The sequence below is a fragment of the Pteronotus mesoamericanus genome, unplaced genomic scaffold (genome assembly GCF_021234165.1).
Source record: "Pteronotus mesoamericanus isolate MK-2021 breed Mesoamerican mustached bat unplaced genomic scaffold, CSHL_Meso_final contig_32, whole genome shotgun sequence".
Taxonomy (NCBI): Eukaryota; Metazoa; Chordata; class Mammalia; order Chiroptera; family Mormoopidae; genus Pteronotus; species Pteronotus mesoamericanus.
In genome coordinates, this window is record NW_026555134.1 from 9,717,668 (window position 1) to 9,861,846 (window position 144,179).

Below are 144,179 nucleotides of genomic sequence, written 5' to 3' on the forward strand. Positions count from 1 at the left end.
GCAGATGATTGGATACCATATTTTTTAAAAAGCAGCTTCCAACAGCGTGGTGTCTGAATTGGGTCACAGACTTTAGGCATGGCTATGAAGAATTACACAAATGTGGTTTATATTTCATGGTTACAATTCTTAGTCTAAAATTACTCATCTTTGTCCTACTGAACTTAGTGATGGTCATAAAGAATTTGTAATAAGGCATTTGTGTCTATTGAAATTTTAGCTCCTTCAGGGCAAGAGCAGTATTGTATGTATGTCTCTTTGACCTTCTATTATCACCAGCCTAGATCAGGGCTTTATATTGCATAGATATTTAAAAAATCCGGACAATGCAAACCCGAATTACATTTCCAGCTAATGCTTATTTATAGACTGGAATTTTTATCCAATGGAGTTATTTTCCCAGGGTCTCTGAGAGAAAAAAGAAAAAAAACAGACATATTGTTTAGATATTAAACACACAGTTACACAATTTTCAAGAGCTCTTCCAGTACCTACGCAGTGGAGCACATACTGAATTCAAACTCAACTGATATGAACTTTGAACCCTTAAGCAATATTTCTATCTTATTTTGGCTACAGTTTCCTCATCTGTAGAAAAAAGAAAGGAGAGCCAAAGGATTGTTTTAGGTTTGTTCTGGGTCAGGGACTTTTTATTTAACCTGCTTTGTTTTTTTTAATAAAAGATTTGCTGAGGTGTACGGCTTATACCATCAAATTAGCTCATTTAAAGTGCACAGCTTAGTAATTTTTAAAATATATTCACGTAGTTGTACAACCACCTAATTCTGTCTAATTTTATAACATTTTCATCACTTCATTACCAGTCATACCCATTCCTCCCTCCCCTCAGCCCTTGGCAACCACTAGCCTGCTTTCTGTTTCTATGGACTTGCCTTCTTTGGATATTTCTTATAAATGGGATCATGCCATATGTGGTATTTTGTGACTAGCTTCTTTCATTTAGCAAAATCTTTTCAAGGCTCATCTATCTTGCAGAATGCTCTAGTACTTCATTCTTTGTATTGCCAAATACATTTGTTTACCCATTCACCAGTTGATAGATATTTGTGGTTTCCACTTTTTGGTTGTTAAGAATAAAGCTGTTATGAGCATTTGTGTACAAGTTTCACATGAACATATGTTTTTATTTCTCTTAAATATATACATAGGATTGAGATTGTGGAGTTACATGAGAATCTTATTTTTAACATTTTGTGAAACTACCAAACATTTTCTTGTAGAGCAGCTCAGCTAGTAAAGAATTCTAGGTTTTTACTTACCTGAGGTGGTACCATTTTATCCTTCATTTTTGAAGGCTAGTTTTGCTGAACATAGGATTCTTGTATGACATTCCTCTTATTTCATCTTGAATATGTTATCCTATCATCTTACCTACTTATTTCTGTTGAGAAATTAGCTATTAATCTAACTGAAGCTCACTTGAAATTTAACTGATTTTTCACCATTAAATTGTTAATTTTACTGAGTTTTGGATCTACAAAATTTCACTGTTAATAAACAATTTAACCATGGTATCTGACAGGTTCCTAATACTAATTGTAATTAAGATATAAAACTATGTACTCATTATTGCAGTGATTTTTGCATAACTAAATTGATTCTTTAAAACATATTCACATAGATGACAGATTCATGTTATTAGATTCCTTATTAGGTGACTTTCAAACATAAGCTCAAAAAATTAAGATGTCATACATTTTATTATTTTATTTTATTTTTTCTTTAATTTATTGGGGTGACATTAGTTCACGAAACCATACAATTCGACAAAACATTACCTGCATACTGCATTGTGTGCCCATCACTCAAAGCAAAGTCTCTTTCCATTCCTATTTATCCCCCCTTTGCCTACCTCTACCTCCACCCACACCCTTTCCCTCCAGCTATCACCACACTGTTGTCAGTGTCTATGTGTTTTCTGTACACACACACACACACATAAACTTTTGTGTATGATTATTTAGTATAATATACAAATAAATAGTAAATAAGTTTAGTTGAGCATCATTTTATAACTAATAAAGGTTTTTTGCCTACTCTGCCCATTAGTAGGTACTAGGACTGAGTGCTATTGCCTTTTGGGGTCTTTGGGTTCATAAATCTCATCCCCACATTATTTCAAGGAGTTGTTAAAAAAAAACAGGATTTTGTAATGATATTAAGAAGCACTAAGAATAAATGGAATGAATTAATGCATGATTATATATGTGGTCAAATTACAAATAATGGACTGTGATGTTAAATTCCAACCACATCTTACTGGCAAGTCTTACCTGTGGCTGAGTAAATTGCCTTAGACATGGTCCTTTTGGAGCTTTCTCTATACCTCTGCCATTTAGTGGTCCTCAACTATGCTCCATTCGGATCTATATTTAAAAATGTTTTGTACCAGAAACAGTATTCTTTCCTAATCTTAATATTGTATTACTCACTGAGTCTTTTTACCACCATCTATCATTACTCATTGTTCATGACCCAGTTATTAGTGTAATCCTGAACATTTCTTTTAACCTTTCTGAACTTAGAATTCTCATTTATGACATATGAATCATGTGGTTTTTGCAAGAATTAAATGAGATTTTGCATGTTAAACATTTAACACATTACTTATTATATAATTGTTTATATATTTTCAAATAATTTATAATATATACAATAAGCATTTTGAATGCTTATTTGCCAGTCCTGTGTTAAATCTTTTATACATGAACACATGCTCTTATACTGCTCCCTTTACTGTTACTACATTGCTGTATTTCTATTTATACTTGGCTATTTCAGAGGGTTATATAATGCTACTACTGGGAATATGTTCTCCAATATACTTTCCAATGTAAGTTGCAGTGATCTCTTATTCAGAAATTGTTATTTTTCTTATATTGGTCTGATCTTTTAATTTCTAGGATAGAAACAAGACAATGTTTACAAAAGTCTTGCTTTTTATAGAAAGAAGCAGATTCCAGAAACAGTTGTTGGGAAATGACTGTTACATTCTATGCTCTTTACATATTTTAGCATACATTATCAACTGAATAAACTTATGTGAACACAGAGTCCATTCTTCAAACAGAGAAGTGGAAAGTAAGAGAGGTAAATTAACTTGCTCCAAAAAATCATGCAATTAAGAGGTAAAAGAAGCATTCATAGGTTTTGCTTCCAAAACCTCTATTTTTCCCACGACTCTGAGAACTTGTAGGAAGAGTAGAAGGCTGAAATCCACTCTCATGTCACAGTTGGCATGTAAATCTCATGACTACAGAATTTGGTTTTGTGTGATGCCCTATCCCCAGTGTCTGACACATGGTAGGCAGTCTTTGAATGTGGGTGAAACATTAGTGGCAACAATGAATTTGACATCTCACTCTTCAATTTACCTTTAATTTCCACTTCATAAAGTAGTAGCTGTAATACCCATTAACTTTTCTTTACAAGCTGCTGACACAAGTAGTTGATTTTTCCCCAACATTTGCTCTAGGGTCATTTCTTAAAATGACACAACATTCAAAGGATCACAAAGCAAAATAGATAAATAGATAGATAGATAGATAGATAGATTGCATATATTCTATAGCAGAAAAAAGATAAAGTTTCATTTAGGTGCTTTGTACTGCCTGATAGTGAAGCTCATTTCTAAGCAATTGCCTTTTCTTAATTAGGCTCATAGTAGATGCAAATTAAAATAATGCATCAGTGAAATACAAAATAATAGAAAATTGAGGACCTGCAAAGTTACTTGCAAATATCGATCTGTCCATTTTTGGTAACACAAAGTGTGTAACTGTCATTTGAAAAGACACATGGGTGCTGCATTGATTGTAATGGAGGAATTACTATGTATAACAGGTTTTGTAAGAAAGCAGTTACTATGGTAACTGTGGCCTCATATACTGTATTAAATGATAGAATTTATTTCAGTGTAATGCACAGTCTTTTCATGTGTCTCCTTTTCTAGGAGAAAATGAAGGCATGAAACATGGCTACACAAAGAAAATTATCCTACTTAGAAAGGAGTCCTCCCTTTGATATGTGGGATTGAAGTTTGAGAACCAGTATTTGCTGTAAATTGCCTTTGTTGGTAGCCTTTTGGAGACATTTGGTTAAAACATTCAATGTAAAAATCCAAATATATTCATTTCTGTGATCTGAATACAAATAAGAGACTGTGACATTAATGAGTGGTGTGCTTTTTCTAAAGGATCATGAAATTATAACCTATGGATTTTCAAATAAATTAAACTTTGCTACAACTGCTAATTAAATTGGTATTATTCAATTATCTTCTTTTTCCTATTTTTGAGCTTCCCTTAGAGATATTCAAATTCATAACTTTCACTGCAGAATGGTCACACAGCTTTTCTTCTAATTAGGTTATTAATAGCCAACTTGACTATTTTAAAACAAACGTTAAAGGGTACCTTTATCTCTATTTTCACTTTGAAGAAGAAAGTTTCTGTTTTCACAGAGTGAATGAACTTTTAAAATCCCAGATTCCAGTCAGCAGGTGCACATTATTCATAAATGATTGTCCATGGACCAAAACCTTATAATTATTCTGCTGAAAGACATTTTTGTCACTTGGTAAGAACAGAACAGATCAAGAGCATATCTCTTTCTGGTGTTTATGCCATCTGACATCTCGCAATATGTTTTGCCGACAGAAGGAGCTTTTCACAGAAAGGTGAAGCTTTCCTTTCTTAGTGGAATTTAAGTAAGAATAAAACACATCTCCGCTCTGATTTAGGCATCTGGAGTTTTAACCTGAGCCCTGCCACAGACAAGGACACGTTAAGCCATTTGCTTTATCATGTATTAGATTCACCACCTAAAACTGATATCCAAATATCTATTTCCTCTCCTCTAACTGAGATGATATGTACTGTAGTATGAGATTTACCCTCATAAAAATAGGCTTTCTGTTAAGTTTAAACTTTCTATTGGATTTAAATAGTACTGCATTATGCTGTTAATATGGATCATCATGAACCCCAAGAGAAAAACCTATAATTCTGAATTATTTAAAGTAATAAAAACTAAGCTCAGCACCATTTTTGCTGAGTCACCTCAGAAAAAGGTGGTGGGTGAGTTTTAAACCAGTAGGGAAAAATGCCAGTAGCACCATCTTGATCACACCTTATTGCCTTAGATTCTGCTAAATGGCTGCTTCATCTCTGCCTCTGAACAGTCTCCTGGATTGAAAGTTCAGGATAGAACCAGAGGGAAGACAGAGCTGCCTGAAACAGATGAAGCAGAACACATGGTCCTGTGTCCTCAGTCAAGCTCATATCCGTCACACTCTGTTCTTTTTCTGCATATGGACAGAGCACATAAAAGGGACATGCAGAGTCCCCATTCACGTCCATTTTTGCCTCTACCTTGTGAGACTGCAGTACCAAACTTTAAATTGCACCGTGCTAATCGACTCACCTCCATTCTAGCACCATCTTCGTTGGCCTGGCCCTTAGGGAAGTAGCCCAGGGACTGGCAGGTGGCTCAGGAAGGGCTGCAGATGTGCTCCAGGATTTTTTAAAAGTGCAGCTCTTTCTGCTGTCTGGTTTCTTTTTTTATTCTACAATGTCTGTAATTTTCAACCTATTCTCAGGATTTCATTTGACACTTGATTCAGCTACAGTAAGACTATCTGTTTGTAACTCTCCATATGTGACAAACTAGGGGTAAAGTAAGGCACTGAGAAGGCTCCCGCCAGCTCCACATCTCTCCCTTTTCCCTGAAGGACAAGTCTCAGGGTTGTGCACCCTCTCCCAATCTTGTTCTTCTGTGCAGGCTGCTGAGAGCCCTGCCCCTTCTCTGTGTTCTTCGTTGTCCCCAGGCTTTCTAACGACGCCAGTTGTCTCAGTGTCCTCTGGGTGAGGTGAGACAGAAGTAGATCGCTTGAGCGGTGCCCTTAATAACTGGGGATTTGAGGTGGACACTTCCTCCAGTCTTTCTCCCAAGAGAGAAGTTGGGGGCTGAATGGATCTCTCTCATCCTACAGCTGAGGCAGCTTGGGGCAGGGTCTAATTCTAAGAGATTCCATGGGTTTGTGCTTCTTTGAGGTATAAATTTTTAACTGCAATTAGGCGTTCTGGTAAAGGAGTTTTTAGCCCAATACTGTTCTTTCATGAGTGTTCCTGTTGCGGGAGATGATGGCTGAGACTTTCTCTTTTGCCATCTTGCTGATGTCACTCTTAAAACTTTCTAATTTATTTATTTGTTTACTGATTTCCTCATTTTCACCCCATCCCAGTACAAACTCCAAGAAATTAGGACACTGTTGTTCACTTCTGTATTCTCTTTGCCAGAAGAGAATCTGGCTTGTCATATGTTCTTAATAAATGTTGTTGAAAGATGGGATGCGCTGTCTTTGGAAATCATGTTATTTTTGTTGTCATGGAGTGCTTGCCCTTCACTTGTTGGAGAGGGCATAGAGCAGCGAGCTCTGAAAGGAAGATGAAGACCGAAACAAATCCTGGCCCCAAAGCATAGACTGACATTCTGTGATGTTTATAAAACAGATAAGTGAACAAAGGTAAGTAAACGAGAGAGAAGGTGAGTAGGGATATGCAGTAAACTTTCTGTTGCTTGGACATAGCTGCCAAGTATGCAGTTAGGGGTAACAGGTTATAAAATACTTTTAAAATGTGGTAGCAACAGCAGGTGCAATTCCATAATTATTAGATTACTTGGTTTATGGGACGACCTGATTTTTGGAGATAATATTCCTGTAAATGGGAAGATACAGCCACATTTATCACTGCTATTGCTTTGATTTTTTTTTTTTTTGGTAACTTAGATTTTTACTTGCTATATGGCTCCCAAGAGGCTATGAGTTCACAGGAGGCAGGCGAGACTATCAGAAACACAGATTCACATGATACTCAGTTATCAAAGTATGTACTCAGGCAACCTCTGTTTCAACTGCGTTGATTTAACATGTCTGACATTGCCTAGGTATTAACCCTGACAAGATGTTCGACCTGAATGTCTCATTAAGTTAATGATCAGAGCCATCCAAATTGCAAGAAATTCTTCAAAACTGCAGCTCTATAGTTTTCAAAATGTCAATATCATGAAAAACAAAAAGGGGGACACTGTTCTAGACAAAAGGAAATTAAGAGATGTGATGTCTAAAGGGAATCAATGAATAATATTTGATTGGATTCTTGACTGAAAGAAAAAGCAGCCTTAAAGATCCTTACTTGGATGATTACAGAAATCTGAATGAGGAAATTAGTATATAGGTAACATTGTCCTATTTATGTTAAATTTCTTGAGTATGATAATTATAATCTTTTTGTTAAGGAAACTGTCCTGCCAAATATTTAGGGGTAGAGTTTCAAGTGTCTGTACGTCTTCAAGTGAATCAAAATCTTCTATCTATAGCCAAATGGGCAGAGTAAGAGAAAGAATAGCCAATGTTAAAATGTGATTAATTGTGGTGAATAATATGGATATTTATTCCATATTCTTCCAATATTTTCATGATTGGGAATCATTTAAATAAAAAGTTTGGATAAGAAAGTAAATAAATGTAAAAAAATAAAAAATATTGTATTTTAAAGGTTTTATTTGTGTGTATACTTCGTTTTTTGTTTTTTAGAAAAGAGCAAAGAGGATTCACTCTACTTTGTAGACTAATGGTTCCAATACCTTGAAAATCTCCCAAATACAGTAAATTTCAAACCAGTATTTGATATCTTGATTATTTTAAGACATTATGAAATGTGAGAGAATGTGTCATATTTAGCAATAGAACAAGAGGGTTCTGTTTCTTTGGAATTTGTAGGACATACTTTGGGAATTATAATTCTTATTATGAATGTAACACATAAGGGATCAATTACATTTGGAACAAATACATTATGCAGGCTTTCTATCTGTAAAGGAGATTTTCCTGATGATTAAAAGCCATTGAAATTGTTATATGAATATACAGATTTAGATTTATATTAAATGTTTCCATTTAACATGTATAAACATGAGTCATATTTCCTGGAGTTTCACTTAACATTTTTAGGTCACTAGAAAGATATATTTTAATAGAGATTCCTTAAATAGAGTACATATATCCCTTTCTTAATATAAATTCCTCAAATGGAGGTATGCAGATTAAAGAGGTGTTTCATTTTTGAAAAGGCCAACTCTGAAAAAGTACATATTGAAGGACATGGTCTCATAGCCAGGCTATGAGCTCGTTGAGGTCTGGAACTCACTACTTTTTTTTTTCCCAGAGGCTTGGGAAGGGCCTACCACAGAAAAAGTACTTAATAAATATTGGGTGATTCACCTTGAAGTCAGTATTATTGTAATTACTGCCTTTTATAATTTAGTACAGATTTAATACAAGCAATAAATAAAAGAAATACTAAGAGATAAATGTAGACAACTTCTTGTAAAATATGAATTTATTTTCAAAACCTTTAAAAGACATCACTGAGAATATAGCAGCCAGAAAATAGAACGTTCATAGAGATGTTCTGGTAGGAACATTAGTTTGTCTATTGTTTAATTTACCTATTCAGCAAATAGTCATTAAATGCCCACAACATGAAAGGCACTATTAAAAGTTGTGGGAATAAAGCAGGACTTGGAAAAAATAAAATCCATGTATTTATAGGGGATTAAACAAACACATGAATTAAATTTTAAAAATATCAATAGGTGATGTGTTCTTGGGAGAGATGTAGGGAAGTTAATAGGAAACACTTGGGTGCGTGTGGAGTATGGGGAGTGTGGTCACAATTTTTAAAAGAGTTATCAGTAAATTTTCATTAAAAAAATGACATTTCAACCAAAACCTGAGGGTAATAATATAGAAGCCACGAAACACAAAGGCCCTGTGGTAGAGCAGCATCTGCCATGCTAGAGGGAAGATGAAGACGCCAGCTAACCTAGAGCAGAGACTACAGAAGTCTCCCCTGTCTGCAGTTTTGCTCTCCATGGTCTTGGTTCTTCATGGTCAACCATGGTCTGCAAATATTATATTAAAATTCCAGAAATATGCAATTCGTAATTTTTAAATTGTGTACCAGTCTGAGTCGTATGATGAAATCTTGCGCCATCCTGTGCCGTCCAGTCTGGGACATGAATCGTTACTTTGTCCAATGTATCCACTCACTCTACGCTCCCTGTTTGTTTGTTCCTTGGTAGCTATCTTGTTTATCAATCTGTGTTGTTATCACATTGCTTATGTTCAAGTAACCCTTATTTTATTTAATAGTGGCTGCAGTGATCCTGGAAATTTGGCTATGCTAAAAAGCGGCCAACTATTTCCTCTAAGTGAAAATGTATGTATTTATAGGAAATAACATAGCATATACAGTGTTTGGGTACTATCTGTGGTTTCAGGCATCTATTGGGGTCCTGGGACATATTCCCACAGGTAAGGAGGGACCACTGTAATAGGACACGGTGTTGGGGAGCTAGCTGGGTGAGGTGGAGGAAGGAAGTTGGGCAATCATATCGGCCCTCTGATGTGACTACTGCAGGGATTTTGGCTTTAAATACTTATCTGAGTTCTCAGTTTATATACAAAATTGATTAGAATAACTTCTCATTTTAATTCTTTCATTTAAAGGCAGTGATAGTAATGCAAAACTATGGACATTTAACAGTGCATGAAGAATAAAGTTCACAATAAATTTAAATAGGTTCAATTTTTCTATTGACAAATATTTTTATGACTAACTTAATTTCAAAGCAATGTCTGTTGCTATATAAATTGTAATAAAATTACCTTAAAAGTGTATCCATTTATTTCTTCTAATTTTTTTTGTATAATTGACAATAATTTTGTGCCAAAAAAGTAAATGAGATTCTTTTATAGTAATGTGTTTAGGAATGTCAGTGTGTAAAGAATCACACCTGACAAATCTGTGTTTATAAAACTATACCAATGACAAATATTTTTAGGACTTTGAAGAACTAATTATACTCAAATTATTATTACAATAATTAAAATATCCCTTACCTCAGTAATTTACACATGCTGCATTTAAAGTTGTGATTGATTTCTATTTACCTTATTTGTGTGGAGCGATAGTAATCTTGTATTATTCTTTTAATTTTGTTAGGTTTTATGTATACATTTATCTCTTCATTCCTTATGTCTTTCATTTGTACAGATTCCATTTTTTATCATTAAATGATCTACCAGTTTCCTATGTTATTGATTTTTTATTATTGTTTATAAGACAGTTTTTTCTAACATATCTTCTCTAATTTTATGATTTATAGTTATAATTTTATTAATCCCTTCTCTTCTGTTTTTCTTTATTTTGTTTGCCATTACTAACTTTGTTAGTCAGTTTAAACAGTTTGTGTTCATTCTTTTTTACTGGTACAAATGTAGAATACTGAATTTTTCAACTAAAATACCGTTTTAGTTTTTTTCATTTGTTTTGATATTTGTATTCTTACATTCTGAAACTTTGCTCTATAGTTCTTCTTTGAGTCAAAATTTATGTAAGAAATAGTTGTTAAGTTCCTTTTGAAGAGGGAGTTTATTTTATGATTTTGTCAATAAACTTTTGTTTTCTTGGTTCCTTCTTAGGAAGTAATTTCTGTGCTACTTTTGACTTCTTTTTAAATTTATTTAGATTTTCTTTGTGGCTCAGTATCAGGCCAATTTTCATGAGATTTTTGTGTACAGCATAGATAAAGTTTTTGTTTTGTTATCAACTTTAAAAATCTTTTTATCTTAATAAGAGAGTTAAATCATTGACATTTATTAACATGGATCATATTTAGTCATTTGTATTATTTTATATTTTATATGTTTATAATTATCAAAATAATTTGTCTTTGTGTCCATTTCTTTGCTCTGTGTTTGTAGGTGTGCATTTTGTTCTATTTTGAAGAGTTTATAATTCTGTTTTGAAAGCTTTCGTTATTTTTATTATTGTTCTTAATAATTATACCTTTATCTTAGGTGTCAAGTTTTTAAAGATAATCTTTATTAGCTCCCTACTATTAACAATGGTAAAATAGCATATTTCTCTTTCATTTTTTCCCTGTATCTCTCCCATAATAGTCTTTGACTATTTTTTCTATTGCTATGTCTACTTTGGGGCTTAGATTATATTTATGCTTCATTTTCTTTGTCAATATTGTACATAAATTATTTACTATAAAAAAGTAATTAGCTTACTTTCTCCCACTTCATTTTATTATTTTATAGACTCACTGTCCTTTACTGTTTTTCACAAAATGTGTTCTCTCCTTTGTGTTTTGCAATATTAACTTTGTTTTCATTATTTTTTTTCCTCTTACTGCTTTTTTCTGAGACTACCAGCTCTCATTTCATCTCCTCTTGTTATCATGACACCATTTTCTGAAGTTCTTGTGTTTCTGATCAGTGCTCTTCTTCAATAAACAATTTATTCATTAAAACATTTGAATTCTTGACAAAATAGTTGGCCATCAATTTTTAACTACTCCATGGCAATATATATATTTTGTTCAGTAGCTTTTCATCAATTGCTAATTTACTGCTGTCTTCCTGTTTTTGATATGTATTATGGATGTTGTGTCAGATACTGTGTTTAAGTTCATCATTGAATAAGCTGCATTTCCAAAAACCAGCCATCACTAAGGGATCCAATGGAGAGTGAGGTGACAGTGTTGTCATCTAGGCTCCATCGTCTAAAAGTCTCCATACACTCTGTCAGAGCCAGAGGGCTTCCTATGGAAGTGGCTCTCCTGGTCATTCATGCAGCCCTGCCTCTTTCGCCTCTGAGTAAAAGCTGTGTCTAGAAAACGTCTTCCAATCTGGGTGCTGACCCAGTACCTCCTTCCTTCATTGTTGCAAAGAATAAGTATAACTGCTCCAGAGGATAAACTCTTCTCTTTCAAGAAATATGTTTTCTGCTGGCATGTGCCAAGATCTGCTGCCTTGAGATATTGTCCATGATATTTTTCCTTTACTTCCTCCTGAATCACTTCTGTTCCATGTTACCTGCTTTTGCAAACCTTCCCACATATTTTTGAGTATAAAAAATGTTTCCTTCTCTTAGCTCTGCTGAATATTTACTTTGAGGCTTAAATTCCTCCCCACCTTTTTAAATACAAATTGCCAGGGACGGTATTGTATCACTCTCGAACTTTTTATTGTCTACATAATTTTGTTTTTTTCACCATGTCCTACAATTGGAATCATGCAGTATATAGCCTTTTAGATTGGCTTTTTTCATTCAGTAATATGCATTTAAAGTTCCTTCATGTCTTTCCATGGCTTGATAGATCATTTCCTTGCATTGCTAAATAATATTTTGTTCTCTGAATGTGACAGCATTTATTTATCTATTCACCTACTGAAGAACATCTTGGTGGCTTCTAAGTTTTGGCAATTATGAATAAAGCTCCTGTAAGTACCCATATGTAATTTTTTATATGGACATAAGTTTTTAACTCCAATGGATACTAAAGAGTGCAATTGCTGGAGCATATGATGTGTATGTTTAATTTTGTAGGAAACTACCTCACTGTCTTCCCAAGTGGCTGTTCTATTTTGCACTCCTACTAGGAATAAATGAAAGTTCCTGTTGCTCCACATTCTCAACAGCATTTCGTATTGCCAACGTTTTGGATTTAGGCCATTCTACTAGATGAATAGTAGGGTTAATTTCTTTTTAACACTTTTGGGATATTCTTGTGAAATGACAGTCTGTTACTTTCCAAGATATTTGTGCATTATGGACATCATTTTATTACTTGTGAAAATCTCTTTCTTTTTTTTATGAGAATGAAGCCAAATTTGAGCTTAAGAGCCCAGTGACTGCAGACCTGGTAAAAACCATGAGCCCACTGTCTCCAAAAGTGTTGCATTTTTGTTAAGTGTATTTTAAATTAAGTGAGAGAGCTATTTCTTTTATAAGGAGGACTTGGTGATGGTCCAAAGTCAAAAAGCCCACCCAGTTTGTCAAAAGTGATATAATCAGCAATGCTGCTATGGAATTAAAAACAAGAGTTAGGATATTAAGGAATCCAAAAGTATTTATATAAACAAAGCCTCAAAAAGGTGTGTTTAATCTGAAATCTAAATTTTATCCAGAAGCCAAAGATCATAGCTTTTGATTCAAAGGGACCTAATAATATTTTTACAAAATTAGTATATAAAAATCTAGAACAATCTGTGTAGGAGCATAAAGGACACACAAAAAAATCAAAGATAGAGGAATCCAGAGTTATGAGTCTTGAAAATGAGCCCTGCCTCCAATTCAGCACAGAATCCTCTTGGTACTCTGGATCCTTCCCCTCTTCCAGCCTGAGCGATTCATGAACATGTCTGACTCAGTCTTCTCCCTGGAAGCCAATGTGGAAACACAAAAACACAAAAAACGATGTGGGCTGTTGGTGCGCAGTGTGCAAAGGATGATGCCGTGCTCTTCATGATCACAATAGTGTTTAAAGCCACATACACTGATGGAATATAGTGAGAGGCTATCAGGAGAGAGAAGAAGAAAATAGATCATAAAGATAAAAAGATCAGAAGGCCAAAGAGTGAGAGAGACAGAATCAGAGAAAGATAGAGACAAAGACAGAGACAGAGAAAGAACTCTTTTGGTTTCTGATAATGTTTAACACCTTTGTCTTAGTTCATCTGTAGCTCTTCCCCTTGGGTTCTATGAGATACTAGTAAATCCTCTAAGATCCTCTTTTCTTGGACAGGTTTTAGGGCCTTTATAATCCCCGGAGACAAAGTATTTCAAAACAAGGCAATATATTTATTTGTGTTTATCCCAATTCACACACTCTTCTGTTACAGACATTCTATTATGCTGTGTACTTTAAAACAGGCTTAGTTAAGATACGGACAGCTCAGCAGACACAAAGAGCCAAGAGTTAGGTGCCTTATGAGAGAGGTATGATGTACTAGGCTCCTAAACTTATAGTCAAGGATTTTATACTTCAAAGCATATGAACGGGTTTACTTGTATATTCTTGTATTCTCAAAAGAATTTGAAGAATGTTGGCTTACTGGTTATATCTAATTTAAGCTAATAATCACTAATCAGCTATCATCATGTGCAGGCATTGGGTTCAATTCTAAACATACAAAAAAGCACCAGAGGTGGTATTTTAGCTTCAGCAATTTACAACCCAGTTTGGGAGCTAGAATACAGGGTGGGGCAAAAGTAGGTTTACAGTTGTTAGTACGCAAAACACAGAGTTTATTCTTGTATTGTTTTTCATGCAAACAACTGTAAACCTACTTTTGCCCTGGCCTGGGTACATATCAGATATTGTCCAGGGTACTGAACAACTGGCAGAGGAAAGGTACAGATGAGTTTGGAAAAAGTTTGGTGGGGAAGGAATGTGGGCAAGAGCCTTAACTGTGTGTGGTTCTTGAGGAGAGAAGTGCATGAGACAGCAGGCAGGCTAAACAGGTTTCAGACTGGCTAGTTTGACTAATAAAACAAAAATAATAATTTATACATAAAGTTAGTGATACAATCTGAAACAAGGACCAGAAGGCAAGGGCCTTCTCTGTCTCTCAAAGAGACCCCCATGATGGAACAGCCATGAGTAGCTTCAGATTGAGGAGAACATTGGTAGCAACATGCTGAGTTTGGCCACAGAGCCAGGAAGAGTTGCTAAGCTCCCCCAGCCTCTCCCTCAGTCTTCTTATTGTCCTCGATGATGTCTGTTTCCTGGACCCCTTTGATCTGTCTGCTCTTCCTCCAGTTGATCCTTCAAGCTCTATTGACTAAGGCAGAGAATGAGTGGGCCAAGCTTGCTCCCACTGTGATTTACTCTGATACATCCCCACCCCGTCCCCTCATCCCTTAAAGACACAGATACCCATTTACTGAAGACCAAAATGTAGTTCAAATTTTTTACATGGCTCTAGTTCCATATAGAAAGTGCAAAACTTGCACTTCTTTTCTTTTATATAAAAAAATACCACCCAAGTAGTTATTGAATTATCAGGGAAGGGCTGTTTATTTTAGAGCTAATAAATAGTAAAAAAGCCCATTCAGGAATTTTTGCTTGAGGGTGAATTTCAGGTTTTATAAAACATTAATTTGGTGTCAAATAAGAAGGTGAAGCATCTACATTTCCATCAAGAATACGCACAGTCTCTTTGGGTTTTGAGGCTTGACACATGCTTTCTTTTTCAGCATCTTTCAACCCTGAGCCTTTAATCACTGTGTGGTTATTGTCACCTGGCAAGTATACTTATTATCTCTCTTTTGCATCTAGAAAACTTGAGACACATGGGTTTCTTCCCTGGAGCTGCATTAATTTTTAATCTATAAAAATAGCTAGTATTTACTGACTACTTTACATTCTTTGCGTCAACACAAACCAAGAATTGTAGGTTTGTCCATCACTTCTAACACTTAAAATTATGGTTCTTATTCCTAATTTCCAAGTAGTGTTATTACAAGGTGATCTCTAAAAGTCTTCATAGAAAAGTTTCCTAAATTTATTTTTAAAGTATACATTTAGTCATGCTCAATGCACGTGTTTAAAATATTGCCACAGAATGTGTTTTAATATACCTTAAGAATGTGGATTTCAATCTCAAAGAAATATGTTCTATTTATCATTATTACACATTTTGCATATTTATTTAAATAGTTCCTCTTCCTTCTATTTTGAGAATATGCATCAATTAATTTTTTGTCTTTACATAATCCATTCCTCACTGACCTGCACTCTGAAATAGCACCTGCAGCTGTCAGGAGAAGGTGTCAGGGTGGACAGTGAGAATAATGGCATTTTAATAGAATTTAACAGCTGGGGAGTGGACACATGGATTAAAGGGTGTTTTACTAATGAGCTGGCCTCCTAAGCACCTGGCTGCTTTCCTCAGATGACAATAGGAGAATAAGAAAGTGAGCACCCCTGCTCAAACCTTACTCAGATCTATCTCTCTGTCTTCCTTCTTTTCTTCCCTTTCGAGTCTCTTGGACTGTGGCCAGATGTCACACTTAGTGAGCAGCAAAACTGATAAGTAGTCTTCAGCCAGTTCACATAGGAACGGGGGCAGACCCAGCTCTACCAGTGGACGTTAGTCCCACAAAATGGACCAGTGGCACTTGTGTAACTAACCAGAGACTCAAAAATAAAGTAAATCCTCAATATTAGTACCTAAGGAGATATAAAGAGTCAGACTTTATGAGATTAACCTACAATAAATTCGTGAATTTCTAGGAAAAAGCAATTACCAAAATCGATTCAAGGGAGATGGCATTATTTGTAGATGTTAAGGATATTGACCTCAAAAATCTGGGAGAATCTACTGAAAAACTATTCCAATTAATAAGAGGGTTCAATAATATAAGATTAATGTAAGCAATATATAACTTCCCCATATATCTGTAATAATAACCTAGAAATAGACAGTGTGGGGACACTTGGCTATTAATCTAGAAAATTAGCTCACAATATTATTCATGCAGACACAAACAATCCAAGTAGACTAATGTTAAATAAATAAATTCTATGAAATTATAAAAGAATCAGAAGAGAAGGTAGAAAAATAGATTATTAAAATTTTAATGGGGAGCCTTCTTAGCATATTTGTAAGCAGGAGAAGAACATGCTTGAGATATTGATAATTATTCTCATTTTTGCTTGGGGCAAATTTCAATTTCCCCACACATTTTTTTTCCCCCTGCAGCTTCAAGCCTGACCCTAAATAGGCGAGACAAAAAAAAGACCCTAAAAACAGATCAGCCTTAGGGCTAAGTTGCAGCAAGTGAGTGAAATATGAACTTTTATTTTATTGGTTGGCTATTACCATTTCTCTCACTCAAGCAGCCATTTGTCAACATTAAGTCATAAATGGTAACTTCTTAAGAGAGTTCCATTTGGGTATTTTCTTGGCTAGCTAGTATCAGACATTTATTTATCAGTGGAGAACAGAAGAGTAAAAATATTTTTAAAGTTCTGGTTTACCTTCTGAATAACGTCAAATAAAATTTTATCATATATTTAGCCAAGTAAAATTCTACCCTGGAAATGGCCATTAAGATTACAATAATTTCTCTTCCTTCCACAACTAATGCCCATTGTATTTTACCAAAAGTGTTAATACATTGTGAGTTTCTAAATTTGTTGTATAACTTTGCAATTCTTTTATTTATTCCTTTTTCCCATGAGGAATAAGTGGCTGTTAATCATCACTGATAGAGCCTTCTATTTCAAATTTAACCTCTCAAAGTATAATAAAATAATTTTGCCTCAAGGTGGAGCTCTTATATTTTCAGAAGTAAAAATGACTTGAGGCAATTTTGCTTTATTCTAGAATTTAATTATAGTCCCGAGGAAAGGTTTCTCTTATTTTTAATAAAAAATGACAGAAGATTACCATTTCTCCTCCTTGGCTTCTTTTTTCTCTCTCTCTCTTATTCTAGAAGACAGTGATTAACATTCAAGTTACAGGACACAGTGACCCAACAGTCTGTCCTTCCATTGTCTCTTCAAGCTGGCACAGGCTCTTCCCAGGATATTTGGCAAGGAGCACCTCTTGGTAAGGAATGCTACTTAAAAATTATACAAAATAGGTCCATAAAGTTGTCTAAACTTAAACATGCCTTTATCAGATCTAATACATGATAGGTTGTAAATGGAGTTTTATATGTGTGTTCTCTGTTGATCTAATTAGGGCTATTTAAGACAATTAGGGCAGATTGCCTAATCAATATGATCCTGAATATATTAAACTCTGATATCATAGTTTTGTTTGTTTGTGTGTTTGTTTTTGAACTAAACAGAGCCAGTCTTATCAGAAAATACTAGATGTTGAGGTTAAAAAACATTAGCAGAGTAAAAGCATTATAAATCAGATTAGGAGGAAAAAAAAAGAAAAACTGCAGTAATTTTGGGAACAAAAAAGATCTTCATAGGTTTTATATTCGTATTACACTTATTTTTTGAACTATTAAATATAATATGTGATTTCTACTTAGAAGTTACAAATAACACACAACATATGCCTTTGCCACAATTTTTTGTGGCTATGCTTAGCTGATGTCTCACTGAGCACTTTTCAGATGCGTTTATTCAGAGAATATTATCCTTTTTAAATGAGGATGTATAGGTGTCTCACCTAATGTCCTCCTTTTTTGACAGAAAAAAATGTCTTTTATAAGGATTTTTGTAAACTATAAAGTCCTACATATGGAATCATCATTATAATACAGTAGAAATTATGCTTTCTGCAGCATGGCTGGGGAAACCACGAAGATGGTATGTCTATGTCTAGTATATTGTCAGGGCATGCTGAGTATGGAAGAATGTGAATATTCTGCTCATAATAAATCGACACTTATTGGAGACAGCGTATCATTAAAAATAAGAATTCTTAGGTACTATGTAACATCATAAAAACCCAATACGCCTATATTAATGTTTTTGAAAAACTGCCAGATAGCAAAACATAATTTACCAATACCCTGATCCGAAAGCTTCTCACTGTGTCCTGGGAACACCATGGATTAGAGGGAGTAAGAGAGGGATGGAGCAGAGTTAGATGGAAGAGGATCAGAGCTTCCATTTGTCTCTCACCTGTCTGGTGCTGATCGTTTCCCAGAAGATACAAATAAAACATGTTTGCTCCAAAATTGAGTTTATTGTAACCTGACTTCTGCCTTGCCTTTATATTTATTATACTTTTATTTAATTTTGGCTAATAAATGAATATCATTTTTTTCATTTTTGTAATTAATTTTTTTCAAATACATTTGTCTCTGCCTACCCTCCCCACCACTTTCCCTTGCCCCCTCCCTCCTTCCTCCCTCCCTCAACTCTTCCCCTTTGGTTTTGTCCATGAGTCCTTGCTATATATTCCTTGACTTTCCCCTTCCCTTCCTTTTCCCCCGCCCCCCTCCTCCTTCCCTCTTGTCTCTCTTGGTTTCTTTTCCTTTCAGTGTTGCTGGTCTTATTTTCCTTGCATCTTTGTATTGTTGGTTAAGTTCCACTTATAGGTGATATCATATGGTATTTGTCTTTCGCCCCCTGGCTTATTTCGCTTAGCATAATGCTCTCGAGTTCCATCCATGCTGTTGCAAAATTTAAGAGTTCTTTTTTTCTTTCTGCTGCGTAGTATTCCATTGTGTAAATGTACCATAGTTTTTTGATCCAATTATCTACTGATGGGCATTTAGGTTGCTTCCACTACATGGCTATTGTAAATTGTGCTGCTATGAACATTGGGGTGCATAGGTTCTTTTTAATTTGCGTTTTGGGATTCTTAGGGTATAGTCCCAGCAGGGGAATCACTGGATCAAAAGGCAGTTCCATTTTCAGCTTTTTGAGGAAATTCCACACTGCTTTCCACAGTGGCTGCACCAGTCTGCATTCCCACCAACAGTGGACTAGGGTTCCCTTTTCTCCACAGCCTCGCCAGCACCTGTTGTTTGTGGATCTGTTTATGATGGCCATTCTGACCGGTGTGAGGTGGTACCTCATGGTGGTTTTGATCTGCATTTCTCTGATGGCTAGTGATGCTGAGCATCCTTTCAAATGTCTCTGGGCCCTCTGTACCTCCTCCTTGGAAAAGCGTCTGCCCAGGTCCTTTGCCCATTTTTTGATTGGATCGTTTGTCTTCTTGGAGTGGAGTCGAGTGAGTTCTTTATAAATCTTGGAGATCAAACCTCTATCTGATGTATCATTAGCAAATATATTTTTCCATACAGTTGGCTCCCTTTTCATTTTGCTGATGTTTTCTTTAGCCGTGCAGAAGCTTCTTATTTTATTGAGGTCCCACTTATTTATTCTTTCCTTTATGTCCCTTGCTTTAGGAGACATATCAGTGAAAAAATTGCTGCATGGGATATCTGAGAGTTTCCTGCCAATGTTCTCCTCTAGGAAAAAGTGAATATCTTTAAAAGTAAAACTGAACTTCAGTATCTGTTTCCCTGATGAGATTATTCTAGTTTTAACTGGGTTGAATTACTTTCAAACAGACAAGATCTCTAAATCAAACTATGGAAATTAAAGTCCAAAATGGTATACGGCTACTTACCTCAAGGTTGATGAATCATTCATAATGATGTCTGTGGTATTTCTATTACAAGGTCCACGGTCAAAACAGAAATCCCCCCAAATACCCTGTCAAGGACTGAAGAAGACTTTAGTTTCAAGGATAAGAAGTCTATTATTAGAGTCTACAGAACTTGAAATCTCACACTAATTCAATAAACTAATAGTTTAAAGATCATCCTGGTATTTAGTTTTCTATAAAATAAAGTAGATGTTCTTTCTAATAGAATTAATATAATCTTTCTATTTCAGATCAAATTATTCTAACTTTATACTTTTACATTCATTGCCTCCATTCCAATAATTTTCAACTGATGTACCACGAGAATTTTTTTAATTATTGAATGATTTGAGAGAGAGAGAGAGAAGGATGAGGGGAGAGAGAAATATCTCTTTGTTGTTCCACTTGCCCAGACACTCAAAGGTTACTTCTTGTATGTGCCCTGCCTAGGGATCAAACCTAAAAACTTGTATCAGAACTATACTCTAACCAACCGAGCTAGCCAGCCAGGGCCCACAAGAAATTTTAAAACATGAAATACCTGACTATTTAGTCAGGGGCACTGACCTCTTTATTTTTTAGATTGTCAAATAAAAAAATAAATGACAACTCACACAACAATAGCCATCCAAATGACTAAATCAAAATTATACCTATTTTTTGTCAAATCAGCAAAAAAATATATTTTCGGTGTGCCAAAGAATTTTAATAATTAGTTTATGTATGCCATGATGAAAAATGTTGAAAATCACTTCTATATTCTATAGCAGCACTGTCCAACAAAACTCCCTAAAATAATGGAAATGTTTCCATGTCTTCCCAAAATTAAGCCACTAACTGCATGTGGCCCTTGATTTCATGAATGTGGCTAGTGTACTCGAGAAACAAATTTTTAATATAAAATTTTAACTTAAATTTAAATAGCCACATGTGACTAGTTCCTATCGTATTGGACATGTAATTTTAGAAACTATTTTAGAGTCTTCCAATGGCCATTCTCCTGTACTTCACACTCTTCCTCTTGTACAACACTAACACAGTCAAAAATCATTTTCCTTTCAAGAGTACACATTAGATCTTGTTTTAAATAAAGCCCACATTTTCAGGAACATAAGCTAAATATTATGGACATAACATTTGAGAATGATAGTTCTAAGAAACTAGTGTTAGCTAGAAAGTCTTCCTATAGCAAATCTCTTGCTGATTCCAGATTTAAAAGCTGATTTAAAACTTTTCACATGCTAAACAATGAGTAATATTTTCCCCCTCCTTCCAAATGTAAAGATTCATCCAAATCCCCAATCAATGCACTTCTATTTTAAGTGGCTTCTGATTGAATTACTTATCTATTTAGCTATTTACAGGTGCCCATAAAATAACTTTTTAACATATGATAAACTAAGAGCACATTCTGGAAATTTCCAAAAACAGTAACTTTTAAGGGGGCATTGCTCCTCAGGAGACCCAATTCAGGTAGAGATCATTTCATTGTCAGCTTAGGCGATAGTAGATATGAATATGTTCCAGAAATCAGTGATTATGGCTGAGAGGAACAAACACTGAAAAAATTCTCCACTGTCAAATTTAAGTAAGAAAAGTTTTGTATCTTATTGGTCAGCATTTAACTCAGACTTAAATGTTTGGAAAAGCTAATATCAAAAATTTCTATAAGAAATATGAGAAAATCATGCTGGTTTGTTATTGCTGAAAAAATAAAGGCTTTCATTTAGAGTTGTATCTACTAATTTCTTCTGAGACACTATGACTGATCAGCCAATAATTTGCTAATTGATCTGAGTAACTCTGTCTTCCCATTGATATTTTAAAGTTAAATACTTATTCCATTACTTCCAATATTAAATGATGGAAATGATTTATTGAGCACTTAATATATGCCAGAGAATGGATTAAAGGCATTGTTGTAAGTGTTTTACATATAATAACATTTAATATTGCAATGATATCAAGAGATATATATAACATTGGTCCACTTTACAGATAAGGAAGCTGAGGCATAGAGAATTTAATTTGCTCATTTTTAACCACATGGTAAGTAACAACAGCGAAAGTCAAAGTCAGGCAGGTGGCTTAAGTCTGAGTTTGAGATCTGGTTCAACAACTGACACTTTTAAACCACAGTTTTTCAAACTGTCATGTGCATATATATTGCATTTTAAGATATAGATTCTAATTCAGTAGGTCTGGCATAGGGCTTCAGATGTAGCGTTTTGATTGAGTTCATGGGTTATGTCAATGCTTCTGTTCGATGGACCACAGTTTGCCTTGCAAGGTCTTAAAGCATTCAGGCACACATAAATGAGAAAATTAATAAAAACTTGGGATTTGTACTGTTGTATTTCTTTAGATCCTAAAGGGCTCTCAATCTATATTCCATTAATACTTTTAAAACAGGGGCCCTTGAGACTTTTCTACAAAGGGCCAGACAGTAAATATTTTCAGGTTTGCAAGTCATGCTGTCTCTGTAGCCCAGTTGCTCACTTCTTCAATTGTTGAGTAAAATAATGTCAGTGAATGAAACTTGTTATATCCCAATTAAACTTTATTTACACAAATAGATGGTAACTGGATTTGGTCCACTAGCTATAGTTTTTTGATATCTGTTTTATAGCATCAAGGATATAAGCAAAAACATTTAAATCTGTACTTTTATTACAGGGTATTCATGACACCTAGTCTAATTAATTTGCCACAGGACATTCAGTCAGTTTATGACCTATTCTTCAGAGCCAGTTTAAACCCAACTTTTTTCATACAGTTTTCTTTCATTAATTAGCCCTTAAAAATATACTTAGTTGCATGCATGTTTCCTATGGAGTCTGATTTGATTTATATACCTAAGTTGTATTAGATAGGTAAATAAATGTCAAAAACAACAATTTTTTTAAAAAGGGGTAAGCAAGATAAGATTAATAAAATTTAACTTTTTATATGAATCCTAAACACACAAATATACACAAAATAATGCATATTCATGGACATATATATACATATACATACATACATATACGCTCACATGCGTGTGTGCACACACATATATATATTTAATAAAGGAAATGAAAAAGTTGGATTGAAGAAACATCCTGTACAGAAAAAAAATACCCCCCACCCCCCAAAAAAGAGAAAGAACTTGCAGAGATTGATGATAATTCTATACCTGAACTTCAATTCTGGGCACGTGAGATCCTTAAAAACAAAATGAAACAAATGAACATCTGGTTTTGTAGGAAAGAGTGGCAGGCTCAGTGTTATCAGAGTTAAGTCAAGAGAGATCCCTAAGGAGGGATCTGAGATTGTTGCTAATTGTTCAGAATGAAAGAATAAAGAGAAAAAAAGGGTTGTTGATGAACAAAGAAAACATGTTTATTTTGGAACAAGATTTTGAAGAGGGCAGAAAATGAGATTTGGGGTGCAGCTGAAATGAATATCCTTGTCAAGGAGAAAGATTCCATTTGTCTCCATCAGGAGCAAAGGAAGAAAGAGTGAAGATAGAAGTTAAGGCAGATGAAGGGTAAGTGGGAACAGCTTTCTTTCTCTTACTTCTCATTGATTTTTCTGAGTGTCGATTTAGCACAGAAATGAATAGTCTTGTCTTACTTTTAAATCATCACGTGTACAACTATTTGATCCTTAAGTATTTTGAAAGCAACGTATACTTTCTCAGAAATTATGGAAGAGTAAACTTTAGATCAAGAAGGAGACTTGCAAAGCATTTCATTATAATAATTAGCACTTATTACACTTGTATTATGCGCTGAGCACTGTTTTAAAGGTTTTACATCCTTTTTTTCCTAGACAAATCCCCCCTCTTGTTTTTAACAGGTGATTAAAAGAATAGCCAAAGAGGCTAGCTGGGGAGAGATCACACAGTAGCTAATGACAGTGTTGGGGATAATATTCCAGCTGTCTGAACTCCCAGGTTTTGGTTTGCTTTTGGTCTAACTAAACCCTGCCCTAGAGCAGCACCTTCTCACACTGAGTGGTAAGTAAGCTGACTGCTTGTTTTTTGAGTGACTGAGGATTAACAATAGACATGTGGCCTCATTTTTTAAAATTTTCATCCCCCAGGCCTTGTGACAAATTTCCACCTCAGATTCATATTTTTTCCCCATTTTTAAAGCTTCAGTCATATAGAGAAGGATAATAAAGCTAATACTCCTCTTGCTGAGTTTTTATGAGCTTCTGTGCTGAGGACAGCATGCCAGGAGCTATTTGGGGATATATGGTTTAAAATAATGAGAAAACCAACACAAGCAGTTGGATGAGCTAAGCACAAAGCAGACTAGTGGCACTGAGCACACAGGCACCGCACTTACTGCATTGGCTCTTCACTAGCTTGTGACACCCAGCAATAGCTTTCCAGAAAGGTCTTACTGCCAGCAGCTCAGTAGAGAAGAGAACTCCCACTCCTGGGCAATAATCTGTACTGAATGAGTATGAAGCAATTAATTACGAGAGCCTGCTTCTATATGGTTGCTATGGGAATCAGTGGTAAGGAAACTGTAAATACTGTAGAAAATAATTCAATAGTAATGAGCTGGGAGGAAAGGACAGTCACTACCTCAGTTATTTCCATTGACACATTGTCAGGAAAAAAAGGAAAGAAGCCCATGGACATGCTATGCACATTGATTTTCCCTTGTTGCAATTTTTAATTCTTCTAAAAAATGTAATTCACTCATTTGAGACTTTCATGTTAAAAAAAAAAAGTCTTGGATAAAATACCAACAATGAGATGAAAAAAATTCTATATTCACTAATTCCATTGCCCAGAAACAATGACTATAAAAGTTGGTTCATATCATTCACAAACCAAGAACACACACTCACAACTACACATGTGTGTGTCTTAAATTTTTTAAATCCTCTTTACAATTCTTATAAATTCTAAAAAAAACCCTGTAGATCTAAGAAGTTGTAATCCTCCAAAATGAAGAGAAGGATTAAGAGAAGTAAGTCATTTTGTGACAAATATAAGCTCTTAAACTCACACATCAGCTTTAACAAAGTTTCATGGCTTATTGCATTAGCTTCTGTCTTTTGTTATATCATGTCAAGTCAGGGCATGCCATTTGACCCATCTCTTGAAAAGAAATACTTATAAATTTTTTGGACATCAAAGCTGACAGAGGTGGAATTTAGAATGATGATATTTCTATTCTTTTTGAACTCAGTTGAGAACAACATGGGTTTTGAGCAATGGAGAACAATGGGTCTACAGTACAAAACCCAATTTAATCAAAAGTTCTCTACAAGGTGGTCATGATGCATGGGTACTAGAGTATTTACTGCCAAAATAAAATTTTCAAATATTAAAAACAAGAGTTCATACCAATATAGAATGCATATGGGTCAAATATTTTATGGAGCTTATTGACAAATAAAGGAAACAGTAAGATGTTAAAGCTGGTTCAAAGACATTTCTCAATAGACACTTAGAGAAAAATAATGTTAGAGTTTGATCTCTAGCTTAGACTTAGTAAGTTAACATCTGAGAGGGCAATAAAACGATGAACTGAGGTTGTCTTTTCTATGGGACCGAAAGATACTAATTAACATACAACTTCACAGTGTCTAGGTTTTAGTAATAAAACAGCAATGACTAACACAAGTAAATCATTCTAAATAATCTTTGGGTGGACTTGTTAAAAAACGCTTCAATTATGACTTGGGAAGGACACACTGTACTCTTTTCATTGTAGATTTTTGGATAAGTTTTTCTAATGGTTCCTCCATTCTGATAATAAATAATCTCCAATGATTTTTCTTAATTTCAAAATAGGCTGGTTACGTTGCATTTCATGCAATAATTTTACCTACACACTGGAGAGAGCAAATTAACCATGTAAGACTCTTGAGCTGAGAGAATTGAACAAATATTGAAGCTAGGAAATGAACATTTGTGTGGAAATTTCATTTTCAAAATTAAGATTAGGCCTATTATAAACCTCTTTCATTTGTTGTTCTATCCCAAACCTGATAAGGTAAGTAAAAAATGTTCTCTACAGGTTTTCACCTGCAGTACTTTTCATTTTAATTCGTTTGTTTTCTTCTTCAGTATCCCCAAATTTGTTAAACTCTGTGATTCCTAGTAAATGACTTGAGATATCTGTCTGTAAACTTACAAAATCAATTGTCCTGGGAGGGATTCTTGCACATTGACTACGTATGTACCACCTTTATTCTTTAATAGTGGGCTTTTCATACCTGACTAAATGATAATCATTCTGAAATGTTGATATTCCAGTATGACCTTGGTTGTATATTAAAAGGACAGATTTTTATTGAACCTCTGCAGGTTACTATATTACATATAAATCTGGCTACAATTAAAAAAATGGTATTCTTTATGTGTCAGTACTTACACTGGAGCCTTAAAATGGAACTAAGTGCAGTTCTTTCTATTAGGGTCTGAAACCATCCTTTTTATTAAAGACACAAATGCTAGCCTATAGCTAGCCTATAGAGCCTCTTGACCAGCATCTGAGAGAAGACTAAACCACCTGTTTGTTAAGATTAAGTGGATGTGGTTGGTTTAGTTTAGTGCCCTACATCACACAGGAAGAAAGTAAAATTCTCTACTGAAGTACAATATATAACCATTACATAAATTAATGTTTTCCTTGAGAGTACGAACATATTACGGAAAGTGAGCACACTGAAAAAACTCAGGGGCCTTCTTATAAAAAGTATTGTCTCTAAAATATTTATATTAGTAAATGTCCAAAAATAACATCAGAAGGGCTAAGTTTCTCTTTCGATTTGATTATTCTTTCCACAAAGCTTTTACAATAGTGCTAATGAATAAATATGGAGTTACCAAACAAATCTATTTCTAGTATCGCTCTTTTTGTGAAGTGAAAAAAAAAAATCTGTAATTTTTCCAGAGGCTTCTGAAAATCTAAAAATCATTTGCAAGTATGAGAAGCATCTGAAATATTTTTTTTCTAAAATTACACACATGTCATAGGAAGGTAAAAATAAGGAATTAAGTCCTGGCTGGTGTGGCTTGGTGGTTTGAGTGCCAGCCTGAGAACAAAGGGATCACTGGTTTGATTCCCAGTTAGGGCACATGCCTGTGTTATGGTCCAGATCCCCACTAGGGGGCACACGAGACGCAACCAGACATTGATGTTTCCCTCTCTCTATAAATAAATAAATAAACCCTTTTTTTAAAAAAAAAAAAAGGAGTTAAGAGAGGATATTTGATCACTTCACAAATAGTATGTGGCTACCTATTGAATCAAGATGACAACACAATATTTAAACAAACATGGAAATCTATGCAATTGTAAGGAAACCCAGATCTCTCATAAATAAGAAAACTTTATTACTTTGTTTTGGGTCTTTGTTTGTTTTTTAATAATAAGGACATGACAAAATCAATTCAAAGGAATTATTCTGATGTCATAAAAAATTTCTGCTTCCTGTACTGATTTCAAGGAAGATGCAGAATGACATTGTTAAGAGAAAATTAAATAGTTCAAAATAATTTTTATTTTAGCAATGAGAAAGCCAAATATGCTGGTTTTGTACTAATGTCATACCTGGCAAGAAGGAACCCGCAAAATCCCTTTTAAAGAGTCTCAATAAACCCATCAGCTGAGAGAACTTTGCCAAAATTAACATATTTCATTGTTCCTTTTTTAGACATATTAATTATAGTTATTATAATTTAAGACAAATAAAATAAACTTTCCAAAAACCTTATGCAATTCATTTATTCAAGTTTTATCTTTTGCCATCTTTTTTCCATTCTGGAATAAGCAAGCACTTTACTTTCAAACAAAATTCTCTCATTTTCCCTTTATAAACAGAAACATGTCTATAATTCTTATAAAGTTACACTTTTTTTAACCACTATTATCTCTTCAAATATTCTTCATCATTATCAACCAATTAACTAGCTTCTAGTTCCCAGAGAACCTTGGGATATGTGTGGCTGTGTAACGTTCACAAGCATTTTAGCAGACCAACGAAGCTCACAAGCACACATAGTGCAACTCCTGCAGCACCTCCATCACCCCTGTACCTCCTTCCCGGAGTCAAAATAAACATGTCCATTAATATTATCAGAACCTTACCCACCTCTTTACCAAGGTTTAGTATTCTTATTTATAAATTACCCATGTATCTAAAGATTATCCATTAACTAATTCAATTAAACTTGATTGATGAAATATTTTAGCTTTTATATCAAGCTGGCATACCATAGAACATAATTTTTGTTGCTATAAAGAGGTTGGCAGAATTATGATTTAAACACATTTTCCATTTTCACAATCCTAAACAGTCTGCAGCAGTAATGATATATTGTGTACAGTAAACCAGCGTAAAAAATGTAGGCAGTCTAGATTATCTAGATTCCTCATGAAATAACAAATCTGAACCCTATTAAAAAATAAAATGTATGCCTGTTTAATACTACATGCTGATAAAGTCAGGAAATTACATATAGACTTTTATTTACCTTTTAAACCAAAATTTTTAAGTCAGATTCATTTGTTCAAAGATTCACCTCAAGTTAGTGAACTTGCTTTTTTTAATATATAAACATGTTTTTAGCTAAGGGTTTCTGTGAGGAGTTTTTTTTTCTTAAAAGGCTAGCATATTTAAAGTATAAAAGTTGGTTTTGTTATTGTTCTGAAAATATTATATACATATACACATGCTTAATTTTCTCTAAAGACCACTTAAAGTAGAACTTCCTTAATTTGAGTTTTTATAATCTAGTATAATAATATCCCCTTGAGGTAGGAAAATATTTCAAATTCACACAATGAGAGGTACAGGCTTTTCTCAATTTCAGCTTCAATTCCACAACCTCTGCTTCAGGTCAAAAATAAAAAAAGAAATACAAGTCTCAAAGGTCTGTTCTGTTTCCCAGTGTTCAAAAGTTATTTCCTTAATTGATTTGAGTTCACATATGGTAAAGTGAACAAACAAAGGAATATTAACAAACCAGATAGTCTCTCATCTCTCACCTGACAGAATAGATTCTCATCACCCTGGGGAGATTCTGAATCACTGATGCCATCGACCGACTCAGACTCACTCACATCCACCCTGGCTGTCCCTTAGACTGTGCGGCAGAGGCTAGCCTAAGTCCATGATCTTTTCTTCTGGTTGTGGAGAAGGATCTCAAGCCATGAGTTAGATATGCACAGACAGACTAATGTACTTGGCCAAGAATTGGAAACAAAAGCCAAAAAGTTAGGGAGAAAAAAAATAAAAACCCTAGAAAGCAGAGTCACCAAAGGTAAAGTCCTAGTGTTTCTTGGGTTTCCAAGAGCCAAAAATATATGTGCTTTGTCCTGAAGAGCAATGACTTTCCCTTCTCTGGCAATGCAATTGAAGTTATCTCTGGCAAAAGAGTTCACTCAGGCATTTTGTGAATAGCCTCTAAAACTGTTTAAGTTAAAAACATGGCTCACATACAAATATTGAATAAACACATGTCAAAGATTTTATTCAACTCATTAATTAATGAGGATGCCAATGAAATGATTAAAAAAAGATTTAAAAATTATTTTGAAAAGCTGGCTATTTCTAGGCATTTAAACAAAAAAATGTTAGAATAAAATCTCTAGTTTAATACAAAACCAAAATATATTCTATAAGACATTAAAAGTGTTAAGTTGACTTTATTTATTGATCAGAAATCAATGTTAACATACACTATCACAGTATGTGTTATCTACCCAAATAATAAATACCAAAATGAAATAAAATCTCCTAAAAAAACTTTGGGTGATTTTTTTTTCAAAAATACCCCAGTGTCATACTTCTGATATTCAAATTTTATGTATTTCTTTGTGATATTCAAACACACTGTTTATGTATTGTCATGAAACATTGGGAGATATATTATGGTTTAAAATAAAAATAAGATATTCTTGCAAATTGTATAACATGTATTTTAGAGATGTATTTAAGAAAAAACTGGCTATAAATAGCCCTCAAGTAATTTAATAATGGAAAAAAAATACAAAAATCTCATCAGAGGTGACTCAAAATGTAGGATACTTAAGACAGTAAGAGGGGCTGTTTGAGGAGTCTAGCTCTCAGCAAGCAATTTATACCATTCGTATCTTGTCTGCCTATTGAGATGGGCTATAGCTCTTAGCTGTAACTAAAATTAGGATATAACTTTCTATTAAACAAAAAAGATAATTTATAAGTTTTTATTGTGTCTTTTTGTTTATAAGACCTGTGTGTTCTGTATAATTGAAAGATTATAGTTCATTTAAAGACTCAATTCACATGAGGTAAGTTATTTTGATGAAATAAAATATTTTTATACTTTATGTACCACTATTTTAAATTATGTAAATAATGTTGTGATTGACATTAATATAAATTCATTTAAATATTATAGTAATATTGATAATTTTTTGCCATTATGTATACATTATATGATCAACAGAGCCTGCATTTTAACAAGATCCCCAGACCATATATATGCACATTAAATTCTGAAAAACACTGCAGCAGGAGGAATAATTAGTAGAACCCAGATTCTGATATTGTCTTGCCACTTAGTAGGTCTGTAACCTTACAGAATTTACCTAACCTACCATGTTTCTTCATGAGAAAATGAGATAGTAATGTCTACCTTCTTAAAATTTTTGTGAACAATAAGGAATTATATATCTACAAATTTTCTGGCAAATCCAAATCTCTATAAATGTTAGCCACTGCAATAATAATATGAAGAAAAAAGACTAGGATCCAAGTTTTCAGAGAAAGATCTTAGAACTAGGGCAAGTAAACCAACAGCTTTCAGGCTCTCCATCCCTATTAAATAAAACTCAGTAAGCTGAATGGGCAGATAGAGTACAATTAGGACAAAATTGCAATTTCTCCAGTAATTGTCTCTAGATTAGCAATTCTCAAATTTCTGATCCCACAGCAGCAACATCTGGGCATTTGGTAGACATGCAAATTACCCAGATCTAGCTCTTACCTACTGATCAGACACTCCAGGGATAAGGCCCAGCTCTCTGTGTTTAACAAGTCCTCAGAGTGATTTTGACATGTGTTAAAGGTCCAGACCTGTTGACCTCTGGGACATTGAACCCAAGTCCTTTTGCAAGGTTATCTGGGGAGCACTTCCATGGCAGCCAGCCAACCCACAGCCACCATGCATCTCAATTTTGCTTCATGGATTTCATTGGCTTTGACTTTTGTTCCTGGGCCTGAACAACAATCATTTAGCAGTAATGGCTAGACTCCTTGTTTTTCAGCACTTGGTATTTTCAGTGGGAAGAATCTCAGTTATGATTTTTCTATGAGAGAAGAATTTTTCTGATTACTGGCAACCTCAGCAAAACTGCAGCCAGACTTTTGCCTGCAGGGCTTTTGGATGCTGTGACCCTGTAACAAGCTATGGGCACCCAGTGGTAACATCACGTCCGAGGAAAGCCTTGAGGTGTTTTTGCAGCTGCAAAATATTCTCTTTCACAACTTTTCTGCCCTTGTTTTGTTTATGGCAATTTTTACCCAGAGCTTCACAGCCCAGGGTGTTGCCAGGAGGACTTAGCAACAAAGGCAGCAGAGGAAATGAAGAGATACATTTGAAAAAAAAGAGTAAATCTAAATCTAATTTTTGTTTTCTTTTTTGCTAAAATGAATTCACAGGTGTTCGTTTCTAACACGGCATGTTTTAATAATCCAAAGTCTGTCTAAATTTCCTTGACTTTTAAATCAGGAATTACAGGTACTGAGTCACAGGCCCTGTGCTAAATGCTGTGATGCTGACTATTGAAAGAAAATGTAGCTTTACTAAAAACCTTCACTCGACAAACAAGATTCCATATTGGGACTCTGTAAAGAGGCCTTTAGAAGTAGAATATCCGGGTTAGAAAGAATTTAATGATCATCCAGCTGAGTCACCCGGCCAGTTAATGAATTCACGCCCTCTGCAACACTGACGCAGGAACGGTTTTCATGAACTGCCTTTCTTCATTGGCAGAGGTAGGTCAGATCTGGGAAGGAAAATCTACAATCTCATTATGGACTTACAGTAACTTCCATAGTCTAGACTCAATTTACCTCACTGACTCATTTTCCTACCAACCCTAGCTCATTTTGCTGTATTTTTTTTTAACATGTTAAGCACGCTCCTTAAGACCTTTAGACTAGAATACTTTTTCCCTGTGAGTACATGACTTATGTCCTTGTAACATTTATGTGTCTCTTCACATCTCATCAGAGAAGCTTTCTTTGATCTCACCTCTACCTAATGGCACTCTTGGAATTCTCTCTCACTTACTCTTCTTTATTCATCCTTATTGCACTTACCACTGTATAACACATACGGTTTTATTGGGATGTCTCTCCTCTACTGAAACATAAGCTCTTAGAGGACCAGGATTTTGTCTGTTTCCTTTTCAAATTTTTTCTCCACAGTGGTAATAGCACAATATAGAAGAGAATCTGGCATAGATTAGGCCATTATGTAACATTTATTAAATAAATGAATAAAAGAATTAATATTTAGAGTTTGTCTAGTTTTGCCTGTGGTGAGCAGGTTACTGTCTTGTCAGGCAACTAAATTCAATCTTCAACAATTTACTTTGTGCATGTATTCTTCCACAAATTGAGTTAAAAATCCGTTTACTAGTAACATTCCTCATTTGTCTTCTTTGATAAAATAGTAGTTAACATTAATTGAGCTCATACTATGAAATAGACTCTGAAAACTATGTATTGCTTTATTTCAGCCTTGTTCAAACTCTATGAAAGCGCAAACTTCTCACAGTGACCTGTGTAAGAATAATTTAGATGTGACTTAATGAAAGTATATGTATAAGAGTTAGACAAATAGAAGAGTAGTATAGTCAATGTAATCTTGACTTTGTAAAAAATATAGCACTCAGATGTATATATACATACATTCACATGCATATCATATGTATGAATAGAGAAGAGCCCTGAAAAAATTTTCTCACAATAGCAACAGACATATTAGACAATTTCATTTTTCTTGTTTCGTTATCTGATTTTCTGCAGTCAACATGAATCTTTTTTTTCTTTGGAAAATTAAATAAATATTTGTTACTTGAAGAAAGGAAGAAGCAGCTGGGTTTATAAGGGCACATTTTGAAGGCAGAATTCTTTAATTCCTTTATACCATTAATTTCTACTTTGTCAAAGTCATATCATGGTGTGACATTTGTAACTTGCCTGTGCCTACTGACTGAAGCACACTGATCAACAGCAATAACATGGATTTCAAAACAGGCTAGAGCTAAATTATTCATTCTGCAAGCCACACCGAAAGTCAATGACCCAACCAATTAGGGCTCCAGTCTATGCATTTCATGCACGTTTCCTTCCCTCAGAGTAGCAGCTCCCACAGCTTGCTGAATACAGCCAAAGAAATGCTGATAACATTTCTCTCCTGAAAGGTCAGGTCTTTACCTTGGAGATAAAGAACAGCGAGATGTTGATGGCTTGCAATTTTATGTGCTAACAGGATGCCTCAACACAATATCCTGAGTGTTGCTAACTCATGCCATAAGAAAGGCGGGTATTTCTTTACAAATGAAAATGGTCAACCTCACTGTTAACATAGAGTATAATTAAAATACAAATATAGACCCATGTTCAAATCAGCATGAATTATTTTTTATTATTTTTTAAAAATATAATCTACAATGGGCTAAGGGATTACTAAAAGTTTGCAACATCTGTGAAGAGAGGACTTTATTTTTTCCCCAAATTTAAGAGCAAGATAAACATAAATTTAGAACTCTTCTTTTATCATAAAATCACTAGTTCTGACATTTTGCCTATTAATTTGAATGCTTCATGAATGACAGCTAAATGTGAGTCTAAAGCCTTATCTATCTCAACTAATTAATAATCAAAAATGTATCATATATATCTATAGAGAGAGATATAAGTATATATACAGATATATAGATACATATACACATCATATATCTTTATTAAATACATCAGTCTTTGACATCTTTTCAATGAGATGGTTTGCTCAGAGAATTATATTGTTATTCTACAAAGTTCTATTTGGCCAATAATATTGCGGCTGATAGAATGCTTTCATTACATTTCCTGTCTTTGGTGACGTTACATAATCCTGAAACTTCTCACAGAAAATGAGTAGCTCGAGATAATGTACTACTTTCCAAATTAACAGCACTTCTCTAAACTAAGGGGAAAATCAAGGAAGAATGTTTATCTGAGCCTGGGAAATCCATCTGTAATATTTCTGTCAGTAGTATAGAGTTTAACACCAAATCTTGCTCCACCAACCTTTTTAATGAGTTTGGATTCAGTTGAAACCTGAAGAAAACATATTCTTTGGGGACGGATGCTTTGCCTGGTGATAGTCAGTCTCAAGTTCTGGAGGCACAGCATTACCAGAGAGCTACTGTTTTACTGCCAGAATCCTTGGGAGCTGGATTTTTGTCTTCTGTGAACAATAAAGGATTATCAGCACTCAATTTTTTTGTTTATAGTTTATGTGAATGCATTAAAAATATGCTCAGGGCAGCCTCATGCCACAGCCTGGGCATGAATGACTGAAAGAGGGCAGCAAACTTTCAAATAGCCTCTGGATAGTAGGTTATGAAACTACTGGGACTGGGTAGAAAAAGTTCAGATGGGGCTTGCCCTAAGAAAAACTCTGAAATAAGGAGAATTTGTCTTTAGCTCATTCTTGGCCTTTTTTCCCCCATAACTTTTTCTTTTTTCTTCGGAACATGACCATCTTGCCTAGAGCCAGTCCAAGGGGTTCTTCACACCAGCTCAGTCCTCCCAGACAGCACACCATGTTCCGACCCTCAATTTAATTTTATTAAAATCGATGTATTTTGTGCTCCATTTGCTTCCTGTTTAAAGGCACTTTAGAATAGAATCGGCTGAAATATTCCTTAATTTAAGAAGCTTAAATTCTTATGAATTGATTATAGTTAACTGCCATCCCCTGCCCCGCCACCAGCTAACAGTGCAGGCTTAGCAGCCTGACTTGGAAGACTAAGTCCATTAATTCCACAGCTATTCACAGAATATTCATTACTTGCCCTGCACTGGATGGGTTTCAGCAAGACTATAGTAAATGATGAGCCTCTGTCTTTTATGAAACATCTCACAGTCTTGATCAAAAAAGCAACATGAATGCACTTGAAACAAGTGATGGTATTTTGGATGCTAATGGGATTCAGAGAAAAGGTTAATCTAGGTGACAAAAGATGTCTAGAAAGGCAGGGTCTGAGCCAGGTTTTAGAGAATACATGCCATGCGTGAATAAGAGAAGGAAAAAGGCACAGGCAGGGCATGCAGAGCTAGAGTTTATCTCACATTTCGTTTTTATGGGGTAAACCTGAATATGACTGTTTGTTATAGTATGTAGTAGCCTTCCTTCTCACTCTGAAAGTGTCCCATTGTCACCACAGATTATATATCTTTCTATGAGGAAGCCTTATCAGTGGAAAAGTAATGATACCAGGATAACTTAAGATGCACTTGGGGATTAGTGGAACAAAAGGTTGGACTGGTGAGGTTTAGCCAGCTTCCTCCATTTGTATATGATGTGGCAGAAAAGAGGAAAACAGTTATTTCCTGGTGTTTGGAAATGACACAATAAAGGTGTTACTGAAAGATTAACCTAGCATAAAATAACAATGATGACTTATATGTACATATCCTTCTTCATTACTTAAATCTTGCCTAGTTAATTAAAAAAAGACAGCACAGTCTATTGAGGTTTGAGAAAAGAACAATAGCTTTAGAGTTAGAACTGAGTGTGCATCTTTGTTGAAGCCACTGTCTGTTGATATGTCTTTAACCACATACAACTGTGAAGACTTTTAAATTAGATATCATTATGAGATAGACACTAAGTATAATGGAAGTGTAGTGTATTGCCCACAAATGACACAATTATTGTTTTTACTAACAATTTTGCAGTTTACAAAATGCTTTTTATATTTTTGAAGGCTTAGAGTCACGGAGGTTAAGAAGGCTTCTATTGTGAAATCCATCTGTAAGGTATCATTGGCCTAAATCAGAAGAAAAAGGATCAATCGCTATAATTTTTCTTTAAAAAATGTAAGTTAAAACAGAAAAGAAATACACATGGCTAATAATGAATAACATCAATCAAAGTAAAATAACCATCAATATATGAAGTAATGAGGAACTGATATTAGCTATCAAATTTGTAGAACCTACACAGTATAGCAATATTGGGAGAAATAACAACAATCATATAAATTTCAGGGGGATGCAATTCAACAGTAATTATCAATATTTAAAATATTCAAATCACTTGATATATCAATTCATTTTCAGTAATATTTTTATGATTGTGTTTACATTATTGAGTAACTATTCTAACACTATCAGTTAGAGAGAAAACATCATCTAAATCTTGATCTCTAGGGGACTGTTTAAATAAATATGTTATATTCAAACAAGATATCACTGAACAGTTCTTACTAAGAATAAGGTAAAATATTAAAAATGTAATGTGGAAAAATATCTATAATATATTACCAAGGGAAAATGTGCTGGCGTCAAGATATCATACACTGTATGAACTCACATGTATTCATGTATTAAAGCATCATCCTATTGGAATATATTGAGTTAATGAAAAATACAGCTGAAATTATATCCATGAAACAATTAACAGGCTAATTTGAGGAACCGATTGGGGAAGAAGGAATAAGATGTTATATATTTGATTCTCTGTCTAGGTACTTTTTTTCTTTAAATATTATACAGAAAGCATTAATATTTGGCTCTGCATTTAGGTACTATTTTTCTTTTAAACAATATGTCATTAGCAATTTTATTATCACAATAACCTTAAAATAATTTTCTTTTAAACAATAAACAGATATTTCTATATTTTTTGTAACTAAATAAGACAAATATAATATTGTTTTTTATTACATTTTTATTGTTTAATTTTATGCTCACTCTTCAGTAACATTTTCCTTACTATCTACATTTTCTCTCCAGATCTCCTGGTCATATTAATATTTTATTTAAAAAATACATATTTGGGGAGAAAAAAGATTCTACATTATCATATAAAAATTTTTAAAGATTGACATCTTGCTAAACTTTTAATGACTTCTATATGGATATTATATATTGAGATACTAATAGATGTGACAGCATTATTAGTAGCCTCAGAAGATGTTTCATTTTGTTTTATTTATACTGAAATTCCTACTTGGTTACAACAAGGTTCATTTAAGTTCTTGGCCCCTGGGTCTGTGTTTATTTTCATACTTCAGCTTATACAACTTCGAAAGTTATGGTTGTTATGCAATAAAGTAACAGTGCCCTAATGATACCCCAATGCATTGAAATAGTTAATTAACTTTCATAGGGGAACAATACACTCAGGAAGTACTTTTACGTAGTTTAATTACAAGTAAGGCAGCAAAATGTTTACGAAGAGCTTTGAACTCTCCTAGTGAACTAGTGAAGTCATGTAGACTAACCAGGTGTTTTTATTTAGTGTTCTTTTACTGTTTTGCTAGGGAATTGAAGAGAGAGAGATCCATGACTTCTAGCCAACATGCAAAGCAGCTTTCACTTTCTCAAATGATTTGGTACTTGAAACTGAGGCAATGGTTTTTTTGCTAGCGCATGTGAGACCACAGATATAGCCACATATGTGCACAGGTATATGTATATATATGGAAAGCTTCAAAAAAGTCTGACTCTAATGATCATACCTGAGAATACTGTCTTCTCATTAAATAATATGTTGTAGATTAAGTCAATTTATAGTTTTAGTATTAATTTATATATTTTCTAAAACCACTAGGTATACAAATCATGAGAAAAAATACTACCCGCATTGATGTGTTTTATTAAAATTCAAAACAATTTTAAAAGGCGGATTTTTTAGAAAATGGTTTTCTATAAATAATCAATCAATCCATACTTAGGCAGAATGAATTTCCTACTTTAAATTTCAGTGTTTTTCATGATATATAATATCTTAAGCAATTTTAACTAGTAATTATTTGCATGCAAAAAACCTGTTCATATGGGAGAATATGCACTGTTATACGACTTTCTTATTATGAGGATAAAATAGAACCATTTACAGGTATTGGAAGTATAAGTTGTTTCACAGATTTAAAGTTATTTAATATAAGATAGGAAGTCTGTGGCAGAATTTGTAATAAATTCAAATTCATTAGCAAAATACAGAATTCTTTTGTGGTAGGAAGGTTTGCCAGAGGCACGTTAAACAAACAAATAGAACATAAATAAAGAAATCAACATAATGGACCGAGTCACTAAGAACACTAATTATTATGGCAGAATCATTTCAATACTTCGTAATTTATTGAACTAATTTTGGGTGCCTGTAATGGGAGAATTTGGAAAGCTTGCTTTTCTGCTCCCCTTTACAAAATTTTACATTAAAAAATGTAATTCCTAACTCTGTTTTTTTTCTGGGAAAGCAAGGTGCAGCTCAAAAGCAGGTTGCCTCATTTATAGACACTTCAACATCAGACAATAGGTTTGTAATTACTTCAGAAACCTAAATGATGATCATTTGCTAGTTAACAGCGCAAATATGTTACTTTCTGTTGGACCTCTAACTTTTATTTATGTTTAAAGAAGTTTTACTTATGTATTAAATACAGAAAATATATTTATTGAATGTGCTACCCTTATTTGGATTATGTTTACCTTTAAACACTTAACAGAAATAAGTATGCAATTGGAGTAACCCTGTATTTTTCTCAATTTCCCTTATAGAAATGACAAGGTGGTGTGTGCCAATGTTGACATGTATGCTAGATAAGGTTCTCTTGCAAAAGAAAAATTAATATTTCTAGTGAATAATGTACAAGATCAATTGAAATGCAATTCTACAAATTACATGTAGCTTTCCCTTTACATCTGTGTGTGGCAGAGTAATTTATTGAGACATTAATACTGATAATTCTTTGTATAATCATTTGTCCCTACTCCAATAGATGGACTACATACTCCCTTGCTTTAGGGGAAATTAAAGACAAAAACCCTTCTGACTGTTTAAAAATTGAATTTCCCTGCTCTTGGCAAGGATTATCCGGGGTTAAGAGAGAAAGAATTTACTCAGACTGGTAGGGCTACAGAGGTAAAGAGGTAGCTTTCAAGGTCAAAGTTTCTGCTTGAAGCTTAGTGAAACTTACCCTCTGGGCCCTTCGAGTGCGGAAAAAGTCTTCCAAAGTCCTGAGCCTGATTTCTAAATCATTTTCCTGCCTAGGCTTTCTATTGCCATATAACATTCACATAGCAAAATTTTGAGTGATTTAGTATTGAAACTTGTATCTTGGTAACCACCACCCAGATTAAGAAACTATATGTATTTTTTTCCCTTTTTCAAAGTGAAGTTTTCAAACTGTATTAAGTTCATGTACCCTTCACACTTGGATTCTTATCTGTCCTGGGCATTAAACATGAAAAGTGACAGGATCTGAAGTGAAGGCAAGAGTGCGAGGAAGCAGAAGCGTCCCCACCACTCAGCAAGATTATTAACAGAAACAGGGTTCATGAAAGCAGCCAAGTCTTGACTGCTCAAATGTCAGACAGGCCTGGAATGTCTTTTCCAGGAATAATCATTAGGAAGAGAAGACCAGAGTGAATTCCCTTAATCAATAGATGTAATTATGCTGTTATATAAGATATCAGAAGATTAGTAAAATTTACGCAGTGGGAGGCAAAATTTAATACAGAATAACATTAACTGGACTGTCAACCCAGTAAGATGAAGGCTACAAGTTAATTTCTAGATTTTGGTTCCATTAAAGAAAATTAAGGAATGATCTTTTCTCCCTCTTCCAGCCTGATTTTATAGAGGCACATTTGTATTTGTTAGAATGGTTAGACATGATAAAGTAACATCATTAGGAGCAAAATTCTAAATCCTAGAAGATTAACACAACAAAAGTGTGTTTCTCAGCCATGAGGCTCTGGTTGGCTGCAGAGCTCTACTGCCCTTTCCCGGAGGGCCTCAGCCTGGCAGAAATAGGCTCTTGAGGTAGGCGCTTGTCTGTAGTCATTGTAGGAGAGGAAGGAAATGTGGCCAAAAGCCCAGGGTCCCCTACTTGTCCCCAGAAGTGACATATGTCACATACTTTCCCCCAATTCGAAAACAAGCAGTGCGACCCTACCATGCTTTTGGGTGAACAGCACTAATTACTACCACAAAATTTATTCCAGATACACAAACTACAGCTATTCAATTTTCCTCAAAGAACTATTTGAATGTTAATGCAGAAAAAGTGTGTTACCTTTCTATTCAATTTAGAATAGTCTCAACGAACATACTAATCTCTTTTGTGCACCATTTAACAGGACTTCCATTTTTCCTGCTTGCCAACGAATAAGGTAATAATTGTTTTTCAATTTTCCAAAGATTATTTGTCACCATAGACATATTATCAGGTTTTAGAATTGTATGCCAAGGCGATCTGAGTATATATTTTATTTCTTTTATTGTCTCTTGCAAATATAAAAGCTATATTCCTTTAGATGCTGATTTTAATGAAGTGCTTTATAAGAGTTTTTGGTGATTTATGCTTTATTTTGAATTCTGTTTTTATTAGAAACAGGCCAGTGGCTTCTAGTGTTGGAATTGGAATTTGGTTCACTGACAGTAAAATAACAACCATTTATCATAAACTTTCAATCCATTCTTGTTCTCTTCATTATTTGAATGTGGATAGGGTCCATAAAAATGAAAAGTAGCTTTCACACTCCGGAATAGACATTCCACTTAAAGCTTGAGAGCCAGTAGAGTGCAGTATTTAAATATATACATCAGAAACCAGGCTGCCTGTGTTTGAATCCCAGCCTTGCCACTGTGTGACTTTGGGAGGGTTGCGTAAATACTCTATAATTCAATTTTATCACCTGGAGATGATAATAGTGATTACCACCATAGATTTCACTGTCAATGAATAATTTTTAAATGAATGAATGCTTATAAAATGTTGAAAGTATTTGCTACATACCAAGCTCTATCTGAACTTTTGCTCTTATTGTTATTGTTATTGTTGTTATTGCTGTCATTATTTCAAATGGAGAAGAACCCTAAATGAATTCTTGCCAATAAAATGGTTTCATTGTGTTATATAAAGTAATGGCATTGGCATAAGTGATCCTAAAATTTAATGTGACTTGAAATATTGTCATACTCTTCAACTGCTAATTTCTAAAAAAAGACACAGGAAAGGTTAAATACTTTGTATATATTTATATGGCTCATAAATGTGTTGTGTAAGTACTAAGACAGTCCAGTGCAAAACCAGAGCTCTCAACACAATATAACATCAACATTGTTATTGACAGATAAGGTTCAAAAGAGGTGTCTAATAAAAAGTAAGCTTTATAAAGTAAAAGCCAGCTGAGTTAAGGCTGCAGTGGTAACTGAGAACATAGATATTTCATTCTTAACAGTACAACCAGACTACCACATGTATTTCAGGGCTCTCTGACAATAGTACTTCTAAAACATTCTCTCCATTGAAAAACAAAGCAATTTCACTGTCCCATTACATACAAACACATTTCTTAATCTAAATAATTTGTTAAAGTGTTTCTTGATCAAAATATTTTATACTAGCTTGCTCTCCATTTTGCATCTGTTTTTCTAATATACATGATTCTCTCTAATGTCAATGGACTGAAGACTTGTTTTCCTCATTGTGTTGTCAGATGCTGGATATTCTGAAAATTAATCTTTCTGTTGTAGAGCTGATTTTTATTTTTTTACCTGCAAATCCAGGTATCTTGAGAAACAGAATCTCAATCTTTGAATATTCTCCAAAATGTGGGAAATATAATTTAGTTTCTATAGCTGAAACCACATTCTCATATTTTTCTGGGAAATTTATCTCACTGAAACATATTTTGCATTACACATCCAGAATATGTTTCAACTCATTCATTAAGGATCTCAGGATGGATGGAATAGAAGAAGAGCAATAGTAATGAATTCTACTGAAACACATTGATTTTCAGATGATTATAAAAAAAAATAAGTGGTCAAATAAAGAAGGCCGTTTCAAATGTAGGTGTGGAACTAGAGAGGAAGGACTAGACTAGAAATAAAGATTTAAATAGTATTATGAATTTGGTGTTTGACATCAGTAGATGAAATCATTGAGGAAGTGTTTTCGTAGAACAGTTTAAGAAAGATGGTCGAAGATTAAAATGAAACAGTAGACTAAGTTTCAGACATACTGGAAACAGCAGGCGAGCGTGCCATTTTGGAATTTAAGAAAGGAGCTCATGAACAAAGAAGATGAATAAACAGAAAATGGTCAACAGTGCCATATGCTGGAGACAAGCTCAGTTAGACAAAGTGTGAGAAGCTGTTATGAGACAATCAACCAACAAGTTAATGGTAGCATGAGCCAGAGAAGCTTCAGCAGAACATTGGTGGTAGAAACCAACTAAGCCGAGCTAAGAAGCAAAATGAGGGAAGGAAAGAAAGGCATTAAGTAAAATGATTATGTTAACAAAGTTGCTAGGAAGAGAAAGAGGGTAAAAAAGACAGAATAATAGAAATCAGCAAAAAAAATTTCACCAAGGAATGCATGATACAGACAATAATTTCTCTCTTGCAGGCTTATATTTTGAGTCAAATGAAATAATGTTGATAAAGTACCAGCAAAATGCCCGTCCTTGATGGAGGTTCAATAAATTATATTCTTTGTTATTTTTATTAATAACAATAATTATTTTTATACACTCACTAGTTAATACTAATGTAGTTTATGTCATGCTAAACCAATCACTCTCAGATGACTTCAAGTACTGAGAGGCCAGTGACTCACACATAGCATGGAAACATGAGGTCAGAAAGGAGATGTTTACTTACTGTAACCTCGGGCAGTTGAACTACACTGAGATTGTCCTGGAGAAAGAAAATTGACGTGTGCATTTCTGAATAAAGTTTTCTGAAGAAGGTGTGGCATCATCTAAGGTTAGCTTACTTAGTCTTTGTAATGAATTTAGTTAACAAAAATGTTGTTTGGATAAAATAAAAAAAAAACATGTTTTGGATCATCATAATGGCAATGCTGTCTATCTTTGTTCTAGAATATAGGAGTTAATTTCTTATGAGAAGTTGTGTGCTTAGAAAAGCCCTTCTCAAAATATGCCAAATTTGTGAAGAAGCCTCTCAGTAAGACATCATCAGCTTCTTTGTCCTTACAAAAAAAAGAACAGAAAGAAACTCATTATACTCATTCCTAGACTTATTTACAAATCAGTTTTGGGCCACAAAAATAGCAGAGCAGTGAATTCATCATTTTAAGGAAATTCCCTACACTGTTTCCTTTGCTTGAATGTAACACGTGTTTGTTCCACATTACTGAGCTTATAAATTCTTACGATTCCTTATTTGGAATTATCCTTGTGAGTCAAAACCAGACCATAAAATCTCCAATGGTACAGACTAAACATGAGGAACAGGCTCCCACTACCCTGACCAGAGGAAGAAAAACGTTCTCTCTTGCTGTAGTGACTTAGAAGATAAATATTCTAACAAAAAATGAGGCAGAAACCTTAAACTTTTCTCACTCTTTATTCTTAACTTTGGATTGAATTCAATGTCAAGTTGATAAATATGAGTATTTTATCTTTTATTGTAGTAATTTTATATCTATTGTAAAATGATTTTCATTTATAAGACTGTTATCATAAATAGGACTTTTTCTTCTGTCTTCCCATTTGCTCTATAAAGGAAACAAATATTCAAAGGAGCGATGTCATAAAAAATGTCTGTGTGTGGTCCAGGGCCTGCTTAATGTAGAATCAAAAGACTCCGTGGGACTTTAAGAGATTTTTTTTTGTTCATTCCACAACCTCCAGACAAGATTTCACCTAAACCCTCTTGGACAGAAACATTTTATAAAGTGTCTAGATCAGGCATTTGAATAGTTCTCCTAACCGCCAGTGATTTTATTCTCAGGTTTAAGTTTCTCTTAAAAATGTCTCTGAAAATGAAATCCACATTCTTATGGTGGGCCTCAAATGGGAACCTCTGGATATTCAATGCTTGTGATGCCTAATTTTTAACACTCTTCCATCTTTGGATTATTAGCTATACCAAATCAGTGATCCAGTTGGATAATCAGATCCTTTAAATACTAGCAGAATCTTCAAGATTGACAGGGCAAATAAAAACAGAGAAGCAAAACCCCATTTTTGTTCGTGTGTGTGTGGTGAGGAGGTGAGCATACAAGAAAAGAGTAAGAGCACAGTATCTAAGTGTAGAAATAATAGTCTATGCTTTTTTAAATCAGGATTTATGGAATTTTAAGTAGAACAAAATGTATTTTCAGAATGTATTTCAGAAGCAGGAGAGATAATATTTGCAAGTTAATCAGATGGATACAGATAAATGGATTGGAAGGAAATACATTCATTTTTAAGAACATAAATTTGTGGCTTACTCGAGTGATTCGCAGGTAGCAAACTTATTTTGAAGTTTTCCTGTTAAAACATGGATGTGCACTCCTTAGCAGAAGAACACAAAGTTCCCTCCAGCCTACCCGTTTAAGAAGTTGTGCTAAGAACCTGGCCAGGTAGACAAAGGTGATCAAGGGGTCCCACTTACCGTTTTGAAGTCTTACTGGCTCAGATGCATTAACAGCCAAACTTCAAAGTCCAAAGCTTCATCATTTTTGTGATCCAATCACTGAATTCAGCTGCAATTTATAGGCTGGTGATGTTAAATCAGGGATGGTTTCTATACTCCCAATTAAGCTTTGCAAATGAAATTAAAAGTTCAAAGTACCCGGCTGCCTGTAAAGTGAGTTGGCAAAGTTGAGAGAAAGCTGTGGTAGTTTGCTTTGAAGTTTTTGTTTGCCAGTGCATCTTAGAGAGTGGAATTTAATGGGAAACTTACTTAGTATTTTAATTTTTTTTTTAGAGCAATAGAGTCTGGGTCAAAAACACAGTTTACATTGTGCTACATTTTTTCCAAATAGCAGGATGGAATTATATTAACTTAATCCCCCCCTCAAACCATAGTACTTACATACCTGTAACTTGACATATTTGAATCCTAGAAGTGAATTGAATTTCCATATTTACCTTGACCACCCTGGGTGTAAGCTTCTGAGATTCGCTGCCATCAAAACCATCCATCACACATGGTTGGCTCCCCATTTTTATAAAAAGAGTTAGGAAAGGAAGGTCAAAAGTTGCACTTTCATGAGGTCCAGAAGGGACAAGAATTATAAAATCAGATTCCAGGAAATATGTAAACTATCACAGTAAATAAAATCTAATGAGCCCCATTTGATCAAAAATGACATAGAAGGAGAAGTTTCTGCTTTGTAATAGAATTAGAGTCTTGAATATGAAAGTGGTCTCTGAGTGGGAGCATATAGTATTTTTTGAAGAAAATGATCAAATAAATATTGGAAGTGTGATTGAATATGGGTCTATAAATGAATGCTGATATTTTATTTTGGGAGGGATAGGGGAGAAAGGAAAAAAAACCCAACAATAACTTGGCACTGCTTTTAACATAAATGCTTTATAGTTTATTATGCAAGTGAAATATGAGACAGGCCCTAGAGGCATTGTATTAAAGCACTTCAAGCAATTCTTTGTTTCCATGGGGAATGTGTGCTTTTTTTCTTCATTCCATCTGTCAGCGGTAGAGGTCTCGTGCTTTTCTATCGCTGTCTCTGCCTTTTAATATGTTTTCCAAGTTCAAATCTACTGCTTTCTTCTGATTCTCTCCAAATGGAATATGTTTTATCTTTTTAGTACAAACCTGAACTCTCTGAAGAGTACATCAAAGATCTCTCATGAATTCTGAGAACTTTTCTGAAAGGGAGGGGGGGTCATTTTCATCTGCTAGAGAGAAAAGTTGTGTGGTGAAATATGAGCAAGTTGCTCAGAGCCCAGGGCAGAGCAAGGGCAGGAACTACAGTTTCCTGACTGCAAGCCCAGGTCCTGATGCCTGGTCCGGGGCCACCCCAATAAAAACAGTAGCAAAAACAAACAGTGAAGGAGCTGGGCTGTGAAATGGTGACTTTTCCTAAGAAGTAGATGAGGCAAAAAAAGCCTGCCTGTTTTATACCAATCTTTTCAACTGCACTTTATATCCCAATGAATCATCAGAAAAAAATGCTTTCAATAAAACATCAAGTTCAAAGCTGACTTCTATTCGAAGCTAAGGTGACCTCCCAGTTAGAGCACAGACACAGTCTTTCCGCTGTTGTTTCTCTGACATCATCTAAGCGTCTGCAGCAGATGACGAGCTGCTGGGGAGTTCCCAGTGTATTTTCATACTTCCTGTGAGTAATAAGAGCCCCGTCAGTGTGCCATGCCAACCAATGAAAGAGCAGCTATTACAGTCTTAAGTCATTGATTTCATTGTGGGTATATAAGAATATTATGGACAATAAGAGAAACAATGGTCCAAGGAACACAGTAGTCTCCATGTTTTCAAACCTGATGAGGGCAGCACTTGAGTGATAACTCGCAGTGGGTTCTCTCTTATAAGAAACAGCGAAAGGTAAGGAAGTGTATATATGTGGGGAGCCCACACCTGCACAGTCTGCTCTGGCAACACAGCTCCAAGAAGCTGGGCTTCATGATGTTCTCAAAAATGGAAAGCAGGGAGAAGCGGGTGGTGTATTTCTGGAAGCCAAATCCAGTTTGCATATCCTTGGTACTTTTTCTCCGTTGCTGTGTAGCCCAGAGAATCAGAAGTGAAATTATCTTGGAAGTAGAAAGTATAAGATACTTCTTGTCATGAAAACATTTTATGTGCTCTCTCAGGGTTTCCCTTGATTTACTTAGCCTTCCTCCAATACCAAGTTATCGCATAATATCCAATAGAATAGATAGATCTTTTAAAATAAAATCTCATTTATAGATATCTGAAAATAAAAATTTCTGATTTTTATAAGGATCTGGAAATAATAAGTCAATTATATAAATATTGAATTTTGTCTTCCTAGGGTCCACGTCACTACTTAGAGTGTGAAGAGAAATGTCCACTCTTGGGTTCTCTTCATTTTTCTGGTCTTTTTAAAACTACATCTCACTTATTAAAGATAACATTAAGTTACTGAATAATATCTTAGCCATTTAAACTTTTCTAAATTTCACTAACATTATAGCTCAGCATTCCCCAAATGATCTTAAAAAAGAAAAAACAGGACAGTTTGCAAGTCATTTATTTTATTTCAACAGATGCAGGAATTCTGGCCTGGATTGTGCTCTAGAATATTCTCTAATTGTGCTAGACTATATTAGTATCAACAAAAACAATAATGCTTACCTCTTAATTATATTACTCTTGGCTAGTAATGACTAATATAGGCCTTGCTTCATGCTACAAAGGATTGGAGGTGATAATCACTTTATTCATTATAGTTCTATATATATTGAAATCTCCAAAGCCTGCTCTTCCCTGTTATACTGAACAACAATGAAATTTGAAGAGATGTTTTGACATGGGTCAGGATAGGCATGATGTACATGGTGGGGATAGATCTTCAGGGAGAATGAGGGCAGTAACAAGGCCTACATTGCCAGTTTGTGATAAGGATTGTCATAGAGTAGGTACTTAATAAATGAAAATGTATTATCTCCACATAATCTACTTCATGTCTGGGAACATGTCAGACACTTCATGGGGCTAAGTTAATGAGCAGCTTTCTTAAAAATGCAGGGTCCGGCACAAATAATGCCTCTGTTTTTTATTTCAAAATATTTTATTAGTTAATCATAAGCATGTAATTATATAACATAACCACACTCAAGCACACCATATGACATTTTAGATGAAATGTTCAAATTAAGACTATAAATTATTATACCCATACTGTTACCCCAGCAACCACACTTGAGCAGGCCTTACTTCTGCTGGACCCATAATAACATAGCAAAAAGATGTGTTAGCTCCTACTTAAGATTTCCTACGGGAAAGGCATCCCTGGACTTGTATTAATAGGGTATGAAAATACACCGAGCTCAGGAGTACACCACTCAAAATGACTCTCAGGGTTCAGGTCTCCTTCATCCTGCTTAGGACTCCTTGGGAAAAAAAAAGTAGTTAAATTCTGCCATTAGCTTATTTTTACAGCTGTCTTGGGAAAACTTTTATGCACTGTGCTGTCATATCAGTTAAAATTTCAGAGAACTGGGCTTCATTGAGCTACATAATAGATTGAATGACTGCTTTATTGTCTGCTTCGTGATAAATACTTTATGTCTCATAGAATTTGGTCTGAGACTTTTTTCATTCTCACATGCCACCTGGTAGTAACGTTGGAATGGGGGGGGGGGAATCCCACCTACCACTAACTGAAAGTTAATATTTTTATAAAACAACTGAATGATTCTGAAAAACCATATGGACATAGGTCATAACAATACCTCATCTAGCCTGTGACAGGGTCCCAGGATCCAAGCCCATGGCTGACGCACTGGCTTCCATGTGATCGTGATACCTCTTTGTTGAGTCTCCTCTGTATTTATCATCGTTGACAATCCTGAGAAATCATTTGTAAGTACCTAGCCTGGATTTAGGAATGGTGACGCTGACAAGGTGGTATAAATCTGTCATTTTGACTTTTCCAACTCCCTGGTCTTCAGAAGCCGCCTGCGGCTCATTATGCTCTGATAGAAACTTCAGGCTTGTGGTTTAGGGCTTCTGTGAGAGTGGCGGGTGAGACAATCTTGTGCTAAGGCGGGCCTTGACATTCATGAAGCTTCTCCTTAAAACTTTCTAACTTGGCTTAGTATGATGGTGTCAAATTAATCTCGTGGGAAATGTTTTTCCCCTCAGGTATATCATATTGCCAGCAGGGACTTAGGTTCCAGCAGAAGCAAACCTAACTTCTGTCAGCAGGAGAACTAGTAGAGCAGAGAAGTTCTATCAATCATTAGAGTTCTTTCTCCACTTCTCTTTTTCCTATTTTTCTCTTTCTCTCTCAGAAATGTAGAACTGATTATTGGAATTTGTACAATACCCCAGCTCCATAACGATTATAGGCCACCACATGACTACTGAGGAGGGGATTTAGAACTGATCAACTGACATTTGAATTTCTCTGAACTTCATTTCCATTCCCAGTATTAGGGGCAGGGCCAACTCACTCAGAAATTTTTGCCATAGACCATAAACATGGCCCTGGGTGGTGACCTGTGTAGCTCAATTCCCTGAGAAGTTCAGAGTCAGAACGTTTCAAGTCTTTCAATGGGTGACAGGAGAAAAGCATCATGAATGAATTTCATTATGACTCTCACGGTTTGCTAACAAAAATCTAAACACTATTGTTACTAAATATTTATTTTCTTATGTATTCAAATACCCAGAATACCCAAATCACGTCAATTGACTGATTACCTAGAATATAGACCTTCATATTGTTAGGACATTACTTTTTAAAAAAATATGGTTTTATAGTTTTCTTTTGGATACTATTTTTAAGTCTTATATGAGTCAAAGAATTATTGTATAATTACGTAGTCATGCAAGTAAATAAATATTTGAGCAATGTATAACACGGCATTTAAGAAAATAAAGCCAAACAAATTTAAAAAAAAACAAAAACAAAAACAGCAAAACGATGTTCAAATCTCATGGCTTTAATTGGTCTTTTTGTTCTAGTAGGATATTTATTTTTAAGTTCATTTTTAAGAGCTCATAGTATGCTAATAACACCATTTTTTAAAATTAAATGTTATGCTTTATTATTTATCATTTTAAGATCCTCTTTTAGTTATTGTTATATTACAATCAGCCTAGAGAAATTTTATTTTTATTTTTTAAAATTGATTTAGTTCTTTTCTGTAAGTTTATGCTTTGATATTGACAGAGAGTAAGCCTCCCCATGGTTCAGTCTTACTATGTTTTGGTTACACCTCAATTTTTTTTAACATTGTTTATTTTCCTTTGATATATTAGTGTTTTTCCAGAGTATATCTAGATTTTGACCATTCATCCAGGAATTGTATTGGAAACTGTAGATTCAAATCTTAGTGTAGTTCATAAAAGCTTACTTCTATTATGCATTTCAATAGAGCTGCACTTTCATTTGCTGTTCAGAAACACTGGTCTGCATATTAGCTATTCAGTATCCATCCTTTACTTTTGGTGCAGTGAAAGGTATTATCACCTTTTTTAAATTCTACTATTTATTGCTTCAATTGCATTTTAAAATTCATGTAACACATTTCTTCTCAAAATGTTCCATAAATATCTTATGTACATTTAAAGGTCTGATTGCTTGTAATCCAATTCAGGATTAATCTCTTACCTCTGTTTTCTTATCTCTTCTTTTTTCCTTATTTCACAATAATTATATTTTTATCAAGATTATAAAGGAGATGCTATCTGAAATTTACTTTTCCTTTCTGTAGTGACTCTTTTACATTATATCTATTTTTGGCTATTGCTATGGAATATTTTCATAGATGTATACAGATTTTGCTTGTGTGTGTATGCTGTTGCTTCTCTTAACTTATCTTAAAATTGTACAAGTTTCATCTAGACAAATACATCACTTTCATAAAGAAGGTTGCTGGATTTTTCTGAAACCTTTCAATTTACATTTGAATAATACTGAAAATAATGCTTAAATTTTAATTAGAAGTCTTACTAAGGCGACTTCTGCAAAATTCCTCTTAAATTTTTGTGTAATTCCCAAGTAAAATTCCAGACATACTGTACCTCATCAAGCCTCCTTTTAAACTCGTGAATTACTCTGCTTCATCTCTTTCCCACTGAGAATTATATCAAATGCAGTATAGCTTTGTAAGACTAGTTTCCTAGAGACTGATGATACTATCTCCCAAAGAGAATATCTCAATTTCTATGCCCATTCACACCTCAAAATCAATACATTTAAATTTGAAACATCTTCCTTAAAATTGCCTGCTCACTTTGCTTTCTCCATCGGAGTGAAGGCTGCAAGCCAGAATCAGAACATCATTTTACTCATCCTTCTTTATCACTCCTTAAAAATACAGATTTCTAAATTCTGTCAATTTAACTTTTACCGCCAACTCAACTGGATTACCGTTATGGTCTCTTAATTATTCTCACTCTCTATTCTTGACCACCTTCAATCTCTTTTCTCCCAGTGGACACAGTAACTTTCTAAAGCAAAATTCCATAGTGGTATCTCTTGTGTAAAAAAGAACACTTACTTATCAACCTCCAAATAAAGTTTACAGTTCTATAAACCTTATGTATTTTTTCCTGAGTTTGTGCCCTGCTTGTTTATTCAGGTCTACTTTATATTCCTCACCACAACCTAGTTCTAATTCAGATAAAATAAACTACTTCACATCTAAGCCATCACATGTCATCTGCATTATCCATGGGATACCCTTCTTGTTAATGCCTGCCATTTGCTTCCCTCGTTCCTCAGTAGATGGCTGCCCCCACCCCCATTATAATGATTCTGTGTCATTCTGTGTTTCCCATAACCTAGCACCTTTTCTGATGTATTGCAATTGAGTATATAATTACTTATTTCTCCTAGAAAACACAAACTCTGCAAGGAGAAAAACTGTATGGCCATCAATGTAGCACAGTGCCAACTGCTCTATACAGCGCTGGGGGGATTAGCTTCTGCTGCCACTGTACATTTTCTATTTATTGCAGGCACTTGAAGCTGCCCTGGAGATTTGTCTCATTTCGATGTCTTTAGTGATTTTCACTGGGTAGTCCCTCTGTGCCAGTGAGGTGACAGAAATTACACTTAAACCAACTTATTGTCAAAATGTGTTGGAAGACTTTGAAAGACTTTTGTTGCAACTGTTGGAAGACTTTGGTGCAACTAAACTTGGGAAGAACAATGATACAGCTGGATCTCAAGAAGAGCTGAAAGGAGGGAATTAAATGCAGTCTTGTGTGTCTCCTTCTCTCTTATTGTGGCTCTCTACACAGCCTGCTCCTTCTTTCTTGCTAGAGAAAGGCTTTCTGCACCTGGAGAACACCTGGTTACCTACAGTTCCCAAATTTATGTTCATAAATCCTTGGGAAGAAACAATTGACCTAGATTAGATCGGGAGACAGACTAACTATCATAATGCGGTCTGTTCTGTGTAACTACACAGATGGAGGTAAGCACAGAGCCATGACAAAGATGGCTACATCTGAAACATAAAATTTCTGAAGCCTGCTCTACTTTCATCTTCTGACTCCTCCAAGACAAGAGATGATCTGGAATCAACAAAGTCCCTTAATTTTCTTTTTCTTCCAAGGCCATATTAATTTTAGGGGAATTTTCTTTCCAAATGAGCAAGTGAGGGCCTCTTTAATTGGAACTCACCTGCATTGTAGTTATTAAATTACTCGAAGTTTCTGCATGATGATAGCTTGCTCTTCTAGTTCCCAGGGCTGCTGTTCTACCTTATTTTTCCTTCCAGAATTTGTGGAATCTGGAGTAAAGCATCTCTTATTCTAATTGTTCCCTCACACTATTTACATAAAGAAGAATTCATGTTTTAAAATTTAGAAAACACTTAGCTTTTTCCTCACTGGAATGGCATGAGATTAGAATTTGGAAACAACCACATATGCAAGCTAAAAATTATTTAAATAGTAGGAAAAACACTTCAGACTTTACAATAGATAAACTCTTTGAAGAACATTATGAACAGGAATTAAACAACTGCTCTTTCACTAAAATATCTTTTTTTAAAAATCTTAATATCTATTCCACAAATCATCACAGCTGTTGGAAAGCCAGTCTCAGAGCTTACTGACAATACAATTATTTTGAAACAAAAACAATAACAAAATATACCCTTTCTTTACTAAGCTTTGACATACAAATGCTTTTTGCTTTTTACAATGATTTATTCAGCTTTATGCATATTTGTATTTAATAAATATGTGCATAAATCTTATATAAAATTAGGCTGGTCTTTGTGTTTTCAAAATTAAGAAGAGAAAAATCTGTATTAATATTTCCTATTATGGACATCTGAAAAATATATGACAAAAGTTGCAGAAAATACAGTATATATTCACTATCAAAAAATGTCAATTACTTATTATACAGTTGTGCATATATTTGTGTGATTGTAGGCAGACCTAGACAAATTCCCATTTTAAAAGTTCACAAAATAAGTAATATTTAATATAAATTTCAAGAAATGTATGCAAAAATTTTATTTATTTACACTAATATAAATGTTCATGTGTTAGGGATAAAACTTCAACTTACCTAGCTTTGTATATAACAAAAAAAATCTCTTAAGATCTTTAAGAATAATTTTTTATTAAAAATAAACAAACACCAGAATACCACAGTATTTGTGTGGTATCAATCTTCCTTGTTTGGAGCTAGCCAGAGAGTAGTGAAAGAAAGGAATTCACAAGTGATTAAAACACTTGGGAAGTAATTCTCCACAGACTAGATAGCAGGAATTCAAAACAGCTTTCCATTCTCTGTTTCCCACCTTCCCTTCCTCTTTGTATTTCCCTCTCATTCATCTACTAGAAGCATGATGATGTGAAAAAGGATGTAAACAGAGAAATTTCAAAATGGAGGGGGCTCCATCTCAGAGAAACCGCCTTGCATGTCTTATTTCTCAAACGTTTAGAATGCTTAAACTAGACAAAATGACCATTAGGCTGCACCAAACCAACATTGTACTCCAAACAACTGTTTGTAAAGCTAAGAGGAAAGTGGACATCTTGACTGGGAGGACTGAAAATTAATGGTATGCTTTAGAATTAGCACCACAATGAATAGTTAAAAAATAATTTAGCTTAGGGGGGAAAAATTGCTCTATTGCAATTGAGACAACTGCAATAGAATAAGCATGATTAAAAAATTAATGTAAAATGTTAAAAAATATAACACCTACAGAAATTTCTTCCTTAGCTTATTAGAACCAAAAGAAATTATTTCTTGTCATGTAATTATCCCCCTTCCTTTTCTCATTAAAACCTTTTGCCTTCACCTCAAAATCTGAACACTGTTTGGGTTTCTTCCTGAATCAGTGCTTCCCAGAATTGTAATCCTTTCTGATCTCAAATAAGCCTTTATTGCCTCTCACGTTGGCTTTCTTTTTAGATTAACAGCTACAACTCACTTGTTCCAACTGAAATATTTATTGAGCATCTATTATGTGCTACTATGGACATGGTGCCAGTTACCAGGATACAGTTCCAGGTTCTCAAGGAGTTTATCTAGCAGCTGTGACAGCCAATATATAAGTAAACCCATGTATAAGGAGAGATTTTTTTTTCCTCCAGATTATGATAAATTCTATGAAGGGAACGAGAAAATGAAGCTGTAGTGGGATAAGGAATAATGGGAGCCCCACTGTGGATGGGGAGGTCAGGAAGGGCCATTCAGAGAAGGTAGCGTGGGTCTGACGAACAGCTAACCTGAAGGAAACTGCAAGGCAAAGGCGGGAGACAGGAAAAGACTTGGCCTGCCCCAGAAACATAAAAGAGACCTTTGGAGCTGGAAAAGGGAAGCCTTTGATGGGTTAAAAGCAGGGTGTGGCAAGATCTGATTTGCATTTAAAATAGTCACTCGTGACTTTTTAGAAAATGAAAATGAATTAAGATGTGGAAGCAGGGGTCCAGGGTGAAGGCTATTGGCAGTAATACACAATAGACATCTTCAACAGGTATTCTGGGGTTTCCTAAGACTTTCTAAGAAGTGGGCAAGAAAGGATTGTTTTAAAAAACCATTTACATCCTTTTCTAGGACTGATTACCTGAGAAGGCTTTCTTCTTTGCAAATGTTTACCTCTTTGCCACACTGAAGCCTGCCATGGGCAATGTTCAGATTTTGAATTCCTCAAGGCACTGAAATGGAGAACAATTTGAAAAACTGATACAGGTTTTTAAAAAGGGAATTATTTTACCAACTAAATAAAAGTTGATTTGCAAGTTAGGTGATTTCCAAATGTCCCTTTCAACAACTGCAAAGGAACTCAAATGAGTGGTTGACTGAATATATATATATATTTACAGAGCGCTTTGTGATTTTTGCCATGTAATTCAGTTCAATGAATTTAGTGATGTTGCTATAATTGTTCTTCATTCCCATCCACTTATTTATGTAAAAAAAATTAACAGTGTTTGCATCTTAAATGTGATAAAGCATTGAAAATAAACTTTCTAATTTTAGCACTAAGTATTATTTATCTGTGTACATAGGAAACTGGAAGACAGAACACCACTCAGAACATTAAAATATGCATTTATAATACATTTTATTTAATTTATATCAAAATGTCTATCATATTGGTATTTTGAGCAATATGTTTACCAATAATGATATAAGCAAAATGATTTTTTCAGATCCTCGTGACCACAGAAATTACTTTCAAATTAAATATAATACATAGTTTTAACAGAAAAATATTATATATTTATCAGCAAGCGATTTTAGATTTGTTTAGAATTCTGAGGGGAAATGGAATAAAAATATAAGTTTAAAGAAAGAAAATACACAATAAAATTTCCTAACATTAAAGAATCCTTTGTTCATTAATTTTTTTAGTGGTTGGTACTGGATATGAAAGTGCTATTATTAGATTCCCTATAACATATTTATTTTAAAAGGCAATATTTATAATATTACAAAAATTATGTCCTTTCCAGCTACTAAAATTTGTAATAAAATCTTTAAAATGTCAATTCAGAAATGTGTTATGGATTATATAGGTTTTCAAGGTTTTTTAGGTTATATGTGAATAAATAAGTTTAAAAAGCTCTCAAATTATGGTGGCTTGCCTACGGGGGTGGCAATGGAGGTAGAAAGAAGTGGTTGTATTGGAAATAAGTTTTGAAGTTAGAATTAGCAGGATTTATTGATGGATTGAATCTGGGTGTGGAGAGTGCAGCAGAGGGAGGACATAATGCCTTTCCCTTCGTGTTTAGTGTGCACCACTCATGGTTGGTATCAATACTTTCAATGAGCCAGAAAACACTGGGGCAGGCACAGGATGGTACCAAGGAATTAAAAACTAAACTTGGGATGCCTATTTGACATCCATGTGAAAATACTGAGTGGCATTATATATGAGTCTAGAGCTCAGGAAAGAGGCTGCTTCAACATGATTAGTTAGCGCACATTCTTGAGCATTTTGGTCCTCCTACAAAGTCACTTAAGATATACGGGTGGAATTTTCAATTACTGAATCAACAAAGCTAATATCGGTGTCTCCTTTTGTATGACATACCTATATTAATTACCAGGATAAATCAGGGGACTTAACTAAAATAATATTAGTGTGTTATAAATGAAAGTTGGGAGTTATTCACTTTATTCACTATAGAATGTAAATGGACTTATATGGTTTATCATAGCTATAAACGTAACATTCTTTCCCTATATCTTTGCACAATGCATGGTCTTTTCCATTAATCTTTTACTTGGCTATTATTTACAATATTCTGGAAGATATTCACTCAAATAAAATATACTTTACAACCCTGTATTTGTTTAAGAAAAAGAGTTTAAAAGTTAAAAATAGTCAATATTTACTTAGAATTAAAATGAAATTACAAGAAGCTATAATTTTTAAAAAATTGACAAGTACCACAAATTATAGCAAACTACAAGAAATAATGTAATAAATTTATCAATAAACTTCAGGAAACATTTGTAATTTTATTGGGAATCTGGTTATGATCAACAATTCTGAAAAATATACAAAATTAATATGGACATAAATGATAACACAGAAACAATTAGGGCTTTTTAGAATTTGTCACTGTATCAAACAACAAACTTACATAACAAATTAATATTTTACTGCATATGTTGACCCATTGCTACATATGTGTAGGAAATTTGTCAATGATACTTATTTTTATGGCCATTTTGCTATGCCAGTTGCAAGTCTGTGTGCTGTCTCACCTGGAACCATTGGGACCAGATACATCAACAATGCTAGGATGCTCTGGGCTTATGAGGGTGTCAAGGTGTAATATTTACACTTGCTCACACAGATGCAAAAGTTGAAGTTTGCAAAATCTTATAAAATTATTTAATGTGATTTTTTTAATCAAAAAAGCAAAATATGCAGCATTTATTATTGTGTGTGTTGCACTACCCAATATATTTTTGACAGGAGAGAAACTTGAACTGGGCATTGATAATAATAAAATACTCCAATTAAAAATTCAAGTTGCTAATGAAAAGAAGAAATTCTCACATACTGGTTCCAGGCTTCATGCTTTTTAAATTTCATTCTCTTCTCCTCTCTACACATTTCGGAGGCAGGGAAAGTGCAGGACAGGTACTGCAATACGACTCTGACCTTGCACTTTTGTGCCTGAGCGCTAGGGAGCGCCCCATGGGCAACGTCCTGGAAGCCTGTCTGTACGGGGCCGCGGCGGGAACTTCCCAAAGACAACGGAAGAGAGAGGAGGCCAGAACAGCAGAAGCAAGGTGACCGATTGTACTTGAAATACATTTTTTGCACACCTGACAAAAACAATCACATGAATAGATTGCTAGAGTCTCTAAGGACCTAGTAGGAGAGAGACATGTACCAGTGAGAAGGCCTGAAATTTAATGGTTTATTAGTTTATAGTAAGTCCTCTTTGCCACGAACTAAAGAAACATGTAGAAACGCTGCAGTAAACAAACACTCCTTAATATAAGAAAAACAGGCTGAACATTAAAAGTTTTTTCTTTTCTATCTAAGAAATAAGCACCTATTTCTAGGACATGTTTTCAAAAGGAAATATTTCTCTTGTGCTATGTTAGTTCTAGATGACTGAATGTTTCCACCTGGTCCATAGCAAAAACACAATCGCTGTTAGCTCTATTCTTAAGAACCTAAGTTTGGCATACTTAGAAAAATAATAGAAAAATGTAATAAAAATAATGTAAGGGATCAACGACTAAATTTTAGAAATGAAACTAGGCTATTTGGACTAATTATTTGGCATATTTAAAAAATACTTAGGGGTAACTGGGAAAATATAAGGGTCATTTAAAAAACAAAAGAGCAAGCAGGGAAGAGCTTAGAGCTACTTAAAATAGATTTGACTTGTTAATTATGTAATTTGATTCTGTGATAATCAATATTTAGGTACTATTTATAAGAATAAATGCAAAAAAAGTTGTAGTAATAGTAATTGGCATGTCCATGTTCCTGTTACTAATTTCTATGTGTTTTTAAAACATCTGCAACGGTTTTAGAAAGCATTTTGGGGGACTTATTTTTCTTTTACTTTAATTTGTGATGTACTTTGATGACTAAGAATTTCTATTTTTATTTAGTCAAATTTATCACACTCTTTCATTGCACTTCATTGCATTTCATTGCATTTCCCCACCTCCCGCATTCCTTTTATGGTGAGAGTTCTTCCCTATCCAAACAGAAGTGAGCAAGTCAAATGATGCCTATTTAGATTTTGAACTTATGTACACTTTTGAAAAAATTCTAATCAACTTATTTTACATTTAGAATTTTTAAAAGCTAAATTGCACCTGTATTGTTGAGCCATTAAACTTTTCCATTCCCTTTGGATGATGTTAGCTTAGAAACTGAATTTGTTTTTATATCTCTTTCCCATTTTTATTCATGACAGCTTATACAAATAATTTGGAGTAGAGGTGTTCCTCATTTAATTACTAATACTTTAATACCAATACACTTTCTCATGCAATACATAGATTTTAGCAGTTTACTAACTCTGTTTCAGCATATACTACACTGGTTTTGACAACTCAAAACTTACTGTTAGTTTATAACTCCAACTTCTATATATTTGATTTTTACTTATGTATTGTATTTCAGTAGGAAAACTATAGTTTTAATTTTTTCTCAGAAAAATAAGCACTGCATAATAATTTCATTATTTTGTCTTTACGTATGAATTGTCACTTGGTTTTAGAATTCTTGTTTCATAACATTTTCTCTAAAAATTTACAGACGTGATTCTACTGATATTACCAGGTTGTGGCACTGTGTGAAACAGCCATTGGACACAAGCGCTTCCCTTGTTTATGTTGTGATGTGTTTGGTTTGTTGTTTGTATTCCTAGGGTATTTGAAGACGAGAAAAAATTATATTGAATTTGGAAACAAAGAAGTTTCTGACAAGTTCAGTAACAACTTCAGTGATTGACAGGGCAAATTCCAATTGTAATGGGCTGAGGAGTGAGTCGTAAGTGAGGAAGTGAATAGAGAAAGTGGAAGCAAATGTTTTAAGAAGATTGACAGTGAAATGGCACATGGGCCATTCTAAAGGGGCAGGTTGAGATCAAGGGTTGGAAACAAAGATGTGTTTTGCTAATTGGAATTATCTGGGGTTGGAGGGGAACGAAAGAGAGGAGGGACAGGAGAGTAACTGTCAATATCTGAGAAGGGGAATAAACTGTGTACCTAGAACACAAATGGTAAAACTATTTCAGAGCAAGAGGATACGTCCTTTATTATCACAAGACTAAAGGAGAATAAAGGAGCAAATGCCACTGAGGAGTAGGTTTGGAGGGGAGAAGGTAAGAGGCTTACATGTGCTGACCTCTGTTTTTCTCAGTGAAAAGTGAACCTTGGTTAATAGTTGAGAAAGGGTGAAGAAAGAAGTATTAGAGGTTTGAGAAGCCACAGAAGGTGGAAAATAATTTTCTTGGAAAACGATTATGTATTATACCAGTGTCAGGATATTTGATATAGGAAAACAAACAAAAAATGTCAATTAGACTACGTGCTCTCTGTGAATTCCAGTATTATCTGAGGTTTTTCATTCGGATTTATTCATGAGATCCCAGGATTTATCATATAGCATGCCACCTAATGAACATCTGACATGTCACAAATAATTCTTTAAAAAGCACAGTTAGATTTACTTCCTATGGGACAGAAGCTATACTTTTTAACTGTGTGTATTTTAAATGATGGGAAATTAGTGGATGCATGTGAAATTCTTGAAATTTAGTTTATGTTAAACTTGAATTTGTAGTAACAAAATACTTCTTTTTAAAATTCTGGTTTCTTATATTAAAAGAGAGTTTTAATACACTTATTTAGAGTTTGTTTTCATGAAAATTACCTCAATTCCCAAGTCTAACAAAAGTAACAATTCCAAATGATGTAACTCCAAAATTAACATTTTTCATAGAATATATATTTTCTAATAATATATTAGAAATCTAAAACATGATGCTTTTGACAAAAATTATTAATAAATGAATAGATGTGATAAACTAAATACTTTTAAGAGATAATGGAATGTATTTATATAATTGAATAACTACAAAATACAAAGCTTGTGCCCCAAATCTGGAATTTTTTAGACTGTATTTTAGACACGAACATGTTGGAATTCCAGGCTTTATATTAATACTTTAAGACATGTAGAGAATCATACTTTCTTCTCTCTTGTGTTAGTATAGTAACTAACAATAAAGAAAATACATTAAAGTAATTTTATAAAAAACTATACATCAAAATCCTTTGAAAACTGTAACTTAGTTGACTGCCTCACCATTAATAAAACTCAATTTGAGATTACAATGTATTTAATATTTCTGGAAAAGGACAACATTATTTATTGCTGTATAGCATTTTCCTTTAAGATGGTCATTTGTGCCCCTGAGATCTGTGTTTAAGTGACAAAAATGCTAAACTGTCTACTAGATAACATTTTGACATAGAGACATGTTTCCTTCTTAGTGACTTTCATTCCACTTTAAATTCAGACTCTATTCTATAGATTATACATATATATGTGTTTATATATACATGTATATGTATATATAACTAAAAACATAGATATTTTTTGAATTCCTACTTCATATTTCTACGTTGTCAGGATAACATTGTATGTCTTGATTCTTCAGTGCCATTATTTTCTTTATCTGCTTCATGAAGTACAGAAAATGTCCCTGTCTTTTATTTAACATTCAGTGACTCAGAATTGAACATTTGCCTCAGTTTTGTTAAATTGAATACTTTGTGATGGAAGATTTCAAAAATTGATAGACAATATATTGCAGAAAATGCCTGTAACATATTTTCTTTATGATTTAGTTATAAAATTGAACCTAGAGAGAGAGCAAGCTGCAATTTCTGATACAATGATTTGATTGTTACATATGCTTGCTAAAATCTTCTTTTTTTATTTCAAAGGCTTGAAAAACTGGTTTTTAGAGAGATGAGAGGCAGAGAGAAGCAGAATTTTTGGTTTAGGGCCTCTGCAATGTGAAGAGTTAGACTGCACACAGTGAATCTCAACAAAAAGCAATTCAGCATCATCATCGGCATGGCCTCCACCTCCTTCAAAATTGGAAGAATGTCAATAACAATCTTCTTGATACCCAAATTAAATAGCATTTTGTTCCATGTCTCAAATCTCAAGTGAAAATGAATTTAACATGTCATTCTCAGAACCACTCAACACTAGTAGAAATGAGAAGGTTTGACCTTCTCCTTCACACTCTGATTGACTATAAGTGAGAGAAACAGGCTACACAAAATATTTAAAAGCTTTAAACTTCAAATTATTTTTGAAGCTTGATTTCAAACTATGTGAGTCAGGCCACTTTGTCTACTAAGTGATTTCTTTTACTCCACACTTACTACCTTTGACAGAGAGAAAAATCACACAAAAATAAAGAAATCATCATAGAATTGAATATATGAGGCCCAGACAGATGAAAGTCCCACATATTTCCTCCTTTTGTGATTAAAACATTTGATACTTCTCACAATAACTGCTTGTGTAATGGTTTATTTTAGACAATTTTTCTCCCCCTAGATTGTGGGAAAACTCCATAAAGTATATTGGACAAGAAATTGCTACAAGATACTTAATTCATTTAAAAGACAGCCATTTAGTATTTTATATAGTGTGTTTATTTTATGAATTACTGATTTCATCTGTATACGTAAAGCAGAATTCTGATACAGTTTATATACCAAAATATTAACAAGTTCTTTTTTCTAGATGACTGGAGAGCAGAGGTAAAAATAAGGATGTCTTATAGATTATAAAGTGTGGGTTTTTATGCTATCTGTATTATTGTCCCTTATAGCACAAATGCTTTATTGTCAGTTGACTGTCTTGGGAATTGATCCTGCTTATTCTCCCTTATATAAAATATTCCTGCTCTGTCTCTATTCTCTCCGGCCAAATTCTTAGTCTCCTGTTGGAGCTCCTCTTCCTCTACTCATGCCTTAAGTACAGGTTTCACATAGGCTGAGTACACAGCCCTCTCTGTACTCATTTCCATGGTTTTCTTCTGCGTTGTTGCCTATCACCTACATCCTGGTGCATCCCAGATTTTTTTTTCAGCTTTCTTTTTTGGGGTTGTCTCCTAAGCTTCCAGTATATGTAATTAGAATGACAATCTATCTGGCAATTCTATATCTTTGTCCTACAGAACTCTATTTTCTCCAAAAGTCTTCTCCTTTTTCCCCTCTGAGATTTCTACCTTGGTGAAAGACATCTTTGTTCATCCAATTGCTTAATATGCAACCTGAATACCAGATTTCTTCCTCCCATATCTCCCAGATTTAACTATCTACCATCATCTCAACAATTCTCTATATTTAAAATCTCTTAAATCTCTCCCATTTTTGCCTTCCATGTTGCCACTGTCTCGGTTTACACACTGACTTCTGTAGTCTAAGATAATGGAACTTCTTCTTCCCTTGTGTCTCTGCTCCAGTCCTGTTGCTACTCTGCAGCCTTTACCCTATAGGACGCTAGGATTTGAAAAATATTGAGAGTCAGACTGGATTGATGGGAGCTTGCTAGTAAAAGGAGGAAGCCCACCAGCCCAAAATGCAACTCAGTCCAAATGCCCATCAGCCTGACATGCAACTCAGGAAGCTGCTTTGAGAGGATGAGGTTATTAAGTAGATTAGTATCTTTTAAACAACAGATGATTGGTGTAAACATAAAGATAGCCACTGGAAAAGGAATTGACTTACGTCCTTTATTCACCGGTAAATTACTTGTTGTTTTTTCTTCTTAGGTAAAAGATAGACATCACTTAAAGTTACCCTTTATCCAAGAGAAAAATTTTGTCTTCAACCTCTCTGTTATTCCTGAACTACTTTTCTTTTTTTAACTTGTTTTTAGTGTGACTATCTTTCTACGCTCAATGCTCTCACACCAGATAGACTGAGACTGAATCAGAGAATGAGTAATATATCAAGGTCAGCAGTCTATCTATAATATCTGTCATCTATCAATCTATCCATCTATCTATCTGTCTGTCATCTATCTATCATCTATCTATCTACCTTTCATCTATCTCTAAAAATGTTTTATGTGTGTACTTATTTTACATAAAAGTATACCAAAGATACAGTTGGTAACCAGAAGGTCATTAAATGAGTAGTGATAGTATCCCTATAAATATTAGTGTTTGAATAGTTAAGATGAAGACATATTTCAGATGCTCTACCGGCAGAAACTGACCCATGGCTATTGTCTAATTAACCTCTGAATCTTTCTAATAAGAAGTTTCAGAGAGTTGAACAAGATACAATATCTTCAGATAGATTATATCCTGTGAAAAATGTATTTTATTTCTGGTCATTCCTTTTGCTGAAATGACTGTTGTTATCTTTAGTAGAGAAGTTACATTAAATGTGTTATTTTAAGGCTACACTAAAGAGAAAAAGTGCTAGCAGTGTATCATTACTAGGTTGGATATGTTTAACTAAGGACTTACTGGCAACCTTAGGACACCATACATTAATAATAAACTTTGAAAAAATGTAATGTGACCAACTAGTATGACCAATAAAAATGACCTTTCAATATCTTTAATAAAAATGAGGGGCAATTTTCTGTGTTTTAACATTGTGAAATATTGTTTAAATTTGATTATTTGAGACCCAAAGTATCCATTACTGTCAATACATATGCACATATACCATGATCTTATGTAATACATAAACAAAATATGCATGTTTTATGTTTGTGTGGATTTTTGGTGCAGTAAGTTACTTTTAACCAAAATTGGCTATATTTTAATATATTCAGTAGAGATATATTTCTCAAATATACATATTTTGAAATTATTTCAAAAACATAGTATATTATTTATTCAAATTTAGGACACATTTCTAGAAATGAATATTAGTTATTACAGTTTTGCTATGATATGTAAACTAGCAAAAAAGAAATATATAAAGTATAAAATTTCCAAGGTCAATATGAATTGGAACAGTATCTTGACCATGTAAAATCATATACATTATATACATTTTCACTTTAAATCCTATTTGTTTCCTATTAGAGTTATATTCTTTTTCTCTTCCTGGAGGTTCAGAGTGACCTTTATTTTTCTTAAAACTTTGTCTATAAAGATCTGGAAAATGTCCTTTGAACTGATGAACTATGCAACTTTAGCTATGCTGATTGTTTTAATTCATTCAGAATGATGGACTTTACAATAGTTTTCTCAATACTGATTTCATGCACATGAAGGCTGGGTAGTTACATATATTCACAATTGATCAGGAATCAAAATTTAATGGCCAAAGTTTGAGAACTAACACTGTCAGTAGTTGCATGAACTTGTTAAGTCCTTTAATAGTTCTGAGACAAATTTTCATAAATACTTCATTAGATTGTCCTGTTAAATAAGACTTTTAAAAATAAATAATCTCTGGTGCACCCACTGGAAAACAGTATGGAATTTCCTAAAAAAAAAAACCTAAAGATGGAACTGCCTTTCGATCCAGGGATTATACCCTAAGAATCCTGAATCACCAACTCAAAAGAATCTATGCACCCCAATGTTCATAGCATTATTTACAATAGCCAAGTGCTGGAAACAGCCTAAATGCCCATCAGTAATTGAGTGTATTAAAAAACTGTGGTACATTTACACAATGGAATACCACACAGAAGAAAAAAAGAAGGAGCTCCTTCTCTTCTTCGCAGCATGGATGGAACTGGAAAGCATTATACTAAGTGAAATAAGTCAGGGGGTGAAAGACAAATACCATATGATCTCACCTATAAATGGAACCTAATCAACAAAACAAACAAATGAGCAAAATAAAACCAGAGACTTGGGATTAAGAACAAACTGACAGTGACCAGAGGGGAGGGAGGAGGGGAATAACGGGGGAAAGAAGGGCAAGGGGCAAACTAAGGAACATGAATAGAGGACTCATGGGCTTGGACAATGGGGGGGGCATTGATAGTGGGAGTGGTGGGGGGGCAGGACAGAAGAGAGTCAAAGGGGAGAAAGCAGGACAACTGTCACTGAGCAACAGGAAAACAAAATAAAATGTGGGATAAACAAACCCCCTGAGCTTGCGGAGTTTCTATTGAAGACTGTTCTAACATACTTCTAAAACATATCTTCATTTTCATTTTTTCCTTTTTTAAATGCTTTATTTTTATTTATTATCCATAGTTATGGAGTACATGCCTGGGTTCTGATGGGCATTATATCAAATATGCATTCAATCTTAATAAAACAAATGAATAAATAAGTAATCTGTGAAACCATTTACAAATGTTAAAACTTATTCCCTGTCTTATAATAGACACTAGTCTCAATTGATGGTCCTCATTTAACTACCAAATACTTTCTAAAGTGGTCCAATGACACTGTACTAAACATAATAATTTTTAGGGTGATGTAGGTTTAAAAAATACTGTATACTAAAAGCTCACTTTTACTGCACATGAAAGGTTCCAAGATTTTCTTCAATAAGGGAAACTACTTAATATTGGGGGTTTTTTTATAAATTTTTATGAGTTTATTTGGACCAGATTGATGAAAATTGCTGGGAAGGAAAATCTCAGTGGATTCTTAATATTGTTTAACACAGGTTTTCTGAGCTTAGTTGGTCTAGAAACATTTATTAATACAATATCTTTTATATTCATTTTCACTTCACTGGCCAATAAACAGAGAAATGAAATATTTGAAGATAAATATCATACGTAAAGTTAAAATGAAAATTTACACCGATGTATAAACATCTGGATTTGCACAGAGATTTGACTTTTAAATTTAGATACATTTAACATAACAGATCCAAGAAACACACATAAAGAATGTACTGAGCAACCTGCCCTATGACTGGGAATAGAGTATATTTATTTATTTATTGCCAAGATGAAGAGAGTAAGGAGGAACCAATTGCAGAAAGCCCTCAGGAAGGGTAAGCTGCATAGAATACATTTTGAAGTAAGTTAAAGAAATGATTAGCCAAGTGAAGTGAACAGAAATTTCCAGTTAAAGCAAATCATATATGATGGTACAAAGGAAGCAAGCAAATTTCACGTGTAAATGACAGCACACAAATTAACTTGACAGATGTGGAATCTCAGGCTAGGAATAATGAGAGAAAGCTCAGTGAGACTGAGTGGAAATAAAATCTTAGAGGTTAGACACACTCAGGAAACCAATGTTTTTCATGGAACTTCAATATCAAAACATCTACACACATTTAATCAACTAGTCACCAATGTTCTCAATTCATCATAAGTTATCCTTTACTTTCAATACAAATTATTTCTGTCTAGACATCCAGCAAGTTATGTGTATGGTTTTAGGAAAGCTTGATAAATATTTTGAGTCTGATCTTGTGCATGAGACAGAAAGCCTTTGTGTGGTTTCCCAGCCAGCTAAGTGAGAGTGACATGAAAAACATGAGGAGGTGTTTGTAACCGGAGTTATCCTTGTACACTCACCTTCCTGTAAACACTAGACTTCCTTTTATGAATCCACCTGTTCCCCTGAAGCCTTCTTTCTAGGAATACTGTCAAAATTTCTGTTTTTGAATATGACAGTATAATACTAAAGAGTGAATTCCATGTAGCTTCATTTAACAGACTACATTTCATACCCACATAATTCATTAGAAAGGTAATTAGAGATTTAAATAGTTGGTTTTCAGCATATTTTAAATCAGCAGACCATAGAAAGTCTTCATAATACAATAAAATTTATTATTTTTTAAACCTCTATGGATTTCGAGCTTTGTGATAATTCATATGGGATTGTGGTAAGACTTAAATTTGAATCATTGAAGGATGAAGGGCTTGTGAACACAGTGAAAAAAAAACCCCAATAAAAACTAAGGTAATTACATCATTACACCTAAAGTATTTTAGCACATTAAAAATATATTCACCATTACTATTTATAAACCTAAAAATAAATTTTAAAAACTTTTTTGTAAGGTAGAATATGGCACTTTGCTATTGCCTTATGAATCTTCATAAGTTTTTGGCAATACTGTAATTATATTTCCATAATATATTCTATGATATTTAATTCTTTCTATTTTTAATGTATCCCTGTCAACATTTCTGAATTAATTAGAAAAATCTTTGAATCAGAGTGTTTTCAAAACAGATTGTACAAGTAATTTCACACACATTTAAAGAATTATTGTAAAAAATATAAATAGATGTGAATGACCATGTTGTTTTAGTCAATTATATTCTTCCAGAAAGCAAAGTTGAATTCCCTTGTGAGCAGCATTTAGATAGTAGGAACCTATAGTTATTCTTGGCAAGTGCATAGACATAAGTCCAAACCCATGAAATTACCTTGTTTAATGGCATTTCTATAATCTTAAGAAAGTAAAGCAGTTTTTTCAACTATGTTGATAACAATGGTGTTATTGAGGCAGTGTTTATATAGTCAGGGCCCAGTTCCATGGACCATAATAACCAATCTGTCCCAAAGATGTGGTCTTCAGTATGAACGGGAACAAGTCAGTGACTGTGTTCTTGCCACACTGCAGAGTACCAATAAATTTATTTATTTACCATTTTGTTCCATAAAGGATTTGAATTGGCTTACAAATCTCAAAATAAATAGTGAGTGAGTCAAGATGAAGGGAGAATATGGGTACAAGCATCAAAGTTAGTGTGATGAATGCACACAGACACATCCATAGGAGAATCTGAGGCAGTTTCTACTGGTGGACCTCAATTCTGTCTCTACGTTTACTAATAACAGGAGAGTGAAAAGACGGGAGAAGCAAACATGTAATGATTGATAATTATTTAATCAGTCTCCCTAAAAATTAAAATTCAAGTAGTTAATTAAATATATAGATTTTTCTAGACCTGAATAGGATATGCAGTATAAACTAGCAGACAATGTTCTTGACATCATCTTTCAATTATAAGCATAATTAAATTTTATATGAATTTCATAACATTTCTTAATTAGACCATTGGTTAATGATGAAGGCAAATCTACAGCATGCTAAATAGATGCCTTCCTTTGCTTTCAGTCAGTATTCTGCATAGAAAGGAACTTCCTGAAAATCTCAATTTTTTTTTTCCTGGAGGCTTTTTTAAAATCTAGAGAAATTATTTATGCAATTAGCTATTCCTTTTATATTTGGCAAATCAGGACCGACCTATGAGCTTCTTTTAAAAATACAGTTCATGTGGAAAAGCATTGATGATAGTAAACTTTGGTATGCATTCCTCTTCCTTGGGAGTGGTATAAAGCATGTGTAAATTACAACAATATTTATTTTAACTGTTCTATTTTAATTAATTATTGTTTCTTACAGCAGTTTTAATCCCAATTTTGATTATTTTATCTGTACTTCAAAATTTAATAGAATGCTGAAAGATGTTTAAGATGTCTGCCAAATGATGACGCTACGCTCATTCCAGCTGTATCTTCAAGGGAGATGTTTCTCATGGCCAAACTACAATGTTTGGTGTATTTTTCTCATTCAAGAGACCATCTTATACCATCCATGGACTAGAAGGAAATTTGGCTTCTGGGGTATTTCTCTTTAATCCTCTGAAAGCCTTTAAAAGATGATTAGTTATGTAGTACACAAATTGATAATCTTTAGCAGATAAAGACTGTAAGAGCCAGTCATCCTGCTGTTGTTCATTTTATATGGATTACTTACAAATAAATATGGCTTTCTCTTGGTGTTTGAACAACAATTTTCAAAGACATGGCTTGACTTACATAATTTTTATGTACATAATAACTGCTAAGAACAAATATTTCTGGTTATCTCCAAATAACACTTCTTTATAATCTGAATCAAACTGATTGCTAAAAGAATGAAATTATGTAACTTTTCTTGCCACCAATGATGTTGAAGGACTTAACGATGTGCTTTCTATCAGTTCTTGGGATTCAGAAATGTGGAAATAAATACCACCATGATAACACGGTACAAGAGAGGCCCCACCCCCACTCCGCACACATACCTAGCTGAGGCAACATGTCTAGGCAGCCATGCTGTATTCTGTGACTCTGTTTTTCTCTTTGTATACCTGATTAGTGCAATGTTAAGCTCCCGATCCCTGCATAAGTAATTTAAAGCACTGAAAAATGATCTCTTACCTACAACTTTGCTCTGTGACCCATCAAGAAGTGTAGTTTAGCAATCTTATCTAGTGGCCAGGTATTTAAAGGTCTGTAATGTTTTAGACTCCAAAGAGTCAGGCAACAGATATGCATTGTACAAGCATAAGGGAATATAACCCCAAAGCATATGCTGATGACAGAAATTCAGATGGGTTTTAAAAAAATTAAAAAATGGTATAAGTATTCAATAGAAAGGACGACTACTCCAAACTGCCTAGTGACTGAAACCTATCACCAACCACAGTGCAGACTCCTTTATTATAATTATAGTAATTTGTTTCTCCTACCAAAATTACTCAGGACATCTTTTTTGAGGGAATATCAAATAATATTCCTACAGGTACTAATATGAATATTAACTTTCGCAGCTGGCCAAATTTTAAAGCACGTGTTTTAATTAGCAAATCTGACTTAAATATAGACCTACTATTGTTGATTTGTATACGAATTGTGTTCTTATTTATGTTTTACAAGAATATTATTTTTGGTAGATTTTATTAACATTCTGTTCTTAAATAATGTTAACAAAGCTCAAGAAAAATCAAATAGAGGAACAAATCTCATAATCTGATTTTGGTCTCTTCAATATAGGCTAAGTAAATGAAAAAATTAGATTATAAGGTGCTCTAAAGTGATGATTTTTTAAATTTATTCATTGTAGTTCTTACATCATTTAAAAATTTGATTCTAATTTTAGCCTTGCATAAACTACTTCATTATAAATATTCAGCTTAGGCAGTGTAAGTTCCTATATTTGTTCACACTTTCCTTTTATATCCTCTAGAAATCTTTGGTGCCTTCATCAGTGATTATGAGAATTAGTTTGTATTTTATTGCAGCATATAACACACATTTTTAAAAAGACTATACTCTAAACAGAATTCTACTAAAAAAAGGAATAAAAACACTTACTAAACTTTTGACTTGCATGATAGGCATTGCAAAAGAATAGTACAGGTAAGTTGTGTTAAAATACCTAACAAAAGAGTGTCAAAGCTGAAATGAATCAAACATAGAGTAAGGTTTTGTGGGTTGCTAGAACTGGCAATAGAATCTGTTTAAGCCTTGATTCAGCGGTACTTTTGACCAACCACTCGTCATTCCCATGAAAGCTTGAGATGATAAATTCTCAGTTGACGAGTTGTTAGCAACCACAATTTGTGCCCAATCTGACTGTTTCATTAACTTGTAATGAGGAAGGCCCAAATACTGAATGTTTCTGCACTATTAAAGTTTGATATTATACAGGTGGTGGAAGACCTCCAATTATCTTAAGGTCAGTTTTATCTTAGACCTGACTTCTTTCCCAAACCCATGGGGAGCCATTTGTAACAACGGCTGAAAAAGCAAGGAGACTCTTATTTCTTCTTTGTGAGAAGCACTCACCCTCAAAAAGATATTTGAACCTGCAACTTCACCAAGTACGCTTTGCTAATAAGCCTGCAGAATACCACAGAGTTTATGAAAACATAGATCAATGCCAACTACTTTATTATATGACATTGCCAATAACAGGCACCTGCAGCGAAGTTTTCTGTTTTTAGAACACTTTTTTTCCTCACATATTTGTATCTTTGGATGAGAGATTTTATACCAAGTAATCTCCCACAGTTATTGCTTCATATCTGGGCTCATAATTCATATTGTAACCACATAGTTATAATTGGCTATATTGAAGACCTCTTTAACTCACCAGAGGAAAATATAAGCCAACATTTATTTTGAGAACTAAAAGAAAAGTAATATTTACTCTTGACTTTTTTTTTATTCTCTTAAAATAAACCAATGAATTTTTTTTTTGCATTTTCTAGTATGCTTAGCATCAATGCTCCTCACATGACCAGCCAGAGGATATCTTGGGTATATGTACTTCTCTTGGCTACGATAATTGTGGTCCTTAAATAAAATACTGATAAGTTAATTTTAAGAGAAAGCAACCAATACTCATATCTTAATTATGTCATTACATGAAATCAAATACTTACTTGTTTCTCATAACCCTGGAGCTTTACCTTTAAATGCCCAAATCTTATTAACACTAAAGAAGCAACATGCTTAAAGATGTTCACAGAAATGTATTGAATGGTTCTACATACACTAAAGAAATTTAATTCTTTATTATTAACATTCTTGCAAAGAAAATTTCAGTCACCAATGATTTTTAACAGTGAATTCTACTGAACAGTAGAGAATAAATAAAACCAATTTTAATTTTGGAAAATAGAGGATTTAGAGCAAACAATTTCCAGTGGGTTTTAAAAGAACAGCATTATTCTGATACTAAAACTGACACAAGAGGAAAAACAAAACAAAACTACGGACCAATATCTCTCATGAACACAAAGCAAAAAAACTTTAAAATCCAGAACATCAAATCCAGCAACAGAAAAGATGTCAGTACTCCATTGTTGAGTACAGTTTATCTCAGGAATACAAAATTGATTTAACACTTGAAATTCAACCAATATAATTCACAATATTAACATAATAAAGTAGAAGGGAACACATGATCCGCTAAGAAGATGCAGAAAGTTATTAGATAAAATTCACAAATTATTTCTAATTAAAGACTATAAGCAGGCAAAAATAAGAGGGCTATGCCCTAATCTGATAGAATTCAATAACAAAATATCTGCAGGTAACATGACACTTCATGGCACAAATTAAAAGCTTTTCAGATAAGGTAAGAAACACACCATGGATTCTGCTCTAACAATATTTGCTTCTCAGCTTTGTTGAAGTAAAATTGACAAATAAAATTATAAGATATTTAAAGTATACCTCATAGTGATTTTATTTGCATAATGTGAAAATATTCCCCTATCTAGTTAAGACACCCATCACTCACATATTAATCTTTATTGTGTGTCCGAGAACATTTAAGTTCCACTCTTAACAAATTTTGCTTACACAATACAGTGTTACCAACAATGGTCACCATATAATACATTAGATCATCAGACCTTATTTATCACATAGCTGAAAGTCCTTACCCTTTGCTAACTTATTATTTCCCCCACACCCCAGTCCTTGGATACTACTTTTCTACTCTCTGTTTCTATGAGTATAACTTGTATTTAGACTGAATATATAAGTGATAGCATGCATTATTTTTCTTCCTCCATCTGGCTTATTTCACCTAGCACAATGCCTTACAAGTCCATTCATGTTGTCACAAATGGCAGGGTTTTCTTCTTTCTCATGGCTGAATAATAATCCAGTGCATGCCCATGTGTATATAATATCATATAATAAAATTATAAACATATATGTGTGTATGTGTATGTATGTGTGTGTGTGTATCCCCTCTTTTCTATTCATTTATCTATTGACAAACCTTTAGGTTTTTCTAAACATTGGAAAATGCTGAATAATGCTGACATAAACATGGGAGTGCACATATCTCTTTGATACCTTGTTTTTGCTTCCTTTAGATATATGAGGTATGTGTGGAAAAGGCAAGCCATTGTCATTACAATGAGAATGGTTTGTGCGACATCGATGTAGCCTTGTAGCCAAGGAGACTGGACTGGAATGCACATTTGTGAACAATGACAACTTCACTTTACTAGTCAGTGGGGGTGGTAGATGCAGTTGTGTGGGCATATGTACTGTGTGGCCATCACATTCAAAATGACTGAGTGAGTAGAGCAACAAATCTGCATCAAATTTTGCGTTAAGCTTGAATAGTCCTCCACAGAAACTATTTGGATGATTCAGAAGACTGCAGCTGTGGGAAACTGGTGACTGGCAGCTTCATCATGACAATGTGCTGGCTCATGCATCATGTCTCTCACGTGCTTTTTGGGCAAAACATCAAATCACCCATGTAACTCAGTCACACTACATTATAGATTGGGCACTCTGCAACTTCCAGCTTTTCCCAAAACTAAAATTACCTTTGAAAGGGAAGCAATTTCAGATCACCGATGAGATTCAAGAAAATATTAAGGGGTGGCTGATGGCAACTGGGAAAATTGTATGAGGTCTCATGGTGCCTATTTTGAAGGATACTGAAGCATCATTGTCTTATGTACAATGTTTCTTGTGTCTTGTGACTTCTTCAATAAATGCCTCAATTTTTTCATATTACATGGCTGTATAATTTCTGGATAGACCTTGTATACTCAGAAGTGGGATTGTTGGATCATCATCTGATAGTTTTATTTTTAATTTGTTGTTGGGGGGCAACCTTCATACTGTTTTCCCTGGTGGCTGCACCAGTTTATACTCTCGCCAACAGTCCACAAAGTTCCCTTTTATATACACCCTCCCAACACTTCTTACCTCTTATCTTTCTGATAAGATAAGGCAGCTTGTGAGTAGACTGAAGTGTATTAAGTATTCTCTCTTCTTTTGTAATTTATTTTAAAAGCTATAGTTGTTTGTATTAAGAAACAGTCACAATCATAGATTCATAATTCTGTTGTTTGTATTGGTTGCTATAATTAACCACTAAATGAATTTCTAAGACTACCTTCTGTAGATATCAAGTGATTCACCACACATTGACATGTTATGTGTTAATATTTCCAAAGTAGCCCTGGCTGGTATGACTTAGCGGGTTGGGCACCATCTTGTGAACCAAAGGGTCACTGGTTAGATTCCTAGTTAGGGCACATGCCTGGGTTGAGGGCCAGGTCTCCAATCAGGGGCGTGCGAGAGGCAACCACATATTGATATTTCTCTCCCTTTCTCCCTCTCTTCCCCTCCCTAAATAAATAAATAAATAAATAAATAAATATTTTTTAAAAATTTCCAAAGTAAAAGCAAAACAATAACTCAGTTAATGCTATATTCTCTCATTTCAAACAAATTCAAATTATTCCTTTCCAACTGACTTTTTTTACAAAGTCAAAATGTACAGTCTCTTTTATTTCTGTGTTCATTCCTTGCAAATTATTGTTGTAAAATGTTATTTGCCACCTCTTGTTTTGCAATCCATAGCTGAATTTTAATGAGAATTTTTCCATATTCAAACAAGAAAGTACAGCTCTAAAACTTACTTATAAGTATCAAGGGCCAGTTGAACAGTCTGTTTCCTACATTTCAATTAATTTTATTGACTTCCAAGTTTTCAACAAATTCTCCTTTTTAGTAACTAATTTTGGTTCTTATGATCTTAAGATGTCAGCCATCCATCCATCCACTGGTAAAAGTTTATAAATCTAAGAAAACCAAAGGTGCATACATTGGCATATAATGAGAAATAGTTAAGACTGCCAATCAAATATTGTTTCAAAAATACCAGTGATTATATGGGGCCAGATATTATTAATTACCCACTCAGTATTTTTCCTTTCTCTCCCTTGTTAATAAAATATCACAGTTTTATTTAGGATGGCAGAATGTCCAACCCTAAACAAAAATGGGTGATGGTTGAGGCATCAAAAGTCATTTTGTTCCTTGTGGGAAAAGTCCAACAAATCCCAGAATCATTGACCAAAAGTCATAAATCTCCAAACTTTGGGTTTTTTTAAAAAAAATAAAAATCTCTTTATTCCATTTGAAATCATTATTTGTGTTATTTGTAGCCAAATGTAACCTTAATATATAAATAACCAGTATTTTCAGTTGTACAATTTGCATAATTCTTTCATAATAATAATCTCATTAATGTGCACAGTGCCTAAGGAAAAAATATAAACTGTTTTTTTTCCACTTAAGTTATGTTCACATACAATGATTCTTTGCAGTGCTACCTTTGCAGATAATTGGAAGCAATGTCTTGGTTTATTCAGTTAGATTTAGAATCAGTTTAGATGTAAAAAAAGTGAGAAAAAAACTTGAAGATTTTTTTTTCTAGACAGTAAAAAATATAAAGGAAAGTACGGTAACTTTATAATACAGATATGGCTTACTTAGTTCTGTTATTATTATGAGGTTTTTGTTGTTGTTTTGTTTTTAAGAATTATTGACAAAATCTTAAGTAACCAGAGCTTTAATGTAACATTTATGTGAGGGATATGAAATCCTATAAAAGAATAAATGTTGCCAATGTTTTAACCTCAGGCTATGGTATAAAGTTTAGGACAAAAGTAAATTAGTATTCTTCAATTTAGAGATTAAAAAGTTGATGATTATAAATATTGGCAACTTATGGAAATATGGTTAAAATATGATTCAGTAAAATCCCTTGTCATTAAAAATTCATGGGACTGTGGAACAAAGAATAATAATAAACAAACACTGAAACAAAAAGTGAAATTTCTGGTCACCAGAAATTAATAGTAAATTAATAAAAGATGCCAAAGCTGCTTCCTTCCAGGGGGTTTTGGAAGCAGATATACTCCTAGAAGCAAGAGGCTCGTACTAAACAGAACCTAGGACTGCTAGGTGCTCAAACTCTTCACAGTTTAGAAAAATTCTGTTTCGTACCAGTTAGGAACTTTATCATCTGTCTGATGTTTGGGTGAGAAAAAGAGCTATCCCTGAGTAAAAGTACCCTAAAAGTATACCAAACATGAATAGGGTCTTCTGTTTACAAAGCAAGAAAAAAAGCACTATCAAAGATACTGAAATATAAAACTTTTGCCTTTCTTTCATATTATCTATCTTGTCTTGTAGTATATATACGTTTTTTCTACTTAATGTCTTTCTGAGTAAAAAAAAAAAAACACTTTAAATTACTAGCAGGAATTTACTTACAGTGTGCACTATTAATTTTAAATGCAAATATGAGTGTTTATTTAGTATGAAGAAACACAGAAATCACATAGTTCATGTTTTGTAACTCATGCATGCATATGTATTTCATTCCATCAGACCAGTGGGAACGCTATTCAAAACTCAAAAGTTTTTATTTCACTTCTTGATACACATTCTACTAAAATTCTACCCCAGTATACTGACAACTAAATAGCAATAAAAGGAAAAAGAAATATGGCTTCCCTATATTTCCCTTTCCTTCTGCGTTATCATCTTCAGAGTGAGTGGTTGACTTAAACAGGGAATTCACATGGTAAGAACGGATATGATAGTGTTCCTTGGGCATTAGCATTTCATAGAATTCCATTGTGTTTTTCTATGTCGTATAAATTCCGGGAATGAATGGCCTCTTTGGGTCAGTGCTTGTGCTTAATCAGATATAGATGTAACATGCTTTTCTTGCCTTGGGTTTTGTTGAACTTCCATGCATTGTGGATGCACAGGAATCCTGTGCTCGGGGAGCATCGTGAGCACATCTGTGAATAGGGAATCAAGGAAAGGTGCATACATATATTGAGCATATCTCCTCTGCACCCTTGTTCCATTAAACTTCACTTACAAGATGCAACTTCGAAGATAAAAATGATCAGTAGTTTTAAGAAAATAACAACAGAATGTTAAACTAAGCACAGAGCTCTTCTGACTATGGAGCCCTGTGAGAATAAACAGATCTCATAATTTCATGACAAATTGGTACTTACACAGTAATAAAAAGAAAGGTAAACGTGGGCACTGAAATTAAGGAACAGTACTCATTATCATGAGGACTAGTCACAGCTTTCTGTTAATAACATTTTTAAAATTATAGACATGTAACAGAAAATCATTAAGAAAATTGAAAACTCCAAGAATCCAGTGTGGTAAGCAGAACTCTAGGATGAGCCCCAAGGCCTTTACATGGGTATAATACTTTCCCCTTTGAGTTGGGGTGGAACTTGTGAGTATGATGGGAGAGACAACACCCATGAGTATGTTCACTGTACGGCAAAAGAGAGATTATCCTGGGTGGGCCTGACTTAATCAGGTGAACTCTTTAAAAGCAGAGCGTTTTCATGCTGGGGGCAGAAAAGAAAGTCCAAAAAACATGCTCCAGCTGGCCTAGATGAAAGCAAAACCCATGTTGTAAATTGTCTGTGGGGGCCTTGTGGCAAGGAACTGCGGGCAGCTTTTAGGAGCTGGCAGGAAAACAAGGACTTCAGTCACACAACCATAAGGAAATGAATTTTGCCAACAACCAGTGAGCTTGGAAGTGGACCCTGAGCCCCATATGAAAACTGCAACCCTGGCTGACACCTTTGCTTTCAACCTGGAGACTGAGCAGAGAATCTAGCAAAGCTGTGCCTGGACCTCTGACCTACAGAAACTGTGAAATAATAAATGAGTGTTGTTTTAAGCCACTAAGTTTGCAGCAATTTGTTATTTAGTAATAGAAAACTACTATATCCAGAAATAATATTTTCTCTTCTATCTTTATAGTTATATCTTTTACAGCTTTCTTTCTATGTGCATATGTACTTTTTCAGTGTAATGGAATTATACTCTTTAATTCTTTTTTAATTTACTGTAATGGTGAACATTTTTCACCCCATTAAACAATTTTACCACAACTTTTACATTTTTAAAAAATTAAAAAAATTATTGCTTCTCGGCCTTTTGGCTAAGATCAAGTGTAAAAATTAAAAAAATTAAAAAACAGATCTCAAGCCCATGTGACCAACTTTCGATACAGGATCAAAATGTTTACTACTTGGATATCAGAAATAAAAGCCATTAAATGGATCTAAAAATAGTCCAGAATTATTGAAACCACTAGAGGAAGCAAACTTGAAACATCTGCAGTGAGTATTAGTGGAAAATAATCAAGGTGTTTATTTTTAGTTAACACAAACATGGTTTAAACAGTGACATATCAAGAAAGACCCCGAAACCAGTTAGAACATGGTATCGTGAGTTTTTATTTTTAAAATAAATTATGATATCAATTTATAACATAAAATAACATTAAAATATATATTTCATAAGCTCATCCTGAAAAGTGCTTACAAAGTGAGCACATTTGGGTAACCACCGAGCCGGTCGGATATCGAACCCTACCAGCACCCAGAGGCTCTTTCACACCCATGTGCACATTATTGCACTCCCTGCCCCAAAGGCAAGCACTACCGTAATTTCCAAAACCGTGGAATTTGGTGTTTTTTAAGCTTATATTAAGTGTACTCATACAATTTGTACCTGTCTTCTTTGAACATTTTGTCTGTGATTCATAAAATTTGTTGCATGTAGCAATAACTGATTTGGTTTTATTTCTGTAAAGCAACATAATTTAATATATTTCCTAATCTATTACTGATGCATATTTCCAGTTAAGGGTCATTATGAAAATTCTGCTATAATCATTCTAAGACATGTCTTTTGAAGCACACATTTCTGTTACTTGGGAATGAAATTGCTACCTTATGGACTGTGTGCATCTTAAACTTCCTACGTACAAAGAGTTTCAAAGCATTAATAACAATTTACACCCTAATCAGCAAAGTCTGAGGGATCCACTGACTCCAACAGTACTTTGAATTGTTAAATTGTTGTTTTCTCTTTTGGGGATATAGTTCTCATTTACATTTCTATAACACTTATGATTTTAGGCAACTTTTCATAAGTCTGTCATATTTAAATATGCAACCTGCCTATTGAAGTCTCTTGCCATTTTTAATCAGATTTCTTTTTCTTATTTATTTGTCGTCGTTCTCTTTATTTTCTCGATTTAAATTCTTTGCTAATTATATGGATTGCCAACATACTCTCGATCAGTTTGCTTGGGCTGCCATAACAAAGTACCACAGACTGGCTGGTTTACACATCAAAAATTTCCTCTATCAAACTCTTGGAGGCTAGAAGTCCAAAACCAAGGCGTCAGCAGGGTTGTTTTTTTCTGAGACCTCTGTCCGAAGTGTGCAGATGGCTGCCTTCTCACTGTGCTCTCACATGGCCTTTCCTCTGTGTGTCCAAATTCTCTCTTCTTATAAAGACATCAGGCAGATTGGATTTGGGCCCAGCCTAACAGACTCATTTAACCTTAACCACTATTTAAAGGTCCTTTTCTCAAATACAGTCACATTCTGAGGTGTTGTGTATTAGGATTTCAACATGTAAACTTTGAAAGAGACACAATTCAGCCCATAGCATTCCCCTATTCTGTATGATTTTAAAACCTTTATAATCAGTTAAAGTTTCATCTATTTTTCAGCTTTGCCTGATTCTAGAACATGTTTTATATGAATTTGGAAAAAATATGTATTCTGCAACAGTTGAGGGCAAGTTATTATATAAGTAAATTAAGGTTAAGTTTGTTAATTGTATTTAGTTTGTAGTCTTGATTTTTGTCTACTTTTTCAGTCTTTACTGAGACATGTTTATTTGAAATTTCCACTCTGATTTTGGGTTTGTCTATTTTTCCTTTAGCTTTGTCAATATCTGATTTTATTTTTTTGTGGCTATGCTTTAGCTTCATACCATAGTAAAACTATCATATCTTTCTAAAGATCTGAAACATTTTCATTATGAAATACCATATTTTTAGTTTTTATTTTGAGAAAAATTTAAAACTACAGACAAGTTGCCAAAGTGGTATAAATAAATGCCATATTCCTTTCAGTAAACCCTTCAAGTTTGCCCAGCTCCATTCCTCCCCACCTTCCACCAAGTCACACTGATGTCCTTCATAGAAAATGATTCTATTCAACTATACACTGTCTTCAGCTGTCACCTCTCCCTGGTCTTCCTCAGTCTGGAACAGTTTATCATTTCTTCTTTCTTTCACAGTTCCAGATCTCGTAAGCTACAATTTATGCTCCAAGGAGAACCCCTGGAGTTTAATGAAAATATTTACTCTAGTATTTATATATGATTAAGTCAGCACAAAGTGGAAGCAGGTCATTTTTATGCTGTAAAATGGAGATTAGATACTCATAAACTTTTGGGAAAAAAAGCGTGTGTTATGTTATATAGCTGAGAGGAAAATAGTAGCTTCTTGAATAGTGGAAGTGGGGCAATTCAGTATTCCATTACATTAGATTTCTTCATTTCAGGTTGCAGCTACTTTAGAATGTCAATTCAGAGAAGAAATGACACCATACTATGTTCATATGGAATTGTAGTTTATGAAGTACTTTCATAATACATGATATTTGAATTTAATATAATCCTGTAAATTAGGTAGGGCATAGATTATGTTATCTTAAAAAATATAAGACCAAAGTGATTTGAAATCAAAGCAATTCTGGGAAGCATCGATTCAGTCAGAAATCCAAACAGTGTTTTGATTATGAAGTGAGGCAAGGGGTATTTATGAGAAGAGGAAGGGAAATAATTACAAGAACAGAAGAAAAGAATTTCTATTGGTGCTACTAGGCCAAGGAAGGAATTCCTATAGATATAAATAAGATAAATTATTTCCTGGCTATACATGGCTGTGGTACTAGTTCTAATTTTCAGTCCTCTTAGTCAAGATGTTTTCTTTCCTGTTAGCTTTACAAAAAAAGTTGTTTCTATGACAATATTGGTTTGTCCCAGTTGAGAGGTTATTTTGCCCAGTTAGAACATTCTGAAGGACCAAGGAACAAGACATGCAAGGCATCTCTGACTCCATTTTGAAATGGCTCTAGTGATATCATTTTTCTCAATAAAATTATGTAAAAATTATTGAGTGTATACTCTGTGCCAGGTCTATAGAAACATGAATCACATAGAGGTTTTCTGCTCTGGAGGAAACGGCAATCAAGCACAGGAAATACGGTGTCAAATCGTAATTAAGGGAAACCATGAAGCATACCAGGGATGGCAAAAGCTTGTCACAGATAGTACAGATCTGTAAGAGCTATTGCTTCTCCCTGACAGTGTTGGCATCAGGAGTGCAGTGTGGGGTTTAGGGAGGAGTTCAGAAAGCAGGGTTGCCAAAGCAGGATTCTGAACCATAAATTAGTGTTATCCTGTGATGAAAAAGGGGGAGAAGACAGAGAGAAGACTCCATGTGACAATCAACATTCTAGGTAAATGCAGTTTTGTGTATTTCTATACATATGACAAAAGGTCTAGTCTTTATACATGAAAAATACTTATGCTTATATAAATATGATTACTTAAAAAATGCCCAATACACTTTGAAAGTGTTTTGTCTTTCTGCTACCATAGAACCTTAAAAGTTCATCTGTCTCTGTGCTAGCTTGACAAATTAAAGTGTCTGTGTACCCTCTTGACTGTTCCATCAAACTCTAAAGTGGTTGAAGGCAGGAACCATGTCTGTTTTTTTTCCCTTAAATCTCACATAATGCTAAACCCATTGTAGGAGATTCTTAAATATCTATTAATTGGAATGAGAACAAAAAAAAAAAGAAGGCATAATATTGCATTGTTCCTTACAACTTAATGATTTCTGTCTAAAGTCATGGATCCTTGACATGCCAGACTGGGTCACATGAAGCCCCATGGGTGGCCTCTCTCATTTCTGTCATTTTGGGTTACTCCAGACATTCTAGACCTTAGAATATGCTAGATGGAATGTAAGTATCTGTGATATTGAGATTTATGATAAGAAATAGTATTTGGACTTTATCGCTCTGTTTCTGGCACAGAGCTCCTAAAACCATTGGAATTTCCTAAGCGATGAGAACCCTAAAGTGTCTTTTGTTATGTTAATAATGTGTCTTTTGGAAAGCCCTAAGTTAACCAATGAATGGGGTTGCTCCCAGGAGACACAACCACTCTAGAAAATTAATTGAACTGGAGGATCGTGGCGGTGGTTGGGGGCGGGGAGGCCTTTGGAGATCTGAAGCACAGGTAACAAATTAGAAATAGAGGACATTTTTAATCACTGAGCTTGTAGATCGTTTCTATCATTTTTCTTTATGTCTCTATGGGCAAAAACCCAGACCCATGCCCCTGCTTAACTGCAAGTGAGACTGAGAAAAATAGAGAAGCCCAAGGGTGATGGTGAGTCTGACAGTCTCTGCCATGTAGAGTTGGCAATCTTTCAGTATAATTACCCTCTCCCCGTCTTCTGGGTGCCAAGCCCAAAGCTTAGCTGAGCATTTTGCCCACGGTTAAACAGAGGGTCTGCGTCAGAGCAGGAATTTGAATGCAGGTTTGTCTTGCTCCACACTGCACAGTATTCTCACCTCACTTGATGGTAAAGAAAAAAATATGACTGTGCAGAATAAAAACCAATAGCAGGTAAGTCTCTCCCCAGCAGATTGTGTTGTATGAGAGCAGAGATAGATGGGAAATGTTTGTTCCTTATTTAAGTGCAGTGGATTTTCTAATTTCAAAAATGTTTAAGGATCTCACTAGGGAACCAGTTCTGTTTTGCACTTAGGCAAAAATAGAAAGAAATAAAGAAGGCAAACCTAAAACATAATTACTGTGCCGATACAGAGATGCCCAGGGAAATGCATTTTGCCAGCACACCAATGGCCATCTGTGCTTCAGATTTTCCAGATGAATTTTGGTATTTACTTGCTCTCATGGCAAAACCTCTCGGAACACTTCTTGGTCATTTGAAAATCCATGTTGACACAAGCTTTGCTAGAGTTTCTTGTAATTCCATAGTAACCAAGAGCCTCTCCTAGCTCTTTTCTTGGCTTTATTCATCTGTTTGCCTTCATTTAAGAAATCTACAACAATGTTGGGTTTGTATAATCTCAGTTCTTTCCTTATGCCCAGGGGCCAAACGAGAGAAAAGCTTGTGGAGAATTGGGGAATACTCAGACAAATTGAAGGAGAAAATTGAGGCAATTATCTGAAAAATACATGTGAAAACCTGTTATCACTCAGAATGAAAGGTAAAGGACTTCAAATTTCTGTTTCATTTGGACTAAGAAGATTTAGAGAGATTACAATCTTTTCCCTCTCATGCATAAATCATCGAGTTACACATTTGCAAGGATGGAGGTGTCACAGAAGTACTTGTTTAAAAATAAATACTGCTTTTCACAGAAAGACGAAATTCATTCTCCAGGGAGCTGTAGTCATGGTAATGACCCTTCAAAACTGAAATCAATGTTATTTTCTTTATGAAGCTACATAGTGTATGGTTTACATCAATACACACATTTTGCCTATTTGAGTATTTAAACCATTAAATTAATTCTCTTGATCATCATTGTCCATGATTCTTAAGATTATTCTCTGCAAAAATAGTATTTACTTTTCAGCTAATCATAAAGGTTGCAATTATATTATTAAGATTAACTACTAAGTCCAAGATTCATCAGTTTTCTGACAAAAAAATGATGATATATGTCAGTAATGTAGTTTTTTGTTCATGCAAAAGTTTTCTCAGTTTTTAATGTATTTTTTTCTGTTTATACAGGTTTACCATGGGAAATTTGGAGAATATTGCAAAAACAAAGGAAAATACAAACACCTCTGAATTCACAATTTACAGTGAGTATGGTTTCTATGTGCTGCATTTATATATACTCCATGGAGTTCATAAAACATATGCAGCTGTATGTTGTATTATTTATAATACACATATAGGTATTTCTTTTGTCAATGTATTATGTAAAAACCTCATTTAAAATAACTGAATACTATTTCATATTCTGGGTGTCTTATATACATTTAATTATTCACTTAGTACATAGATATTTGAGTTTTACATAGGTAATAATACCTGTAAATTATTACTTGCATTTATACATTTTTAAAAATGTTTTTTAAAGAAAGATGAGGATAAATTGTTAGTTTCAAAGTTTTTTTAATGTCTTGATCATATTCTAGAAAGTACATCAGAATGCCAGCAATGCATTTTTTCTACTTGCTCCTGGAAATTTATTTCATCTATCTTATCATTAATAAAAGGTAATTTGATTTTTACCTAATGAAGAAAACTATACGTGCCCAGGACATCAAGCAATGCCTTTATTTAAAAATCTTAGAAAGTAAATAAGATAATGATGTTTGTATATTTCCTACACAATAGATTTCCCACATTCCACAACATAAATCATAACACTCATATATTTTGATTCTTTTGTTTAACTCTCTCCTCTATCTAAGATTTCATTAGAAACATTTCTTCTTAGGAACTGAGAGAGAAAGCACTTTCTTTCATTCTTACCTGTTTTCCTGTTTTGTGAGTTTGGGTTCAGAAGGATGTTCTCAGAACACTGCTGGATGTCCTCCAAATAGAAAGGGAAGTGGGAGCCTGTGCTGAGCCTGCCTCTGTCCCACTCCCCCATTTTACCCTTAGGAAGTCCTCAGCTGCAGGGCTCAGAGCAGCAGGAGGAAAATCGATGTCTACAAATGGGCTGTGTACCTGGGAAGGCCTTTGTTTCCAGCACCTGTGATTTTGATCCTCAATAACATATAACAAATAATTCCTGAGATAAATAAACTTTGATATCGAAGATCTTTAAGACCTTAAGACCACTAATGGCTATTGCTTGGAACATATTAATGACTACTTAACTCCTTGGATCGTGCTGATCACATACTCATAATTTTATTAATTTTGAAGCCTTGTCAATATCTATCAGTGCTTATGAAGAAGGAGGATGAGGAAGAGGATAGAAGCCGGAGAATTCCTTCTCTCCCTTTACCCCCACATTTGATATAGAGTCTGAGTATAGAAGATAAAAAAGACATAGGTAATAGATAATGTCAGCACCCAAGCAGGAGGCTGAAAATCTCACTTCCACATTGGTTACACATTTGACTCTCATTAGGGATTCTCTAGTTCACTGGTACATTTGATGATTATTCATTGATTTGCCCTGCCTGTTCTTGGATGAGTGTGGGCAGAGGCTGCTTTGGATGAGCAAAGTCTATGGGGAAGTTACAGAGCAGGTAATTTAGGGAGATGAGAGATGAGATGGAATGATATAGGTGGAAGTGAAAGTAGAGTCCAAAGGGAACCTCCTGTTGAATAGGAGAAAGTTGAAGAAGATAGATCAAGGACAGAGACATAACAATGTGTCAGTAAATATTGGATGGAAAACTGCATGACAATTTTGCTTGAGAGCTTGTCTTAAACTCTTCTCTTTGGCTTCCACCCTGTTTATCATTAGAGTTCAATGGAACATAACTGATGAGAAAAGTTGTGAACAAACCACCGCAGTTAATTAATCCCTTGCTGGTTTTGTTGAAGTTCTTTTTCCCATCACATGTTCTCTTCAACAATGTTGGGCAAAATACAGAATAATAAATTCAGTATAGCATCTGTTAACCTGCCAACTATTTACCATATTTTCCCTCTTAATTGTCATCTTTTTTTAAAAAAAATAAAGATTAACAAGGCATTGGTAATTTATAGGATGGCTTTATCTATGCTTTTTAAATGTTAACTTGCATTGACTAAAATAAGACTGGAGTCATCATCTTTCCTTTGATTACTTTCTCCTTTAATAGTTATTTGCATCAAAACATGTTGAGTGAATGTGTTTTTAGTTTTCTGACAATGAGCTTATTTGAAATATATCTTGAGAATCTTGGCTTCATTGAAGTATTTGGAGGGATCTCTCATCCCTATGTATTTTATGTTCTGGTGGAAATCTCAGAAACATATGTTAGAAGGGAAGAACACAGAAAATTTATATAGTCAGAACATTTTCTAAACATATACAAAATGTACTATGCTGTTATCTGGCATTCTAGTTGGTCGTAGTTAAAGGTTTAACAAAATTCAAATACTCTATTATTTCCTACGAGCTCTTTTAAAATCACCTTTGGCTTCTATTTTATTTCAGTTTTATTTATCTTTATTTTTGGTTTATACAGCAGTTGCCATATGTATATGTAGACATAATTTTACTTTTACTCTACAAAACCCATCCCAATGCAAGAAAATACTTACGTTTTAGGGTGATATGCATTTTTTGTCTAAATAAGCTTAAATAATATATTTAAAATACATTTGGCGGGTGCTTCCTGATGTCTACTCACTCATACATCAATTGATGTTAGAGATGCAATAGAAACACGCTAGAGTTAGGATCTTTCTGCTGTTCAGCAGACCATGTAAATCATTCTTCTGTATGACCAGCACTATGGTATAAAAAAAAATGTGTATAGGAACAAATTAAGCTAATAAAAATACATTTTCTTGCACTCTTGGTGGGATTGCAAATTGGTACATCCACTATGAAAAATAGTGTGAAGTTTCCTCAAAAAATTAAAAATAAAAATAACTCAGCAACTCTACTTGTAGGTATCTATTTGAAGACAAGGAAAACACTGATTCTAAAGGAGCTATTATGCACACTTATGTTCACTGTATCCTTATTTACATTAACCAAGATGTGCAAACATGGAAGCAACCTAAGTGTCCATTGATTGATGTATGGATAAAGATGTAAGATCTGTTTATCTATATATCTCTATCTATTTATCCAGCTAGCTATGCAATGGAATATTACTCAACCATAAAAATTAAGTGAAATCTTGCCATTTGTGATAACATGTTGGACTTAGTGGGTATTATGCTAAGTGAAAGAAGTCATACAGAGAAGGACAAATGCTATATGATTTGACTTATATGTAGAATCTGAAAAACAAAACAAACAAACAAACAAACAATAAAAAACAGAAATAGTATCATAGACATGGGGGAAAAAGGCTGATGGTTGCCAGAGGGAAGAAATGGGGAAGTATGGCAAAAATGGTGAAGGGGAATAAGTGGTACAGATTTCCAGTTTTAAAATGGATAAGGTTTATTTTATAAAATAAAAAGAAATATAACATACAACATAGCAAATATAGCCAATAATATCATAACATTATACAATGGTAGGTGCTTACTAGACAGCATGGTGATCACTTCATTAGCTATATTAAAGCTGAGTAAATATGCTGTCCAGCTGAAGCATATCATGTTGTATATTTACTATAGTTTAACTAACCATAATGGTTTATTGTTACAAATTAATTAATATAAAACACAATATTGTTGGATGAAAATATTAAATATTAAAAATAATTTTAAAAATACATTTTCTTAATGCATGTAAGTCTATGAGTGATTTTGAGTATAAAACTTTTTAAATTATTGAACTTACAATAAGCCTCTTGAAAATAATTAGCTAACTACCAGTAGACTAAAAAACAAAAAACTCAAGATTGGAAGGATTTATAAAGTCATAAATTTAATCTTTTCATACTGAGTAAGAAAAACTCAACTCACTTTCTAAAGTTCACCTGGCTGTTTAATAGTACAATCACATATTTTATAACCATACACACTGCTCCTGAAAAAAAAAACATAAATAAAATATAAAAATGTATATTTAAAAGCATATTTTCATTTGCAATATTAAATCTGTTATTTAATATTTTTAAGGGATTCTTGCTGTTTTCTTGGGCTTTTATGATTTTCTTTATTTTATTTGCATCCTAACCATCTTTACCTTCTAAATGTTAATATAACGAGAACTAATATTTTTACTTGTCATTTATGATGTGTTTGGGACTTTATGAACACAGAAAAAAATAGCTCAGAATATATTACAATAAATTTGATAAACTTGATATTCCTAGCCAGTTAATATAATCAACATAAATCATTTCTGCTACATATGCCATATACGTTCCCAAAAGACTTTTGTTAGAATTATGTAAATGGATCATAAGTTCCATAAGGTATCATTTTTATTTTATATAAGGGCTTGCTTTATAATTTCTCGTTGTGTAAGTTTGCTGGTGATGAATTCTTTCAGGTTTTTTAAGCCAAAAAAGTCTTTTTTGCTTTTGTTTATGAGAGATGTTTGTGTCACATATAGAATTACAGTTTGGCAATTAGAGTAGGCTAAATAATGCCCTCTCAAAGATGTCTATGTTAGGAACCTAGGGATACCTCAACTCACATAGTAAAGTTTGTGGATGTGATTAAGTTAAGGGTTTTGTAATGGGGATATCCATCCTGGATTGTCTGGATGACCCGCAATGTAATCACAAGTGTCCTGCTGAAAAACAGAATATGTAAGGACAGAAACAGAGAGAAGGAAAGATGCAATGCTATGGAGTTTGAATATGGAGGAAGGGATGCAAGTTAAGGAATGCAGATGGCCTAGAAGCAGGGAAAGGTAAAGGGAGGGATTCTCTGCTAGAGCTTCCAGAAGGAATATAGCCATGTCAGCATCTCATTTTTAGTCCAGTGAAACTGATTTCAGATTTTTTCTCTACAGAAATTTAAGATAAAAAGTTCATGTTGTTTTAAGTCACTGCATTTTTGTGATTTGTTGTAGTAGCAATAGGAAATTAGTATATTATTTTTCTTTTATTACTTTAAAGAAGTGGCACCACTATATATCACTTGTATTGAGAAATCTGCTATCATCCTTACTTTTGTTTCTTTGTATATAATGTCTTTTTTTCTCTTGTTATTATTTTTTAAAAATATTTTATTCATTTATTTTTAGAGAAGGGAAGGGAGGATGAGAGGGAGAGAAACATCAATGTGTGGTTGCCTCTCATGCACCCCGTACTGGGTACCAGGCCTGCAACTCAGGCATGTGCCCTGACTGAAAATTGAACCAGCGACCCTTTGATTTTCAGGCCGGCACTCAATCCACTGAGCCACACCAGCCAGGACTTCCTTGGCTATTGTTAAGGTAGTATTTTCATCATTGGTTTTGAGCAGTTAGTGATGATTTGCCATGATTTAACCATCTTTGTGTTTCCTGTGCTTAGAGTTTTTTGAGCTTCTTGGATCTGTAGGCTTTTAGTTTTAACTATTTGGATACTATTACTTAGGGGTTTTTTTGTTTATTTGTTTGTTTCTAGCTTCTTTTTCTCCTGTCCCCCAGTTGACTTAATCAAATATATTTTAGACTACTTGATTTGTTCCACAAGTCAGTGATATGCTTTTCTTTTCTTTTTTTTAATTCTTCTTTTCCTTTGTGTTTCATTTTGGGAAGTTTCTATTCAATGTCTTCGAGATCATTGATCTTTTCTACTGCACTGTCAAATCTGTAATTAATTACATCCAATAGAATTTTTAATTTTTTTTGTTTTCTTAATAATCATTTTATTTAAAAAGAGCTTAGAGTTACATAAAAAGTGTGGTGATTATGCACAGAACTTCCATACACTGCCACACCCACTTCCCCCTTTTATTTATATCTTATATTAGTATGATATATTTGTTATAATTTATTCATCTATATCTATATATTAATATTAAACAAAGTACATAACATATTCATATTTTTTTAATTTTTATACGATGTTCATTTTCTGTTCAGGATACGATTCAGAATGTCATGTTATATTTACTCAGATACCTCTTTAGGCTTCTCTTGACTATGAGAGCTCTTCAGACTTTTCTTGTTTTTGATGACTTTTACATTTTGAGGAGTACTGATCAGATACTTTGTAGAATGTTCCTCCATTTGAAATTGCTTCATGATTTCTCCTGATTAAGCTGGGTTATTGATTTTTTTGAGAGAGAAAGGAAGGTATAGTGCAATTCTCATTACAACATATTAAGGTTACTACATACTATCAACATGGTTTAGCACTGTTAATGTTAACTTTAATCTGGCTAAGGTAGTGTTGTTTTTTTCTCAGGTTTCTGCAACATAAAGTTATTTTCCTTCCCCCATCCTTCCCACATTGTACCCTTTGGTAGCAAGTCACTATGTGCTGCTTACACTTAGAGAGCGAGAAATTATATTCCATCTCCTTGAGAATAGATCATATACATCAATCATTTAGAATTCTTCTGCATGCCACATCAGAATTTTTCTTTCGTATTTATTTATTCAGTCATTTATTTATATCAATATGTACTCATAAATATTTACTTCATGCTTTGAGTTGTAATTTAATACTACGATATTTATTTTGTTACTAAAATAGTTCCTGCTTTCAACATTGGGAGTTTTGCTTCTTAACTCTTCTGTTCCTTACATAGGATATTCCCAGTACTGTTTTTGTTTTTTAAAGCACTTTTTACTTTATCAACCTAAGAATTAGCCATATCTCCAACTAGCCCTGATTCCTTTTATTGAAGAATGGCATGAAAAACCAAAGATTGGGACATAGGTCAGGTCATTGTTACCTAGGTGTCAATCCTTCTAGGCCATCTCAAATTATTGCAAGAAAACATATGTGTGTATATTTGCCTGTGAATATCCACATATTTAAAATAATTTTTATAGGTAATTACCTTTATATCAAGCTAAACCTTACATCATACTGATGTCATCTATCTAGATTTATTTATTTTTTTTATTTTTTTTACCTAAAATATTATAGTTTTCTCTAGAAGTTTGATTTGGATTTTTTTCATATACTCCATGCTTTTTCTTAATTTTCTTGAACACATAGCTCATAGTTATGCTAATTATTTTAATATACATTTGTTCTAGTTTTAATATTGGTGTCAGTCTGGATTTGTTTCAGTTGATTATTCTTCTTATTATAGGCCATGTCTCTGCTATTTGCCTGCCTATAAATCTTTTAGTAGATGGCAGACATTGTGAATTGCATCTCTAAATATTGAATATTTTTGTAATCCTATACATATTCTTGAGCTTTGCTCTGGGATGCAGTTGAGTTACTTGGGAATAATTTCATCCTTTAAGTTCTTGTTTTTTATGATTTGTTGGGTTGGCCTAGATCCATAATCAGTCTAGAGCTAATTATTTCTCTCTAGTAAAGCAAGAACTTCCTGAGTACTCTGCCCAACGCCTTGTGAATTAAAAGTTTCTCCTCCATTGTGGGTTTGCATAGGTGCAGTTCAGTCTGATCAGTGGGCATTTAGGTCTTTTATGTACTTTCCCCAGTTTCAAGTAGTTTCTTCACATGAATGCACTGATTACTCTTCTAAAGAGATCTGCAAGTAGAACTCTCTGCAGATCTCTAGGGTTTTCACTTTGTGAAGTTTTCTCCTCTGCAGTACTCTAGCCTATCTGCTCCAGCCATCTTGGTCTTCCTGAACTCTCAGATGTATCTCATCAACTCAGGGAGTCTTTTAGGTTCTGGCTGGGTTTTTTTCTCCCTGCATTGTGACCTGAAATTCTCTTAAGGAAATATGTCCAACTGATTATGGAGCTCATTTCATTTGTTTCTCATCTTTCAGGAAATATTGCTTTTGTGATATTTAGTGTCATAAAAACTATTGTTCCATATATTTTGTAAGAGTCATTTATTTACTTGTTTCAGGTAGCAAGGTAAATTCAGCCCCTGTTACTCAATCTTGATCATAAGCTAAAGCCCTATACCATATGTTTTGCTCTCTCTCTCTCCCTCTCTCTCTCTCTCTATATATATAGAGAGAGAGCTATCTCTCTATCTATAGATAAGTAGATAGATAGTACACACCAATAAACATTTTTATTTCTTTAATAAATTTCATTTATCCCTATTTTTTATAATTTTTCTATTTATGCTCTAAATATACTAGTCATTATCTTTTTTTCCTTCTTGGTTTGAGCTTCTAGCTGCCATCTGATTTTTGTCCTTCATATCTCAGATGTGTATCTTGAAAGAGTAGTTTATCCAAGCCTCCTCCATATACTTATCTTTTTCTTAAGAGAGAAGAGCAGTCAGGCTACTTTCTTCAAAGTGATCTGGCTGCTAAGTGATCCATACAAATACATATTTTTTAGCCAATGCCATGAATGATATATATATAGAAAAATCTGTTTAACACTTTTCAGTCGTTATCAAGTTTCTCTGCTATATTTGATATTGTTGATCACTCACATTTTCTTGATTGTCCATATTTTTACTAACGATCTGTTCGCGGCAGTATAGGTATTCTCTAAGGTGATTTATATTTATTTTGGGGACTGGTGACTCCTTTTTGCCTTTCATTTTCTCCTCTTTGAACTGGAATAAATGTAGTTATCTTATGCCTGCCTCTCAATTGTATTTTGGGAACTAATACATTTTCTAGTTTCACAGATCTCCAGAGAGTATGGAATGATGCCCTAGGAATGACTACACCCAGGCCATCACTTGTACCTGATTTAAATAATTTAGATAATATGTTTAGGATTGTTGAGCAGATGAGACTTAATTAGAATTTTTTTTTTAACTTTGAGTTGATGCTATAATGAGAGAAGGACTTTGGGGATGCTGGGATAGTTGGATCTTGGAATTTCACATTGTGAATTGTGTGTAGGTAGTTTATGACCTCTCAAAGATGTCCATATCCTAATTCCCAGTATATGTGAATATGTTATTTTATAGCAGAAGAGAATTAAGTTTTCAGATGGAAGTAAGGATGGTAATCAGTTTGCCATTAAGGTGGAGATATTGCCCTGGATTATCCTGGTGAATTCAAGACAACTACATGAGTTTATAAAAGCTGAAAATCTTTCTAGGCTGGGTCAGGGACATGCGACAAAAAGAGAAGGAGGAGGAGACTCAAAATGATAGAGGTATTTGACTGGCCATTGCTGGCCTTGAAGGTGGAGCGAAGATGTTCCTAATTTTTAAGATGAGCCAATCCATAGAATATGGATTATCTCTAGAAGCTGGGAATGACCTTCCACTGACAACCATCAAGGATAGAGTATTTCAGTCTTACAACCATGGGCAATGGGTTCTGCCATTAATTAAGTTATCAAGGCTTTCTAGAGCCTCCAGAAAGGAACCGTTAGCCCACTGAGGCCCATGAGGGACTTTTAATTTAAATAACTATGAAGTAATAAGTCTGTTTAATTAAAGTCACTAATTTTGTGGTAATTTGCATTGCAGAATGAAAAATCATGCCAATCTTTAATAATGTTATTCTAATGATTCTACTACCTTGCTTGAAAAGAATCTTCAAAGGATCAAATTTCCATTCTTAGAGTAACATATAAGAACAAACTCATCTCTACTAACTACATCAGCTACATTTCCCACTATTTCTGAAATTATATCTTGCAAAAATATAATTGCATATATACTTTTGCTCTTTAATAATAGTTCAATAATTTTTTTCCCATGTTAGTTCCTCTGCTTAGAAAATCCTTCTAGTCTTTCTATACACTTTGAAGCTTCAAACTAGGTTTAGATCATATGCTATCTTCTGTGTGTCTAACTATTGATTTTTCCATGGGCATTCTCATTGTTACTTCCTCTCAGACTCCATTGCAATTTGTAGAAACCCACATACTAGCAGATATCTCAGTATAATGACTATAATTTATTTCCTTCAAAAGATTGATAGGGGTGGTTTCAGAGGAACTAAAATGAAGAAAATATGGATCATTGACCCACTGACATGAGACTCAGAATTGACTACTTGCTAAAGAGCATCAAGATTTAAGGGCTCAATATCTTAGTCTTCAGACAGAAGAGCTTAATAAAAAAACAAAACAAAACTAGTTTTTATCACAAAGATATTCCTTTTTTAGATAAGGTTAATTATTAAAGATTGCATTTTCATTTTTCAAACACAGACATATATACACAAAACCATGTCTTAAGTCTACAGTGATTTAGAAGTGTATTGATAGATCTTGTTTTATAGGTGGCCTTTACTGCCAAATAATGAGACCACAAGACTGAAAATTAAAATTTTTGGATGAGCTTGAATACTTCAAATCTGTATTTATATCTCACCATGGACTTAAATGCTTAAAAAATTTAGATTATAATATAATAGTCTCTCTTACTCATGGGGGATACATACATTCCATGACCCCCAGTAGATGCCTGAAACTGCAGAATATCTATCATTTATCTATCTATTTATCTATCTATCTATCTATCTATCTATCTATCTATCTATCTATCTATCTATCTATCTATCATCTATCTATCTATCTATCATCTATCCTGAATCATTTATAAACCATGTTTTTTCCTATGCATACACACCTATGATAAAGTCTAATTTATTAATTAAGCACAATAAGAAATTAACAACAACAAAATCAAATAGAGCACATATACTATAATACAAATTGTGTAAATGTTCTCTCTCTTTATTTATCTCTCTCTTTCTGTAATAACCAATCTGATAACCTAAACAGCTATTAAGCGACTGAGGCAGGTGGGCTATGCAATGTTGATTCACTGGACAAAGGGATGAGTCACACCTTGGGTGAGAAGGAGCAGAACTTCATGAGACAGAGTGAAATTTTATCATGCTTCTCTGGAAGGTGTACAATTTAATATTTATTAGTTTCTTTTTTGGAATCTTCCATTTAACATTTTCAGATTGTGGTTTTCTGCAGGTAACTGAAACCATGGCAAGCATAAATGTGAGAAAGAGGGGACTACTATATTATTCTTTTACATGTTGATGAGGCTTAAACATGAGAAAAGAAATCACTCTTTTCCCTCATTGGTGATTATTCTCGATAAAATACTTCCGACACCTCTCCCAGAATGTTTAATGCCAGTTTTTGTGTAATAATAAGTTTGAGGTATTAATATTACCATTCAAATAAGTGGACTTTAAGGTTTCTCTTCTCTATATAAAGTATGATTCAATTTAATAAATCCAGTAACTGGCCAAAGTAACTTATGGTGATAGAAATTAGAATGTGGTTGTTTAAGTGAGAAATGTAAAATTGATTAGAAAGGTACAAGCAGAAACTCTCAGGTGTGATGGGAAAACCTTAGTAACCCCAAAGCAACCAAAGACATTATTTGAGTCTTTTTATTGTTTTTATTTCTTCTCCTTTTTTCAATATTATCTGCTCTGGGTTGATGTTAACTTTAGAACAGAATGTTGATTAGGGGAGTTTTCCTAATAGGCTGGTCTTATCTAAACATTTTAAATCCTTTCATTTTTCTTGATATTGAGAACATTAGTCACATAAACCTGAAAACATTTGCACATAATAAATGCAGTAAAAATTAGTGCTGTTACAAATATAAAAAATACAAGTAAATATATTCATTTATTATTTTTTTAATCATTAACAAGATTCAATTAAAAAAATCTCGGTGATCCTTTAGGTAAATACCATCTTAAGTAAAACAATGACACAAAAATCACTCATTTTCATGAAAAACATTCGAACTAGCTCCCAATATTCTAAAAATGTGCTTTTGAAAATCAAAATGTTCAACTAGATACCATGAAGTTACATTTTGCCAATGCAAATCAATGTAATTAAATCAATAAATTTAAAGTAAAGTTAAAGAAGGTGATAAAGAGTTTGCCCACAGTAATAAAACTAATCATGTTGAAGAAAGAATGTGCAGAAACCTAAATGACTCAACAACTCTAATTAAGGCAGCAGTGAGTGAGAACTGCAATTACAAGCAGAATGCCAAATGACCTAATTTTGTCTCGCTTTTCTACTTTTGAAGTAGCTTCACCAAATGAATTGCCCACTTCAGTGTTCTATGTTTATTTTTTTAAAACTCTCATGATTAACACTTATAATGCAAGTGAAGAAACACTATAACAAACAAGTCATTTAAAACACCAATGTCTGAATACCCAAGTGCGTTTCAAATTGAATTCAATAATACATTCCTATGTCACCAGGGAGAATATTAACTATACATATGAAATTTCCAATATGCCATATTTTGCCACTTGGGTCCTAAATTAAATTCAATGTTATTGTTTGAGTTCTTTTTTGTTTTGGCCAGGATCTAATTCACCCTTATATAATCACATTAAACTATATTATACTTAAAACTATCAAGTCATACTCAGAACTATAATATCAAAAAAGAAATATTAGTTAGCAGAAATATGGATAAGTAATCATTTTATTTTTGTACATGGCTTCATTATTGTTTAAAGGTGGTGTTGTCAATGTTGACTACTTTAGACCCAGGTTTTATAAATACTTCTAAATGGCTTACATGCCAAATAGAAGAAGGAAACACTGTGTGAGATAAAATAAAGGTCAAGAATCAGCAAATCGTTGGCTCCTGGAAACAAAAAGATGAATATGCCTTTTCAAAGTGATCTAGTCCAACTCCTTGTGAAGAGCTAACTTGGCCACGACGGACTGGAAGGTTTGTTTGACTTTCTGTCTTGAGCTAGGCAGATTAAAGCTCCCTATGGGCAGGATTAAATCTCATCAGGTTTCTTTGTTCCAAAGTTTTTTGTTGGTGGTGGTGGTGGTTTTGTTTGTTTGTTCCTTTGTTTTTTGAGTGAGAGTGAAGTTGTCCTGCTCTAAAAATTGTATATAAGGAATATGGATAAAATATGTTTCTCAACCCATGAGTAATTTCTCTTAAATGGCACATGATAAATAAATTTTGGATTACAATGTGATTTAGCATATCAGAACTGAACAGTATAAGTATCAGAACTTATCAGGAACAGTATTAGTATCAGAACAGTATCAGAAAAAGTATAGCCAGGACTAATTTTTTCTTTTTTATATTTTTTAGCTTGATGTGTTAGCTTGTTTATCTTTTTTTGAGTGTTTTGCAAGAAAGATTTTTAGGGGGAACAGGCTGGAAGCCAAAGGCGTGTGGGTATTTGTTCTGCAGCTTGTTTGGAGGCAAATAAACTCAGAGAATAATTTAGAGTGTGAGTGACTAACTTGTCCTTGTTTGGAGCCCTTATTTATTCCACACACACATTTATTCAGCCTTGTATCACAGCTACAAGCACAGTTTTTAGTATAGGGTGAAAGAAATAATTGTGTTTACAGAATTCTATCCCTTCATTGCCAGGAAATATTGTAAGAGTGTCAAAAGATGTTCCTAAAACAAATCCCTGTTTGTTTGTTTTTTTTACATAAAAATATAGTAAACATACCTATTTTTTTTCTAAAAACATGACATTCAACTTAAGTGCAAGAAATAAGGGGATAATTAAAGTAGGCTTTTGTATTTTTTTGATAGAGTAGAAAACATGTAGTGTCCACAGACCATTTTACCACCCCTCTATCAATTGCTCAATTAGACTTAGTCAGCAGGAGATGAAAAGCACTCTAGTTCCTCCTGTTTTTATGACATTCCTCTGCTATTATTAAATTTAAAAGCTTACATAGAAAATACAATGAATTACAAAAGAGATAATAAAAGTTTCCTATAGTCAAGCAGCCAAGAAATAACTACTATTTACAAAATCTACCTGTCATACATATATACAATTACATCTATATGTATATAGAAACAAAGCCTAACATTAAGAAACACTGTAAATATTAACTATCATTAAGTATTGCATATGGAATCTCTTGTATTTGCTTACTGTGATCATACACACATGACTTTCATTAACTAAATTTTTCAGACAAAATATTTGGATTCTAACTAAAAATATTTATATATCTAATTTGGAAAAAAAATCATGATAACTTTAAAGAAAACTTTTACTTGGTATTTTTGATTGGCTCTTGAACGTGAACAGGCGCCTTCATAAACTCCTCCGACAGTGAAATCCTTTTATTATTTTAGACAAAACTCATGTGAAGAAAACCAAGATGAACAAATGGTACTTTATTTTTTTCCTTATACTGTGTTCTGCACTATAATGTAAAACTGTTTCAAATTTAATGAAATAGTGCTCAATCAACTCTCTCTTTGAAAAATATCTTGAAGTTTCTAACAAACATTTTATATTTTCAGCTTTTAAAAAACTGGAAAAAAACTATTAAATTCTTAACTAACATTCTTTGAAAACAAATTCTGTTGAGTTTGTTATAAAAACACAGGTTCCAATGACTGTGCTATTTTCTGATTTTTTAATAGTTATTTTTAAATGTAAAAATATAATATAAAGTACTATTTAGGTTCAATAAAAGTAATAGTATTTGTTAATATTATATTCCACTGTTGTCAGTGCCTGCTTGGTTATAAATAAATTGATTTTCCAAACCCTGAAATCGTTGTAAGATAACTTAATGAATTGATAAAACCCTGAGGTACCCTGGGGTGACATAATAAACTCACAGAAACACGATGGGACATTTTCAATTTTCAAAGGAAACACAGTAACACTTAGCATCTCTTGGACAGCCTCTGATCTACTAGGTCAAGGTAATTCACAATTTTGGTGTCAAATCATTAGATATCCTCTCAATGGTGTTCTATCTTTATAAACTCATTTTCTTTTTTTCTTCTTTTTTCTTCTTTGCTTTTTTTAAATAATAACAGCTTAATACATTTGGAAGATCAGTGTGGAACAGAAAATGAAGGTTGCAATATCCAATCAGATTTGAAGGTCTGAGAAGCTGTGTGGTACCCAACTGGGCACACAAAACCCATTTTGTGGTTGCTTAAGAATAAAATAAAATATTATTTTTGTTTACTTTGTGTGGAGGGTTTTTGCACATGACTACTAAGTTCTTGAATTATTTAAACTTAAGTTGTGTAGGATTAGCTACTTAATAAATGAAACTTTTAGGAATTTATTTTAGCCTAAGTGCATGATAAAAATATTATTGATAACAGGAAATTTAAGAATCTGGAATATTTCCTAGTTTTACTTTTGTTATTTACTTAAATTCAGGCTATCTAGGGTTTTTTTTTCTTTTTTTGTGTTGTTCAAGTACAGATATTTCCATTTTCCCGCCACCACTTCCCCCTGCCCCACCCACCCTCAGCCCTTCCCCTCTTTGAGTTTGCCTATGGTTCCTTTATACGTGTTCCTTGACTGCCCTTCCCCTTCTTTCTCCATTATAGGTTATCTAGTTTATTGAGATACAATTGGCTTACTTCATTGTATAAGTTTAAAGTATAAAATATTACGCATAATTATTTGATTTACATATTTTTTGAAATAATTACTGTAAAACTTCATTAGAATCCATCTCATTTAGATCTAGTAAAAAGAGAAGACAAATTTAAAAATGTTTTTCTTGTGATGAAAACTCTGAGGATTGCTCTTAACAACTTTCATATATATCCTACAGCAATGTTAACTATAGTCATCACGTTGTTCATTACCTCCCTAGTACATGTTTATCTTTTAAATGGAAGTGTGTATCTTTTGACCACCTCCCTCTAGTTTTAAATTTCATAGTTCTAAGAAACATTACTTGTAGAAATATGGTATAATGAAACTCTTAATGCTGTAAAAATTATTCATGAAAATGAATTTTTGGGCCTGACCTTGTCCTAACCACCTTCCATTTGTTTATCACCAACAGAACTTGGGAAAAAAAATTCAGTTCTGATTTGTAACAAAACATGATAAAAAATAGTAAGGTTTCAGTTTCAGAATAAAATTAAAACTTTTTTTTTAAATTTTGCAGAATTCAATTCAAAACCCAATTGAGTTTTGCCAAGGCACTCTTTTCTCCTGATTTTTTAGGCTCCTGTGTATTTGTGAAGAAATTTAATCCTTATATTACAGATTCATTTATGGTTAATGCATCAAAATGTTTGCTAAATGCTACAGCATTTGATATCCAAAGAGCTTTATGAGAAATTACATCTGGAAATTCTAAAGTTTTATATATCATCTTTAAACTTCTTTTCTTTAAACTAGGAAGTCACATTTTTCCAAAGCATATAGAACTAGAACCTCAAATTTGACTTTAATTTGGTACAGTTCAGAAACCAAGTGGGAGCAAACCAATAAAACCTTTTTGAGTATTCTTCTTGTAAGCTATTTCAATGTGGTGAATATGGGTTGTCTTTAATGGGATATTATTTCAATAATTAAAAATCTGAACAATAGTCAAATTTTCACATGCATTATATTTTTTTTAATTTTTTTATTTAAAGAACTATTCTTTATTCTGAGAGAATGGCCTTCCTAAATTTCAGTGTTTTATTTTTATTATTTTAATATATACATTATTGATTATGCTATTACAGTTGTCCCATTTTTCCCTCCCCTTCATTCCCCTCTGTCCTGCACCCCCTCTCCCTCAGCATTCCCCTCTCCCCTTAGTTCATGTCCATGGGTCGTACATATAAGTTCTTTGGCTTCTCCATTTCCTATATACTATTCTTAACCTCCTCCTGTTTATTTTGTGTCTACCATTTATGCTTCTTATTCCCTGTACTTTTTCCCCAACTCTCCCCCGACCCCCTCCCTTCTCATCTCCATTTCTGTGATTCTGTTCCTGTTCTAGTTGTTTGCTTAGGTTGTTTATGTTTTTGTTTTTTAGGTTCAGTTGTTGCTAGTTGTGAGTTTGTTGTCATTTTGCTGTTAAGAATTTTTGATCTTCTTCTTTTTCTTAGATAAGTCCCTTTAACATTTCATATAATAAAGGTTTGTTGATGATGAACTCCTTTAACTTGACCTTATCTGGGAAGGATTTTATCTGCCCTTCCATTCTAAATGATATCTTTGCTGGATATAGTAATCTTGGATGTAGGTCCTTGCCTTTCATGACTTTGAGTACTTCTTTCCAGCTCCTTCTTGCTTGCAAGATTTCTTTTGAGAAATCAGCTAATTGTCTTATGAGAACTCCTTTGTAAATAACTGTCTCCTTTTTTCTTGCTGCTTTTAAGATTCTCTCCTTATCTTTAATCTTGGGTAATGTAATTATGATGTACCTTGGTGTATCCTTCCTTGGGTCCAACTTCTTTGGCACTCTTTGAGGTTCCTGTAACTCCTGGAAGTCTATTTCCTTCGCCAGATTGCGAAAATTCTTCATTATTTTTTCAAATAAGTTTTCAGTTTCTTGCTCTTCTTTTTCTCCTTTTGGCACCCCTATGAATTGGATGTTGGAATGTCAAAAGTTGCCCCAGAGGTTCCTCAGCCTCTCCTTATTTTTTTGAATTCCTGTTTCTTCATTCTGTTCTGGTTGAATGTTTATCTCTTCCTTTTGCTCCAAATCGTTGATTTGAGTCCCAGTTTCATCCCCTTCACTGTTAGTTGGTTCCCTGTGTATTTTTATTTCACCTTGCATAGCCTTCACTTTTTTCTCCATTTTGTGACCATACGCAACCATTTCTGCGAGCATCCAGTTTACCAGTGTTTTGAACTCTGCATCTGATAGACTGGCTATCTCTTCATTGCTTAGTTCTATTTTTGGAGCTTTGACTGTTCTTTCATCTGGGCCATGTTTCTTTGTCTAGGTGCACATGTTATATTGGAGGTGTGGAACCTTAGGTATTTGTCAGGGCAGGGCAACCCTGGTCGCTGTGTTGTGATGCTGTATGTGGGGGAGGAGTCCAAGAGGGAACACTGACATTTGCTTAGCACTCTGCTGGCTTTTAGTAACTTCCCCCATTACCCACAAGCAAATTGGGCCCTTCTGGTGCTGATTCCTGGGCGGGTAGGTTTATGTACATTCTAGGACCTTGTGGGTCTCTTCAACAGACACTCCTGTGTGTCTGGGAGTTTCTCCTGCCACCACAACCCCCACATATTTTTAGAGCCAGAGGTTTTGAAGCTTTCTTTTCCCCGCACTGGAGCCCTGGGTTGCTTATCTGTCTCACTCCCCAGCTGTTCCTCCTGGTTTATCTGCACACAGATGTGGGATCGCCCGGTCCTCCAGCCACTGCCTTACTGCACATTCTCTCTATCTGGCTGCCCATCTCTGCCTCTCCTAGGTCTAGGTGAATGTTTCTTCTTTAGCTCCTTGGTTGTCAGGCTTCCATATAGTTTGCTTTTCTGGCAGTTCTGGTTGATTTTTTCTTTTTAAATTTGTTGTCCTTTTATTGTGGGAGGAGGCAAAACATATCTACCTTCGCCTCCATCTTGTCTGGCCATTTTCTTTTAATATAAATATTACCACTCTAAGAATGAAAAATTGGGTTTTAATCATTTTGCAAGCTCTCTTAGTGGATGAATTTAGCATAAGCCATTTTGGCTAATTAGTTACCTTATTTTTCACTGGCAAAACTTTCAAAATTAACATAATATCCTCTGTCACAGCATTTTAAGTGTAATAAATGTTGTTTATGCCCTTAAGAATGTGTCCCACAGCAACCACATTTAACATGTTAAAAAATGAAAACTTTTAAAAATGCATGAGCTCATGTCTGCAAAAGAAAAATGTTTGTTAATCATACTGTGTTATTTGGCCTAACTTTTTAATGTCTTCAGCATAAGGCATTAATGAAATAAAATTAAACTCTAAGCAAAAACTAAATGTGAGTAATCTTATATATACTCAGCAATCATTTAAACATGATGTGTATTTCCCTTAGATACACAAAGACCATGTAACATATTCAGGACATTTATTAGGTTAAACCACATGAAGTTGCCACTTTTAGGTTAAAAATGGTCAAATATGGGCAATTTCACATGAAAAAACCTGTATCTTGTCATAAACATATCCATATGGAAGGTGTTGTCACTAGAAGGATTGCTTTAACTTGAAAATCTAGTTGACACATTTTTAAAACAGCTGTTTATATTATTATCGTATTGTTTTAATATAGATATTTTCTTAGAAATTAATCTGGAAATGACTTCAAACCTTAGTAGTTCTTCAAGTCTATCAGTCAGGATAAGGAAGTTCTTTAATTATAATCCCTAAAACTCAGTGCATTAAAAAATAATAAACTTAATTTTCACTCAGGCTACCTTTCTACTCTGCATCTATTAGCTCCAAGCTGATGGGACACAATCATCATAGAGGCAGAAGCTAAAGGGGAAAAAGTGAAAGAGGAACAGATTCCTAACACTTTCACTGGGACGTCAGACAGTTCACTTCTGCTCACATTTCATTGGCCAAAACAAATTACATGACAAATAACCTCTATGGAAGTAAAGAAACACATCTATGGCAGTAAAGAAACACAACAGGTGCTCCAAAAGCAAGCTAGAATAATTGGGGTTCTTACCATATGTAGATCCACTTTAGAATGCAGACCTTCAGTAATGTCTGGGTTATTCCAAGTACAATGAAAGAAGGACCTGTAAATATTAATAGCAAATGAATGCTGGAGTTATAAAAATTCATTATGTATAAAATCCAGCAAAGACAGTAATAAAAAAATGCTACGTAACATGGAGAAAGAATTCGGATGAACTGACTTTTCTAGGCTTAGATTAGGTTAACATGTTTGCAATAGGACAGGATTCTAGAAACCAGTGGACATGATCTGAACCAAAGAGAGAGAGGATGCTTCATGAAGCCAAATAAGCTGATGACTATGATTTGCCATTATGTCTACACCAAATAGCTACTGGCTGACATTCACTCAATTGGCACTGAGGGGGGAAAATACTAAGCCCATTACTTGGTTTTTGGAGATTTATTGTTTTACACACATGCTCTCACACATATTTTCCTTTTCCTTATTTTTTTTATTTGTAGTTATCTGATCTCAGCATGCTGCATAGGCAGGGCCAGAAAAAAACAAACTTCACCAAAAAATGTATCATTTTTGTTTTGTAAGGAAGCAAGTTGTAAACACAAGGTGATCAAACAATTCATATGCTAGTAAGAGTAAGTTCCTTAAGGAAATAATTTTTTACATGAGACAAAAATGTCAATAAAAAATTATGAGTAATAAAAATAAAAGTTAATTTAGACAAATTGGACCATGCTTAAGAAGTAAAGATTCAAACAAAATACTTTTACAGGTATAGCATTAAATTTATTTAAATTAACCAGTTAAACATGAAGTTAATTATTGACACATTTCAGAATCTTATGAGCATCAGTAATGTGATACTCTAACTTTCTAAATAAATGATTTGAGAATTGATTTTAATTTCTTGATTTAGAATATTAGATCAAACACAGTGGTAGTATCACTAATTGCTCCTAGCGTAGCTATAAAAGGACAAAAGGCTAAATCAATGCTAAACCAAGGTATCACAGGCCATTTTCTCTAGTATATAGTTTCATTTTGTTTGATTTAAAAGACATCTGATACTGTTATACACTGGAAAGTTGACTCACTAGAAAGGAATGTTAACCTCTTACTAAGAGACCACCTTGCTGCCATGATAGATTATAAGATTAGTCCAGCAAGTAACAGGGAACACGTAACTTTAGCGAACCAGTGTATGAATGGTCTAGTTAGTTTTATTCATTTGGATCTATGTTCATTTTTCCTTTTAAATGGAACTACTTCGCAATGAAGGAAGATAACACTTTATGACAAGATCATACAACATTAAGGAGTAATACAAATACCAAGTATTAAATTTAAAATATTATACTAAACATATTACTTATATAAATATAATGTCAAATGTATAACACAAAACAGCCAATGAGATTTTTCATAGAAGCACTTCTTTCTTTAATAATTTATAATTTATTAATGGCTGTAGCTTGAACAGTTTTCTCTTATAGTTTAGCTTTTTGCCCAAGAAGTTTTCATCATTTTTGAATAACCTGTTATTTTCCATGAGTCAGCATACGCCTACTGAATAGGCCCAGAAATATTTTTATATTCTCCATTTCTTTTCAACTTTTTTTCTTGGCATCTACTTATTTATCATTCTGTTCTCCAGATGGTAAGTACTCCCCCATGAGCCATGGCTCAAATATTCTAATATTAACTTTTCTAGATCCTTCCTATAATAGATACCTCTATCCACAGTTGTTTATTAAGCCCATTCTAGGCTTTATGGTTTTCATGGCACAAATATCTAGAGATACTCTCTTCTCCAAAAGTCCTAAATCAACTCCTTTCTCATCTGTTGCCTCCCATCTTGAATTTTGACATGCCCACTGAGCAAAAGAACAAATTAATGATTTTACCATCTTTTTTCTGTTGTTGTTTTTACATTAACATTTTCTTCTATGTGTTTTTAATGTGTCTGAAGTGCCAACAGGATTGCGGCCAACTTTTCTTCATTTACCTATCGAGTGTTATTCCATCTATTATTCAGAACCCCCACAGGTTATTTTTTCATATTTTGTAATTTGTGCTTTTTATACATTGCTTAATTTAATTAAGTTGAAAGTTAAAATTAGTAAGCTATTTGATAAGAAATGTTCAACCTAATTTTTAAAATTCTTTTCTATAAGGTGTTTACAGAAGTAGACAAAGGCTTCATATTTTGTGGATTCATGATTTCTACCATGTTTATTTTAACATTAAGAAAAATTGTTAATGTTATTATTAAGAAGGAAGAAAAAATTAAATTTATGTACATATAATTTTGTTGGCATCTTCAATGGAAATTGTTTACCCTCTTTAACATAGAGCTTCAGCTTTAAGGAAGACTTTTTGGTATGATTTCATATTGTCTATTAATTCCTTATGTTCAACTGTTTAATAGGCAGAATCTTAAGTAGTCTTATCCACAAAATATCATGGAGTCATTTCTCATTTCTCTTGCATTTGTACCTAAATACCTAAGCATTTCTGTAGTTTTCTTAACAACCCCAACCTCCAAATCTCTGGCCACACCATGGGCAGCGACTCTTCACCACAGAAGAAGCCGTTGTTTTCATGAGCTTCAGCTGAACAAAATGTACAGCTTATAATGGGAAAGACTCTTTTCCACTCTCATTCTTGGAATGAATTAGAGCAGAGATAAGCATTGTGTTCCTAAAAGAAGTTTCATTTAAAAGGTGAAATTAAGTCAAAGAAATAAATATTTATGAAATGTTATGGCTTTCAGATTTTCTAAAGGATACAAACATCTTTTCCTTTTTTTCTTCTTTTCAGTTCTACAGGATGGTTTTTCTTTGGTTTAATTCAATATCTTAAATAAATGCACATTAAGTTTAAACAATAAGTCACAAAGCTATTTGCCAGCATTATTTTCGGATTGCATTTGAAATTCCTCCATCTTTATGTTAAACCTCATTCCAATATACATGCAGGTCAAGAAGATTGATGTAATTATTTAAAGAGAAACAAAGAAGGTTCTGTCCATAGTTGCAAATGATGTTGACGCCAAACCACTACCCTGGCACTGAGTGATGAGTGCTATGCAGATAAGAGGTTGTAAGCACCAAAACGTATCATTGAGAAAATAATCCCAGGGAATTATTTCTGTGCTATATTATAACAGCACTTTAGATTTTCAGACATTCCTTAAGGGAAGATAGAGTGATAGTCACATGCTCAAGTAATTTATTACTAAAGACAAAGAAAATAGTTTGAGGATTTTTTTTGTATTTCTTTCCTTTTGAAAGAGAAAATATCCTATTTATTAACAATAGGAGGAAGTGTGGTAAGAATCAGAAATGGAAGTGGAAGAGGTGGGCAACCCACAGGATAAGATTAAGAGTTTATGCAATAATTTGGTTTCTAATTAACTATCTGAATGAATAACAAACCTTAACATAGTTGAAGTTTACTTGGCTGATTTTCTGACTAATAGCAATTTTAAACTTATTAACAAAAAGCAGCAAGTGAAGATGATATTTAGATACTCAGAGTTAGAAGACAGTCTTGAATTATAACCCTAATGCTCTGATAGCTTCCTGCCTATTGATGAAATTCTAACAAAGTTATGACCATTTTAGACTACTTTCTTTAAGTGAGTAGGAAATAATGTTACTACCTGATTTTTTTTTGGGGGAATGTAGGGTAAAATCAAATAATATATGTGAAATTTCTGTGCTAATTATAAAGTAATATAAGTTCTGCTAACTTTAAATGAGCTTTCTATTGATATCTCTTTATCTCTTGAAATTAATTTCTGCATCCTCACTTGCTTACATGCTCCTTAATTTCAAATGCTTAATTTAGATATCCTTGAGATAGCCTTAAATATATTTTGAGTGTTCTGCTTCTCATTTAATGATATAATCAGCATATGAAAACATTTCTTAACAGATAGTTATATCAGAGCACATTAGCATATTAACTTCCATATTTACAGATTTCTTAATATATTGACTTTATAGTAATTTAAACACATTTCACTTTTGAAAGTAATAAATTTGTAACATAAGAATTTAGTTTCATGTTACTGGATGCAATAGAGTTCTCTGAGTTTTGTGTTATGGTACAGGGCACTCCTGTCAAAATAAATATTGCTAGTATTTACAAAGTTAATATACACAACATTAAAATTATGTTTCTGCCTGAAAACACAAATTATGTGACATGGACTAAATTGTGTAACCCCCAAGTTTGTGTTTTGAAAACCCTGAACCCCAATGTGACTATATTTGAAGATAGGATACATAGGCAATAATAAGATTAAGTGAGGTCAAAGGGTGGCACCTCAATCTGATAGGAAGTCCCTATAAGAAGAGGTACCAGAGAGTTCTCTCTTGGTCTCTATGTCCTCCATGGGAAGACACAGTAAGAAGGAGGCCATCTGCAAGCCAAGGAACCAGATTTGCTGGCACCTTGATTTTGGACTTTCCAGCCTCCAACACTGGGAGTAATTCACTGTTGTTCAAGCTATTCAATCTATAATATTTCATTATGATGGCTTGAGCAGAATGTGACATAGGGAGTGAAGCGCTTAGTGGAATGTTAAAGACAAAGGAGTTTGTGAGAATGAAAAGTCAAGATGTTTTACTTCCTTTACTGCACAGTAATAAATGTTATTAACTCTTGCTCTCACTGGAAGAATATAAACTACCCTTAGAATTTTCTTCAACAATTCTAAAATAATTGGGTATATATGTTTTGAAAATTTCAAATTTCAAAGTAAATACTAACTTTAACATGCCACATTTTTCTTAATTGGCAATATTTGAACTTTATTCTAGTTATTTACTTTCTGAAGAACAATTACCACTAAATTCTGAGTCCAAACCGTCAGAGTAGGTCTTGCCACATTACTATTTTTGTTAACCAATTTTATTAATGTAGTGGGGTTATAAGAGGAAATCAATCCACTCTAGTTGAAGTTGGTCATGGTTCAAGTTGGCAAATGTTCAACAGGAACTTCAATGTGGGTATGGGTAGGATAAGAGTACCAGAAACCAATTAAATATACAAGCATTTCATTTTCAAATATATATATTATCAATTATCAAGTGTTTGATTTTATATATATATATATATTTCTTTGGCAGCATAGTTACTCAGTGACAAATGTCACTGAGTTTAGAGTCCACTAATGAGTTTCTCTTAGAAACTGGCTTCTTTCAACTTGTTTGGCCTTGTCTCTTCAGATGATTTAAACATGGTTCCTTTAACCTTAAAATCCAAACCAGGAGATACAGTATAAATCACTGAAATGTGAGTTCTTTTAAACTGCATACTAATGGTTAAAAAAAGGACATGATTATTCCCTCTGTGTTAGAGAACCCAAGAGCTCCTTCAATTTCCTTTTAGATTCTGTTTCTTCCTTTGGCTGATATTCAGTTAGGCAATTGGCATATATGAATTATCTTGTGTGGTCAAAGAATTCTTCCAGAGTGGAAAGAGAGGTAACTATGGAGATGATGTCATAGACTAGAACTCTTTATAAAAGAGAAAGGGGGTGCTTTCCTTTGCTTTAAAGTAATTTGACCTAGTATTCTATGCATATTTGTGGTACAGCAATAACAGTGACTCCCACATATCAATAAGAGCTATATACCTGGCACTGAGATAAGCACTTTATGTACATCCTTTCCTTATTCTTCACAAATGTTGTTAGGTTGTTAGTAATACAGCCAAAATTTTAAAGCTAAGACACTGAGACTGACAATTACATAACTTTTCTCAGTAACATTGCTTGTTAATGGTGGTACCAGAGCTAAATTTTAAGTCTCTTTGGTTGAAAAGCCAATATGAACTTGCTTTTTTATTAGGATTATATAAAACCTGGCCTCTTCACCAATATCAGCCTAATGTTAGGTAGCATTCTGTGAAGATAAAGATAGTCTCTGGAAATGTGGCAGAATACACACATGGAAAAATATACTTTAAATATAATGTACAGAAAACACATGTAAATTTACCTTCTCATTTACACTATCATTTTCATTTCAGTGATCTCCAGTATTCTTTTACCTAGTTGCTTGCAGCATGATTACACAACTTAGACATGGGAGCAGATCTACCAACTTGGGTAGGTCTGATTCTGGGAGGACCAATCTAGCTTTAGGTGATAACATCCTTTAAGTCTACTGAGCAGAATAGCTTCAAGCAGGTTATCAGCAAGGGTCTGAGACAAAGTAATTGATTTTCCAGTAGATGGCAGCAAAAGCAAAACCCGGGCAGGCAGTATGGCAGAATCTGGGCTATTGGGCAGAATCAAAATCAGAAATTCATCAGCAGGTAGCAGACCCACAGGCAAAAACCCATGGATTCAGAACACTAGCCTCCAGGTAACCTGAATATTATGAGTAGACTAAGGAACAAGACCTCAGAGGAAAGGCAGTAAATGTTCACCATCACAGGGACTATATCGACCCAACTTGGGCAGCAGAAGAGGACCTAAGTTACAAAGCTCAACATCTAGAGGCAAGTAAACATCACATCTGATTAAAAATAAGGCCAAAGAATAAAAGTTAAAGCTGATTAAATAACTCTTGCTATAGCAGAAACCAGGCGATAAGTGGATACCAAAGTGAGTCTTACCTCATCACACAAAAATCCATAAATACTTTCTTTAATTTTCCAGTTGGTTAATCTCTATTTCCTTCTACTACTCTAATCAAGAGCATTTGTATGTATAGACCATAACACATGAATACAAGTTCTAACCTTGGTTTAAGTACCTGTCTACTTTCCTTATACTGTCTCTTCCACTCCTCATGTCTTTCCTTCCTTTGCATTACTTTGAATCCCTCTTTTACCACTCTTTTTCTTTTGTACCAGTTTCTCACTATATCCTTGGTGTTGGCTTGCATCACGGCATCATGGCAACAGGCAATCTAGGCAGTAGCTGGACAGGTAGGAGATCCTATCATAGGTACCCACTAGTAGGGAAAAGATGGATACAATCCACTCTTCTGTGTTCTTCAGGTTTCACTTTCTAATTCCTTGGCAATGGGACCAGGTTGTATCTATTGCTATATAATGACTGTTTCTCTTAAATTACTGGATTTTTCCTAGAGAATCAAAAGATGAAATATTAACCCATACTATACTCTTAAAGAATAAAAACTATCTGTGTTTAGGAAGTCCCTAGAAAGATTAAACTCTATATACCTGCACTTTGCTATTTAGGGTATTGAGTAGAAAAGATTGATAGCAAGGAAGAAACAAAAATAATAAACATTTCTTTCTCTTCTGAGTTAACATTTTCCTATGTTTCCATTTAATGATTCTACTGCTAGAGTAGGAACCTACAATCATGACAGTGAATTTTACCAGTGGCAGCGATATGAAGGAACTCAGGCAACTGAATTCCAGAATTTCACATTTTCCTCAAGTAGTGTGTTGTGAGTTTTTAAAAGAAAAGTTCCAAATATTCACATAAGATCCTCTAAATAGATATTACATTTGAAATGTAGTAACCTTGATATTTCCAAACAATTTTCAAATATTTAGCTATAAATATGAGAAAACTTAAAGATAATAGTTAATCCATTTTGAAAAATTGATGACAAACACAAATCATTCCTCTTCAGTCAAATTCAGCCTTAATTTCTTATTGATTATTTGCTCAATTGAAAAAAACAATAGAGTATCTAGAACACTGGATTCTATAATTTAATATTTATAATTTTTTCTTTCATTAATATGTACATAGTCTGGTTGAGGTGACTGATTTCAAGTCTAAATAAATAGCAAAGTTTCTCATGCATTATAACAAAGATCAATAAACTTTTCTAGGTCAAATAGTAAACATTTTGGCTTTTGGGAACTAATGACCTCTATTACAATTATTTACCTCTGCTATTGTAGCAGGATAACAACCATAGACAATATATGTATAAAAAATGGGTATGCCATATTCCAATAAACTTTTATTTACAAAATTAGGTAACAGTCTGGATTTGGTCCACAGACTGTCGTTTCTGAATTCTGCATTAGAATTTTTCTCTCTTACTGCTTCTGACCTTAAATCATTTCCTAACACATGATAAGATTATATATATATATATAAAATATATATAATATATATGTATAAAGTGTTATATATGTATAACACTTTAGTTATCATATCGAATAATTGCATGTTTGTACTGCCTACCTCTTCCCAGTATTTTGTAGGTGTTTGTGGTCATTTGACCCATCCTTCTCTTCCATTTTACAAATAGAAATATTTGGCCCAATGGCAGAGATAAAAATTTTTTTTAAATGTATCTTCCATAATCATTTCCTCTTTCTTGATTTTCTGTATAAAACTGTCTAATGAAAGACGAAAGCCATTTATGGGATCATGGAACATTAGATGAGAAGGGACTCAGCAGGCATTTAGTCTAAGTTCCTGTTTGACAGGCTAAGATATTAGGATAAAGAAATTAAGTGATTGCTGAAATCAGTCTAGATAGGGAAAGCAAACCACAAATAAGCATTCTCAAGTTGAAGTCAAGTCATTATATATTTAGTAAAGTGTAAGCAGCATATCCTACCCTCCCCCCATTTTAGCAAGGGAGGCTGCACATTCATATCTTTAAAAGTACACTCCTAACAAACTCTTCAAAGGGTGAAATCTCTATGGGATCTTCTCAGAGTACATAACAAATGAACTCTGATCTGCGTGTGGTTGTGAACAATGGGGCCATGTATTTTAGAAAAGTGAAGGTCAGTCTAGTTCTGATTAGTGTGTGTGTGTGTGTTTTCCCCTGTGAGCTTGTGGAGATGAGCAGACTGTGTGTGGAATGTAATCTCCAGAAGGGTACCAGAAGCTGGATGTGAGGTTGCTAGGCAATTTTCCCTATTGTTTTAAACAAACTGCACAGGGTTGGCAGCAGCTGTCAGAGTTCCTGGCTCTTAAGAATAACAGAGCTGAAAAACACAGAGAACAAAGGTCTTCCACAATAAATGGCAATAAATAACAGGAACTTTCTATGCCAGTAAATGCAGGCACTTGGATGTTAAAGCAATTAATAAGGTTAACACATACAAGAGGTCATTTGAATTCTATTTGTTGTCAAATATATTTTGCCCCCAGAAACTTTAATTTAAATGGTAAAACAATCTGAAAAGAGAATGGTAGGCCATGTTTTTAATAAATTCTTCCTTCAAGATCACCATTCTTGCTTATTTATTTTTATTTTATTCATGAGGAATTTTGTCTCATGGACAGCAGTATAAACCTTGCTCTAAATAAATGTTAAAGACCTTAATAAAAACAAATTCTACAATTTATGTTAAAAACAATTCAGACATCTGTACTATCACCACATGACTCTCTTTTCACCCCCTTTGTTATGCCATCCCTGTTCCCCTCGCGTCTTCCCTCTTCGTCATTAGGGCGGTTCATCACCCAAGATTATACATGTAAAGAAATTGAATAGACCTACACACACACACATGCACACACACACACACACACACACACACAATCGCATATAACTGTTGAAATCTGACTAACCTCTATGGGTTACACCATTATCAGTTTCTCAGTTGGAACAGTGTCCTGTAGCTGTGAGACAGACTGACATTGGAAGAGGCGGTGGCACATGAGACTTGTCAGTACATTGCTTTGCATCCTCTTATGAATCTAGAATTATTTCAAAATAAAAATAATTTAAAAACCAAACAAGGCCTTAATTTTTAATATTTTGAGGTTAGGGATATTTTTCCTGACACAATGGATCATCGTGCTGTTGGTTTAATTCCTATCACTGTGTAAATGATTCTGTCCTTCAACTGATTTCTGCTTGAATGTCCATTTCAAAACAATTTGAAAGATGTAACTCAGACATTTCCTGCTAATCAATTTCTTTGACATGTTGCTAGGCTTAAAGGTCAGTTGAATAGTTATTTTTAAGAATCTATTTATGGATTTTAAACCTTTGGGAATCTAAAATCAGGATCATTCTGAGTAGAATAAAGGCGTAAGAGTTTGCCACATACACAAGTCTTTCCAAAACAACATTCCTTGTTTTTCTAAGTGTATGTGTATGTGTGCAATTTAACTTTTAATTTTGATATAAGTACAGATTTATGGGAAGTTGCAAAGATAGTACATAGAGGTCCCATGAATCCTTTATTCATTTCCCCCCAATAATTACATCTTGTATAACTATAGCGAAAATCAGGAGCAGGAATTTATATTGATACAATGTGTGTGTACAGTTATATGCCACTTTAGCACACACAGGGTGGAATAAAAAAATAGGTTTACAATTGCTTATATGGAAAATAATACAATAATAAATAAATAATATGGGAATAAACTGTTTCACATACTCAGAACTGTAAACCTACTTTTGCTCTACCCTTTATGTATAGATTCTTATAACCAGCACCTCAATCGAGATTGAGAACTATTCCATCACCACAAAGAACTACTGCTGTTCACATTTTCCAGTTCACATGAAGCATAGAAGTTTCACCTCCTTTTAAGTCCCTTAATCTTCCACTGTTTATAGTATAATTGTCTTAAATATTCCATTATATATATTGATATCCAAATCAGTCAATGTTATATTTTTGTTCTGTCAAATGTAATTTAAAGTACTCAAGGAGAGAAGGAAAATATATTATATTTACATTTACTTTTTCCATTATTCTTTCTTCCTGAAACTATTTCTGCTGGACATAAAATTCAGGACTGATTGTTCCTTCCAGCATTTGAAAAATCCTGGGCCCCTGCGTGTGTGTGTGTGTGTGCGCGTGTGCGTGTGTGTGTGTGCATGGTTTTCTGCTGAAAAATGCACCCTCATTTGAATTGTTTTTTTTTCCCCCTACAGGCAAGTTATAGTTTATTTCTTGCTGCTTTTAAGGTTACTTTTCCTTTACTTTTCAACAGTGTTATCATGATGTGGTGGGGTGTAACTGCACTATTATTTAGGAAAATAACATTTATGTTTACTTTTGAAAAATTATTCATAAAATCCAAACACATAGCAAGTAAAAGTCATCAAAACTGCTAAATTCAAAAGGTATATGATATGTAACAAAACTCAGATTTTGTCTATTTCTTCTATTCTTAACCCTTTTGTTCCAATTTGTTTTTAGGCATTTAGGAATTAAAGATAAAAGAAAGCTTAAATACAAAACTATTACTTCTTTGTTATTAATAATGCTAATACATAATAGGTTTTCTTATAGTTCTGCTGAGCAGTTATTTTATTTTTTTATTTCAAAACAATCAACCTGTCAGGCCAGATCCTTGATTTCCTTTTTTATCCTCATTGTCTTTGTACCACCACAGAAGAGCAGATGACTTATTCTGAAACATAATATTTATAAGCAAGAACAACTTTTTTTTTATTAAGCCTTACTTCACTGTCTCTCAGAGATTAGAGGGATCAATTAAGTTTCTGAATCTGAGATTTTTTTCCTGCAATATGGAGAACTGTCATGAAAATTATAACAGAAAAACTTGGTTTTAAAGTCTGTTTGAAAAACTCATGCTTGAATGGTTGAAGGATAATCTGAAAAGGTATGAGTGAACTGTATTGTTTGGATAAAAAAATGCAAGTTATTTGAGGGGGACACCTCCTAAAACAGAATTATCTGATGGAGGGTGGACCCCTGGGAGTACAGGCTTCCCCTGCTAGATGAGTGTTCTAGGAACCCCTCTGTATCAGTGGACCAGTTAGCATTGTTGTGAGAGGCTGCATTCAGCTTCAGTGAATTTTTTTTTGAAGATTCTTTCATGTGTTTACCCATTTCATGATGGGGGATTTAGGAGCGCACCTGCCCACACCGCACTGAATATTCAGCAGGTTTTGACCAAAAGCAACATGATCCCCATGGCCCACCCTCTCTATTCACCTGATCTGGCCCCAAGCTACTTTTTTTTGTTTCCCGAGATGAAAAAAATCCTGAAAGGGAAACATTTTGCCGACATTGATGAGGTGAAACAAAACACAGCAGAGGCACTAAAGGGCATTGAAATCAACGAGTTAAACAACTATTTTAAGCAGTGGAAAAAAACATCTTCATAGGTGTATAGTATCAAATGGAGAGTACTTTGAAGATGACTGAAGTTTAAATATGTAAGGATAAATACACTATTTTTTACAAATAAATTCCTTTTTTTCTTCTTGCAGAAAAGCCTTACTATAAACTTAAAAAATGTCTAAAACTGCTAGTCTGTGTTATAAAGTCCACGTTTAAAGTGGTGAATGGCCAGTCCACACAGGCAATTAGTCTGTATGCAATATCTTAATTGCAGCATAGTAGAAGGGTACTTCCATTGATGATAAAGATGAATACATTCTGGAAGTTGTCAGCAAAAAAGAATTTTAATAGAGGTAAATATAATTTCATATATGTCACTAGACTTTTACATAATATCTGAATGTATCACATGCTCTTCCAGGAATAATAGATTGTCTCTAGTACTTGTATTAAATCATGGACCTGAGTGTTAAGATAAAATTTTGAAGAGCTTTCTGGAAAGTTTAAGTACTTGAGTTCTGAGGAAGCATTGTGTACTAAATTTAAGGAACATATTTTTTCTTTTAAAACATATGTGTCAAATATTACTAAATATTTTATTTCAAATAAATATATTAGAATATTATTTTTCCTACATTTTCATCACATTTGTCTCAAGGTAAGGTGAGACAGGAAAGCATAATGAGAGATAAACACTACGTGCCTAAGCCTTGTCTTAAGTATGTTATGAACAATAAATCATTGAACCCTCAAAGTTGACTTTTTAAATATTTTATCACACTCAGTAATAAGATCAGGAAACTGAGATAACAACAGATTCTAACAGCTAATGGGACAATTTTTAAACCTACAGGTCTGAATCCATAGCCTGCATTTTTAGCCACCAAATTATAGATATGCAAATGAATGTAAGCATTGTAATTAGAGAGAACTGGTGAAAAACTTTACTTTTCTACTTACCAGTTGTACAAACTTGGCAACTGAACAATTGAATGTCCTTTTCTTTAAAATGGGAATAAAAATTCCCACCTTGAAAATTTTTGTAAAGATTAAAGACAAGTAAAAACATCCAGCACTCCCTAAAAGGTCAATAAACAGTAGCTATTATATATTATGTTCTAATGTTTTCTTTCTAAATATATAAAACTAAACTTTGAGTATTTTCCTCCCTCTATGGATTGATTAGTATTTTTTTAAGGTAGTGATACATACCCTTTCTCCTCAATATATCTTAATGTATCTTTTCTCTCTTTCTCTGCTCTCTCTCTTTCTAATTCCATCTTTATTTTAAAAAGTCTTATATTCCCTAAGAGCCTCATATTTGACATTTGTATGTCATACTCTACCAAAATTTCTCCAACACAAATGCTCTATTCTTGTTATCTTAAATGACCTGAAACGTGACGCTCATTCATCACTTTATAGCTTTGTCCCTGTTCTTTTCTCTGTTTGTAATGTGTCTGTCTAGTGTCCTCTCTACCTATTCAAATATTCAAACCTAAACATTTAGTTGAAATCCTGTTCATTCAACAAAGACTTCCTATCTATTTTATTTGACAATATAACACTATCCTCTTGTAAAGACCAACAGAAGGTCTCTTAAGCCCCATTACGAAGGCCAATTGTGTTTCCTCTGAGTATCTGGTTTGCTTTTAACTTATTTATACTGTCAATCATATAAGGGTTTTTTGTGTCTATGTTTACCTGGTCATCAGAAACTCTGGTCCTAAATGTGTGGTCCATTTTAGTAGCTAGAAAATACTTCAAAGCATGCTAATTATGCCTCTAAATTTATAGATGAATTACTTTTCTTGTATTTTCCCATCTGACCATCACACAAATTTGATTTTAATTTTTGCATGTGTTAAACTCTAAAGAGTCAATAGAATTTTATCTCACCAAAAAAGTAGTCCTACAAAAGAAATGCTTGGAAAATCTCTGAAAAAATACAGAAAATAATGTAAAACAAATTTAAAATTACCTGTAAATAACCATCCAAAATAACCACTTCAAATTCTTTGACCTATTTACATTATAGTTTTCTGTGAATTTGTGTGGATGACTATTTTCAAAGGTTTTAAATATACTAAAATATAATTTTGTATTATATTAAAAATAATGTTACATGAAGTATTTTAGGTCATTAAACATTATTTAAAAACATGATATTTAATGACTTCATAATAATATGTCATATAAATGTTTCATCATTTAATTGAAATATTCATATATAGTGGGACATGTATGCTGTGTTCAATGTTAAACACATCACTGCTATAAAAGTTTTGCATTGACTATCTTAATTGTTAAACCTTTAACTTATATTAATGTAAATTAAAGGAAGAGTCTCAATTTATAAGTTGTACATATTTCTAAAATTATTAATACTTGTAGTCAAATTTCTCTTTACACAATTCCTCTATTCATTTGACAATTGTGGGCACTGTGATTCTAAATTTATGTGATGTGATGTGATTTTAAATTTATACTATATGTATTTCTTTTATTTCTAAGTTAATTTACTCTTTATTATATTTTTTCCATTACCACTTAGTCCCCTTATACCTCCCCTTCCCCCCCAGCTATCACCATACTGTTGTCCATGCCCATGAGTCCTTTTTTCTTACTTGCTCAACATACATTTCTATAAATCACTTCAACACTTTTGGAAAAGGATGTATAAGTAAATAAATGAATTAACAAATGAGTGGGTATATTTCCAACTCAAATTAATTTTTTATTAAAAATCATATGTAAATGATATAACAATGGTAGTATTACACAGTTTGTTGTGTTCCTTTTTAATTTTCTTTTAGCATTAATATCATTTTATCTTCTGAAATAGGTTGAAGAAATTGCTTTTAGAAGACACTGTATGATATTTCTTTTAAATTTCTATGTTTTATATTTGTGAAAATATATTTATGTCATAGTATATGTATTGCTTGACAATTAGACTTCACAGTTCACCAAAAAACAAATATTAAAAAAACAAACAAACCAAGAACCTTTAACAAGAAGTAGTTTTAAGTATTGTGGTGAGAATACAAATAACCACAATTCCTCTTGTCCTTTCAGGGTAACATCAAAACAGCTAAAAACAATCTTTTCCCACTTTCTTCTTACACAAAAATGTTAGCCAGTGACAACATCACATATATTCTTTCCCAAATTTTGTTTATAACGTGATGCATCACACTTCAAGACACTGAATCCTTAGAGTTTCTAAACAACATGACAATTAGATTATTCAGTTGTAAGAACTCAAAAGTCTGGGGGATGCAAATATATATTCTGAGAGCATTTTACTAAACCAAGAAAAATGCATAGAACACAAGAATGTTTGAAGACAAATAGCAAGACTGTTTTGAAAAGAATGAACCTGAAATTGTGTCATGTCAAACTAACACTATTGATAAGATTACTCTGGGGTAAAGTGAACAAGCTTACTAGACTTGATCACACTGAGAGCCAAGATTGTGATCTCTAAATATTTCTTTTCCAGTCATAGAAACTAGGACTCCTCAGGACGAAGGTCTAAATGAGCTTCACATACCAGAGAACAAAAGAAGCTTTCAAAGCTACTAGGATCATGTCTAAAGTACACAAGAGCCAACTGGAAGAGAATCCTACTGGCCACAGAAGATATTTTGGTGCATCAACAAGCATAAAAACTGTGTGAGAGAGAAATACATCAAAACAGAATTAAGATACAGCTCCCTGTAGTTTCCAAAATATATTACCCCACACCCATCTACTTTGCATTTTCTAAAACTAACTGCTCTTCTCTGAAGTCATTACCTTAACCACTCTATATGTTCTTCATGTTCTGTACATGTTCACTATAATTTGTAGGGTCTGAAAAATAAGTAAAGGCAGCACATGTGTTTAATCTCCCACATTCATAAGCCTCAGAATTACTCTTAAATATTTTTAAAGAAAACATGCATGAAGACACACAAATCTGCTTTGCTAGACCAAAATAATGTCAAAATTAAGTGTGGATTTCTTTGCAAAAAGGCTATCTTTCTGTTGAGTACCAGCTTCATTTTTTTCTCATGTACTTATTCTAAATTTCTAATGTGAATAGAAAGAATTTGACTACGTTCTAGGAAATAGTTTTCTGACTGATTTTTATCTTTAAGGAGAGTTATGTCATTTTAAGTGTTTTCTTACTGTGGAAGTTGAGCAGTAGTTTCCATTAAAACTTCTCATGTACTATGCTGTGCAGAGAAAATTAGACTGCACGTCCATCTTGTTCTTCAAAAAGCTTTAATTGTATAGCACCCGAAGTCTTACTAATCCACATTAGTAATACACATTATAACCTCAGTAGAAGATATTCACCATGTGGGGCAAAAACAAAGGGAAACATACAGTAGTATAGAAGTAAGACATTGGAGAATAGCAGAGAAAACACTGAATCTGGGTTCAGCTACTGGCTCTATTTTGACTGCAATTTTATAGAAGCATTTAACTTTGAAAGTATATCTCTTTATGTGTAAAACTGCATAATTGGAAAGGATAATGTAACAATCTTCTGACTTTCTGTGATTTCTTATTGTTAAAACTATTCAACATACTGAATGTATGTCAAAATTCTATATCCTTGAAATGGAAGAATATTACTTAGAAAAAGAAAAACTGTAAAACATTTGCAAGTTTTAGTAAGGATTTTTAACTCAAAATACATTATAAAATGTCAAGTTTAATGGTTCAAAAGTAGAGTATTATCTTTTGAAAAATCATTAATTTATTACAAAGTTTATTCCATAATATCAAATATACTTGTAATGACAGATTATACAAATATCTAACACTTATATAAATCCCCTAACTCTGTAAGTATTTCTTAAAATTTACTGTGCCTAACTGTCACCTGGAAATTTATAGAACTGCAAATTCCTACACCCCACTCAGAGATTATGAGTCAGTAGTCTGGGTTAAGGGTATGTTATCTACACTGATACTGAACAAACAGGAAATTCTTAATGTAAGTTTCATGTATTACTCTTTGGAAATAATAGTTAAATACCCTCTTTGGAATTCTTTCCATAATAATGTCATCAATAACTAAAGTTATTTTGAATTTATACTTGTAAAGGAAGACATAATCTCTCACATAAAACCAAACCCCAAATCCCTTACATGTGTTTAATAAATTAAGTTTATATTACATTGATGTGAAGAGAAAATTCAAGTTTAAAATATATTTTAATGGTCTGATCATTACAACATCTACTCTAGTTTGCCTATCAGCCAATGTTAGGAAAACCTGGCTCTGTCACATAATTTAAAATACCCGTAAGGAGGAAAGTGAACCAACTTCTGGAATAAATACAAGTATTCTTGCTACAAACATCAGAAAGCAACAGCACAAAGAAATAATAAAGGCATAAACTCTCCCTTTGTATGGCTATATGATTCAGAACTTGGGATATTTTTATTTAACTATCTGGGATATATGTCATATATCAGATTATTTTACAGCTGAAACATAGTCCTGCACCTTCATATTACAGATAAAGATCTACATTAAAAGTTTATTCTACTGTTACTAATTATTATTACTAAAATGTAACATATAAATGTCTAATTATTTTTCCTTTTGGATTTCTCAAAGACAGACAAAGTTTTTAAGGAAAATTCTAATGTTAAATAGAAAAAGCATACTACCAAAACAAGATGTGCTGAAAGGAATGGAAGAAGAAATAAACCATCTGACTCTCTTAGCTAAAATAAGAACAAGCTGACAGTAACCACAGGGGAGGTGGGAGGAGGATAATGGGGAAAGGAGAGGAAGGGTCATCAAGGAACATGTATAAAGGACCTGTGAACAAAGCCAAAAGGGTGCAGGACTGACGGTGGGAGCTGGAGGTCAGTGGGGCAGGGGAGAGTGGAGGGAGGAAAATGGAGACAACTGTACTTGCACAATAAAAATAAATTAATTAAAATTAAAATTAAAAAATTAAAATTAAATAATGTTCCGAAAATGGGAATAAGTTTAAGATTTTCATAGCTTTATTATAATTGTTAGAAAGACTGACCTAACTATAAGCCAATAGTAAATATCAACAAGCTACAGACATTTTAAATTATTTATTTTATATTCTATGACAGTGGAATAAATTATAAATGATTAATAGAACAAGAATAACAAGCACAAAAACAATTAACTATAAAATCCCGAGCTTCCTGAAAATTTAACACGTTCTTAAATAATTCACTAAAGATTAGATAAAAAATAAATTAGAAAAAGTTTGAACTACATTATAAAGAAAATAAAACACAACAAAAATGTAATTAGCTGACTCCATGTAAGAGAAAAATTTTTATCATATTTTAGTAAAGAAGCCTGAAAATCAATTAACTAAGCTTCCAACTAAATAAGTTAGAAACAGAAAATAAAATTAAACCCAAATAAAAGAAATAGTAAATAAAACACACATAACAAACATACAGTAGATCATCAAAAAAGATAGAATTTTGTTCTTGGACAAAATTAATCCAGTTGACAGATCCTTGGTTAATTAAGGAGGAAAGAAGAAAAACACAAATTGTCCATAGCAAGAATAAGACAGAGGACAACATTATGATCTTACTAACATGAAGGAAGATAGTAAGTGGATATTCTGAACAAGATAAGTCCAATCAATCTGGCAATTTGGATGAAATAAATAAATTTATTTAAGATATAATTTACCAAAACTGACAGAAAAAGAAATAGGAAATTTGATTCATTCAGTATCTTTAATATCTATCAAAACATTAAAGGTGCTACAGAAAACATTCTTACTAAGAAGCTACCAGATTTAGATGGCTTCGATAATGAATTCCACTTAATATTTAAAAAAAAAATAGCCCATTCTATACAAAATCTTTTTGGAAATATAACACAAGTAAATGTATACCAAGATTTTTAGGAGGCCAGTATAATCTTGACTTACAAAGTTTATAAAATCATTATATGAAGAAGTTACAATTAAATTCTTGTCATAAGCAAAGATAAACATTTTAAAACTTACTTTTAACCAAATTCAGCCATTATATAAAGGGAGTAACAAGAATCTTCTCCCACTGCTAAGAGTTAATGTGATATGTTCATATTAGAAACTGCCAGTAGCATCTACTATAAGTACTGGATACCCTGACTCAGCAGCCACTTACAGGTGCATCTCCAAAAACAAGGCACCAAAGGATAGCTGAGATTCTGAGGACCAATGCTGCTCTGCATACCGTGCATCGCCACCCTTCCCATAGGATCTGGGGGTTGGGTAGGTTTTCTCATACCAGTGATGAGCTATTTTGTCTTATACCTACACTCTAGATATAATTACTTTTATTCCAATGTAACTAGAAAAATAACTAAAATTGAAACTGACCAAGCTAGAGCAGACAATCTAGGCTATTTTTAAGAGTATTTCTCGTAAACTGAAGAGCATCAGGCTCGTGATCCATTTACTAGCATTCAAGTCCGTTCTTGTTACATGTGACAGGAATTTCTCCAGCTCAGTGTTGTGGGGAATTTTGTGGTCCCAAAATTGCATGTTGCAGTAATTCATAAGCAGCAGTGGTACTGAAAGGAAAGTACTAACAGAAAGTTTTGAAACACTGCAATGTTGAGATGTTCACCTGTGTAAAATATTTTTGTTGCCAGTTGTTGCTTTTTATGCTTAGCATCATAAGAATGGTCATGATTAATTTGGCCCCACATTTACGTCCTGTAAAAACAGAGCCATAATTGAATTGGTCTAAATCATACTTTCATTATATGGATGAGGGTATCGAATCTCAGTAATCAGCTTATCAAAAGTCATGTAGAGGATTTGAGGCACAGCCATATCCAGTATACTTAAATTTATATTTCTGAATAATCCACACATATAACACATATATTCCAATTTATCATCCATGTAGCAAGTGGTTTCAAACACCGTTTTTTTTGTTTTAGCCATCATTGGGCTCAGATGTTAGCCTGGGAATTTACTAACTGGAGGAGTTTGTGCAATCCATTTAACCTCTCCAAGCCTCAGTTCCCTTATTTGTAACTGATAATGTAACTACTAACTGATAGTGTTGTATAAACATATAAATGAGTTTGTATATATAATGTGCTTAGCTCATGACATTGTACTTTTGTTTGAGATAAATTTATTTATATTTTACTATAATTTTTATTTTTATCATACATTACTTTGGAGATATTTAGGATTAAGAATTCGATCAACTAAGAAATAACAATTTGCAAATAAACATTTTCATAGAATATATACATATTCAATTAGTTCTATAACTTTTCAAGATACAACTTATTCCTCATTTTTTTCCAAGAGAAATGACCCTATACCTTACTGAACAGAGCTAGTTCATTATAATTCTTTTGTTAAATAAATAAGCATTGAAATCATAGTATATGATGACTAAGACAAACAGAATAACAACACAAAAGTCATATAATGTAAACTAAATTCTTAGAGTAATATCAGTAATACTTTGGGTTAAGATAACAGATTTTTACTTCCTTTTCAAATTATAAGTGTAGTTCAGTGAGTACACCTTTTAAATTAAAAATTGTTTTGGCCAATTCCACATTTGCTTTGGATTCACAAAGATACTTTGTAATATCTGCCTTGTTCTTGGTTAATATTACATGTTAATGAAACAGTTTCATATTTAGAGTTAATCAATTAAGAATGAAAATCTCACCAAAATTAAAATTGAGAAATTAGAGAACAGGAAAATAAAACAGAGACCATGCAGCTTCTTTGTTCTCAATCAGTAGCCAAACTTTGGGAGGGAGTGCTATTGCTACAGTGTTTGAAAAAACACTCTAGGATGCCAAGATCAACTGCCAAAAAAAGAAAGCAAATAATAATACCAAACATCAAAAGCTACTTTTCACAGTTCCACTCTGAAACAGAGGATTATAAAAACATTGCTTGTTATAGTCATAACAAAAACCTAACGTTTTGTGTCAAGGCAGGAATAGTTCAGAGCCTTTTTAAATTCCAGCTCAAAAGGGACCCCTGATTAAAATATTAAAAAGAAAAAAGGAATACGTTTGAGATGCCAGGATTAAGGATAATTGCAGGTGAAAATCCCACATTTGAACCATAATTCAACAAACACGATTATTATACTGGCTTCAAGGTGTTATTCTTGTGTGGTTTTTAGATAGTATAACATTTAGCTTAGTCTTTCTTAAGTATGCATCTCTGAATTTAGAATATGAATAAAAGAATTGTTTTCAATCATCACTAACTTCCATTTTCTACTCAGAGTGGTACAGAGAAAAGGCATGTGTTTCATTAACAGTTCCATATGTTATCTGTCAGATTTGTAACCAAAATAATTCATTCATTTGAGATATAGGCTTTTTAAAAATTATAATTTAGTATTAAAAATAAAAGCCCTTACAATTATGTATGTTGTAAGAACCAGGTTAGAAATAGAGTGTGCACGTAAATAAATTTTCAAAGGTAAATTTTCATAAAACGTGTAGTATTGTTTTTATTAATGGTATAGTATTTGTAAGATTTAGCTCTAGAAATAAGGCCCATGTGTTACGAACAGTTTGTCTCCTGTGATTTTTTTAAACTGATAGATGAAACAATTCTCTTAGAAGGCCATAGTTTTCTGCAGGAAAAGCCCATTTAAAGGCATTAGCCAATTAACACTTTGGATTGTGATGAGATTATTTTAAACCTTTCATTTTCAATAAAGAATATGGAACAAAATAGTAATTTCAGGGCAAAAAGCTCTGTTTAGAATTTTTAGTTTTAGTTTTAAGTAGCAATCCATCTATGTTTTCCTGTCATGTAACTTAAGGCTAATGGAAGAAAATTCAAATGAAGTATGTCGTTTTCTTACTTCACACAATCGTAATTCTTATTTTCATGATATATTTTTACATGTTTTTATCAATGTATTATTTAAGACTCAGTTGTAGCTATATATTAAACATAAATTTTTGCTTGCTTATTTGTTTTACCAAAGACCAGTTAGTATTTCTGATGTCATTTTTAATTTAGCAGTTTAACCCTGATAAATTAAGAGCTGTTTCTAATTATAGATCTATTATTTAATCATTACATTTTCATTAAGTACCCATTAGTTGATGAGCATTGAGTTAGTTGTGGGGAATATGTAAGTTAATACAATCTGCTTTGTGCTCTACAGGAGGGCCCAGTCTCCTAGTGGAGAGAAGTCAGTCAGCATTTATGTCTTGTGTTGTACTACCTGTGCACGGATTACATCATGAGAAACCAAAGGAGAAAGAGCTCAGACCTAAAAAACAAAGAAGGCTTTTGAGAAGTAATTTCTGTGCTGTTTTAAGGAGGACAGAAGGCATTTAGCCAGCAAGAACTAGGAAGAAATGTTAACATAGCTATTGTGAGGCAGCCATTTTGATACGCTGTTTTAGCATAGTGACTTTTATATAATCTGAAATTCAGACTCTAAATTTGTACCCATTTTTATTATCAAGAAATTTTTAAAAAATAGTTGCTCGCCCAAATCCTAGCTACATACCAATACTTTAACCAACCCCATTTATGACCCTGAAGTCTGGGTTAGAAGTTATGAATGAAAGGGGGCCTGAAACAAAGCAGAGGTCAGCGTCAGAAGGAGGCAGGTGAATGGGCTGAGGGCATTTTGTGTGTTACCAGCATGTGACCAACTGCAAATGGCCCAGGGCTACATTCAGGGTCTGGCACAAATAATGCCCCCCTTTTTTAATTACAAAATTGTAAGCATGTAATCCTATAACATAGCAACATCACATTCAAGCACATCCTATGACATTTTAGGTGAAATGTTCAAATTAAAACTATAAATTATTACACCCATATTATTACCCTATCAACTACATTCAAGCAGGTGTTACTTATGCTGGGCTCTGCATTTACTACTTATTTATGGAAAAAGGCCATTTGTCTTCCTAAGTAAAGTTTCTGCTCATCCTTGAACATTCATTTATATTTTAATCTGATTCTGAAATTCATTTTTCTTTCTTCTTTTCTTTCTTCCTTCCTTCCTTCCTTTCTTTCTCCCTTCCTTCCTTCCTTTCTTCCTTCCTTCTTTCCTTCCTTCCTTCCTTATCTTTCTTTCTTCCTTCCTTTCTTTCTTCTTTCTTTCTTTCTTTCTTTCTTTCTTTCTTTCTTTCTTTCTTTCTTTCTTTCTTTCTTTCTTTCTTTCTTTCTTTCTTTCTTTCTTTCTTTCCTTCTTTCTTTCTCTTTCTTTCTTTCTTTCTTTCTTTCCTTCTTTCTTTCTTTCTTTCTTTCTTTCTCTTTCTTTCTTTCTTTCTCTCTCCCTTCCTTCCTTCCTTCCTTCCTTCCTTATCTTTCTTTCTTCCTTCCTTTCTTTCTTTCTTTCTTTCTTTCTTTCTTTCTTTCTTTCTTTCTTTCTTTCTTTCTTTCCTTCTTTCTTCCTTCCTTCCTTCCTTCCTTCCTTTCTTTCTTTCTTTCTTTCTTTCTTTCTTTCTTTCTTTCTTTCTTTCTTTCTTTCTTTCTTTCTTTCTTTCTCTTTCCAATGATCACAACTTCTAACTAGTAAATAAATTTGACTACATAATAACCTTGAATTTCCATGTTTTTCTAGAGGCGATTACCAGTTTTGTTATGATTCCCGATCATTCCTCTCATGTGCACTTTTTGCTATTAAGGCTGATAAGAGAGATCAGTGTTCAGTATATGACTTAAAAAGCACAAAAAGAAATTTGTACATTCAAATGTTTCTTAAGAAATTCCAAAATATAAATCTCATTGAGTATCATGAAGATTTTTTAAATTATTGATTTTTAATTATTAGCCACAGGATATAGAATATACAAAAGATAATGTAAAAGTCCTTTCCATGTAAGAAAAAGTACTTCCTGGAAGATTTTTTTTTATTTTTAAAATTTTATTGTTTGTGCTATTACAGTTATCTCTGTAATTTTCCCCTTCACCCCACTCCACCCAGCCCAACCCTCTCCACTTCCATTGCTCATGTCCATGGGTTCTTCATATATGTGTTTTTACCAATCCCTTCATCCTCTTTCAATCAGTTCCTACCTCCCCCCACCCCTCTCATGGGGAGACTTGAATGAAATAAAACTAGCTTTAAGGTGTTACCTGGTTCCCTGAGATAAGACTCAGCATCTTTATTACCTAGACTTTGACCAAGAGAAGGGCAATAGAAACCAGTGGTTTGGGCAAAATAGGAAAGGAGAGGGGCCTGTGTACTGTTCACACTTGGGGTTTGAGAGGAGGTCACCACGTGGTGTGCTTCACTGCCATGTGGGGTGGCCCTATTAAAGTAGAATAACTGACATTGTGTCATAAGGCAGAGAAAGAGCCTGAACTGATGGTTGCTGTTCCCCATTTCTTGCTCATGGCATGCAGGAGACTTTGTCATTCCTGGAATGTCAATGATTAACACAGGTGTGCTGAGAGCTGGTGACTAGGATAAACCTGTGGTCTGGAGGAAGAGGATGCAGAGTGTGAATATTGTAACCATTGTATGACTATAGATTCTTACATGGTTGTTAGGCCAAGCCCAAAGTCCAAGAGGGATTATGTAAAAAGACTGGCTAAGACCTAGAGGACAGTGTTCAGGTAAGAGAAATTACCCCTCCCTCTACCATGTTGTTAGATGTTTCTATCTCTGCCCAGATGCCTCAGAGGGAAAAGACAAGGGAAAGAAGGAAAGGTGAAATCTAAATTTACTGGAATATCTATTTCTAAGTGGATGTGTAGGTCAAATCATTCATGAATAATTGTATTTCACAATAAGAAAGTAAAGAGATGTATTTCTGTTCATCAAAATCATAAAAATACATAGAAAAAATCATAGAATACATTTATGCATGTTAGGCACTGATTCTAATCATTTTAATGTAAAATCTCATATTTTTCTCTAAACAACTCTTTGAGGTAGGTACTATTTTTATCACCAGTTTAAAAATAAGCAAACTTATGAGAACTTATGTGCTTAACTGCCATATATACTGTATCTCACAATGGGAATATTTTCCATCTGCTTAATTTTCCACACATTTATCTTTTTTTATTCTTTGTCTCCACTCATTATAGCATATACCTCTGTTGATAATAACAATTATATTTCTTGATTTTTTTTTATTTTTAGCTTAGCCACTTGGAATCTTTAGGCTTTTATGTTCCTTCTCCTGGCAATTTTGTTCTCTCTTGTCCCCATATCTTTCTTACTTGTAATTTTGTGTTATCAGGAAGGCTGAGTTAATAAAAGTTTTCATGCTACACATTTCATATTCAAATAGTGAATTTTTGCTGACAGACTTTCACAGGATATTCATAACAATTAATTCACAGAATTTTATAAAGTGAATAGAAGTGGATAAATGATTCTTGAGTTCAAGGGGCAGAATAACAGAATGAATAAAATAAAATGGATTGGTTAAAGGATATGACTTACTGAATTGAAGTATATGCAATATATGGACCACATAAAATAAATATATGTCTTTATTGGTTACAGATCAAAGCAACTATAAAATTAACTTTCCCAAATTATAATTTCAGGGATGAAATCATTGCAAAGGATGAGAACATAGGCTCGAAGGCTGACAGATCTAAATTCTTTAGCTCCAAGTCCACTAGTTTACCAGCTGTATAACTTAGGATAAGTTCCTTCACTGCTCAGGTCATGACTTTTGTATCGATAAAATGAGAATCATGATATCAATGTGCCGTAGTATTTAGGGTAAGGTTTATGTCAATTACAAAAGTAAATTACTTAGCCCAGGGAAGAAGACAGAGGAATCACTTTCACTATCACTCTCATCACCATCATCATTATCTTCACCACAATTACCTAATTATGCTATTTTTCTTCCCAAAAAACCCCTGTTTATTGAGTATTTAGTGTGAACTAAGTTTTAGATGAGCAGGACACATTAATGAACAAAACAGGTAATTGTCTTACTTGGTTCAGGCTACTGTAACAAAATAACAAACAGGACAGCTTATAAATAACAAAAATTTATTTCTCACAGTTCTGGAGGCTGGCATTATGAAACCCGGGAGCCAACATTGTTAGGTAAGGGCTCTCTCTTCCCACTTCTGATTGCCCACTGCTCCCTGTGTCTTCACAGAGAGAAGGGCATTTTCTAGGTCTTCTTTCCTAAAGGCATTAATCCCATTTATGAGGGCTCTGCTCTCATGATCTGTCACTTTTCAAAGGCTCCACCTACTAATACCATGGCATTGGGTATTAGGATTTCAACATATGAACTGGGCAGGGAAGGGACACAAATATTCAGACAAGAGCAACAATTGTGGTTTTTGCTTTTTCCATTCTACTGTATAGACAAAAAATACACAATTAATTAAATATGTAACTAAATCATAGGGTGTTTTATAAGCCATTAAATGTTATAGGAAGTAGCAAAAAATATATATATATATATAGCAGGTTGAGCTATATCTTCATTATCAATTTCAAAGAACTAAGATATATAACAGGTTATAATTAAAAATATAGTGAGAGTTCTCAATGGAAAGGTAAGATTTGAGCAAATACATAAGGGACATGAGACAGCCAAAGAAAGTCATTTCAAATAGGGGAAGTGAGCAGTGCAAATGTCCAAGACAAGAGCACATGCAAAGTTGGAGGGACTGCAAGGAGACCAGTGCTGACAGAGTGGAGTGAGTTGTTGGGAGAAGAGTCCATGAATTTAGAAAGTTAACTCTGGAGACAGACAGTGTTAATACATGGAGGCTGTATAAGTGCTTTGGTTTTATTTTAAGATGAGGAGCCATTGCACAGTTTGAGCAATGGAACAAGAATGTGTCATTATCCTCCTAAGAGTCAGTGGCTTAGCACTTAAAATACTGTCTGCATATGAAAAACGGATCCCCTGTATTACCTAATAGTTATAAGAGATCTACATTTTTAAACTGGTAAATTTTATTTTTAATTGGGTTTCTTCATTTCCCACATTTTCCAGTAAAAGACATTTTAAAAGAAATATTTCAGAATCAAAACTGATACTTACAGAAGAAAAAATATGGATTCTAAGGAGGATTGACAGGGATGAATTTAATGTGATAATAGTTAAAATTTTGCAAGCCACTTAATCTGTGTTCATGAATCTATTTCCCAATACACCCCTATTGCCATAAATATTTTTATTTCATTATTTATTATGCCTACACATATTTAAAAATATGTGTTTAAAAACATACTAGATTAAGTACAACATATTTAACTACTTGAACACAAATAAGTTAAAAATTTAAATATATAGCTTTATCTTTTAAATACAGCTGGATTAAGGGTAGTAATTCAAAATGTTGAATATGAAACTAATCTCTTCTTTTTTTTCTCCTATTAAAAATGTGTTTGATTTAGAAACATATTGTTACAGACAGCCTGGATTTATGCTCAAGTCAGAGGACTCCAGCTTGGAGCCACTCAGTTATTTGGCTGGATTTCATGGAAACTGGGACTTGAACAACAGCAAAATGAGACTGTGCAAAATATAAACATGGGGGAAAGATCAGAATCCAGAGAATCTTCTAAAAGTGTAGAGCAGAAACCACTTTAGCACATTTTCTACATTAGTTCTCATATACCTTAAACTGCTGATTGTAATTCATAACTACTCAAAAACTACACATAATTTCCAGTCACACTATACCCTAGAGTTGAAAATACAAGTCTCACTTGCTTCCTACTTCACAGACAAAAATCGCTCAACTTCCTTTAGCATTTCATCTAGACTGGGAGTGCTGCTGGAAGTTTTAGAGACTAACTGGCCCTGACCTTCACATTTAATTGAAATAGATACACTTAGAGTAACACAAGCACAAGCCCATGGCCTCACAGCTAAGTAAATGAAGTTTGTCCTCAAGCTTCCAGACACATCACCGCATTCTAAGAAGGACTTCTTTTTCCCCAAGGGTTAGAAATCAGTTCTTATTTTAGTTAGAAGTCATCTGCCACAGTCGTTGCAAGTATAAAGGAGATCTTTGCTATAAAACTAAAATGGCGTGATTGTGAAAAGAAATCTGAAGGATAAAGAGGGAAAAGTAAATATCTAAATGATTCATAAAAGAGTACATTGGAAGTGGTTAAATCTGGTAACCAAACTGGAAATTCCTTGATGACTCAGGGCCTACTACTCATCTGTGCTTGACAAATGAGTCGAGAATTGAAGGCTTGCCTCAGACAGGAAATCAGAATTTAGTGGGCTGTTTAGTAGGAGAGGACAATTTTGTAAGAAAAAGGATGAAATAGTCTTCATGTCAGGAAACTGACATGAGATTTTAGTTTCCAAGGAAAAGGTCATCTGCTATGGAAATGGTGTTGCCATAGATGTGGAAAAGTTGAGATGCCAGCCCAGGAAAGAGCCCAAGGAATTAGGTGGTAACAAAGAAATCCTACAGGCAGGAACAAAGTATTATCGATTTCAAATCTAACAATTAAAATTATACTTCAATTATGGTAAAATTCAGGCACAGTGGTTTTCAGGTAGTGTATGTGTCTTACATCAAGGATGTGTGTTGTTTATTTGGTAGTCAAAATGATGGAGGAGGGTACTATAGGTTTTTGGTGGACAAAATCCAGGGATGCTAAATAGCCTGCCATATGGTAAACACGGAATCTTCTCATCCAAAATGCTATTGACAACTCATTAAGAAACAATGAGACAATTCAAAAGATGTGTTGGAAAAGGTGTGGAATATTTCCTTTACGGAGGACCAAAGTTTCTAATCTGAAATACGAACACAAGAATTTTGCTCATTTCAGACAGAGGTAATGGCAAGTCAAAAAACAATGAATTAGTCAACTAGGGGTCATAGAATGTGGCAATACCATGAGGTGGCAAAGGAAGGACTTTGTCACTGTTGATATTCTATTATTTTTTCCCAAATTAACTTCAAAAGTACAGAGGAATAAGTTTCAAATACCTTGTCCCAAGTATCCTGTGATGGTGTTTAATATCTACAGTGCTTAAGGAGAGCAGCTTGAGGAGTTGGGTGGAAAGTTGTTAAAAGAACAAATCTGAATTCAAAACAATGCTCGGATATCTCCACCTCTCTTCTGGAAGCTAACTTGATCAGAGTAGATGTCTTCAATCAGTCAAAGATCTCCTTGAACCATGCAGTTTAATTCCAAATTCTTAAGGAGTGACTTGAGTTGTTCTATTTGCTTAAAGTATTGCTTTAAAAGTCCGGATACAATAATGAGGGCACTAACTACCACACCGCCCTTGGAAATGACACTAAACTAAAGGGGTTCATTTGCCTCATGCATCAAACAGAAGTTTGCAGCAAAGAAAGTAAAGGTGTATTAAGGAAATGGTCTGGAAGCACAGGCTTCCTGATGGCTCCTAAGTATAGATTATATACAGGAAAAATCATTAATCGTGGTGACTACCGGAGCGGGTGTTGCAGACTGCACTGGGTGGCTGTGGTCAGGGTAGGAAGTAGTTGATCATTCTATCAGGTCCTGATGTCAGCCATGGTGTCATTCTGTCTAATTTCATAAGGTCTGTGGGGTCATTCCACTTTCAGGGGCCTGGGGCGGAAACACAGCTGAGGCCTAGATGTTATCTTTAGCCAGACTGTAAACTCTGTTTCCGTGGTCAGCAGACCAAAGGTTTCATTCCTCAGAGCGCCTGATGCTGACCAGAACCGAATTGTCCCAAGTGGTTAATAATTAAGGGAGTGAATATACAAGGAAAGGAGGAAGCAGGTGAGTCAGGTTGCTGCACAATTTCAGTTTGAATCAAATAAATAAAGGAGAAGAGCTAATGTTAAAGAAATGAGGTTTCTGTGTGGTTACTGAAACTTGTAGAATGATATTATGAACAATAACAAGCACATTAATTTTTCAGTTTGTAAATTATCATAGTTGCCTATCTCAAGATGATAATATAGGTGGGAGAAAAGGTAAGAGTAATATACATATTTACATATTCAAAAGATAAAAAGAGTATACTTTAATTTTGTAATTAAAATCTCTTTATTCCATTTGCAGTTCATATGTTTTTAATTTTATGGTCTTTATTATGGCTCTGCAAATTTATTGATAAAAAGTTTCAATTCCACAGAAAATATTTAGAGACATTTTATTATCTATAACCTTACTGTACATGTCATTTTCTTGTGGTTCTACTAGAAATTTTTTAAAAAGTCTCTGCTACTTAAAATGTTATTTTAAAAAAGGGAGTAAGATTCTTTACTGTAGCAGCATACATTTTCACAATCGATAAGTTAACTTCTATTAACATTATCAAAGACCTTGGAATAAACCCAAAATAGATAACTTACAGATTCTATGAATAACTAATGATAAAGTTATATAGCAATTTGCCAAGATATTAAGTACCCACAGGTATTATATTAATTGTCCAAGGATATGCCTAGTGCTGGAGTGATCTGCTCATACTAAAGAAGTAGATTCACTTCACAAAGGCAAGAGTATTTATAGCTTATTATAAATATGATTCCAAGTATTTGAAGAGAGACAAACATTTCATACCATTCAGAAATGTTTTCCAAATTTGTTTTAAAGTATTACCTTCATTGGGGTGTGTGTTAAACCACATTTCCACTTCCCTCCCCTAGAGCCTGTGATGTAGTACCTCCAATGTGCATATATATATATAACTGTGTCCAGATAATTATTCTGATGCAGGAACAAGGTTAAAAAATGAAGAACCCTGTGACAGAACATTGTGTGGTTAAAGCGTAGTTAACACCAGTTATAGAAACAAAGAAAATTTAATACAAAGAATTACTAGATATGGAAATTAATTGGTATGGAAAAGTGTAGGGAAAAAAGGAGTGCAGTTACTAAGGTGTTCAGGGGTCCTCATGACCACCCCTGGATCTGCTAAAAGGACTCACAAGACTCAGCATACAGTCATCATCATGGACATGGTGTTTTACAGCAATGGGATATGAAGCAAAATCAACAAAAGTGGAAGGTGTATAGGTGAAATCCGCAGGAAACCTGATTCTAGATCCTTTTCCAGGGACATTGCACAGAATGCTCTCAATTCCCTCAACAATGATTGTGGCAACATAGGTGAAACATCGTTTACCAAAGAATCTCATTAGACTCTCAGTGCCCAAAGGTGTTATTGGGAGTGGTCACATAGATACTCTCTGCCTGCCACATACCAACATTCTAGACTCCCAGACAGAAAGCAGGTGCTTGATAGAAACCACTGTTTGCATAGTTAATCATTCTTATCAGGGTATGGTGGGAACCTTCCCAAAATCTAAGTTCCCAGACACCAACCAAGGGCCAATCTTGCAAGCAGGACTTTCTAAGGAGAGCCGTCTCAGTCATGCCATGTCAACTCTTTTCCACAAAATGTACCAGAGGTAGGGACTGCAGAGAAAAGCTACGCCCCTATGGGCGAGGAAACAATGCAAAGAGGTTGGCATTATTAAAGTTTTACAATTTGGAAAGAGTGACCTCCTGGAGTAAAACCAAGACCTCTGAATAGGGGGTGGTGCACTGCTAGCCTAAGCGTCTCTGGGTCAGGGCAGGGCTGTGTGGACCTAGAAGCCAAACAATGGGCAGTGGTCCCAGATGGATGATTCTATCCTCCCTAAGGTAGCTTGATGAACTGGCTCTGCAGGTGAAGAAATGTCAATTTGGAAAACCCTTTGATTCTGGAACAAACTGCCACTGCCAAGGAAAAGCCAGAGTGGGGCTATGCTAACTGAATAGGAAATCAACAGCTAAGCAAGAAGAACCAAGTCTTTGGCTCTCTAGTTGTCCTCTCCCTAGCGCCCTCTTTTGGCAGAGCCCAATGGGAACACTGGCAAAGAGAAAAGAGGTTTGCATTTTCAGGCACAGAATCACTTGAGTCTGGAGGGGTGGAATTGGAGCTCAGAATCAGTAGCTTAGTAGTCAGAACAAGATTTTATAAATTTCTTCAAGCCATTCTACAAAAACCTAAGAGGTTTATATAAGATAATTTATCCATTCTAAAATTGGAGCCAGAAATATTTAAAGTTATATACTGCGGGAATATTTGCAATGATAACACTCACTTATTACAGTGATATGTAAAAAAGTAAGGGACCTGTGAAGAGTACATATCTGTGTACCAGAACAGTGGCCTGTTTCCATCAGGTGGCTTCTAGTCCATTTCCATGGGAAGTTAAATGAGAGGGTCAAGAATGAAAACTATGCCACATTTTCCTGGATGACAGGTGCTCTCTCCCCTTTATGTGGTCTTCTCTTCTCCTGCTGGGAGGTAGGTTTGGGAGTCATGCATTGATCATAGCCACGTTCAGTAAAATTTTCTGTCATTAATATCGTATCTGATATTGTTATGTTACTGAATATTACAGAGTGACTTTCAGTAGAAAAATGCAGCCACTTCTTCTGTCCATTGGGTTGCTGTCATCTAAGTCATTTGACTCCTATTAACTTTACTCTGGTTACATCCACTTCCTATCTGCACAGAAAAAAAGCAAACTGGGTTGAATTCAGTGAAGGTATCAGTGTGCAAAAAGATATAAAAGTCATAAATATTATATATTGATCTCATAGCATGAGCCAGACACTGTCCCAAGTACTTATGCATTATCAGTTACATCTATAAAAATCTTAGAGTGAGAATATTATTTTCTATTTTATCGAAAGGAAAACTAAACTCGTCTGTGTAACTCCAACATCTATGGTCTTCATAGTTGGCCTCTCTGCACCCAAATATTTTCTTTCTCCAACTTCATACTCTATCTAATATCATGAACAGAGTGTTGGTTTAGTAGACCAAGTCCTGGAATAGGAGTTGTGATAGCTAATCTCTGCCAACCTTTCATCTATAACTGATTGGACTACCATTTGCTTCTCTTAAAAACTTAGTGTAGATGACTTTTAAGGGAAATAATGATATCTAATGAGAATAATAAGAATCTTGCAACCAGACATATAAAATTTTAAATCTAAGCTCCATCCTTATTATCTGAGTGAGTTTAGAAGATGTTAAGCCAATTTTCCCAACTGCAAAAACCAAAATAATAACTAATTCAATGAGATTATTCTGATTTAAAATTGTGCATATAAAAAGCTGACTACACTTCATCTAATTTGTAAAACAGACCAATAAATTCCCTGTAAAGGTTTAATCATATGCTCAAAATTTTCTGACACTTGTAAAATTGATTTTGGCTATTTGATGAATAAACAGTTTTCTCTATTCCAATTGTAAATTTGAATTCTAAATTCAAACACATTTCTAGCTTCTTACTTTTCATTTCTTTTCTACCTCATGCTTCTGACAGTGTGGCCATTAAAAATAAAATATAAATAAAAACAAACCACATCCATCATGTACTGTATTTTTGTCTAGTTTCACTAGCTATTTTACCCTTCACATTTTTCATAAGTAGTTGAAATGTTTTATTTTATTTTTAAAGCCAGTCCTCTAGGTCAAATCTAAAAATAATTCTGTATAATTGAACCTCCACTCACCTAAAGTCACTCTCCTCTTTTTTCTTTAAAGTGGCAGGCTTCTATTTCTCCACTGTTACATGAATCAAGGACAATATAGCTTTATTACTAAATTTCAGAGAGCAATGGAAATATATACTGTGGAAGTGGGAGAGAGCATTGTAAAACCCTAGTAAAGCAGGAATTATTTCATAATTGAAAATTAAAAAGAGTTTTTATTATTAAACTATGTTGAATAATGTATATGTAATTGAATTAAGAAATTTGCCTGAACCAAGTAATCATTTCTTATTATTTAGACTTTATTTTTATATTTAACATTAATTAGGTTTATCATAGATTTCTTCTCCTATCAAGATTCTATTTCCATGATTATGTCCCACAGCCTGTTAATAAAGATTTATTTATCACCTAGTCAATAATAATTGTACAAGTGAAGAAAAAATTAGCATGCAGTTAAGACTCTACAGGACATTTATTGAATCAGATCACAAGTTAATTAAGTCAAAATGGCTTTTTACAAAGGATGGATTTATCAAAGATGATCCTATATACTTATAATAAATGAACAATAAAGAGTTAAAAATCTACTAATGTAGATTCATAATTTTCTATTAGAGATAAAATTAACAGCATAAAATCAGTGTTATGCATCAGTATAATGGAGGCTCATGAAATCAAGTCCAAATATCAGTGACTAAACAAACTAAAGTGTGAATAAAATCATATGTGTGCAGAGAAACCTCCAGAGAAAGTCTCTTCCATGCAGTAATTCAGAGATCAGAATCCCTTATTTTAAGACAGTGCTGCTTCAACCTGAGGTCCCAGGATGCTAACTGTGGGAGGAGACAATAAGAGTGTAGCATGCAAGTTCTTAAATGCCTTGGCCCAGAAGTAATGCACATCACTTTTCCTCACACTTCATTGCCTAGAAGTAGTCAACAGTCTCCCCCCCTTGAAAATGGACTTGGAAAGTTTAGATAAAAATTGATTTTGTTTTCTTTTTCTTCTATAGCTTACTGTTCAGAGAAAGATCAACACCTACCTGTTCTTAAACAATGTAGATCTCAGCCAATTTGTTGGCCTCACTCTTGAAGCAAACCAAGGCCAATCAGCTTCAAGCTTGGTCTGAGGATGCAAAAATACTCCAGTTTGAACTTGAACTACAAAGTTCCCGCCCTTGGTACACTTCCATGGCTATTTCTGGCTTAGGCAAAATTATAGACTTACAGAGGCTTAGTAGTTGATGGCCAAGTGTGCAGCTGCTGCACCTTGACTTTTCTTTATGAAGATGAATCTGATACCTTCATAAAATAAGTGGGCTAGGATTAGCAGGCGTTATATTAAATATTGGTTCCCAGTGTAGGTAAACAGCACCAGATATCCTGCCTTAAACTTGCTATAGCATTCAATGTCAAAAGAGGAAAAAGTGTAAAGATGAAATTTAGATGAATATATGTGGCTTGCCACTGGCTTAAGGGTCATTTCTCTATCCAGTCTCGCAGTGGCCTTAGATTGTTTAGTTACACATGAAGAAGTAATTTCCATGAAAGTCAGGTTTCATACCTAAAGTTGCTGTTTGTTTGTCTGTTTTAAGCGTGGCACAATGACACCAGTTTCTGTACCACAAGCCCAAGAGTGTTTAGAAGCTATGATTTCAGAGAGTCTTCTATAGACAAAAATATGGACTGAATGAGGAAATCGAACCTAAAAGAATTTAAAAGATTTAAATCAGCTTAAATATCCTGTAAAGGAAATTCATACAACTCAAATAGAGCTCAGTGAAAACTCAAATAATGATAGTTGTAAATATATAAAGAAAGAAAACAGACCCTCAACAGAGATAGAGGCAACAGCCAAATAATATCGAAGATGCCAATGGTATCTGTTAAAAAGAAACCTATTAAAACACCACTATAGGGGTGGTCATAAACAAATAATCCAATATAGAGAGAGGCTACAGAAGGAGGTCTTGATTTTAAATTAAATTAATTTCCAAAGATGCTAAATTCCTCAGGGGCAAAGTGACATTCATATTCACACCATTATCCAGAGTCAATGCTGAAATCCATACAATAAAATGTTTGACCCTGTGCACAACATTTCACTTCACAATTTTCAAACAAAGAATGATGAAAATATTGAATAAATGTATAATAAGATAACAAGTCCAAGACCAAGATATAAGACCTAATCGCCTACAAACCATTATACTAATTGACTCCTTGCCAAAATTACCTATTTTATTAAATCATTCATAAGAAATACTGATCATGCAAACAGTTCTCCAGTAAATGATGTGATAAACCATTCTAGTATTTGCAAACCACTGTTTTTTTTTAATTTATTTTATTTTGTTTTACCCCTGGTAGTAAATCTTCCAAAATATGATTCAATTATATAAAGATATACACACTACTATTCTAGGATGATAAAGAAGTATTGGAAACAATCCTTTTTATAGCAACTACAAACCAAAACAAATATATAAAACAAAAAAAAATAAAGATCTATCTTAGTTCAGGATGCAACAACAAAATACCACAGACTGGGTGGCTTAAACAATATGACTTTATTTTTTACAGTTCTGAAGACTGGGAAGCCCAAGATCAAGGTGCCCATTATGTTGGTTGTACTCTGAGACCTCTCCTCTTATCTTGTAGGTGGCTTTTGCCTTGTTGTGTGCTCACCTGACCTCTTCTTCTCCTGCATGTGAGGTGAGAGAACAAGCTCTCTAGTGTCTCTTCTCATAAGGACCATAATGTCATTTATGAGGCCCCACCTTCATGATCTCATCTAAACCTAGTTACCTATAGCTTCGTTTATCATTAGCCATAAATTTTATGGAGAATTATATTAACGAGATTAATGTATTTCTCTTTTAATGTTTTCTTTGAATATCAGATGGGATATCTGCAACCTAATTTCTTAGTTGGGATAAATTTCTATATATATATATATATCTTATTAAATTGAACTTATACATGATGTGCATAATAAGATGTATCAAGGTATTAAAAGATTTAAAAGAATCACTTATACACATTCTGGCAGGATGTGTCTTCCTCCAATACCTTAGAGAAACTTCAGAGCGATAATAAAATAGATGTTTTTGTTTAAATGAAACTACACAATAAGAAAAGTCTGTACTAATTCAGCTCAGTGTTTAGTTTATTTTGCTGTTAGCTGTAAATAATTTTTTTCCTACAATATTAAAAAATAGCAAGATAATGTGAAACCAATTAGCTCTATTGTGCCAATAAAATACATTAAATTATTTTTAATAAAATGGATATATAATATTACTTGGTTGTAATCTTTTTCTTTCTTCAAACTTCTCTCCTTGTGGCAGGATCCAGAGCTCATCCATAGTAGTGTATCTTGTAAAATCCCTCCCCATATTACACTGATTCAAACAGCTATATGATTCAACCTCCTAGAATACTGCTTAGAAGGTTGTCTTTTTTTTTTTATTTTTTATTTTTTTTAATTAATTTATTTACTTTTTAAATACATTTGTCTCTGTCTTCCCCCCACCTCTTTCCCTTGCCCCCTCCCACCTTCCCTCCCTCAGCTCTTCCCCTTTGGTTTTGTCCATGAGTCCTTGCTATATGTTCCTTGACTTTCCCCTTCCCTTCCCTTTCCCTGCCCCCCCCCCTTCCCTCTTGTCTCTGTTGATTTCTTTTCCTTTCAGTGTTGCTGGTCATATTTTCCTTGCTTCTTTGCATTGTTGGTTAGGTTCCGCTTATAGGTGAGATCATATGGTATTTGTCTTTCACCCCCTGGCTTATTTCGCTTAGCATGATGCTCTCCAGTTCCATCCATGCTGTCGCAAAGTTTAGTATTTCTTTTTTTCTTTCTGCTGCGTAGTATTCCATTGTGTATATGTACCATACTTTTTTGATCCAGTCATCTACTGATGGGCATTTAGGTTGCTTCCAACACTTGGCTATTGTAAATTGTGCTGCTATGAACATTGGGGTGCATAGGTTCTTTTGTATTGGCGTTTTGGTGTTCTCAGGGTATAGTCCCAGCAGGGGAATCGCTGGATCAAAAGGCAGTTCCATTTTCAGCTTTCTGAGGAAATTCCACACTGCTTTCCATAGAAGGTTGTCTTGACAATGAAACAAGTAGGACAAAAAAGGAAAGGAAAAACACCAATTAAATAAAAGGAACATGTAATTGAGAATTAGTCATGAGTTTGAGTCAGTTTATGACTTTACATCAGTTTAAAGCCCAGCTTCATATTACCTACATAGTATGTGAAATTCTGTCTTAATCTTGCTTATGATGGTGTTGATTTGATTCTGCTTACAGGGCTGAAAGAAGCAAATATAAACTCTTCCTCACAGAAGGTAGTTTTTTTCTCTAGGCTTCCAAGAATCAGTAAAAATAATTTTTCAATAGCAAGGAGAGGTACACAATCAGAATTATCTAAATAAACAAAGAACAAGGAAACATAGGTCCAAACCAGCAAAAATAACAGCAGAAACTAACTCAGAAAAAATTTAGACATTTGGAATTATTAGAGAGGAACTATAAAATAACCATTTTATAATGTTTAAGATATTATAGAGAAGCTTAAAAATATCTCAGAGGACATAAAATATTAAACAAAGCCTCAAAGATTTTTTTAATAATTAAAAACAACTTTCAGACATTAAGCATGCAATAACCAAAATCAAAAACTTTAGTGGGCAGTGTTATCATCAAAGTAGACAGCTGAAGAGACAAATAGTTAACTATAAACTATACCAGATTAAATTATTTAGAGAGGAGCCCAGTGTTACATCCTTGGATTTATTTAGATCTTGGAATTTCACAGGAAGGATAAAGTCAGGTTTAAACCATGTTTATTCAGAATTAAGAAAAAAATTAGGCAGAGGCAGTATTTAAAGAGATACTGAATGAAAATTTTCCTGTACTGATAGTAATATTAAGCAAAATATTTTGCAATGATGAGTATGATATGAATTCACTTTCAAGCAAAAACCATTCCATCAGTAAGCCTCAGGCAGAGAGCAAATGATTCCAGAGACAAGGCCTGAGAAGAAAGAATGAAGGATAAATAAAGTGCCAAACATTTTGGTAAATCTAAATAAGTAATTTCTATACAAACAAAAGTAGTGCATTTATCACTTCACGCTGGTCAGAATGACCATGATAAACAAATCAACAAAGAACAAGTGCTGGTGAGGTTTTAGAGAAAAGGGAACCCTAGTACACTGTTGGTAGGCATGCAGACTAGTACAGCCACTGTGGAAAATAGTATGGAATTTCCTCAAAAAATTGAAAATGGAACTGCATTTTCCAGAAATTCCACCACTGTGATTATACCCTACAAATCCTGAATCACCAATTCAAAAGAATCTATGCACTACAATGTTCATTGCAGCACAATTTTACAACAGCCAAGTGCTGGAAGCAACCTAAGTGCCCATCTGTAAATGAGTGGATCAAAAAACTGTGGTACATTTACACAGTGGAATATTATGCAGCAGAAAAGAAAAAGAAACTCTTACTCTTTGCAACAGCATGGATGGAACTGGATGGCATTTTGCTAAGTGAAATAAGCCAGGCAGTGAAAGACAAATACCATACTATCTCACCTATAAGTGGAACTTAATCAACAAAACAAACAAGAAAGCAAAACAGAAACAGAGACATGAAAATAAAGAACAAACTGACAGTGACCAGAGGGGAGTGGGCAGTAGAGTAACAGGGGAAAGACGTGGAAGAGTCGTCAAGGAACATGTATAAAAGACCCATGGACAAGGACAACAGTAGGGGAGGAGAATGGGGGGAAAATGGGGACAACTGTAACTGAACAACAGTAAAAAAAGTAATATAGTTTAGAGCTAAAAGTACAGAACTAAAGTCCAGTAACAACATAAACACCAAAAGATGGTTACCATATTATTGGCCATGTGATACTCAGAAGGAAAATAGAATTATCAATAAAATTTTCATTCATTTAAAATGAATGATGTAATTTGTATTGTACTCATGAAAAGAAAAGAGAAAATCACACATTCCAAGTAAGTAGACACCCGTAAATTATGATCCATCAGTTTCATTATTAGGTATATACCTGAGAGAATTGGATACCTGGGTATCAGGAAACATGTACAGAAAGGTTATTTTATCATCATTCAAAATAGCCAAAAATGGAGTATAGTTCTATCTCACATGTTGGTTAAATAATAGTGTATTCTAAAATGGAGTTCTATGCAGTATTTAAAATAACAAAGTCTACCTACATACTGTAAATGAAATCAATGGACTGATTATCATAAACTTATTATAACAGGTATTTCTCAGAAGAGGGATTTATAAATTTGTGTTCAGACTAGGGTACATGGTTGTAATTCTTGACATAGGTGGTGGCTATATGGGAATTGATGTTACAATTATTCATTAAAGCAAGTATTTTGCTCAGTGTATGTTATATGCATTCAGAAAATTATTTAAATGAATGTATGTTGAAGATGTTGAAAACAAATTGTTATAACTAAAGTAGCAGATAGAGCTAGGAATTTTGGGTGTAGATGATATAGAAAAGTTTTTTTAGTATTAGATAATTCAGATCTCAGTATGCCATGCTTTCAATTTGAATTTACCTTGAATTAGTTAATTACTATAACTAGTAATTTATGTTTACTAATGCTTTGATATACATTGTTTCCAGTGGTATTTATGACATTATGTACTATCTGCATTATGTAGATGAGAAAACTGAAACAGTATGAACAGATTTTTCTCCAGAAAACAAAATTAATGAGTGGTAGCTTTGTGTTCTCTGAGTTTAAACCTATGTCTTTTCAGTGAAACAATCTGCATTGAGTAGATGTCCAGTCAATATATTATAAACTGATATTGTGCAAATAGAAAGAAAATAAAATGAAGACAACTTAATTATATAATATTCTATATAATATTTGCTCTTTGTTTTTCCCTCCAATATATTCTTTTCTGGGATTAACTGTAAAGTCTATATTCTGATGAAATTGAAAAAGGTGATCCTGAAGTATCATCTTTTAAGGGCTCTTTGAGAACCTGGGTGTGGTTTTATGCATTACCATGATTTTACAGCTGTGAATATATTTATTACACAATTGTGATTATTTAATCAAGGTGTCTGATATTGTCTGAAAACAAATCTGAATACATTATGCCATTTCAGCCAGCATTCAACAGTTGAACACAACCATAAGCTGACTCAGGAATTAATGCCTTTTTTTCATATTTAATTAGTTTTAACAGTCCTTTCTTATTCATTAATAATTAACTATACCTTGATAGAATCTCAAATTGTCCTAAATAAAATAAAGATTTCCTTCCTCTAGATAGCTTTATACCTATACACTAAATTCAAATTCACTTTCTTATGAGAATGTCTCCAAGTAAATCAAACATGCTTTCATTAGGCATTTTAAGTTATCTTGATGCTAATGTACAAAGATTTCCCATGACTCCCATATAATTCTTACCCAACATCCTATGATATTTGGATTGATCAGGTTGTTCCAAAACATAATGATGTAGTTTTGTTCAATAACTGAAGAGTGAATTACCATGATATTATTGAACATCTTTCACAAATACCGCCTTACTAGCCTATTTATATATAATGTGAAGATAAATGGAAGAATTTCCTATTTCACAACTGTGTCAGTTTTTAATTATGACAGTTGATGCTGAATCTCTGAACTGAGGTTCAATATTGAGGTTCAATATAATAAAACAAAATATTATACACTGGTACAAACAGAAAATATTCTACATTTTGATTAGTTTTCTTTTTTCCCTCTTCTCCTATAGATAGAGCCCTGGTATAATTCCAGATAAAAAATAGTCAAATCATCTATCATTGATGTTCTATAAATAACTTTTAAAATGATTGGAGACATGAGCCAAATTATATGTGCTTTCTTGCCAAAAATCTCGTTAGGTATGAAAGCAGTGCCTAGAATACATAGAGGTAAAGAAGTGCTCCTGTCAGCTTTCAAAGGCAACCATCCATTTAATTACACAAGTGTGACAGACTCCTAGCTG

The 144,179-nt window shown here is 33.7% G+C and overlaps 1 long non-coding RNA gene across 1 annotated transcript; it reads left to right on the forward strand.

Moving 5' to 3' along the window:
• Nucleotides 1–6,327: 6,327 nt before the first annotated feature.
• Nucleotides 6,328–119,028, forward strand: LOC129072467 (uncharacterized). Its single transcript, XR_008529354.1, has 4 exons — nt 6,328–6,547; nt 82,779–82,897; nt 83,428–83,501; nt 118,183–119,028. It is a non-coding gene; the product is annotated as an uncharacterized LOC129072467 (long non-coding RNA).
• Nucleotides 119,029–144,179: the final 25,151 nt, after the last annotated feature.